A 129,462-nucleotide genomic window follows, 5' to 3' on the forward strand; every position below is an offset into this window, starting at 1 on the left:
CTGGCAGCTCAAGGAAGAAGCTGGGTCTAACATCATCACTGGTAATTAACTCTGTCAGGAAGCAACAGGTGAAGAATGTAATCTTGAATTCAAGAAACCCAATTATTTCATTGTTTATCTAAAAAAAATATTTCTTTTTGCAACAGGTTGCTCAGAAAGGGACTGAAATGTATGTCACAATAATCAACAGTTTTCTGCATCCATACACCAGCCAGCATGCCATTTTTAAAAATTTTCTTACTTATCATTCAAACAACCCATTGTTATCATTTTGGTGTCATTGTGTCTTGGAGCCTGAGTCCAGGATCAAGACTTTAATGAGGTGAGTGTTGTGCAAAGACAGGGCAAAAAGACAGTCTTAAAAAAAACGAGATATAAGTGTAGGCATTCTTCCTTGAAAAACCCTGTATGCAGCTATTGCCAGTTTGCTGACCTGTTTATTTCTTTCTTTTGTTTTTCTTTTTTTCTTTCTCTTCTTTTTCTTTCTTTCTTTCTTTCTTTCTTTCTTTCTTTCTTTCTTTCTTTCTTTCTTTCTTTCTTTCTTTCTTTCTTTCTTTCTTTCTTTCTTTCTTTCCTTCTTTCTCTCTTTCTTTCTTTCTCTCTTTCTTTCTTTCTCTCTTTCTTTCTTTCTTTCTTTCTTTCTTTCTTTCTTTCTTTCTTTCTTTCTTTCTCTCTTTCTTTTTTTTTCTTTCTTTCTTTCTTTCTTTCTTTCTTTCTTTCTTTCTTTCTTTCTTTCTTTCTTTCTTTCTTTCTTTCTTTCTTTCTTTCTTTCTTTCTTTCTTTCTTTCTTTCTATTAAGTAGCTTTACCTAAACTAATGTAAATGCCACTTAAGCTAAGTAAAACTTCCCCATCGTTGCTTACCTTTGTTTGGCACACACTTTTTCTAAACAGAAGTTTAAAATAATCAAGAAATACTTTTCCATGAGCACAATGGCTGGATGTGCTGTAGAACAATGTGCTGGAGTGACAGAGTGGATATCAAAAGCATAAAGGTGTTTAAAAATTACCTGCATTCTTATAAAAGGATCCCTCAAGGTGATTAGTTACAAAGGCATAGCTAGTGTTTCAAACTTGCATTGCCTAAGCTTCACCAAGATGAGAGGCTGTTCTAGGACAAGGATCTCTCTGTATTTGCCCAGGTCTCATATTCTTTTCCTAAGTACCTGCTGCCAGCTTTCCTCAGAGTGAAAACAATGGACTTAGATAGAAATTCTGCCTGACCCAGTATGACTATTCCAATATAAAAGAACACAACAAAAAATTTAGTCTGAAAAATAAGCTTTAAATTGCTATCTGTTATAATCAAAACAGAAAATCCCTTTCTTGTACCAACAAACCTATTTCTACGAGACACACCAGCTGAACAAGATGCCACTACACTGAGCAGGGCACAATCCGAGGATGAGCCACAGTCTGAAACTAAAAAAACAGACAAAATAGCAATGAGCAAACCCAAAGCAAACACCACAGGAAGCAAGAAGTCCTAAGGAGATGTTTGAAGATGGAGATGAAGAGAGTGCTTACTTCCACTGTGACATCCAATGTCCTTTCACATTCTTTTGGGAATTACTAGGTACTTTCTACCACTATCAATGTCACTGAAGCAGTTTCATCTAGGAGGAAATATTTTTAAAGGTTTATAGACACTGCAGAACAATAACATGCTAAAATGTCAGTTCTAGAGAGGGACTTTCACATTCCTCTTAGACTGAATACAATGGCATTGATATAAAGCCAGATGCAACACAGGTTGATCATAAATAATTGACCCTTACTGGTCAGGAGCAATGGACAGAGTAGAACTGTTTTGCTATTATTTCTGCTATTTCTAAGGTCACTTGTGTTATAATTCATCAATTCGAATAATGGCAAGTGACACATGTAATTGGTAGCCGAGGGAGGAGACGATATTCACCAGTGCCAAAACCTGCAAAAGAAAAGTGTTCAGCTGATATAAAACTGGAACTTAAAAAGCCTGAAGAAGATAAGTCCTGAGAAACCACTTCAGAATCTGGCAGGCACCAAATGGCCTGGGCAGACTGCATCTAATTAGACTGATGAAGCCTTCTATCTATAAAGGGTTTCCTTTGCCTTTTGTAATAAACCATGTTGTAAATTAACTTCTAGTACTTCGAACTCTTTCAAGCTTTTGTGAAATAAAGGTTTGTAATGGTGTGTAGGGACTGATTTCATTGAAATGCATTTTGGGTTGCTTCAAAAACAAAAACTTGTATAAATAGAGGTCCAACCAAACAACAAGCATCATGAGCTAAAGGAAAGGGCACTGACTACCACATGAATTACTTGGTACTGAGCTAAAATGTGTATCACAGAAGTGAACTGCAAACAGCATGCAAAGGGGAGCCTCAAAGCACTGCTTGCAGAGGGGTTGTCTGTGTGGTATTCAGCCTTCTCAGACTATGGGCTAGAAGTAACCACTGAGACCTGTTGAGTGTGGAGGCCAGTGGTGAATGTCAAGAAGGAGAGAAAAGACACTGAGTAGGTCTGCAACTATTTGGTTCCAAAGAACCTGGGGCTCAGCACAGGGACAGCAGGTCAGTTACCTCCCAGGCATGTCTAAGCCCCTCAGTAAGGTGTCAATCACTTCACAATCTGCTGGTCCAAATACAGGACTCTGACAGCTGCGCTTTTCCTCTGCAGAACTAAGCACATATTTTCCACCTCTGCATCACTTCACACGCACCCTGGCACCTCTTTCTCACAGCGCGGTCATAACATTTTGGAGGAGGTTGAGGATTTCCTCCACTAGCACGCACTTCCGAAGCTCCAAAATCCGATATAAACCAGATGCTTAAAACAGATCTTCCCCATCAGGCAAAGACTGAGAAGAAGACGACGAGGCAGCAGCACCCTTTCCACCCAATTTAGGGTACACCAGGGTCCTCCACCACCAACCCAGAGGACTCGCATGGCTCCTCCCAGTCCGCGTCCGGCTCGGGGAGCCGGAGAGGGGCACAAGCGTAGGGCAGCCCCCGCAAAGCGCGGCAGCCGCTGTCCGCACATCGCGCCGGAGCGGCGGGTCCGCGCATCTCCGGGCATCTCCCGAGAGGCGCGGGCAGCGCGGGCGGAGCACCGCCGGGCATCATCCCGGCGCCCGCCCCCGGCAGCGCCCGCCCCGCCCCGGCGGCTCCCGCGAGTTGCGGGGCGGCGGAGGAGCGTCGGGGCTGCTCCGCGGGGCAGGGGAGCCCTCGGGGCGGCGCCGGAGTTTGCCCACCCGGCTGCCGCCTCCCCGCCCCTCACCGCGTTTTCTTATTTTTGGCTGCTGCGGAGGGAAACGCTTCGCTCCCCGCGCCGGAGCCGGAGGTGGATGCGTATGGACGAGTCCTCGTGAAAGCAGCTCCCGACGTTTCCCACTCCAAAAAAAACCAAAAAAAAACCAAAACCAAAAAAACAAACAAACCCAAACAAACCACCCACTTGGACAATTAAAACGGTAAATCTAGCTAACTTTTCATTATATTGCTTGCTGTGTGCTTATATATTGGATATTGCTTATATAGATATTTGTGGCTTATCTGGCTTCATTTCGTCATTCTTTAGTTTGCGTTAATTAGCTTTATCTTGTGCTGTCGGAGAACTTGAAATACGGTTTGCAACAGAGGAAGACTCGGTTTCTGCTTTTGCCTAAAGTTGCACTGAGGAATGAAAACCTTCCTAGTTCATACCAGCCTTGCAAATATGTTCATAGGTTTTATCGACCTGAACATAGATGAGATTTCCTGTGGCAGCATCCCTTTGAGTTTGTTTGTTCTTTAGTTTAATTTTTGCCGATGCCAGTACAGCAAAGATGTGTGTATGATACACACATGCAATCCCATATGTCGATTAATTTTGTATGCTGGCATTCACATCTGAAATTCCAAGTAGGCTTTGAATCTCTTTAGTTTATGATGTTAACAAGTGGACTGTCTTCTGTTTTCATCCTAATTCAACTTGAGGATTCTGCCAAGAGGTTACTCAAGCCAAATCAGATGGTATTTCTTAGCTCTGTAATTATTCGGTTTCCTTTCAGTGATAGAATTATGCTGTGATTTGTGCAGTTCACGCAATTTGTACAGCTTCATAATCCAAAGGGCTTTTGTTTGTGAGGTTATTAGTTTTATGCAGTTACTGTATCAGTTGGATGCTTTGTGAGACTGGGTAACTCCAGGTTTTCTGTACAGTCTGAAAACCAACTTTAGGGGATTATATGTCTTTGCTTTGTTAGATACTATAAATCTACAGACATTTATGCTGTCTACTACAACTATTCTTCATCTTAGAGTACTAATTATTCTAGCAGACATTTACCTAAGGGAAATAAAAATGAAAGATCAGTCAATAAAAAATAGTGCATAGAGAAAAGACTGTTCTGTTCTCATAAAATAAGAAAAACATGGAGTATACATGGTTGGAAAAAATTACTGACCAGAACTTTACTGTAAAATATGAGCTAAACTTCCGATTCTGACTTGAGAAAAACTTCGCTCAGTGTAGCTTCATTGCTCTTCAGTGATTTTTTTTTGGCTTCTGAGAAAGGAAGGAAACCATGTATTGATCTACCTACCACACATGTATGTGCATATTCACCTGCACAGGCACACACACCAACCTGATACTGTCCAAGCACAAGACTTGAGATTTGAGTTTTTTAGCCACAGAGGACTACAAACAATGCAAGGGAAAGCAAAGAAAAGGAGGAGAGATTTACAATATTTGCTGTTGGGCACATATTTTAGGGACCTTACCTTGGAAACTGGTCTCGGTAGTCAAAGCAGAGAGACAGAACCCCACGTGCTCTTCAAAGTGCCTGGCATGTGTTTCTGCTCTGAACTGCTGCTTGCTGTGATGACATCTCTAAATTAATCTTTGAAAACTTATATTCATCCACCATTTATCTTGTTACTCTTGAAAATGGGATAAAAATGTGTATTTGTTGGTTATTTTCAGTCTGCTAAATACCAAGATCTGTTGACCCAAGAGAAAAGCATTTTGCTTAGGGGGTACAAAAAATCTTTGCTCATGAGCATACAAAGTGCTGTGTGCTGACACTGCACACTTCACTTTTTGCAGTGTTGAATAAAGCAGGAATATAGAAGTAGGAAGCATTGTTTCCCCTGCATATAGGACATGAAGGGTTAAGTCACTGGTCAGTAGCACTGCTCAAAGCATTAGTATCTCCAAGGAATATTACTTTCTGAACACTGAAAAAAAGGTGACAATTGCATCAGGTTGCTTTAAGGTACTGTAAGTACATTGCTCTTGCTACCTCTGCCTCTTCAGAATCACCATTCACACCTTTCTCTTTGGGTTGTTTTCTGCCAAGTCCAGATTTCTGCCAAGCCTGTCATAAATATCTGAAAGTTTCTTTTTTTCTTTTTTTTTTTTTGATTGTGGATACTGAAGCACTTCAAGTGTCAAAGGGGAAAAGGTAATTCGCTCCAAGCCGTTGTAAAATGTTAATACAATAAATAAACTTTGGTTAGTCAGAAATCCCACTGTCATAAGAAGAGATTAATCAAGTCACTGATGGTTGAGTTGTTTGGTTTTTTTTTCATTTTTACCAGAAGTTTTGGACTCTACAGCTCTTACTGCCTTCAGTGAAACCTGCAGAGAAGCAAGTTTCCCTGCATATTTCCTCCTCCTCCTCCTTCCTTCCTTCCCTCCCCTCTGTGAGCTCCAAATTACCTGTTTTTTCATCCAGCAGCAAATGAAAGGGCTAATAGAATACACTCAGGTAGGAGGGACTCACTCCTTGTAGACTATGACTTTTCAATACCAAGATTCCTCTTGAGATGGGGTTACAGACAAAAAGTACTCCTGTTGCACAGGGAGTCTCTCAGGTGCTGATGGCATTTAGTGTTAATTCCACATCTGAGGATGACATACCATTATTTGAGAATTTGAAAGAGCATAAGTGATTGAAATTCAGATATTTTTAATAACTTGCTAATGCACAACTGTTAGAACTGTGAGAACTGAATTTATTGGATCTGAAAGAGTAACATGTTTTTGCCCCAATTTCCTCTAAGGGATTAATTGGAAAAAGCCTTGTATGCTGCCAGGTTCAGTGGCTTGCCCTAGTAAGAGCCTCTCACCCAGAAACGGGGGGGGGGGGGGGGGGGAAGGCATAGCTTCAAAATTACAAGAACAAATTACTTTAAGACAGCTTTAGTAGTTGAAATCAGTTTTTATACCTTTGTCTTTTAAATGACTAATCTCTATCTGTGGGTGTCCATTTAACCTGTGATATAACTTTAGAAACTGCTGGAGGCAATTTGTACTTTAGGATCTCAAGTGATTAATGTTAGGTACACAATATAATGCTTTTCAGTATTTGATGGGTTGTATCTCTCATCTTTGGATGCCTTTTCCTTCATTTTAATGTTACATTCTCACCTACAGGGTAATTTCTGAGCACAAACAAGGGTTACAGACTCCCTAATTCAAGCTTTAACTGTTATGGCATTTTTATACAAATGCTCATTTACTTTGTCATACCATTTAGCAAAAAGGATCAATGTGATCCATTACTCTGCAACTATTGCGTGAAAAAAAGTGATTCTATGAAAAATATGTCCCCTGGCTATATTTTTTTGTGAACTAATTATGTATGTCAGACATAATGTTGCCCTCTGCTACTATGCTATGTTTCCAAATGTGATAGAGTTGGACAATTATCAATCTAAGAACAAAACAAAGTATTTTTTCATTTGGCATTTGATGTCTATGGTGGGCAAGTTGCTCCAGGCAGAGAAACGTGTCCTTCAGTGTATACACTCCACATTTTAATTAAAACCAAGGCACATTTCAGAAAATGTTGGGAATGTATATTATATATATTGAATTTCAAGTGTTATTTTCTTAATGGTTCATCTTACAAATTAATGATGGACTAAGAGAATGGAATAAGAGAGTGGTCATTTCCTGCACTCTGTGTCCTCAGTTCTCCTGCAGTTCCTGGAGGAAGAAAAGCACATGGGAGTGCAGACCTAGGCATCCTAAGAATTGATTAAAAACTTTTGAATTTCCCTTGCCTACACTAAGAGTGCATCACATGGTAATTTGGGAGGCTTGCTTGGAAATGAAAGAGCTATGAAACTGTGTTTTGACTCTGAGCTGTGGGTTTGCAGGTTTTCTGTAGGGGAGAGGCAGACAGCCTGAACCTAAAGGCAGGAGCACTAGTTTTAAATAGGCACCACTGCTTGGTCTACCACGAAGCATCAGCTGCTCAGCACCACAAAACCCCAACTTAAGGACTCCCACATCATTGGCTTCTTCAAAAAATGAGGGGATTTGAAAAACTCTACCAACATATGAGCAAGTAGCCTCGTTGACTGTGTTTAAGTATTGTTTCTTCTTGTCAAAATGCAAGCTAAGTTTTGAAAGTTTTGATTGACAAGCACCCCCAAGCTTAAGATAAGGCTTTCCAAAGTGATAAAATGGCTGCCTAAATTAATTTTCTTGCTTGCTTTTTTCATAGAATTTTGTGCCTAATTCCTTGTATTTTGTAAGAAACCATTACTACACCGTTAAATGGCAATGTTCCTTTTCAGGCTTTGACTGATTTGTGTTGATGGTGCAAAAAGAATGGTTTGATAGCAAAAACACCCAAAAAGAATCATCCAGTGAGCTGGCTCATGTACAAACACAGAAGTTATGCCTTAAGTGCTAAACTTTCTAAAAGTCATTCTCTGCCCCAGGGAATGTTGGATTGCATTGTGATAATCCTGCTAATAAGCTGTCTACGAGGTACAAAGAGAGGCTGAGGTGACCCAGCTACCCACTTGTGTATATAAGTAGGTGTGAGTGCTTATATGCACATGTACACAAATACACATACTAATTTCATGGAAGCCAATATGGAGTTCATAAAAATGAACAATATATTGCAATGAACTATGAAGGAACATTGGCAATTTGACTTGGTGGAGAAAGAGGAAAGGAAAGCAGAAACAAAAACTTAAGAACCACAAAAAATGTCGGATCCAGTATGTAGATTTTTGACAGAGTAGATTAAAAACAGCTGTAACTGGCTACCTTACCCAGAGAAGCTGCTGCTTATGCAGTAATGAGAGATGATTATAATTTGATGGAATTCTTCCAAAAAGTAGTTTTTATCTATTGAAGCGTGGTTTCACTTGACAGCTTCTTCTGACTTGAGGAGGACTTCTGAACTCTGCTACTGCAAGTCAAAACCAGAAATATGACAATTTTAGAAATTTTTGACCTTCAAAATAGAATTTGAGAGCACTGAATTACTATACCTGTAACTGTGTAGTCCTGTCTGCAGTAAAAATTTTGGTCAAAAAGGCAACAATAAGATTCCTCTTCCTCCTTTTTCACAGCAGTGGAAATAAAAGTTTGCTTTAATCAAGTTTCATTCCTTTTCCCACTTTCTTCCTAAAGCTGTCTGTAGCTGGTTTCTGCAGCAGCTGAATGAGTGGAGCAGAACAGTTGGCTTGGGTCTTTTCATGGACAGGAATGCCAAATGTTCTCTGCTTATTGCTCCCTACCTCTGATAGAGGACACGATGTTCAGTGAATCACTCCTATGGTCAGCAGCATAACATGACTTCAGCATTACTTTGCATCTTACCTCCTTCCTCTTTCTCCCAGTCCCACCATTCTCCTTGCCTCACAGCAGCAAGGTTTCAGGCAGACCATCTTCCCTCATCCTCTGCTGGTTGAGTTTCCTGGGGTTTGACTTTCTGGATTGCTGCTGATTGCACTCAGATGGAAGCACTGACACTGCCCTGATTGGAAAACTTTCTGTGTGGGCAGCAAAAATCATTGTGGCTGTTGCTTCTCCCAGAATCCAGTGTTCATGACACTTACTGTAGGGCTGCTGTGATATTTGTGAAACAAGTATTTTCCAGTTTAAGTGCAGATGATTTCTTTGTGTTTAACTGCATTTGTTAGTCTCCAGATGCATACATTTGGGCCATAATTGGATCATTTGCTGAAGAAAAGTGATCCTTCCTCTGGGATAAAAGAAACGTTCCTCTCTTTTTACCTAGCACTGTTTATTTGATAGCATTAAATCCATTCAGTTTATTTGTGCTAAGCATAAGACTATGTCTAAATTCAATACAGGGAAAAAAGTAGCTATCAATACTCATTTTCTTATCCTTAGCTGTGTTCCAGATTATAAAAGATCAGCCTGGCTTGGAGAAACCACTGCAGTAGGCAGTGATGGAGCCCACGGAGTACAAGTATGGTTCGCTGAGTCACTGACAAGACTAGAGTGCTCTGAAACCAAAAGGGAAAACTGAAACGGAGAGGTCTATGATCAAAAGATGATCTCTGGGAGAGAATTCAGGCCATGGTTTATTGGTAATTCAAGCACTAGAGGATGTGGGCAAATTTGGACCACATCTGTATTGCTTACAGAGGCAACTCAATCAGTTATCATAGTTTCTTCCTCCAACTGGTGTTATAATAAATCCTAGTAAATACAGCAAAAGCTTCTAACATTGCCACAGACACAAAGCAATAAATGTGTCTTGGGTGAAAGTACTACGAGGAATATGTTTCACTGTCTGGAAAACTTTATCAGAAAATAGGTCTTAATAGCTCATTGTAACAATTATTGTCAAGTTATAAAGCTTACACACTTGTGGTTGTTCAGGAGACACTCACAGGTATCATGTAATGTTCTAATTAACAGTTTAATACTAATTAGTGTTTAATTATTCATTGACAGTTGAGCCTAGGGAATAACCTGTACACTTCTAAGTGTGCAGGTGATAAAAAGTCGAGGGGGAATGCAAATGGGTGGAACAATTGACCTGGAATTAAAGGTTGTTTTAAGAAATGAAGGTGAATAGAATGAGCAGAAATGACTGACCAGGCAGAGATGTACATCTCAATGTATGTCAGCAACCTCATGGAGCTGATTCATGTACAGATGATGTAACCATTGGATCTTTCTTGAAAAACTGCTCTCTGGCCATCCACATCCTGAACCTGGACACGTGGGGGCAGAGAGAGCAGGGCTGCTCTGCAAGTGGGAATGTGCTGGGAACTGAGGTGAACCCACATGGGCACTGACTCACTGAGGGGCACAGCCAAGCACAGGCAGACATAGCCAAGTGCCAGTTACAGGACCCAGTGACAGTCCCCGGACAGGGAGGGGAAGAACCAGGGCCAGGGGCCACTCAAGGGAGCAGCCAGGAGCAAAAAATGACATTGAAGTTATTTAATGACATAAGAAAAATTCAAAGGTACCAGAGAAAACAAGCAAATAATATAATTATCCTCTCAAGAAAACAGGGAAGCTAAACTTCAGAAGTCTAATAGCATTTTGGTCTTTGTAAAAGATGCATTTAAGGCTGTTGATGCCTTTCCTAGGGAAATGACTTCCATCTTGTCCTCTCTAACAGTTGTATCTACATAAACAATCTTCTGTATTGGGCTTGCCCAGCATAATGGCATCATTACCATCTCTTTTGCACAAAGATTTCTTACATGAGGGTCATAAATCAAGCTCATTCACTCTCTGCCTTTTACTGAAGGCTTTTAATTTTTTCTTCCAGCCAAGCCTCACTCTTCTCCAAAGACTGTACTGCAGGTCTTATTATGAAATTACCTGAAGAGTGACAGTTGCCAGTAGTGAAAAGGGCCCCTGCTGTTTTGGAAAAGATAAAATGTGTTTCTTTTCATCTAGACCAAAAGCCTTGTGTGATTATGGGCTTTTGGATTTTTTTAATTAGTATTTTAGGATGTTTAAAATAAACAACCATTTTGTATTACGAATGAGCATCTGTGTCTACCACTGTCACTTTGATCTGCTGTTGTGTCCCTACCTCCTGGTCATCCAAACTGTATTGATTTTAGTTTGTTTGCACCCTGTTACAGACCAAACCAGTTTCCTCCAAGACATAAGTCAGGTGTGGATTTAGAGGTGGCTTGTAGAGACCATTTCAGATAAGCACAATAACCAAGACCATACCCAGATTGGAATCTTTCTGTCCTGTATAATGTTTTCCAGCACACTTTTCAGCAAATCTTCTACCCTTAAGCTCTCACGAGCCTTCATGCCATGCCCAAGGACATGCACCTCATCTCCCCTTTGGTATTAGGCTATGAAACTACCATTCCACTGTGTCAGCCCTCATGTCAATTTAGACATTTTGAACCCTAAAATTTCTGAAAAATAGTAGTGATGTCTTTCAGACACATGGACCTCTGTTAGATGCCATGCAGTGTGGGCACAGCTGTTTGTTTACACTGCTCTAAATGGAATATTGTGGGCACCAGCCACACTTCCGCTAGGGAGCCGGAATCTCTCAGCAGAAGAGACATATTTTCTAATTTTTTTCAGATATGCTTGGTTTAGGTTTTTGGGGTTATTTTGCATTTCAGATTTTTGGCAATGGCCTAGTAACACTAAGTTTTCTCCATGGGGAAAACAAATGAGGCTCTCCTCAGCCCAGAGCAAGCCAGTTACTACCAGACAGATGATAAAATGAAACAAGATGGGCAGCCCAGAATGCCTCCATTAGTTATTGGCACAAAACTCAGTGGTGCTTTGAACTCTCTGTAAAGACAAATTTGACCTGGAAAGGACCTGTGTTTGGATGCAGCTACTAAAGAAAGACAAGTAAAGAGGGTGTAAGTGTGGAACCTGCTCACAGCTGTCTGTAGTTGCAACAAGCACCTGTAGGTGTTGGGCAGAGAATCAAAGCCTTCCAAATGCTGACAGTTTTCCAGAAAATATCTTGCTCTTTGGTGAAGCACTTGAACGGTCTCTGGTGAACATCAGTTTGAGCTGTCTGTGTGTGCTGTTGTGACACAATTGGACATTCACAGCAGAATTCTAAATCCACTATAATCACACAAGAGCCAAGAGTGTCATCTAAACTTAGATGTGTAATCTTTAATCAGCAGCAACAGCTCTGTGTGTATGTCTTGTTTTTAAGATGACCTATTCAGCTGTCATCTGTAGCTTCTTGACCTGTAACAGATAACGCCATCAGGAGAAACAAGCCCTAAAAGAAAAATAGCTCTGCTTGCTTTCCCTAACATTCATCTGACACTTCAAAAGGCTGCATCTGGGCAACACAACTGCACCCAGAGTGCAAGTTCATTATGATGGTACGCCTTAATTACCTCTTTCTAGTGGGTTTATGTTTCTTCTCTCCGTTCTCAGGTATTCTCTCAGTTCTCAGGTATTCTCAAGTCTGCTGCTCATTAGCCCTATCCTTGATCTTGTACTGAATTTATTTACTGGTTCTCCTGGTATTTTGTTAGACAAATGGCAACAATTTGATGTTATATTTAGCTACACAAGAAATAGGCAAGCCACATTCAGTCGTTTCAAACTACAAAATCTCCCTAATAAAACAAAGAAAATGGGATGCATAGATGGACTGAAACTTCACCTGTTTTTTTAGTATTAAGGAGCTAATTTTAAAAAAGGTACGAGAAAAGGATGAAAAACATTGATTAGCAAAACCTGGCATTAGTTTTACAGTGAGACTCTCTGGGGTTTTTTAGACATTATCCTTCAGAAGCAGGGGCTGTCTCAATGGCACACATCACTGGTTACATGAACAATTTCTGTCTAAAGCATGACATTTAATTTCACAAAAGCAGACATAAATTTCTAACTTCAAAAGTCTGTTAAGTGTGTCAATCATTAATGACAATTAACAAAAATTCTGAATGTAGCAATAATTTAAAAATAAAAGAGAATAAAAGTGTCTTGCACATTTTCAGTGCTGTATAATACAGCATCTTGCCATGAACAGTGTACTTCTGAATATTTAAACATGGTCTCCTCCTTGGGTACTGATGAGAAAAGGAGAATGCATAAGGCAAAGGCTAGGTTGTGAAACCAAAGAGGAGGGGAAGAAAGAATAGTGGGAGGATCTGTCACTCAGAAAAGCAGCCCTCTAACTACAGTGACTCAGTCAGAGAATTTTGTTTAGGAGCAAAATGTGAAACACATGTTGACACTCAAAAACTGGAAAATAAAAAATGTTAACTGAGGGACACTAAACCAAAGAGTAAAACTACAAAGCTTTGTCAACACATTTTGCCTTTGGCATCAAGATGTTTTTTTATGTTCTGAAGAGCTGATGTTAAAGAACAGCTGTAACTGATGGAGGTGAGGAAACTTGTAGTGATCCATATACCCACCGAAATGATGCCATTTAAAGCATTCCAATTATTTATGAATACACTCAAGCAGTTTTACTGGAACAAACTTTGATCAAACATTATTGAGCAAAGAGACCTTTCTCTTTTTGTAACAGTTTTGATACAGCAGTAAAGGAAGAAAATTGCAACAGGACAGCAGCATCTGTTTCCCTAATAGTTCAGTAATTGGAAAGCACAATCCAGACATCACTTCTTGCTCTTTGGGGGTTTCTCATCTTGCAGCAGTTTTAACTTCACAAAGGACCACATTCTCTGGCTCTCTTGCACGTTACAGTCTGTTCTCAAACAGGCTTGGAGCCACACAGCAGAATAAAGAAGAGCTCTCTAACCAGCTTTTATGGCAGTCTTGAAGATATAGATGCCCTGCCTCAAAGCACTTTTTTTTTTTTCCATTTGAGAGGAAGGCCTGAAATAGGCTTTGGTTAGTGCTATGAGTGGTGGTAGGAACAAAATAGCACTTTGTGTTCCTCTGTGCACAGGTACCCACATTTTGAACTGCTTTACTTTTTCCCAGCGCAGGCAGAGCTGACCTCTGCTGGAATAAGAGTGTATAGAAAGAAAATCAAGATATATGATTTATATCCATATAAAGAGGGGAACATATTTTTGGCAAACTCCTCATTGCTTTTCAATACCCAGTTTCAGAAATTACCATTAAATTCTTCTTTTTCAAGGCCTATTTGTGAAGCCTTGTTGATGCAACACAGGATAAATGGGAAAAACAATACACAGAAGCACAGTGTCTGTTTTGCATCCATGTAAATGACTTTCAAGAATGGGTTGTATCTGCTGTATTTGGACATATTCTGGGGCAAGGATGGAGAAAGACGAGGATGACTCCTGATTCTCTTTGGAAAATGCTTTCCAGTGCAGACCCACAGAGATGTTTCTCTTCCTTTAAGGACTCATGTGGTCTCCACTACTGCAGTATCACCGGGATTATGCTGAATGTCCCCATACAGTCTGTGGCTATTCCATTCATTTGAGAGAGAGGGGCAGATAAAACTAGGGTTGATGTAACTAGGACAGAGAGTTTGCCTGTCATTTTCCCAAGTAACGCAGCAATGATGCTGACTGACTTCTCAGGTGAGTGTGGTGAGGATGAACTGGGGGCTGTCTGCACAGTTACCAGGATCACTGCAACACACCTAATGGGCTTCTAACAGTCAAAGGGAGCTCTATGTAGTCTTTTAGAAATTTCTCATCTCTGCTGCATCAGAAAAGTAATAAGAAAAAACTCTGTATGAAATACTAGAAAACCAGATTTGGCCAGAATTTATATGTGAAAAAGTAGAATTAGAAAGGATTTTCAATGCAGAGAGATGACAAAGCCACTATTTTCTTACCTGGATGCATCCATCTGCTGAAATCTGACTTGTAGCATGTATCAAAGACATCTATAACAGAAAAGGCAAGGGAACACTACATATATCTTTACTTCTCCCATAAATCTGTGAAGTACCTTGGTGGAAGTGGCACAGACGTCTGGATTGAAATTCATTGCAACAACACAGAGCCTAAGTTAAAGGTAGGCTAACAGAGGGATGTGTTGAAAACATGTATGTGGGATGAACACTGTTTACATAGGAAGGAGCACTGGAAACTTCAGGACTTCATTAGAAATGTGATTCTGACTTTTTTACGGCCAATTCTTTTCATAAAAACAGCACTTTTCCTAGGTGTGACCAGCTTGTTTGTTCCCTTAACTGTTATTGAGAGAACTGCTTATGCGCTGACATAATTTAGTGATGCCTTTTCTGCATATCTAATGTGTAGTACACCTGTGACTAAATGATTCTTACTTTCTCATTTTTTATTGAGACAATATTGTGCAGACTTCTTCGGCAGTAACCTGACATAAAGCTTTGTCTGTTGAGCCCAAGCACTTTTACTTTCTGGAAACTCATTCATTTAATCTAGAGAAGCATAGATCATTTGAAGAATGATAAAATTACATGGTCAGGCTGAAAATTAAGCCATTTATATGAAGAGGTTTGCTCTTGTACAGCTGTAGGTATGAGTCACTGACCTAAGAAGTTAAAGCATTGCAGGGATATTAAGAATATAAAAATAAAGATTTTAATAAATTGGTGAAGTAATAAAAGCAGGCAGGAAATAAAAAGCTTGTTCATCCTGACTGAAACAGAAAGCTTCTTTCTGTGATAATGAGAACAGATCATAACTTTTATGTTCTCTGTTACAAATCTTTTGCACCAACACCTGTTCAAGGGCTGGATGTCCTGCCCTTTAAAGTTGAAGGAATCAATGAGAGTAAGGATCAAGCAGTATTGCCCTTACTTTTGGTGAGAAAGACTTTATCACCCTGTCTATTTTCTTCAGTCTTCTCCTCTTCCTGCCCACAACAGCGGTCATCTCAGAAACAGCTGAGTTGCAGCAAGGAAATATCCTGGAAGGGTGGAGGGACCCTATGGGCAGAACTGTTCTCCTCCTCAGACAGAGCTGCCTCCCAGCTGGGTAAAAGAATGTCATTTGATCAACTGTGGAGAGGGGAAAAGGCAGGGAGAAAGTCTTTCTTCCTTTCTTTGCATTGTCACCTACTTCTAAAACCTATCCTAAAAGTGAGGATCAATTTTTCTTTTGTCTTAGTAGTGGAGAGAACCACAAGAATTTGTTCTCACCTCTGCTTCAGTGCCTTTGAGAGTGAACAGTGTCACTCTGAGCTTTCAGGCAAGAGCCTCATCTCCAGCATCTACAGGGGAGCAGCTCATACATTGCAATAAACTGGCTTGGAGTCAATTCAATTTAGATCAAAGTGATGATAACGTGGTAAAGAAAGGAACTAAAGAGGCAATTCAAAAGATGTTTCTGCCTTCTGGAAGGTTATCCAGCTAGCTACCCTTATCCCTTATGTTTGTTTGCAATTTAGAGTCCAAGTTCCTTCTAAGTACCCATTGCCCAGATGAAAGGGATTTTGTGTGCAAGTGCTTGTCTGGTTTTTACCCGGTTTTATCTGTGTTACTGCAGGTGCCAGTGGGAGGCAAAATAAGGGTCCCCATTAGAACTAAGGAGGTACATTAACAAATAAATTGAGAAGATAAAGATATTCCTACTGCAGCCTCTGCTTCTCAGATTCACATTCTCTGTGATAAGGAGGCTGTACCACAGCCTGTGTCTGACTGAAAAAATCAAATCCTTATTTGAACAGGGTGGTCCTGCTGTGAACTTGCTGCCTCTCTGGCATATGCACAAGCCACTACTATCCCTTTTTGCTCATTGTCAGGAACTTTTGAAGGCAGAAGGCTTTTTTGAGAACAAGGTCTGGACAACACTGTCTGAGAAGCCTCTTCTCCCTGCGCTGTTCTGAGGAAACCAAACTAATGGAGGTATGAAAGCTGCTGCTATGCCCAGCCTCACATAGGCTCGTTATGGAGTTTTCTCCTGTGCCTGGTTCCTCTAAATGATGAACATGGAGGACATTGTGCCCTGGAGAATGTGCTCCAGCTCAGCATCTCTGTAAGTGGGCTGCATTGTGCATCTTCCTTGGCAAGATGCAGGAGCTGGGCTGGACTATGGGATAGTGCCTGCTTGTCTGGAGTGGAGAAATAGAAAAGTCATTCCTGAGGCAGAGGAATCATTAATGGATTGCAAAAGATCAGCAAATCTGAACTAGGCATTCCAGTAAAAGTTGTATCCAAAATGGAAATATACATATTAAACACAAGCTTAAAGAGACTGCTAAATCAAAATGCAATAGGATAAACAAAGATAATGAGAAAGAGATGGAATAATTACAAATGAGAGACTGAAACATAACTCCTGTTATACCATCTACCTGTTTTTCCCCTCATACCACCCCAGCACTCTCACTAGACCTTTCTGAATCAGACAATATACTGTCAGTGCAGCAGCAGCAGAGCTGGGGATAAGGCATCATGATTAAACCCTCACTGAGACTGTAACAGGATAAATCAAATTATGTAAGTCGCTAATTTTCATAATTTCAAATTACTTATCTTTTATGCAGTCAGAATCACAATCTAGGCTATTAGCAACTATTTTGCAGTGTTTATGGAGACTGTTTATGAATGCTGTAAGATAGCAAGCCATTTTTGTAAGCAAGTCTGTAATACATACTCAGTCTGTTCTCTTGGTATTGGGAACAGGCAAAATACCTGCAAATAGGTTTTAAGCAAGGCATGCAGTTCTGGAGGCCTCCACGTGAGAGATAGGCCTCTGGTTTTACCTACAGCCAGCCAAAAATTTAAAGGACAAGAACTGCAAACGGTGGTTCAGTCTTACAGCTCTCCCCTCCCACCAAGCTGACAGAGAGCTTTCACAGCTGGTTTTGCAGACCTTCACAAGAACTTCCATCTTCCCTGCAAGCAGCAATGTCAACTCAACATTGATTTTCAATGTGGCTTTTCATCACTGAAACGTTGACACTTTAATTATCAGGATGCCCTGCACAGGTTGGAATTAAAAAAAAAAATTAAGAGTACTTATATCATAGAGCTCAGTACAGCAACTCCCAACAAGTTATCTGAGCAGTGAAGCTTCTGAAGGTAACTTTTTGTAGTTTTTGTTCTTATAAAAGTTTTCAGTCCTTCTGTTCCTCATACAGATTCTCTAAAGTCTAATCATAAGTTGAACACATGCTGTGGCCTCTCCATTAACAGGGGCTTGCCTTGTGTGGACTTGGCAGCATTATTTCATCAAAGATATAGGGATTCTTGATCTCTCTGCAAGTTTGGTTGAAACTGGGCAATGAGTTCAACATGAACTCATGGGGACTGACAGACAGGACCATCTTGTAACTGTTATGTCCCAGGAAAACTGGGTTAAAATACAGTATCTGGCTACATGGTAGACTAATTCAAACCAAATTTATTTTAACCATGTATATTAGAGTTTCAGTCAGAAGGAAACTGACTGCCCAAATTATTTTTTTTCTTATTAATGGTCTAGACGAAAGACAGTTTTATGTCTTTGTATAACTAGAAGAAATTAACCTTTTAAAGTGTCCTCTTTTATTAATTATTGGCAATTTGCTTTGTCAGGGATTTCCACAGTGTGGTGTCTCCTTTGAAATAACTGGAAAATCATTATCTCTTTGAGGTTGTTTTGAGCAACATGACAGAAGCCTACCATAGCCTGGTTTCCTACTGGAATTTTTATCCTTCTTGATTATAGGCTGTGTTCCCATGACAATTCCTGTACTCATGCATCCCAGAATTAGCTCCTAACACGTTCCAGCCTGATGGTACATTAAGCCCACTCAGTGCTCTGCAAACTACATGTACACTGTAGGCTTTGAATAGGTGGGGAAAGGAAGGTCTCTAATTCGAGCATTAAGGCTATGAAAGATGGGAGAAGGGATGGACAGAAGGTAGTGGAGAAAGTAGAATATGCTTGGAGTTATTCCTTTTTTAATTTTTTTTTTTAAATAGAAATGCCTTGTGCCTGTTTGCTATATAATAAGTACATTCTTTTGGTGAAATGGAACACTTGCTTGAAAAAGACTTCACTTTATCTTCAGAGTCAGCTGACAAGGACAGCAATTCTGTGCTTTGAGTTAAATTCCCTGCAGTTTTCCTTCATTACACCCTCAGTTTACCTGGAAGCTCACTGTTTCCCTGAGCTTCCAGCATGTCATTCCTGCTTTAAATGGCGCTGCATAGCTGGGTGTGTTCCAGCTGCAGAACTACACACCTTTCTCAAATCTCAACAGCCATCTTAGTCAAAACTTGAGGGATCCTAGTAGAGACCTGCTCAAAGGAACTACTCTGTGCTTAGTTCCATCTGCCAGAATAGTGCCAGACCTGACAATAACATCCAGCAGTGCCTGTAGCTGAGAAGAGAGCATCTGGATACCCCACCAGGGCAGGCTAATTCAAGGTCCATTGACAGAAAAAGCTCCCAGTAGGTGCTGGTTTGGCTCCACATGGCACTGGTGGTTTGCTAGGAAGATCATCATGGTGTTCCCATATTTTATGGACAGCATTAGAATTTCTCAGCCAAGACACAATGAATTCCAGTCTGGGCTCTGGACAGATCTTCATAGCTATCCAACACTGCTGACAGAATATGTTCAGCTACTACAGCTGCTTAGAGAGCCGATAGCTGACTTTTTTCCGCCTGCAGTTACAGTTCCCAGATTAAAGCCATTCTGAGGCTTTCTGGATGTTTTTGCCCGCAGCCTGTTCTCAAGAAACTGTCCTGACTGAAGAAGTAAAGCTCTTCAACATGTTTCCATATGAGAACAGCCTACCATCTCACCATCTGTCACAACAGCATTTTCTAACATTTTCTTCTCCCTCTTGGTGCTTCTTACACGCCTTATCAAAGTTTGGCCTCTGGCATTCTTCAAATGGCACAGCAGTGTTAAGCAGTGAAATATACACCTTGGGACACTTGCATTGTGGAAAATCAAAAAGTCTCCTGCCTCCCAGCTAACCACTTTTTACACTCAGTAGGACAGTACCACAAGAGTTAAAAAAAAAACAGGCTTATTATAATGCAAGTGCGGTTACCAAGATATCAGGTATAGGAGATGATGCCACTGAGATAGTAGTTTGCTTTACAGTTTGAAGGATGGTCTGAGCTTTCAGCTATCTTTACCTTTTATAAAATACATTACCCAAAGTAAGATATTTAAAGATGCATACAGATTTTAAGATACTCAGTTTGCATTAATCACGGTCTCTGATTTCAGAAACAATAGAGCAAAAGTCTAATTTTTTGCTATGCAATTTGTGCAGACCTTCAGATGACCTAAAATCAAATTTCAAGGATAATACATTCAAAGACAAGAGTGTCTCTATGAGGGGTCACCCATAAAAGTAACACTGACCTCTCATCCTCACAGAACCTCTGCAAGAAGCCTTCCAACAAAATAATTGCTGCACCATCTGCCATTTCAACAAGACCTTTTTGTGTCTTGGTGGCAAACCTCCTGATTTTATCTGTCCCACACTGGCAAGCATAGCCCACAGACATGCACAAGGTTCCTCCTTATTTCTCCAACTCTCATCAATTTCCCAACAGTCCTTCTACCATTTCCAAACCAAACAGATGCCCTCCAAGTCCCTGTGCCAATGCTGGAGTCTGGGCTGAGCCTGGGGCTCAGCTCAGCCCAGGAGGAGACCACAGGAGGGGAATTCCAGGAGTAAGGAAAAGGCATTGCATTACTGTTGCTATGGAGATGAAAAATTAGCACAATAACTATTGTGTTCTTTTTCAAAGCTTCCCAGTCTTCACTTTTAACTCCTTCCCCTACTCCACCACTGCTCCAGTTCTGTTCCCGGAACATTCCAGCACATCTGACAGATTTCTGGGCCAGGAACTGGAAAGGGAATGGCAAAACATATAAGAACCTGGAGTGAAGAAACACACTCAGCAGCTGCTTACTTAGGGAAGATACTTACCTGTTTAACTCTCTAGTAGTGCTGAAACTTTGAGTGCAGTTTGAAATAATCTGTCTTTCTACCACTTTTCTCTGTTACATTTTTGAAAGACAGGGTGACAAAATCCCTTACTTTGTGAGCCTTAAAGAAAGAGGAGATTACAAGAAGTTTTGGGTTTTGGTTTGTTTTTTTTTAGCTACTGTACGCTAACCTTTCTGGATTTCTGATAAGTTTTGCCTTTAGGATGATTTGCTTATCTGTTATCATGGAGGGTTTATGTACCACATATAAAATGCAATTTTTTAATAACAGAGTACGTGCTCATGCTTCTATTCAAGGGTCACTTCATAGATCAAACACTTGTATGAACGCCTAAATTAATTCTCAGTCACATTGAAATAACTCTAACACCCAAACTACAAAGATGGATTTGGAAAATGCTATGTTAGTCTAAGGTCATACTGTCTTAATCTAGATATTCACATCCAGATGATGCCACTGAAGGGATTGTTTTTGCAAGGCTGATTGATTTCACTTTCTCTGTAACATCATGAACAGTACTAACTACTCAGTCTAATTCTGTTCAGTGTTGGTATTGCTATCCTGTTCCAAATAAAACCTAGCCCAGCATCTCAAGAGCCAGGGCTTCACCCATATTAACAAATCCTTCTCACACAAGATTTATTTTCTGCCTTTTTTAAGCCTTAATTACAATATGATGCGCGTCAAGGTAGAGGGAACTTTCCCACCTTTAGTGGGGGCCAGCGTGGACTAGTTGCTATGGCATAAAAAAGCTCAGACTGGTCTCTTACATGCAAAGTCATGCCTTGGTCTTTGACACTGAATGATACCTGAATGACAAGCAGTAGAGCTTTCAGGGTACTCCATCCCACCTATACCAATTTATCCTAAAGGAAATGTGCTACTCCCTTTGTCTCTGGTACAAATGACACCTGATGGTGGTCTAAGGTGATGTGAAAAAACCCAGAAATCAAGGCTGAGTGATGTCAGTTTGAATCCTGAACAGGCAGACTGGTGCCACACTGTCCAGCAGAGAGCTGCTAGACTGTGACAACTGCTTTCTCTCTTCCTAGGAGAAGGGCATAAAGTATTCCTGGTCTCTTCACTGTCTTGTAAAAATCATAAATGTTGCACCAAATGCTGTGCTTTGATTGCAGTGTTTTTCAAGCCCATTTTCACTTTCCCTTATGCTTGCCTTTTCAGCTTTGATCACAATGCTGTACAGCTGAAGGCACCTGAGAAACAGATTGCTAGGCAACAGATGCTGCTAAGGACAGCTTCCCCTCCCCTCACACTAAGGTGGCAAGAGACCTTTCAGTGCTCAAAGTTGCCTGCTACAAAATATTCAAGGCAAAACAAGCTTTCTTTTATGAAGGTGGTCAGTTGAAGCACGAAATTGCTTTGAAAATAGGATGAAAACAAACAGCTACAGGGGAAGAAAAAGGCAACTCAAATAAGTGAAACATGATGGAAGACAACAAAAGGCAATATTAAATAAGGAGTTATTAAATGTGTGGGAGAAGGTAGAGAATATGAGGAATGAAATTAGCAAAACACAGGTACAAAGCAGATTTGAAAACTTGTGTGATAGCATAAATATATGTAAGCTTAATTTACTGGCATTATTATAAAAGTTTATTTATTGCAAAAATTCTGGTTAGTGTTCATTTTACACCACCATATCAAAAATTATATCTACAGTGAGGAAACCAATACTACTGTTGTGTTTTTCTTCTGAATTACCGGAATACTTCACATCTTTTTGCTCAGTCCATAAATGTCATCCGTGGAGCAAACAGAAAAGTTTCATTTGATCACCATTTAGGAGTGAATGCAGAAGCTACATAAATCTTTATAGAACGCAAATTGGTCTTTCACTCAGAATATAACTTGAAAGCCACATAGAAACACAAAATGGTACAAACTGAGCAATGGTAAGTAAGCAAAAGAGAAGGTTGCATCTTCTAATGAGAGTTTCTTTTAGGATAACAAAAACAAGCTGCTAAAGTAGCCTGACCTGGAAGCTGTGAAGCACAGTGCAGTAGCACATTTAGGAAATGTGTTTTCATCATTTGAATCCCTAATTGCTATTTAAAATGTGTAAATAGACTTGCCCAGTAGGGTGAACAGTGGCAACAAAAACAAATGCTGGGTCTGCAGAACCGACAAGAAGTACTGAGCAGCAAAGCAAGCTGAGTGTTGGAAATTAAGAACTGCAGACTTACAGAGAAAATTAGACTTTACAAAGGATATTAAAGCAAACAGGAGAATTGGACTTTGCAGGAAGAATGGGACAGAGATTAAAGATAATCTAGGGACAGCCCAAAAACTGAGTAAATACTCTGTGCCTCATTTCAATCAGAGGAAATGATGTTGAACATGGAACAAAAGGCAGCTTGGCTAAAGGGAATCAGGTTAGGGCAATTGCTAAGGAGCTTATTTGGTCTTTTGAGACCAAATAATCATCACAGCAGAATTTTGAAAGAACAGGATGCAAAATAGCAGGTAGAGCAACTAGTCTTTTCAATAATTCTGCTGGGTCAATCCATTCTTAAATGACCACACAACTGCAAAGAAGTGGCTGAAAGACTGAGCTTGCCAAAGTAACAGCTGAGGATAAGAGGTCTGTCTACAAACATGTAATTGATGTAAAAACCAGAATGGGGAAAATAATATTTTAGCTAAAGGGTAATGTTGACATGAGAGCAAAAATTCTGTGAAGTCAGAAGAACATATCTAAGCTTCAGTGCAATGGGGCTGAGGAACAATTTTGTGAGGGCAACAGGCAAAAAAAAATTTAAAAATGGAGTTTGGTTGGTTTGGAAAATTGATTTTTTCATAAATTTGTCTGAGAGGAGTAGAAGACAGACCATTCCTACCCCTTTTTTCCATATATTTCTTTATAATTAAGTTTCTGAGATTCCTCCATGGTTTCCTAGACATTTCACTAGATAGTATTCCAGGATTCAGTAATAATATTTTGACTTGTTTCTACTTGCAGTCAGAAAACTATCCTCTTCCTTGCTTACCTCTCACTCCACCAACAAACAGGGTACACCTATTCTCCCTCCAGACAAAGTTTTCAGCTGAACATGTTGACGTGACACAGACTGAGTTCTGCCAATTGTTCTTTGAGCTGAGGGAGAAAAAGAGAAAGTCAGGCCCCTCCTGCTGTCATGGAGGTTGAAATCCATAGATGGCTCACCCTCAGCTCTGTACATGTGCTGCCCAGAGGAGAGACACACTTAAGGAAAAGCAACCAAGAATTTTCCCTCAATGGATTACTTGGAAATTTTAACAGAGTTTATGCAATGTTTATGAAAGCTAAACTAGACTATTGACAGTGTAATAATACAAGGACAGAAAGGAAAGCACAAGTCTCTTCAGATAATTACCTTTATGCTTTTCAGGTTTCAAGAGTGTGGGATATTCCCTTCAAGGGTTTAACCAAACTTAGGTATGTTTTGTTTGCGAACTCCAGCCAGCTTTTTGCCACTGACATAAATGATAAAATGCCTTTTTACATTTGCTTCAACACACCCAGTTAAAATATCTGACTCATTTCACAAATGCACTTTAAGATTTTTTATTAAAAAGCTTTGCAATAGTCTAAGAGAAAAAAACGTTCTGCAAATAAAGAATAACATTAACTATTTTTGGAAAATAAGTGCAGTGCCAATTAGCCTGCAGCAATCTGAAGGCAAAATTCCCCATCCCCTACCAAGCAAGGTCACTGGGATTGTGTGTGTGTGTGTGTTGACACAACCTTTTAATGCATATACCCATTTAAAATAATTATTTTGCATGTCAAGCCATATCTTCTTCTTCTAAGTTCATTTCCACTGTGTAATAGATGGCTTGAGATCCAATTTAACTCATTTTCATGATGCAATTTTCTTCTATGTCTACTATTTTCAGTGCATATTACATCTTCTCTACTTCTGAATATCTTATTAAGTAATAATTGCAAATTTATATACCATAAATTTCAATTCTGTAATTTCTCCTTTTAGTCAACTCTAATGTCTGTCACTTGTGAAAGCTCAAAGAACTGGTAGAATAAACATGCATTTCAGCTGTACTTCATATCCCAGTTACTGAAGAAAGACATTTCATAGCTAACCTGTGTTTATTAATTCCTAAACCAAATTCCTTTTTCTATTGGATCTTCATAATGTATTTTGCCTTTTTAATAATTGATGTGAAGTTGTGCAATTCAGTTGGATCACAGACTTCCTTTCAAAGCTGGAAATGAAATTTGCCAGCATCTCTTTTCTCATCAAGATCATTTTGAGGTACCTGAAACACTGCTACAAACCAAAGTTAAAGAGAGAAACAAGAGAACTTGGTACTGTGGGAAGGTCCAGAGAATCCAATGCCTTTCTAACCCAGCTGAAGCATAGCAGAGGTCTGGAGGGATGCTGGGACATTGGTACCTTTATATCACACATAGAAGAGAGTTTGAGGACTGAGGTTTGGGGTTTGCAATCTTCCTATCAAGTTCTTCCTGCTTATGCAAGACTAGGTCTTTCCAAAAATTCAACTGTAAGAAGAAAATTCAAACCAAAATTCAAACCAAACAAAAATATCAGTCTATCTTAAATCTGGCCAATTCACAGACACTGAACTTCACAGACCCTTCTATTAAAGGTGTTTGTTTCTGCAATTCTGTTTCACAGATGGGACAGGCTGTTTATCAACAGGTGCTTTTACTTTGGCTGTGAAGGGGTTTTGAACTCAACTATTCCGTCCCAAACAGATCTAGCTTGATCACAATGAAACCTTCAGGAGAAAGTGGTAGCACTTTCTGCTTCCATACAAATGATAGCTCTGCCTTCACAGTGGCCACAAAAGCAGCAGGCAGGAACTTTTATAAGCTGTTGTCTGTCAGTTATTTCCATGTAAAAGTATATACATTATTTGCAAGTTAAATTTGGGTTGGTTTCCCCAATCTGTCAGTTCTACCAGCTCAAGCTGACAATCAAGCAAAGTTCTTCTCATGCATAATTATCTTTAACGAAGACTCCTCTGGCCCAGTTGGTTCATTGACACTTGAGCATTGTTTCCTGTCAGCAGTTTTTTGCACAGCCAGTGCAGACCAGAACTAGAACAAAACATGTTGATGATAACCTGGTTTACTGTCAGCACATCTCTGCTGGGCTTGCACACCAAAGACAATATTTAAAACATCAGTTTGAAAGGCCAGCTAGTAGCTGTGCCTTTGAATACACACAAATAACACACTGAGTAGGTGGTAATTTTACATTGGGATGGGAGATGTTAGATAAAATCTCTTCACAGTGCAGCTTTTGAAATACCTGGGACTGAGTGCTGCTCTCTTTCACATTTATTTCATTCTGCCCTTTGCTTTACACTTGTGGCACTTTCTCTTTACCCAACCCATGGAAAAAAAATTTCCAGGACAAATAAGATTTTAAGGCTTGAGAAAAAATAACTTGACAATTAATCTCGTTTTCTTCTTTAAGAAACAGTGTATATTTTAGTGCCTAAGTGTCTCACTTTTGTTTTCATCCACTTTTGGCATTAGAAAGTTGGAAAGTTTTATATACATTGTGCATAGGTGATAGCATGGCCTCAACACAGGTAGGGGGTTCTCTGTCTGATACAATAAGCGGTTATTTTAAAAGCAACAAACTTATAGCTGTTACTTAAAGAGTGAAAGATGTATTTAATAAAACACAGTTTACCCTAAAATATTTGTCTCATATCCAAACCAGTGGATCAAGCAAATGTTGATTTTCATTTAAACACAGGTCAGGACCTGCCAGTCTCATGTCAATATTCAAGCCCTCATCAACAGGAGTGAGTTGAGCTCCCCATTTTTGCTTGGTTTATACAGGGTAACATACCCTTGTTCCTGCAATCAATATTTACTTTTATTTTACTGCTGGCTGCTTTTCACAATAATTTATGGAATCATATTACACACCACTCATCTAAGAAACACCCATAAATTCTGCTTTTATGAAAGACCACTATGCCACACATAATATCTGTAAGACATTTATGTTGTACCCACTCACATCCAGGAGTCAGTGAGCCCTTTATGCCTAAATGATTGCTTTCAGTGGCACATGAAACTGTCTTCCCTACTTCTCCAGATGCATGAATTTTTCATCTTATTGCTATTTCACTGAAAAGGGGATCAAAGTAAAGATGATGATAAATCTCCCTAACCCCGTCCATATCAACATCTTCAGACATAAAGATGAAGAGCTTTAAATATGTTTGCACAAAGATTCTTTCAGCCTTATAATGATCTGCAAGAAATGATATATGTACTAGTGTCAACACTGCAGAACTTTATAAACACACTCAAAGATGAAATTGTCAGTTAATAGCAAATAATCCTAACGTTTGCTAACATAGTCAACAGAGGACGGTTTCAAGCAGACAGATTGTTATTTACAGCTGTGCCAGATGGGACAGTTTGAAAAATGTTTAACTGCTCTTTAGTTAACATTTAAGATATATTCCTCAACATCCTCCAAAGAGTTTTAAATTGCTGAGATTTTTATTTTTGAGTAAAATTTATCTCCAAATATTTTTATGTTCCTGCTGTCAAATACAATTATATGTTCCTGTAAATAAAAGGCAAATTGACTACAGGAAACTATTACTGGAGCTCCCACAGTAGACATATTAAATATTAATAAACTAATAAATCAATTTTCATACAAAGTTGTCGGAGGAGACCCAGGGTTTATACAGTGGCAAAAATACTACAAGAGATGGATAGACAAGGACGCCGAAGTCCAGGAACCCGGCTCCCCGAATATGGAAGCTCTGCGAGAGATTTAGAAGGACTCTAATAAGTTTACACCCTATATTGATGTTTCCCCAGTTTGAATGTTGTACCATTAATGTGGCTACCCTGGTAATTTTTCCCTTAGTCGTTCCTTATCCAAGTTTCCTCTTCCCACAAAACCCTCCGGGTCGCAGCCCCCTGTCCTGGCCCGACCCGGCCATGGGGGCAGTTGCCGGCGGGGCCGCTCACGAGCCGCTGCTGGAGCCCGGGCGGGGGCTGCCCCTGCCTCGGAGTGCCGGAAGCCCTACGGTAGAATTTCCCCGCCCATCTCATTCTCCCATTGGTCCTTTTGCCGCTCCTCCCCTCCCTCCTTCCCTTCGTTTGCATGCACCCAATGAAGTGCGTTACTCTGCCCCGTCTCCGCCCCTCTTCCCCACCTACATCCGGGGAATTCCCATGCTCTCCTTATAAGCCAGCGCACAGCATTAAACTTGGCTTTTCCTCGTGGACCCCTGGCAAGTGCGGTCTTGTTCCGTTTGGGGCGGTCGCCGGGCCGGGGGCGGGAGGGGCCGACCTCGCTTCTAAGGGGCCTGATCCTAGGGGAGCCCTGCTTGCCGCTTTCCTAGCCTTGCTCCTGGAAGCGGAAACCTCTCCACCGTATGGGTGGTTATTTTCAATCCGCTGATACAAAGTGACTGAACTTTGTGAGAAACTTGTGTGTCATTCACTGTAATACATTATTTTAACCTGACATTTATACTGTATTGTGCATTGGAGGTGAATTAGTGCCATCTATGTGTCTAGGTCTGAGATAAATAGTCAATAACAAAACTGTTAAAAGAGGGGACATTGAAGTGGTGCTAGTTTGATTCAGTATAATCTCCACATTTCTTTAGATCTGAGATGTCTCTGCTGTTTTCTTCCACTCTGTGCAATATTCTCTAAGAAATGTAAAATGATTTTAACAAAAGATTGTAGTGCAGTGTCTGGTCACTGATGGGGCAGGAACACTGTAGCATGCAGAGCTGGAAACAGCTTTATGGCTTAAAACTAAAGGAAGTGTTAGTTTTTCTATAAAGCCAGAAGCAATCCGTAAAATATGACTGTAACATTCAGACGTTCACTGAATGGCTAGTTCATATTTCAGCAGCAAGAGATACTGTTTGACAAGCCTTTAATGATTGTGTTAGCAGTGTTTGTGTACAGGTCACATACCTGGTGAATATGCCTAGGAATAGGTCTGTTTGAGCTGGGTTTTTTCCCTCCAACACAGATATGTAGAGTAAAGCACCCGAACTACATAATTATCTTCCATTCCCCTTGAATATAATTCAGCTCCGATCTTCAATAAGATCTCTGGGTACATCACAACTTCAGTCTTTGGGTTATCTGCTAAGATGTCTAGCAGTGCTATCAATTTTTTTTTTTTGAGGTACAGCCCATGATCAATCTGTGGAACATAATTTTACACACACTGAAATAGCCACCTGGTGCTGAATTTGAAGCCTTATGCTGAAGAAGCATTACCCCTGATTTCCAGTTTTCTATAGCCTAGGGACAAGAGGGAAGAACACAGATAAAAAGAGATACAGGGAATTACCTTGCTCTTCCCTATGGCACATCAGGGCATGACTTTTCTGCAGTTGAGAATGCCAAAGTCATGCCAGCATGGTGTTTAGGGACCTATGCCAAGGGGTGGCACAATGATGATGATGTTACTGGGATGATGCTGGGACTGCCCCAAGCACAGAGGGCAGACCCTGAGCCAACCCCATCCTTTATGTCCAAGCCCGTAAAACCATGAGGGAATTCTCCTTCTCTCTGTGGCAGGGCTTTCTTTGCTCCTGTTGCCCTCACGTTCAGAGAGGAGATAAAGCAGTTTTTGTTTTAACATGCACATAACACATTAGGGTGCATCAGTGTGCATAAATAACAGTCCTGAAGTTTTCATTTTTATGTACATCAGTAGCTTATGTTTGTCTCATGGCATTGCCTAAAGCATGAATTTCAGTAGAGGTGCAGAGTAGAATCTTCGAATTTCCACTGGTATTTTAATTACTATGTCTTCCCTACACACATTCTTATTGCAAATGTATGCATTTTGGATATATGTCTGAAAAAAAAGACCCAATGGGAACTTGGCCTAACCTTTTATTTGTACCAAGTACTTTCAACATAATCCCTATTTTATTAGCTGTTACATCATTTTACCTATGCACTATTTCTACTGTTATGTCTGGAAACACAAATTAAAGGATTCTTGTAAGGGGAAAACAATATTCATTCACTTTTAGTTTGCTGTGGGGGACTAGGAGGGGTGTTGGTACTGTTAGTCACTTCTTGTATACAGCTGGTTCTGTTGGTTTTAGTGGGTTTGTGATTGTTTTTTGGGGTTGTGAAGGTTTTGAGAGAACAGGGGGTTGTGAGTTCTTATTTTGTTTTAATATTGTACAAATAAAAGCAGTCTCTACCACTAAGGAAGAATGTGAAGTCAGAAAATCCAGTAGTCTAGCTGGAGAAATTTAAGAAAAATATTTCACAGTAGCTCTAATGGCAATGGTAGAAGCGTTAACACATTAGATCAATATCCAAATGTAATCTACTGTTCTGGTCCTTTTTTACATTCTTCAGTAGATGAACAGGGAAAAGGAAGAATAGGGAACAAAAAAGAGAAAAAAAAAGAAAAAAGGCCTTCAGAGACCTGAAAGCTGAGTTTAAATTCTCTTGTTCTCACTTTAAAATTAAATTTGCAAGATGATAAACCCACAGTGGTTTAGTCATGGTAATTTCAGATTTGACACAGTCCTTTGTGTACTGTGCACAGATAAGGAAAGGTCTATATCCTGTTTTCTGAGTTCTCCCTTGACACATAGGCTAACTAAATAACATATATCTGTATTCTACTTGAACATACACCTTCAAAAATATGCATTATTAGGGAATGGATGTTTTACAGGACTGAAAACTGCAGCAAGTTACAGAAACTGCAGACTTTTGGAACAGTTAAAGGCCCCCTAAAAGGCTTTATTTATAGTGGCCTCTCATTGCCCTGAGGAGCTGCTGCTTAGCAAAGGTCATTGTGATCAGGCCTGTGAAGATCTAACTGACCCCAAGGTAGAACCTCAGCTGTGACTCCTGCAGGAGGTTTAGGGTAAGAACATGCAAAAAATATGAGCTAGCCAGCACCTCCTCTGACAGGTGGGTTCTGGACTATATGCTTAGGGGTAAAGACATTGCCTTATCCCCACTTTCTCAGTAGAAAAAAAAACAACAAAAAACCCTAACTTAGTAGGGGAGGTTGGCTGAGTGGGATTGCTGATCCACTTTAAAGCACACTGTATTTATCACAGCCTGTTTTCAGCCCAGCCAGATATTCATACAAAAGACAGATTTATGGAAAGTACGTGGTTGATCAAATACTATCTTTTGTAATGAAGTGATATCAATTGGTGCCATTGACACAAGATTCTCATATGTGATTTAGAAACCTGTGCAGGCAGGTCATCCTGTACTCTCTTTTTAGCCCATGAAGAGAAGAAGACAGAATGCAAATCCTTTCATCTCTTTTAGGTATTTCCTTTTTACGTGTAAGCACTACACCCTAAGACTACTAAATATAAACAAAATGCAAAAAACCCTCATAAGTGTAGATGTTTGCAATAGGGATGTCCAAAGAGGAACAACAGAACCTGGGAAGGCTTTAGAGTAGAAGTGTTTTGAGGAGCATCTGTTTAGCCTGGAGAAAAGGAGGCTCAGGGAGGGCCTTATCACTCTGTACAACTCCCTGAAAGGAGAATGTAGCCAGGTGAGAGTCAGTCTCTTCTCCTGAATATCAAGTGACAGGACAAGAGGAAACAGCCTCAAGTTTTGCCAGAGGAGGCTCAGATTGGACATTGGGAAAAATTTCTAAATGGAAAGGATTGTCAAGCCCTGGAATAGGCAGCCCAGGAAAATGGTGGAGTCACTATCCCTGGAGGTTTCTAACAGATGTATAGACATGGTGCTTAAGGACACACCTTAGTGGTGAACTTGGCAATGGTGGGTTAGTGGTTGAACTCAGTTTTATGGGTCTTTTCCAAACTAAACAATTATATGTGTCTACATTTAACAAAATATATCACTTCCCTGGAAGTTTTCAGTCTTCTGCGGAATTTAATGTAATTAGAAGTAGAAAACTTACATTTCTTCTTTTAAATGGGTGGATTAAAAGTGTATAAAAATCATGTTCCTCTCAGAATTGTGTCACTGAAATTCTCTTTTAAGTTCCCAAAGTAAAGGGACTCTCTTCCACTAAAAACATTCTCATCACAAATTGAGTTGGCTTGGGACAGTTAAAGCAGAGTGATCTTTATAGCTGATTCAGAGAACATTTATTCATCCTAAATAAAATTTTAAAAAAACCCAAAAAGCTAATTTAAGGGAAGGACAATATGAGAGACGAACACTATGATGAGCACAAAGGATGTCTGGCTGGCTGTGGACGTGGAATACTTTTAATTTTAACATGAATTCCCTTACATATATAAAGATAGCTCACCCATGCCACTAGCTATGATTTTTTTAGAGTCTAGCATTGCAAACTTAATTAGCTGTTCATCAACCAAGATGCATACATGACATACTCCAAGAAAGATGATATTGCTACTAATACGGCTTTTAAATAAGTTTCTGACATTTGGTACTTGTTGGATCTCATTTCTTGATTGCTTAGCTTCCTTGTAATTGAACAAATAGTCTTTACATACATTATTCCTTCTATAACTCCTAGAAGAAATTTTTGAAACACCAAACCATTCTTGCACAGCATTTCTTTTCAAGATAAGCATTTTATTTCAGCACTTCAGATATTCATTTTCTATGCAGCAATTTACTCCCAGCTTTCAGTGCACTTGAACTTGTAATGCTCTGGTAAAACTCTGAAATTTTCAGATAAACTTGTCTGCACAAGGCTCTGCTTGCCTGGCACACGTAGCTGCCCATCTCATCCTATTGTTAGTGCATCTATTTGTACATGCCCCAGAGGCAGCAAAGATGTTGTTTACTTGGTGCTATTTTCAATCATCAAAACACTTTGCAAACATTGTCTTTAGAAACCACATGGGTAAGGGTTTGGAGTATCATTAGTGCATTTCACTACAGAAAAATTGAGGAAAGTAGATGGCATAAAGCTTCCAAAGGAGCTATAGGTTAGAACACACATCTCCATATTCAGTCTCTGCATGAACCTCTTCTTTCCTTGCCCAGCTGTGCATTGGTGACGTACATCACATGTAGTAATGATCCTTTTCTAAAGCATTTTAAAAATACGTAAGTATTGAAAATATGTTGGTGTAGAATTGAACTGTTTGGCTTTTATGTTTCTCATCAGGGAGAGAAGAACATCATCTGCCCTTCTCTGCATCCTCCCATGCCTCCTCCATTCCATAATCTTGTCAGCATCAATCACAGCTCAGTATTCTCTTAGAAGAGATTTGTGTTTGGTCCCTGCAAGCTTATTAGATGTAGACCTGTGGGAGGCATAGAATGTAATTTTTTATAATCTGTCACTATTAGGGTAAAGAACAGTGGCTTTTTTGGTTTAGAAATGGCCCATTTAAACATGTGAATAATTTCAAGTTATTGCAATTAAATATATTTTGTTTGATTGTGCCATTTATACATTTACTTCCTTTTTCCTCATAACAAAAAGAGTACGTGATAAATAAATAGTCTAGTTATAAACAGAATATCAGAGCAAAGTCTAGAACATTTCACTGCAAAGCTACAAGAAAACTTCAAGATCATGCTACAGTATGGCAAGTTGGAGTGGTGCCTTTTACAAGGGTCTTGGTTTTGAAAACATCTTCTCAAACAGGTGATGAAATTATGTCTATACAATCAGAATCCGCTAATTTTATTTTACAGTATTTCTACTATATTCAAAATTGCATTTGCTTTGGCTTTTACACATTTTAAACACATAAAAGTTTCATAACTCTGAGTATTGTGTTCAGCTTTAATTATGTTAGTTCTGCCTTTTTATTTATGACTTTAATCCAAAGTAGTGAATTTGGCAACCAAACCCATGTCAGGGCTTGCCAGGCTACTATAACCAACATCACCCACCTGCAAGGACCACATTCTTATTCTGCGCCACATTTTAGGCTTTAAATATGTTTCAGAAAAGTTTGGAGGTTTTATTTGATCAATGAAAGAGATTTATGTGTTTATCCTTAGATATGACCTTGCAGAATGCTGCCCAGTGAGACTGGAGCTCTTGGGTGTCCATGCCAGTAGGAAATAACATGGTCTCATGAAAAAAAATGGGAAGGTATTTTACAGGTTAGGAGACGGAATTATTTGATTAGGCATCAAGAACAAGAATTCTTACTATTTCCACAGAGAGTATGTCATAGAGATGGCTAAAAGGAGGAAAATCAGGACGCCCTGGTCCATCTGCATATGGCTGTGAGCTATTAGTGTGATGCAGGTGTGGAAAAAGCTGCTAACATCTGAAAATGCCTTAGGCAAGCTAATTTTGGAAGAGAAAAAGACTGGTTTTGAAAGACTTCCCTGAGACACTACTTGGACTACTTTCTGGTGGTTTACATTCTGAAAAAAATGATGTAAACTAGAAAGGGTACAGAGGAAGAACAAAAAGATGATTAATGGAATGGATTATTCAGCAGAGAAGTTACAAGAGCTTGGGTGGTTTTTTTGTGCCAAAGCTGAGAAGGTGCAAACAAGAAGATAAAAGAAGGTCTGTTTCAACGATAACATCAGTAAAAATCAAGTAAATACAAACTGGTAATGAATCAACTAAAACTGGATGTTGGGAAAGGAAAATATATTGCTTTCATACTATCAGCATGAAACTCTGGATCAACCTTCTAGATAAAACAAGGAACTCACACGGTTTTAAAACAATCACATTTGATCACTTTAAGAAGGGATTTATATACTCAAAAATTGCTGCAGACAGAAAACCAAGTCTATGCTACAGATTCTTGAATTGTTGGTGCAGTGGTACAGCCAAAAAAAGTTCCTATTAAAAAAAAAAAACCTTACACCTATATAACTTTAAACCTGTGTATCAAAATTTCTTTTGGTTACCTGCCGAGAGCAAGAAAGTTTTTTTCACATATGACACATCATTTGTTTTCCAAGTTCTCTGCTTCTTCCTCAGAATCCTGTGAGATTCAGTCCAGAGTGTCTTTCAGCATTCAGCTTTATTGCCCCAAAGCTGACCCCACTGACTGGCTGCAGCTAGAAACAGGTTGCAAGTAGCATGTGCGAGCTTCCTTGCCAAAATCTAATTCCCAGCTCTGGGGCAGCAGCTCCTCTCCACTTCCCTCAGGCTAAGCCAAACCGCTTCAGCCCAAGCGGAAAAAAGCAGAAAGCTGAGCCAAAACAAAACCAAAACAAACAAACAAACAAAAAGTCCATCACCTTTAACACAAGACACAATTTTTTGGACCTCTGAAAAATTCTTGCATCATAGTACCTACTACTGCAAGTACCTGGGCTTTTACAATACTCTTGTTTTTTCATGGCTTCTGTCTTTTTACCACATATGGCCTGTCTTTGTAACAGCATTATCAAGCAATTTGTTCCTGGACTGCTTGCAAACATGCAAAGTGGATGTTTTGCAGACCTTCTAAATCAGACACCTGTGGTCAAACAGCCTGTGCTTGCAGGAGGCTGGCACAAGTCTCCCAAGCCATTAATAGCATTTAAAAGAAATTTAATCCTATAAAACAAACAGTTGTAGATGTGGAACGTGTGTTTGTGTAAGTGCTCTAAAAGAGCAGTTGAGCTCTTTTGAAGTTGATAGTATTTACCTCAGGCTGGAGCATTTTCCAAGCTCTGAAATAATTGGCAGCAAGCTCTATAAAACTTACCCTGAGAATTAGGTTGCTAAAACACATTAAAATGCCCACATTAATTTCCTAATACCCTTCCAGCTCAGTATCTAGTTTTATCACCTCCTCCTTGACCAACTCAGGCTCTGGCTGACAAGAAACTCCTGAGACCAGCCTCTTCCTACTTATGATAATAAATTCAAGCACTTACTGCAGATAGAGCCCAGACGGTTCCTTCCTCTCCACTGAAGGCTTTTGCTGGCCTTGCCTCTCCACTGCTTCATTTTGGAAACTTCCTCTGCTGGCCTCCAAAAATCATCTGTCCTCAGCCAAGTCTTCTCACAGCCCATTCATGACCTTCCTCTGCGCTTACCCACAGGGCCCAGTATGATTCAGCTGGGACTGATTTACACCATTATGCTTTTTGCCTGAGTCAAGCATGTGGAGCAGGAGGGATGGCATTCAGCAGACCATTTTATCGTGCTATGAATAATTAGAAGTGAACCAAATATGCAGCAAAATGAGTAGGCAGTAATGCTAACTATTATCATTTATACTATTCGTGTGCAGTATGACCTAACTGCAGTTTTCCTGTAGTTCAGCTGTTATATTTATCACAGCTGTAGTTTTCAGGAATGGTCTTGTCAGTTTGGACATGCTGCTGACAATAATAATATGTGAATTTTAAGTTCAGTGTCCTAGGCAGCTTGAAAGAATAATTTGTGCTCTGGCTTGGTTTACTAAGATCTACGATCCCTGCTTTTACCTTTCTATAAGCACAATATTTGCTGAAAGAGAAAGGGAATCTCTGGGATGTATGCAGGAGGATTCCTTCTCAAAATAGGAATGGATGAAAAATGAAATCACCCTGCCATATAAATGCAGGATTGAATTCTATAGAAAAGGAGAATCAGTATGCTGATTGAAAGCAAACTGTGGGGGAAAATAAAAGGCTGTCCCACTTATTTAATAGTGATTTTTCATTACAGTTTTCAAAAGCGTGATCTCCTCTAGCCACACATTAATTTTGAAATGGTTTAAAACGTGTAGTGGAAATTCCAGGTGTGGGAGTTACAATATAAGCTATCAAGGAAAACATTACAGAGATAGATACTCACAAATCAAAAAATAAAATGTTCTATTTAATAATTTACATAGGGCTGTAGTACGTTATGATTTCTCCCAAATACCGCTCACTTTAACATCAGAGATTAGTTTTCCCCATAGAATAGTATTTTTAGAGGCAATCATATACCAATTAGTATTAATTAAGATCATAAAAGATGAAGTATTGTATAGAAAGCAAATCTCTAGGGTGAGAAATGGTGTAAAATTAGTCTATAAAGCATCTGTCTGCTTAACGAGTTGAGTAATGTCTAAGCCCTCAAAGCCACTCTGCTGGGTAGGAAGCTCTGAGGATCCACACAGGTACACAAATGCACTGCAGATACACTCAAGCTCATTCTTCTCCTACTTCCCAGGAGTTTATGGAGCCCAAAACACAGGCCTCGGACAAGCCACTGTAAGGATTGGGACCATGTTATGCTGTGGATCTCCTGTTTCCAAGTGTGCTGGTTACTTTTAACTTCATGATCAAGAAATTATGGGGAATCTGAAGGATGGTGAACTGAGTATACTTATATATAAATTCTTTCCCTTTTCAACTGTCACTTCATAGAGACCATGCATGCACAGTGCAGTTCTGTTCTTGGTACACTATCATTGGGGTTGGGGGGGAGAGAAACAAAAGCAGAACAGAGGAAACTGGAAAATTAAACTGGAAAAATCTATCAATCATAACTGATGATAACAATAGGAGAGGAGATTAAGGGAAATTGATCCACCACCGGCTCCAGAGGATAACATCCAGTGAGTAACAAAGAGGTGACAACAGAAGTCACAGCCCTGAGCCCCGCCAGCCAAACCCCTCAAAGCAAGAGGTGACAGAGGGTTCTGACACACTGGATGCTCTGACGTAGTCCAACCTTCTATAGATAGAAAGGCAGGTCAGGAAGGGGAGAGCAAGGTACAAGAAAAAAACAGTTTTCATATATATACATATGTGTATAGGAACAAAGTGAGAAAGTGAATCAGTTTGTGTGAAGATTCTAGTGTCAAAAACACTAATTTGGAAAAAGAACATCAACCAGCAGGTTGGACTGCATGCTGTGTGGAAAGCAATGAGGAAGAGTAAAGGGGAAAATAATAACAAAAATAGCAGCAGCTAATGGTATAAATTTCTGTAAAAACAAGCCTAAAGAGTTGGAGATGCATGTCCCTTGCATTTAGAGGTCTAAATGGGTGCAGGATAGTGGGAGTAGGAGTTCATGCTGGCAAAATCTGACATCAGATACTGATTCTGTCTATTGTCTGAAGTTGTTGAAACCTCATCCTGAAGAAAGGATACTTTTACAGAGACAGTCTTACAATAAAGTCTTCAAACAATGAACCAAAGATATTCAGGAAAGAAACCTTTTAAAATCACAACAGAAATAAACACTTATATCATTAAAAGGTGGTTGTTAAAGCAAGTATCACTTTAGATTATTTTCACTTGCTAAATTCAAGAAACGGTGTGAGCCAGAATATAAAATGCTAGAGACAAAGAGCTCTTTGTTAGAAGGTCATTCAGACACAGAACTTCTTTGAAGATGTAAAGACACTTCAGTACTATGTAGTCCCAGTCACTCAGCAAGATGTCAGCAGTGAGAGACCTATTCTATTAAAACATATCCCTCCAGACTATACCAATACACTGAAAAACATTTATTTATGCTTTTGTATTTTACAATAATCACAGAGAAAAGCCTTCCCTAGATTCTAGGTCTTAGGCAACAAATATCATCCAGTTTTATAAGGATATCTCTCCTGCAGATGCTGTAGTGAACCTGCAGAGCAGAATAACAAACACTGGGCCTGATTCACAGCCATGTAATCCTATTGCTTCCTGAAGGGAAAGTGACACATACAATGGAGATCAAAAGCACTTAACAGCAGAGACACAGATCCCTAGAGACAAACAAACAGCAGAAGAAATACTCTGAATCATGTAAAAGCCAAAAGTACAACTACTGAAAGCAGGTAAAGCCAGAGTCTCAGAGAGTTTGGTTTTTTGGCATTAATGAAGAGATTAAATAGTCAAAAGAAATTTTGTTAAACACCTGTTACTTGTGTTTCCTGCTGTTGCATCCAAATGGTATTTAAATTCTATTCTTTTCTTAATTAGTTTTCAGGTTACAATATCATGTCACCCTCACAGTCAATGTTTTGCTTCTCCCTTTTTATTCAACCCGGAAGCAACTGGTGTTTCAGTCCTTCCTTGGTGTTTCAGTCCTTCCTTATATACAGATATATGTAATAGGCCATTACACATTTTCTTCATCATCTATAGTATCTGTATATGTCTTTAACACGCTATGCCTGTTCTTGTGAATGATGGGGACCAGTATCCAGGAAATTGAAGACATACAATATAAAAATATATATTTAAAATACTCAGAACAAAAGACCCTTAAAAAAATAAAAAGCCAGCTGTGTCTTGTCTTCTGCTAAAAAGCACAGGAGAAAAAGAGGCAAAGAGGCTGCACTGATCTCAGGATGCTAAAAGTAGCCAGGTCACTTAATCAAGCATCAGATCATTTAAGGTAAACATAAGGGAAAGCTGTAGCTTGTAGCATGCTCAGTTTTTGAGAGGGCAGGGTGTATCCAGAAAACAGGGAGGGGGACAGGGCTGAAGAGAGAAGCCCCGGAAAATTGCCTTTGGCTTTTGTCTCTTCCCTCACCTTTACTTCTTCCACTCATGTATGTTTTCTTCCTAGCAGCCTCCCTGGAAACTCTGCTCTTACTGGTAGCATCCCCAATCACCCCTGCTTGCAGCTACCCTCCTCCCAGTCTTTCATGCACATCTGGAGCCACCCAGTCTATTTTAACATCAACCGCTTCCTTAACCTGCCAAGCAAACATATTAGGAGGCAAAAATAAACATAATTACTGAAATCCCACTGCCAAGCTCCTTAACTGGAATCTTTGCCTGAAATACTGCCTACGCCAGAGAGCAGTGATATCCTCCTGCCAAAGCACCCACATGCTGGTAGGTTTTGTCAGGAGAAGTCCTAAAGGTCCTGCATCAACCAGCAATAAATCTTAGTCTTCAGATCAACGTCTGAAGACTAGGCAATCACTGAGTTGGCATTACAAGTTATATGCTCAACTTCCAAGTCTGCCTGCACTGGAGCCCTGTAAATTCTATCTGGCTGCCCCAACAGTGTGGAGTCATGATGTCTAGGGAGTCACTGTCCTCCCTTCTCAACATGTGCAACAACCAGAACAGGAAATGTGACTCTCCCCACCCCGCCTTCCTCCCTTCTGTCCTCCCCTCTGACACTCCCTCCCATATGTTGGCCAGATCAGACCAGACCATCATCCTTGGGATCAAAGATTTCAACTGTCTCCAGCACTAACACACCTTGAGCATATTCTGTGTCAGCTGTTACTGTCTCACACACTATACAGGGCATTAGTCACTGCAGAGACCTGTCATCCAGCAGAATTCCTCTCTGGCATAGCCTTCAACCAGCCACGTGCATCCTATGCTATTTAGGAATAAATCTGATTCCTGAGACTCTTTGAGCACAACTCATAAACCCAATACCAGCATTAACCACATCCTCAGCAACGTACATAGCAGTCTGTGGCTAATTATGAGCCATTTGCCTCATCTCCAGCATTCCTCATCCAAACTCCTCTTCTGCAGAGTGCTCTGTAGTCTAAAGGTTATGGTTAAGGAGAGGGGTGGCAGAATGCCCCTCACCTGTCCAACACTGTCCCATCACTGCATTACTGTGCCCTCTTTGCTGTGTTTCTTGCCCTTGAAAAGCAGCTTGAGAAGAACAAGCCCAGTATGGTAGGAGGTAATCTTTGCTCACATCACTCCTTCCCAGGAAAATAAGAGCAGCCACGGGTGCATTTTTCCAAATCTACTTGGTGTTACAGTCCCCACAAGTAGATCAGATGCTGCCAGAGCTGTAGATGACAATAGTTGCTCAGAGCAGTCTTGGAGCAGTGACAGTCTTCACAGGAGCTGCCCAGTGTCAGACCTCCTTCACCTCATATGGGGTGATACACAACAGCAGCAACTATCAGCTTGCACATCTCTGTAAGCATAGAGTGAGGTGTTCAAGCCTTGGCAGGTGCCACATTGGCTAAGAGAGGCTTCCAACAACAGGGTCTGCTTTAAAACTCTAAGATCATTCCTGTTTAAATTTCCTTGCTTAGGAGATTTGTTATTGTAAAACTGTTTTCCTCCTTTCTAGCCAGGCTTGTAGTTCTTCCCTAACTCTCCACTCAGGACAGTGAGACATTTGGTTAGACCTTCCTAATTCTGCTTGAAGTTGTACCCTGCTCCAACATTGGAAACTATTTTAAGAGGTGAGAGAAAGGTTTTCAAGAAAAGGAAGCATTACTCATGACTGACATGAAAGCAGTTGTGTCTTCAGAAGCCAAGGGGAACAATATGAGCCAGAGGTTTGAGACAGGAAAATAATGAGATAAAATATTTACCTGCATTTTCATTATACATCCAGTTCTCTTAAAGATGTTTTTTCCCTGTGGGAATCCAAATATGAAACTCTGAGATGTTCTGCACATTGCCCTCTTACCTCACAGCTTTTATCTGAAACTTTACAGCATCAAGTCTTGGCTTCAAATTCTTGAACTGTCTGTAAACAATAGTGGAAAATTTATGGTGGAGTGAACACAATAGAATTCTTATAAAAATATAAAAGAAAATATTCTTGTACTCCCTCTAAAAATGCTCTATGGGCACTTAAATATCTTCATTAGGAAACTGATGACCTAACCTTCTGCACAAGCTGTGGATTTAAAATCCATTGAGTTTTTCCATTTTAAAATGTTCAGATTTGGAAGACTGATTTTCCTTCTACATGTACATTCCTGTTATTTGCAATGTAAAGGGACACTGATGACAATGAAAAATTTGTTTTCTGTGTGCTGGAAGAGTGAAAAATCCTCTTTCAATTATGGTTAGTTGCAGTAGCTTTGCCTACCTTTATCCCCTCCCCTGCCTGCCTCTTTTGAGCCTCTTGTCCTTCTTTGACCTCTCCTTACTTGCTCTCTGTCCTTGCCCACAGCAGTGGGGTTGACACAACATGATCTTTAAGGTCCCTTCCAACCCAGGCCATTCTATAATTTTCCTTAATGTCTTATTCATTCGTAAGATATGGCAGGAAATGTCACATCATTAGTGTTGTATTTGTCCACTTTTTGACAGATTGTTGTATTCTTCCATTAAGAAATCAACAAAATCCTTTAAAAGAGGACTTTAACCTGTTGTTACTACTTACAGCTTATTCAAGGTAGGTACTTACATACTGGTAAGTTTTAGGTCCTAAATGTTTCTACCAAACTGAAAGCACTTCTGCAAGTCGTGTAGTCAGATCAGTATCTCCCCCTCTCTTTTCCCTTTCCTTATTGTTAGATGCTCAGTTTCTCATGATTCAGTTTCTTATGGTAAATTGATGAGAACTATCTTAAAATTTCCAACTTTTCTGTAATATACATTTTCATTAGGGAACTGGCAAGCCTAAAAAGTTCAGCTGCAAATACCTCAGCCTGAACCAAAAAAGCGCAGATTGAAGGCAGTGACTCACCAGTTCGCGACGGAGCAGCTCTGTGCAGTCAACTTTTTCCTACATTATACAGTTCTAGGAGGAAAAAGTTGGGAAGCTTGGGGCTGGTTTGGTGGTTTTGCTTATGTGTAGACATCCATTCCTTATGAGCCTCTGGTTTTGCCTAAAAAGAAGTAAGAACAACTTCCTTCAATGTCTTCATAGTCTTCAGAAAAGATATTTAATAGACTTCTTAGTCTACCATCCATTTTTTCTTGGAATTTGCCAAGATGGGCTCAAGTGTGCACAGATACTCCCACCAACCCTAGGAAGCAAAAAAGACAATTTCTGTAGAGAGATGGATCTGACATACATGTGCTTTTCCTTATGCAGGGAGAAACTGGATGAGGTGCAAGTGACCATTCTTATCATTAAAAAGTTATCTGGTTTCTGATCTATAGTGAAAGGGAACATTGGAAAACTTCAAATCTTTTCACAGAGAATGAACAGTGCATTTGTTGCATCAGGTAGTGCAGCCACCTCAGCAACTGGAGCAAATGAGAAATAACATGATTTTACTCACCGCAAAAGTGTAGCCATTATGAATTTGCAGCCTGTAGTTGGAGTTGGGGATAATGAATGTTTTTGTCTGAGAATAAATAATAGCAGCAATGGTCTGTGACTTACACTGGGATATAGTAATTGCCATGCTGGATCAGATTTGTACCTCATCTTTAATCAAAAGCAGGCAGAACACTAAGCTGGCCACCCTGCGTTGGAAAAGGACAAGGAAGAGAAGGGCATTTTCTGCATTTGGCACTAGAAAGTGAACTGCCTGTTTTTTGAGCTCTGACACATCATTTTAAAACTAAACCATACTGTGAAGCACAGACACTTTTAATGGATAGAAAGATATGGTTTAGTACATGATTTGGCAAAAGACTTTGGAAAGCTTGTCGCTGAAAATATTTTAGTTTAGACAAAATCTAGACATCTTTACCTAAAACTGCAGTCTCTCTATGTGATAATTTTTCCTCAAAGTAGAAGAAAGATGCCTATTTCTCCTTCCAGTCTTATAAGAGGAATACAATTACTTTTGTGCAACCTCCAGGTACAAAGCAAAAATAACCAATGCACAGTATTTTTAAAATTCCCTGATTTCTAGAGCATTAAAAATGAATTTCTTCATAGAAGCTACTTTTTCCTCATTTAATAACAAACCTCTCTACAATGTTCTCAAATACATCAAGAAAGTTAGAAGTGATTTATCACTGCATATAAATATGATGTGCTTGAGATGTAAGATCAGCCAGGCTGCCGGTGAGTTCTTCTAAACTGTTCCAGCTTTTGGGTATGGCTTGAAGATCAGAGTCCTGAAATGAAATGTAATTTAGCAAAACAGAGAGCACTTCTTTGACTGCACATCACCATTAAACACACCTGTTTCAAAAGGCACTTCTGATAGTAGCATCTTTTAGACCTCTATTCACCAAGCTTTCTGTGGAAGAAAAATGTAATCAGTATCTTTAGCAGGTCCCAGCTATAGCCATCACCACTTCTGTGTTCCACACAAGAATTCTTCCCCAAAAATCCGCCCCTGTGTCAGGAAGAAAGGAGTTAAATAATCTCAACAGGTTTCTGTCAGACAACATGGAGTCCAGAACCACAAACTCCGAGTAAAGATGAACTAACAGAAAAGCTGTCTTGTCTCCCTATCAGCTGACAAGTCACTGATAAAGTTTATGGCAAGATTTTCTTTCCTATTCCAAAAACTTTGTCTGCATTAAGACCTGCATCACCAATAGCTATATATTAAAAGACTGTGACAATTTCAGGGAAGTTGGATCTATATGATAGCTTTGATAAATGAGTATTACATGGGAATAAAGTTCTGCCTGCTCTAGAGATATGACCTTTTGATGGGTATGACATTACTCTGTGAGAGAGACAACACACTTAGTCTGCATGTTATACCAGTCAAGAAATTATGTCTAAATTATTTAATCCCAGGCCCTGTCCTTTATCTATTCATCCCTACTTTTCTTCACTAGAAATGCTTTGATTGAGTGATTAAATGAAAAAAAAAAAAAAAGAAAAAAAAGAAAACTAAGTCATTTTAGTAACACAGCTTTCATAGAGAGATAAACTTAGATGACCAAAAACAAGCATGGTCCACCAACAAGTCTATTAACACAACTAAAAATGTTATTTTACTTAAGTTCTGACAAGACTGAGGCATTTAATTATTTCCTTAACTAAATCACAGATTGTTTTCCAAATGACTTTGAAAAAATATTTTCATCCCCAAAATGAAAACCCAAAATTTGGCATGAGAGAGACAGACAGAGATGTGGAATTCTGGTTACAACTTTGTTGGTAAGCGAGGAGGTAGTTCTACTGGTATATTTCTTATCTTAATTAAAAAGCATAATTTCTCCTTGAAAATGATCTGTCGAGCTCTGACAAACAAGTCCTGAAGATTGTGACAAGACTCTGTGGTTTTCATATAGATGTCTGAAGATAATTAAACTCATTCTGGCTCAGCTTTATCATTATTTGGAACTTTTGAGCTACTTTGATCTTCTTGCAGGGCCTGAAGAAGGTAGATTTGAAAGAAGAGAATAGGTTTTTAGAGCAGATAGAGGGGCACTTATGTTACCATCCTTCTTCTACTTGTGCAATTCACTGAGGAAGGATCCATACGGAAAAGTGTAAAGCAACTCTGACTACTCAGCCTTGCTTACTGCAAGGCTTATCTCAGACTTCAGCCCATCCAAGAATTCTAGGGCTAGTGTAAAATGTCCTTCCAAGTAGTTCATGGCCTCACATAGGAACTTTCATGTTCTTTATGATATAGCATTAATCTTCATGAGAGAAAGTCCTCTCAGTCGTGGTTAATCAATGCCTGGGAACTTAAATTGTTACAAATACTGTATTCGTTTATTTGATTTATATTTCATAATTGATTCATCCTGAAGCAGAAGAGGTGGAAATGCATGCTTACATAATTTTGCTGTATTTCTATTTAAGTTATGTAATTCCTTAACCTTATTAGTCAAATTGCTACCTGCTGTTGACATTAAGTTAATGGTAATCCTCACAGATGGGTAGGGCTTATGTACATTACCATTATTACTTCCACACTCATTGGAAGCACTTTTATGGTATAGGGAAGGATACAAAGACAGTACTCAGAAGTTTACAGTTTAACTGAAACAATAACAAAATTGTTGAGAAGGAAGATACAGTCCCACAACTGTAATCTGGCATTTTTTATGGAGTTTAGATGAGATTCCTCTTTGCAACTGCACCTTTCCTTGAGGTTTTATGAACCAACAACCTTTACGTAATCCTCATGGTAGAAAATGGATCTTTAGGAATAATATGCAGTGAGGAAATCAGTCTTTCATCTTGTTCAACAACAAAAAATTTTCCCTTGCCATACAATGAGGACAGATGTGGAAGGCAGACTAACTTTCTGGAGCAGCAGAGGCTGGCACAAAGCATCCAGAGAGTCTGAATCAAGACAGGCAGGGCAATCTCATCTTTGTACTTCTCCTGCCCATCCCTGCTTTAAATCCTCATCTGCAATTGGCAATGACATGTTCTAATCCTCTTCATACAAGCTATCAGAGGATTGTACCTTCATATGGGAAATACTAAGGGAAGAAAAACAGACCAAAATCCTTTCTTCTTACAAAAGCATTCAATAACAAAGAAGGAAGAACTAAAACTGAAAAACACACAGACTGCACAGGAAGTTTGTTTAGGACAAAATAACTTCAGAAAAACTAGGGAGTTTTTGCCCAGCTTATCGCTGTTCCTTTGTAGGACTGAGATTTTATTTGAGGGTAGTTTATGCATGCAAAATTTCATACTGAAGTAGTTGCATTTATGAGTAGATATTATCCTCTTTAGATAATAAAAGAAATAATTTTAAGAATCAGATTTGTTTCTAGAATTGAACAGTAGCTTAAAAATTGACTACAGAAATTGCTCACAAAACCAACTATCCTACACATTTAACCCTTCATTTTTGCTGCCACTTTCTTCACCATCAGAGGACAAAAAATTTGTTTTCATTTCATGGCAGTGAACATTAGAAAGTAATAATTTATTTATACACAGGTGATATTATATAACATTTCATCCTCAGCTCCAATTTCAGAAATATTTATTGTGCTCAGATGAATGTTATCATCATCATTCCTACACAGAGTAAGCACATATTGAGCTCATTTTTTTTTCTTTTTTTATCATTTATGGCAGGGAGTTTTTGACATTTGAGCATAGACTCTTCTTTCTTATTTTACGCATTTGCCCTCTGGTCATTGTCAACCCCTGCAGTCAGAGTAATGAATTCCTCTTTATTGCACTGTCAGTGTGCTATCATTATTGTGGACTTTTTCTTCTCTGGAAGGCTGTTTTGTGAGTTATTTCTGAAAAGCTATATTACATATGTGTTTGGGATTTATAGGACTGTACTGATCCCTCCTTTTTCCAGAACATCCGATGCAGACATTGTAAATTTAAAGAGAGTTCTCATCCAGCTACGGACGTCAAGACACTCAGGAGAGCATTATCTGCTTCTAACTCCTTGCTGCTTTTATACAGGAAACACAAACTCAGCTTCGAATCACAGAGAGATTCCTATTTGCCTTTGCAGTAAGGCTGTCATTTTCTTTATGCCACCTACACTTCCTGCTGGCTTTTGAGGAGACAAACATTTGTGTGTGATTTTGAACCTGGGTCTTCTGCATGATAGTAAATGATGCTGCCAGCTGAGCTTTTGAAACAGCTGTTAGATTCATGTAAGGCTGGTTTTCTCCCATAATCATCTAAGTGCAAGATACCATTTTAAACAGTCTTATTTAGCATCTTCCACACGTCAAGAAAGCCACTTTTAGTCTTGGAAATACTGCAGGATGATACTTGTAACCACAAAAATAGCTTGCCTTGTATTCCACGCATTTCTTCATAAGACTTTTCCCCCTGTGTTCCACAAGACCAAAGCTCTCATAATATCAATGTCTTTGCTAGTAAAGGAGGGCTGCAATTCATAGTCCTGCCTTTTGGTTACTGGCAGACTTCAACATGACATAATGAATATTCAGACTTGAATCAGGAGCAGCCTGAGGCTTGAGAAGTGATGGAAGCAATAAATGTGCTTCAGATATGGAGGCAGGCCCAGAATTACTTCTGCTGGATTGCCTTTCTAAAGGCAGTTGCTGCCATGCATAAACTGAGGTTTCTGGGATTTTGAGCGATGGGAAATGATTTTATATTGGGTAAAAAGAAATTTGTTTATATTTAGAAATACTAACTTCTCATATGTACTAAACAACCATCCTAATCTGTTTAAAGCTTGACTTCTGTTTATTAAACAAAACAGTAAGTTCACAGGATTTGGGGCAATTTTCTATTTTTTCCCTTTACCTGGGGACATTCTGTCATGACAAATAATACTCTGATTGTAAATTACTTATCAAAAGTTTAAAAAGTCCTTATTTCTTCAGTTTTGTAACATTTTCCTCTCTGTCTGCGGTTCATAGGAATCACTGTTCTAAAACCAGCATCAGTTACTCATTGAACACTATCTATTTTTTTTTAATATTCTTGGAAAGTTAAAAGAAAGCATAATTCCATAAGAATCTTCCTTGCCAGCTATGTAGGATTCACCTTGGAGATGTCTGTTCACTTCCTGTACTGAACCCTTAGGTCCAGCGCAGCTACATTTTAATTAAATTGAAAATGATAAGGTAATGATAATGAAATGATAATGATAAATTATGAGGTACAACAGCTACATCCACACTGCTGTTTCATCAACAAAGACTCCCACATCCATCCTCCCTTCCCATGCAGACAAGGTCTTCACAGGAGCTTGTAGGCAGCTTGCAAATCTGCCTGCACAGGAATGCCTGGCGGCACTCCAAGCTGGATAACAAGGACTAAATGGTGATCTAAACACCCAGGTGGCCTTCAAATCCCCTTCAGAGGACACTCTCTCCCCATTCAGACAAGAATGAAGTCATTGGATGCCAGTGCCAACAGTGAAGTTCTTGACTAAATAAGCACATACATTTTGGTAATACCCCTTTTTGTGTAAGAGGATCAGAAGAGAAAAGGGGAATGCAACTACGAATGGCCTGAGTGCAAAGAGCCTGGTGCTTGCAAACACATTTGAGATGAACAGGAAAATCCAAAAACGCAGAAGCTGGAAGGCAAGGAGTATGGGAAAGGATAGACTGTAGGGATAAGGCATGCATGAAAAGGACATCAAGTTTGTGAAGAAACAGAGACTTCTTGTTTGTCTAGAAAAGTCAAACAAGATCTCTGTGTGTAGTTTTGCCATACTTGAATGGAGTGTTTTGAGAGAAAAGGATGGAGCCAATGGTTATATTAAAAGCTTCCAAGGAAAACCAGATAAAAGAGCTACTCTGCCTCTACCTTGATCAGTTATTGATGGTCATCTGTTGGACACTTAACAGATACAGCAAAGTACATCATTATGTCTTGAGTGCTGCATATTCCCATAGTAGGTCATGTTGTCCCCTCTACCTTCCGGCCTTCCTGGCCTTGCCTAGAGAGAGAAATCTGAATTACAAAGAAGAGCAGGGAAAGAGAGAGCACAGGCACTCATTTTACTTTTTAAACTCTATAATCCCTGCCAATAAGTTACATTTTGAAGGTTAATGCTCTGCACTGAGCAGGAGACTAATTTTTTAAAAATGTGAGTCTTACATCTGCCAGTAGCATAGGCACAAAAGTAGTCAGAACTTTTACTTTTCCAGCTTTTTTCAACATGCACAGCACTGATGTTGTAACTCATGATTTGCTGGGTGCCTCCCTGGCAGGGAGGTTCTTCCATTAGTAATAATGAAACCTGGACTTCCCAAAATTGCACTAACAACCTCAAGAAATTGAATCACTTGCTGTCCTAGCCTAGTCCACAGAATCACAAAGGTTGGTAAAGACCTCCGAGATCTTCAAGTCTAACCTTTGACCAAACACCACCTTGTCAACTAAAGCACAGCACTGAGAGCCTCATCCAGTCATTTCTTGAACACCTCCAGGAATGGTGGCCATAATACCAAGTGGTACAACAAACAGGTCTGTAACCCTCCTAAAAACCTGCCCTAGAGCACTTTGAGCTGTAAGAACTCATCTGATACCAAGTCACAGAAAAATGTTAGTTTAATTATATTCTGAATAAATTATCATGGTTTTCAATAATGTGTCAAAAATTATTAGTTTTTGTCCTTTTTTTTCCCACAGGAAATCAATGGTAGTTCCTTATTTCTTTTGTCAATTTGTTTTCTTTTTAGTCTTTTTTTTCACTGATTGCTTTTCTGCTTTGAAACAAGAACTGCTTTCATTATCTGATTTTCTACATTGTAAGCACATTAGCCATTTAAAGATTTTATATTTAAAATTGAATCAGCCTACTCTTGGTAGAATGATATATTTCTGCTTTTCACAGTGCAGACTTCACAGTGCATATTCTTTTGCATGATATTTCTCCTTTAGGCAGTTGCTTACTGTGAAACACTTCTAACTGAAGAAAAAAAATAGCAAACCCTTAATATTTTGAGAATGCAAGAAACAATCCCTTGCAGTTCAAACAGCACATACTGGTGTGTTTATGTCTTTAGCTTAATAACAGCAACTTAATAATGCAAAATGCCAAGTGCCCTGGGCTCCTACTGCAGTCAGTGGGAGTTGACAATTAGCACCTGACAGATGCATTCCAGTGCTAAGAGCATGAGATACCCTAAAACTGCTGCCTTGGCTAAACAGCACAGGCTTCCTCCACCTTCTCCTTTCACTGATCATTTATCTTCAGAAAAGTATAGGGCAGGTTTTTCTATTTCTTGCCTTCCTCAAGTGGAGTCAATTCCTGGAGTGTCAAATCCTGCAAGATACTTGCTGGTCATTAGCTCGTTACAAAGAATTTCAGACATCACCAGCTCTGCTCTTACCTGAACCCTGGGGGTTTCCTGACACTGTCCTCTTAAGCTTATGAAGAGTCATTCCCAGTTATTTGAAGAGATCCTGAAAATCAGTTGAGGCCCTCTGAAAAAAATTTTCCTTGCTCTAAAGTGGACATAATTCATTGTCATTTTCAGAGTCTATATTAAGATTTTTTTGCTTTATTGCAGGTTTTGGGCAGTATCCAGTGTTGCTAAGGGTGATTTAATTCCTACTTCCAGTCTAGTTCCCAGAGACAGCTTTTCCAAGGTGATTCCAAACACAGGAGATGGTGAGTTGCTTTCCACCTTCACACACAGAGACTCTACACATTTGGGATATACCTGCTTTAAAGATCAAATTCATTTAGTTGGGTCTTCCATAGGGATTCTGCAAAGCAAGTTGAATAGAGAGTTTTGCTGAGCTCTATGAGATTGACCTTTCCTTAGAGTAGTGCAGAAAGGAGAGAAAAGTCTGTACTGCAAAAACTCTAAAGTAACAGAGCAGGGAGATGCAGTCAGGTGAGGGCAGACCTGCAGGGTTATTGCCAGGCTTAACTGGGCCATCTGAGCACTTGCAATGCATTGGAAAGCTGCAGACCAGCCAGCAAAAAGAAGACAAAGAGGACAACCAGTCTGAGTAAAGGAGAGTAGTGGCCAGTGAAGACATGTCTGAATAAATGAAGAATGGCCAGCCCAGTCTGAGAAATTTAGGCACTGCAGAAGACTCTTAGTCTGCAGTCCTAGTTCTGACCTTCTCCACAGCCTTGCACACTTAAACATTCAACATCTACTTTAAATGAGGGGGAAAAAAACAATGGTGCCAATATAATGCTTCATTTCACAGATGTATTTTAGAGGCTTAACCTTTGTAAGACATTTTGAAGATCAAAAGCACCGCAGCACTCATTATCTTGCTTAACCAAATTTCTTGGTGCCAAGTTGAACCTAAATTCTTTTGATGGTAGCTCATCACAGGTATTTTGTGAGAAGACTTTTCTCAATTTCTGTGTTAGCCTGTAGCCATTTCATGCCAATGTGGGCTTGATTTTACTTCTGGTTTTGACATGTGCAGCTTTGGAAAAAAAAAAGTGACTTATTCATAGTACCTAATTGTAGACTTTTAACAGCAAAGCTGAAATCCCAAAGTCCTTGTTTCCCAGAGTCATTCAGATTGAACAGCTTAATCGTAACATTTCAGAAAACACTTACACTCAGTTTGAATACAAAAATATTTAAAAACAGAAGGATAAAACTTCCTGCAACAGTAGCAGAAGACAAAACTGTCATTTAATATTGAGACATCTGGATAATAATGCAACAAGGAACAAATTGAAACCTTCAGCAGTCAGCTAATTGCCCAAGCAAATGCACATGAAGTATGATTGCTCATGAGTGCACCTGAAAATTGTACATGTTGAGACAGAGGCAGTGCCACCATGGGACACTCAAAGAGCTTCCTAAGGTATTTAATCTCACTACTTTTTTGTTAGAGGAAGAAAAAGATGCTCAGTGCTAACACTTTCCCATGTTCAACACTCTTTACCCTCATCTGTATCTATACTAGTTCAGAGCTCTACCACCTCAGGACTTTATCTGCACTCTGGGTATATGAAAGATATCACAAGTTGCACCTTAAAAGTCTCACAGTGAGAGAGAAAAAGACAAGGTTACTGTGCTTGTAATAATAGAATAATTAAAAAGTAACACTGTGTAACTGTAAAAGTGACTAAAATCATCGAATTGGTTCATAGTAATGTTAATGAAACATACAGGTTTTAGTGGAAAATAGATCAGAATTCCAGCCAGTTTCAGCCTTTGCAAGTCTTTTCTGTTGCCATGAAGAATGCATACAGAAATTCCCAAAATTATTTTATTTTATACTTTCAAGTTGGATTTTATCTTGGCCGGGAGTTCCCCCAACTGCCAAATTAGACAGTGAATGTACCAGGTACTGGAGACAGAAACTAAATGGGAGTTCTTCTGATCTGCGACCTTGTCCCAGTGCTGCTTAATTTAGCTTTTAAAAAGGGGACTGAAACTGCATCATAAACCAGGAGAAATTCATTACATATCTGTAACAAGATTCACATAGCAAGGCAGAATTACTGTCAAGACTTCAGAGGACAGCAAGGTTGATGATGCTTTTTCTCTCTAACCAAGTCTTAGCCTGTAACCTGTGTGCCAAAATGCATGAGGTGTCTGCTCTGGCCCATACTGAGTTCAGCTACAAAAGTCAGCAGCATCTGAACCAACTGCAGATAGGGTGTTAGTGCCTCTCAGCACATCTGTACCCAATGCAGAGAAAAGCAGGAGTTTTACACTGTATCTGGAAAGTTCAGCAGGTTCAGGTGTGGGGAATGCTTAGTTTGGAAGCTCTTCTTTCCTTTTCTCTTACCGTTTTTACAATCTACTTTCTGGTTTCGTACCTAGTACGAGAGAAGCTTAGATTATTCATTAATTCTACTATAATACCTGTGGTAATATTATAGAGAGCAATTACCTGATGGGAGAAAATGGAAATGAAGTATAAACAGGGAAACTTTTTCTGGGTTTGATGGAAATACGTTTGCTGGCTGAGTGCTAGTTTCCAAAAGACAATGACAGACTGGCAGCTTAAAGAAAACAGGTCTTGACAGCAGTCTTTAGTGAGCCAAATGTTTTCTAACACCTCTTGTCATATAAAGTACTTTTATACCATCTGTGCTCCAGCAGCAAAGGGTTGTTCTGTCCCAGGCAGAACCTTTTGTCTTTGCATAGCCAGTGGAGCCAGCTATCAGATTTATAAAGCTTGTCCAAGGTTGGATGTATGCAGGGTGTCAGTTTTTGCTATAAACCCTCTGTGTGTTCCTGACTTCCCACAGCCTGTCAAAAGCAGCAGCACAGCTCAGTGACAGGCAGGGGTGCAGATATGAATCAGACAGGTACAAGTTTTCTTGCTTAACACTGCCTTGACTTGCTGAAGAAAAGAAATAACATAGAGAAGGAAGAGAGAATGCAATTGAAAGGCGAGTATGTGTCTCATTAGCACTCACTATGCAAGTTCTTTATACTCTGGGGAGGGCAAAAGTATTTTAATGAGGAGAACAGCACCTTTTCAAATATTTCTTTTAAGAAAGGACTTTATGAGGACAACTTATTTCTAAGATAAATACAGGAAACACATCTACAATGTGCAACTTAAATAGAGACCAGGAGGATAATTAGAAAGCATAATATCTTGATTACACTAAATTGCCTTCTTTGAGCAGTGATATTTGTCATTATTAAATTGCATGGTTCTTAGTATTGGTAGAAGAGAAATCATTAATACTAGTACTTGCATAAGTAGCATAATGGATTATTCCTTATATCCCTATCAGCCACAGGTTTTGTTCTAGTAAAATCCCATATGCCTATGGCCACTTAAAAGTAACTGAGCTGCCAAAGTTCTATTTGATTTCTCAGAATTAAAAAAGAAAAACAACTCCAGAAAGAGAAAACAGCCCCTCCCATGCAGTAAGTCTTGAATGCAGTCTCTGCTTTTAATATTGTCATCTTTGAGGCTCAATATTTTTCTCATTATCATCACTGTTTCATGGATTTTTTTCTTACTTTAATGAATTTCTGTGCTCAGACACATAGCTATTTTCTTGGCTATCTTGCTTCATTATGCTGATGGAAGCAGTCTTTTAATTTAAAACATTATTATTCAAAGTAATGCATGAAAGGCTTAGCTGAAAGACATATTGCATTGGCAATAGATGCAAATCAAAATGCAACTGTCTAGGTACTCAGTTAGATATTTTAATGGAAGGCTTTGAGTAAACCTTAGGCAGGAAGGAGAAAAGGTCTTATCAGAGTTTATCATTTAAATTACCTGCATATTGGTAGACTATTCATTTTTTTCATATACCTCAGTAAGGTTGAGACTGAAGCTGGTTCAACAGAGAGCAGTTAACTTGTGAAGTCTCTGTCCTTGAAATGCATTGCCACAGCAGTATTTCAAAAATACAAGCTATTCTTGGTTTTGTTTTGGTTTTTTTTTCCAATGCATTAGTTACTTGCATCTTTCAACATCCAGTAGATTACTTCGTCTTTTATAATCCATGTAAATATATACTGTCTATTTGCCTTTGAATGCATTCCAATTTTTTTTTCTGTGATCTTGGGAAATGCTCACTATCACTTAGATCAAGGGTGGTCCAGAAGAATGCACACTGGATAATGCCTCCACTGGGACACACATCAAACATAAGCTGTCCAAATTATACTTAGTTCTATTTTTAGGTTTCAATCCTGCAGGGCTTTTGTCCTCAGTTCAGTACAACACAACTGACTGAAGTTCAGTGAGTAGTGGTTGCAGCACCCTCCATGCTCATGCAGTTCAACAGACTCACAGAATACAAGTTCTTCTGTCCATCAGCTGCAGATGCCATGGAGATCAACCACTGCAGTGCTCCATGTAACTCAACCCTTAGCTCCTTGGAGCTGGTGAGTTCTTTGCTGTTCTCTCTCCTGGCGGCCTCCTCGATCCAGGGACCTCTGCAATGCCAAGAGGTTGCAGAGAGCTGTGTAAGGCTGGGATCTGGGGTAAAGCACCCCAAGCAAGGATGAGGTCAGAAGATCATTTAGGCACACAGAATCTTCTAAAATATAAATGAAGACTCTCTCATACCTTAGTCCTTCTGAGAGGGGAATATAATTCAGGTTTAAAGAGTCAGCCTATCAAGCTCACACATTGCTGCTCCTGTGAGGAGAACAAGTGTGCTCTGAAAGAAACCTCAAGGTCATGAAGTGTATTCTTCCCTGTAGAAGCATTTCCAGCAGGACAGAGAAATGAGCTTGTCATCCTACTCTGTAATTGATTCATGTCTAATACAAAACCTTTTTATTTTATAGCAGCCTGTCAGCTGAAAACTAGTTACATGGATGTCCATACAAAAAGTCACCATGTAAATATTAGCCTTTTGCTATTTGTAAATGGCTCAATCATGCAGCAGTTTCTGGAGTTTGTAGGCAGCAACAATGGTGGTAGTCATGAATTTTGCCTCAGCACTGAACTACAGTTCATTTCAACTTTTGCACCATCTGGTTTTATTTCTGATCTCTTTACTGCACCCTTTTAATATATGCACCAACCTAGTCCTTTAACAGCAGCTTAACAAGGAGTCATCACTATAGATAAGAGTTAGCATTTAAAATGAAAAACTGAAATGAAGATAGGCCCTGCTTGCAGCAGGGTTTCATTTTGGCATAGTATTTACTTATGTTAATATAGAATAATAGCTTTAGCAGGGGGTTTTTGTTCAAATATTTTGGAATTTGCCTGACTCAAATCTTAGCAGCCTTAGCTACATTCAGAAAGACTGATAATTTAAAAATTGTTTAACTTTCATACAATAGAGTTCATTCAAAGAGTTTTATCAAAATTCTTACCTGCTAAATTTGACTTTGAGGTTATTTTAATTATACTGAGACCTTTGAACTTGAAGTTAACAAAGTCACAGGCATGCTTCACTTCAATCAGAAACACAGAACAATTAGTACAGACACTGAGGCAGAAGACCTATCAGAAGATTGTACTTAATGAGATTTCCACAGGACATCTGAAAAGCTGACCTTTGCCGAGTGCTTCTTTTATCATGTATTGCCAGAAATATGTTACTTGTTTAAGTTATGTATCTGCAGTAGACTCCATCAGCTGAAATCATGCAAGCTGTATTTCTACTGAAGTCAGTGCACTCTGGGGAGGGCAATGTTAGCTACAAATGAATAGGGTCATTTACACTGGAGATAAGGGAAGGCAAGTTACTGCAATGTCAGTAAAAGACATACACTTACAGTAAGTGGAGGGGAAACATTCTGACATTCAAAATATGTTTCTAAAAATGATGGTAACTACAATATGTATGATAAGCTTGTTTCCTGTTTTGAATGTAGTACTGTCATCACCTAAGCTTGTTTAGCTGAATTAAACTAAGGTATGTTATTGAAGATAGGGTTGGTACAGAAAAAATCAGCAGATTTGATTTGGAAAGGCTCAGCAGATAAATGATGTCAACGCTCAGATTTAGGATTAATTCAGGACCTAAGATATAGTAATACTTTTTTTTCTGTTGTACTTCAGTCTGTTTCAGGGACATGACGTCTTTCCAAATGTGAGATTCTTAGAATACTAAATATCTTGACAAGGCTGTATTAGAATCTGTTAGAATCTATTTCTGCTGATGGTCTCGATAACACGTACAAACTTTACAGCAGAAAATTGTCATACATCCCTTATTGTTCTCAGTCAAAGCTTAAACACTTAGTACCTGCAAATTTAGGGTAGGATTCATCTGACCAAAGACAGGGAGCTGTACATGAACCAATCACTCCAAATTTCCTTTTGCAGTAAGGGAGAGAAACAGCCACTCATGAGGTGCAAAGCATCTGGTCTGAATAAGTCAGCACAATCTCACCCCAGTATTCACTTCAGCCCTTTCCCATAAAGAATGCCAAAGGGTGCCAGTCTAGCTCAGATTGCTTTTAGGTTAGGCAGACTCATAAAAGAAGGTGGGAAGGATCCCACCAAAAGAAGCTGCAAAATTTGGTAAGGTTTCATTTCCATTTATAAACAGGTGCATGAAACTTTCTCACTTAGTAGGACTTGGTGACTTCAGGAAGAACAGTAGTTCACCAGAAACATGGTGAAGAAAATGAAATGAAAGTTTAAATTCGTAGAGTAGATTAACATATGTAAATACCTTTTGCAGTGTTCCCAAGTGCAGGGGAACAGGTAGAAGGATCTGTTCAAGAAAAACTGGTAAAACTTTCCTCTAATAAGTAGCAAATTCTGTGAGTTCTTCTGTGTGACAGCTGTTGCATGCTTTAAGAGTCCTTGCTGCAGAGTTTGTGAAAAGGTCTGTGTTGTTTTAAGCCCTGTCTCTCATGACACAAATATCAAAGCTTGCATGTAAATGCTGTCCTGAAAGAGTGTGTTGGGTTTTATTTCTTAGAATCATAGAATCAGCTGGGTTGGAAGAGACCTCCAAGGTCATCAAGTCCAATCCTTAATCCAACCCCACTTTGATTACCAGATCATGGCACTCAGTGCCACGTCCAGTCTCACCTTAAAAACCTCCACCTCCCTGGGCAGGCCATTCCAATGCCTGACCATCCTCTCTGTAAAGAACTTCTTCCAGATATCCAACCTAAACCTCCCCTGGCAGAGCTTGAGCCCATGCCCTCTTGTCCTACTGTTGGTTGCCTGAGAGAAGATACCAACCCCCACCTGGCTACAACCCCCTTTCAAGCAGTTGTAGAGAGTGACAAGGTCTCTCCTGAGCCTCTTCTTCTCCAGGCTAAACACCCCCAGCTCCCACAGCCTTTCCTCATAGGAGTTGTGCTTTGATCCTATCATTAGCATGTTTTCCCCTGGGGTCTTTCAGGCCCATGGTAAGAACAATCAATATCCCCATAGAGAAAAATGCAAGGCAGACAATCAAAAATATTACTTATCCTAAACACAGGATTTCTTGATATGCCTCTAACTCAGAGCAGCTTGCCAAGATTAATCTGCTAACAAAGAGTTATTTGACAAAGCAGGATACTTTTGAATCACATTGCTAACAAGCCAGAGATGATGGAGCACCTAAGAGACAGCCAATGGTCTGGAAATGGAATGGAAATACACTGCCTTGGGTTTTTCCTATGAGTGAACAAAACAAAACTAGTATTCTTTGCAGAATTCAGTTGTCAAAAATCTATAAAGTCTGTACTAAGCCTGTACATGTTATATTTTATTTTTCAGTACCTCAGACTTGTTGAGCTTCCACAAAGATGTTCAAGGCCATGTGTTTCACCAGAAAGGTCAACCCATGTCAAATGTCATGGTCATAAAAGTTTTCTAGAACTTATCAGTCAAGAAAAATATTTACAGACGTTTTACATTTACAAGGCAACTTAACTTTTCTATGTATGCCTCTGGAAAAAAAGGTTGCTGAAAAATTTTCTGACATATATTTCTTGGAAATGTTTCTTCCTTCTTTTTGTATGCTTAAAAAAATAACCCAAGGCAGAGTGAAACATCAACCAGCTGTTTAAGGTTACCTTAGAGAGTAGAGAACAGTATGGAAACAGGGCTTTGGAATGGAAATTTTCAGTATTCATCAGATCTCTGCCTATCCCCACACCAAGCTGGAAACTTAGATTTAATTCTGTACTCATTCAAGGAGTTGGTATTTACTTGACCAGGAAAACAAATGTCCAGTTCTCTGAGGCCAGTTATGAGAACAGTATTTCCCTCACTTCAGAACAGGATTTGTTTCTAAATTACAAATATGTATACTGCTAAGCTGGACAAACACACATTATCCCTCTAACTGTATCTAAAACAGTAGAAGCAGTATATGGAAAAAAACCAAAACAAAATCAGAAATTGCCTACTTAATTAGGATTAATGCTAAGGCAAATTGCATCAGTAAGCAGTTTACATTTTATTATTGCAACCTATAAATAGGCAACCCTAAAACACAAAAATGTTATGTTTGACCAGGACTAGACATTAAACCCATACTTTAACTTCATGTCTTCAGTTATCTTGGTCATTACCTCCAGAGTTCAGTCAATAGCAGTCATTGCACTGATCACTTATCCAAAACAAGGAGTTGAGAAACCTGGTGTGGATTCAGGCAGGTATTTAAAATAACAGAATCTGACCATTTGGCAACAAAGTTGATGGCTCTCAGATGCTGAGATGCTGCTCAGGAAGATGGATTTTGAACTGACCTGAAAAAAAAAATGACAGAAAATTGACAGTTTTGCTGCTCTTGCTCACCAGTGTGGATATGTTGCTGCTTCTGGATGTTTTTCTTTACTTTCTCCTTCACTGCTTTTAGGACACATAAACATAAGTCCCAACATTTGACACCTGCAGTTTATTTTTCAAAAAAATAAAGCAGTTGCATGACTTGGAGACTACAGACATGTGACATAAATGGGCTCAGCCCCTCAGCATGCCCCTGTAACTCAGTGGCTGTAACCAGTAGCTTAATTAATTGATGCACTGCATAAGCTGTGATTGTACCTGAGGTACAAAAATATGAATATGAAGGTCTGTACAGAATTACCCTGGACTCTGGAGTGGTTATTTGTTCATAATTGTATTACTGCAGCAGTGCCTGGAAGCCCATCTCATACAGAACAAAGATACAGTGGTAAGTGGTCCATTTGCTACAGAGCTTTCAGTACAAATAGGCAAAATGAAGACTTGGAGGAAACTGGTTTTGAAAATGATTGTGGTCCTCCTTAGCTAGACAAATTGTAGCAGTTTAACTAAAGTCCTTTAGAAGCTGAAGTTATGGCAGGCAATTGAAATCCTCATAGGCAGGGATTTAATAGTTTACATCTGCTGTCCATCAAATGCATCTTAAGTTGTAAACTTTCAGCCCTAACAGTATTTCCATAGGCAATTGTTTTATTCTATACATAACTTGTGTGTGTTCCTCTGTCCAGCCGTCCTTGGGTCATGCATATTGACTTGGAGCAGGTTAATTAGCAATCCTTTAAAACAACATGACTATGCACAACTTCACCTTGGTCTGAAAAACCCTCTCTGCTGCCAGCAAGCTGTGTTTTCAGCTTTTAATAAGTTTTCCATCAAGAATGGCAGCTTTTCACCTTTCACCTTTATCAACCTCTATCCTTATTAGAAAGCAGAGAGAGAGAGAGAGAGAATAAGTAACCTTGCATGGATGTGAAAGAACCCTGTGCTCTTCTCTTTGTTTACAATCTCTGGAAGAGGAGAGCAAAGCCAAGAGAGAGTTTGTGTTTGAGGGTTTGGTGCCTTGCTGCTGTTGGCAGTTCTGGGTGTCTGGATTAGACTCACTCGTGGTGCAAACACAAAGGTTTTGCAGCCTAACAGGAGCACAGGGGATAGTCATGCCTGTTTCAAACAAATCAACCTTGTGATCTGCAAAATATTAAAAGAATATTTCTTGGTATTATAGATAGTTCATTGGTGGAAAAAGCTAGTGGCAAAACTTAAGAGGTTATCCTACAGAAAGTCATAATTTTGTGGAAAATAGGAAAGTATTCACATTCCTGAGTTTGTCTTAGGATCTCCTTGGGAAAAACAAGGCATATATAAGAAAACCAAGGGAAGTCAAACTAACTAGAGGGGGTTTGTTCTTTGAAGTGCTGGGCTAACTTGCTGACTCTTGCACTCCCTCCTATTCAGTTATTCGCTCATGAGACTCACATGCCAAATGACTTGCATTAAGAGACAGCTTTTATACCTCAGTGCAGTACAAACTCTGGTACAGCACAACTCTTACTTATTCTCAACTAAAGAAAGGCAAAGCTTAACACAGGAGCAAGTGGAACAACAGATTGTGCGGATGGATGGCAGTGATAGAGGCCCCTGGCTGATCACAGCACAGAATCCATCACTAAATGAGAAGCTGCTACTTTGTCACAGTTGTGCGATTACATCTTGCAGGTGATACTTTTGAGTTCTCAACAAAACGATGCTTTTCATATTCCCAGTTAAGACAATGCTGCTGGGTTCAGCCTTTCACTGTGCCAAACCACACCATTTGTTTGCTGCAGAACAAATCAATGGAAAAAGAAAACTTTTCAACCTGGTTCTCCAGGGCTAGAAGTATTCTTTCAGTCAATTAACCATCTGGCAAAAGCTTTATACCTTACATGCAAGAATCCCACAACACTCAACAGAACATTGTCCCTGTTAAGTTCTTTATATTTCACTGATATGAACCAACAGAAATAAGATCTTCCATATCACTACACAGGCATTTTTCAGTAAGGCACCAAACCCATGCTGATACTAGGTTAGATCTTTGTGACAGCTTCGAAGAACCATCACACCTGAATAATCCTACTAAAAATGGCTTAGAAACTTCTGAGATGAAAGTTACATGTAGAGTTGTCATGTTCAAATAACAATGGTGGATCCTTATCCATTAATCTGACGTGATCTGTTTTCAATCGATTTTTATTGTTGACTGTTTCAGCATCCTGTGGTAATGAATGCTGCAGTTTTAATAACTTCTTAGCCAGGGTCTCATGAATTTGGTAATAGGGCACGTCCCTTGTTATTAAAAATGTGCTTGCAGGTACTTTTATTGCTTCCAGTGAAACTTTTCTGTAATTTATCTTGCATAGCCAAAGAACAAAATTGTAATGTTGGGGCCCATAAACTGAATATGCATTATATCAAGTGGAAAAAAATACAGGAGAGGATTTTGCTTACAATTTTCATTCTGTAAACAGTTCTAAATTACTTATCTTCAAATTACTTACCTTCATACAATCACTTTACTAGTGGAAATTAAAATTCATAAACTTTCTTCAAGTTTAGGATTCTACTCTGCTGTGATGAGCATCTGGGACGAGCCAATATAGTCACAGCACTGAAAATTATACATAAAACACCTATTTAAAATTTTAAACAAGTCTGTCAGAACTGTATAAATTCTACTTAAGGGAATTTGAATTCTGAAAATTCTTGCTTGGACTGCTCTCGCAAAAGCATTTTAACACTGAAAAAAAAAGCCCCCCAAATCCCACACCTATTTGGTTATAATTTAAAATTAACAAAAAAAGGTCTTTCTTAAGAAAGCTTTTAGAAATTTTAGGACCAGAAGACTGGCACTTGCATGAATTCATTATCTGCTTCAAAACAATTTATTCAGAAGCAATGAAACAGAAACAAATTAAAATGTCCCTTTAGATTTCACTCAGGAAATATATTCTTTTATAGGTCTTTGACTCCAGCCTTCTGACAGCTAAAATTAACTTTGCATTACTGAAACAGATAATGCACTGTCCATATTCTATTCAGAGATAATACAGTAAATACTGATTAGTTTTAACATATGAGGCTTACAGCAGAAACATTTCTTAATTTATATTAGTTTGTATTTGTCTAGCTGTCCTTTAGGCTTCACTATTTCCAAACATTATTTAAAACTGACATGTCAGCTTTAGTAGTTTTTGTTGTGCATTTTTGGGGGTTTCTTTACTACTTCTATGCATAGGCATATTTATACAAATATTACTTTAAATCACCAAAATTTAATAGTAAACATTATCTCCTGCTGCCTGCCAGACAGCTTGCTTGTACAGGAAAAAAAAATAAAACCATCCTATTTTAGATTTAATCTGTTATGTATTTTCAGGGAATGTAATAATCTTCATACAGTAGCAGAAACATGTACAGGAAAGTGATGGTTTTATAGTGCTATAAAATGTGTCCTTTTCCCAGGATTATCAAGACTGCAAGATATAGGTTAATACAATCAAAAGCCAACTACCCAATGTGGCTCACAGTTATGAGAATGCTGTAAAACTACCATGTGCATTATACATAAGGTGGATGGTTTGGTGGCTTTTTTAAGCAATCCTGTCCCAGTTCCCTTTTGGGAAGACAACTCAAGTCAGTGCACAAATTTTTAAACCCCTGCCATGTCCCACAGCCCACTTGTCCAACACCTCTAGTTCCCCTGTTTATTCCAAAGGCTCGGTCTTATTTCTTAATTAAATCTTGACAGTGAAATTGTAGTTTGTGAAAACAATCTATGGTAGTTTGCAAGCCAGTGCCTGTGCATAATAAACCAGCACTTGACCAGATTGGGTTTTTTACAGTTCAGTCAGGTATGCCTTGAAAACATTATTCAGGATAAGTGGTAGGTATTTGAATAATAAGTACCCTATGTCTGCCTCTGGGATGAAATAAAAAGCTTGCCCAATCAGAGTATCTGGTATTTTGCTCTGCTGCAGGAATCCACACTTTATTTAGACACCAAGCAATTTTTCTGATCCTTTTTCCCCTGTAGCAGTGATGTCTCACCAGCCCCTGTAGCCAGAGGTGTTATTATTCCCATTCTCTTTAACTCCCCTCTATGACCTATATTCACTCATCTGTTTGTTACTCTTTCACTTATAAATAGACTTTAAATGTTACTGTGTGATTTCAAACTTATTTTAATAGATAACACCACCCACTCCTACAAATAGAAATACTATTTTTCACCAATTTACAAGTTTAGAGCCATAATTAAGAGAAATTTGAAGCACACTTTAAACATCTCAGTCCAAATGTATGCACATTTCAGAAATGTTCTTATTAATAGCTTGGTGATAATTGTTTTCTTACTTCTTGCAGTTACAGAGGTAAATTTTATTCCTGAAAAACAGTTAGTGTTGATTTTCAAAGACAAATTTGATCTCCCCTTTTATTTGACATTCTGTTTTTCATTTGGAACAGTGAGAGTTTTGACACCTTTACAAAACCAAATGCATCAGTAACAGTGTAGGAGCAGGCATGACAAACCAGTGTTTGGCAGCACGGAAGAAGCCAAAAGGATAAAGAGAGTAGTAGCTCAGTTAAAACTTCCCAGCAGAGGCCAATGTGCAAATTAACATGGAAGCAACTTAAGGGAAACCAGGAATTCCCATTCCAATTTAAGATATTCCTACAGATGTATAGATCATTTTCCACGCAGCAGAAATAGACATCTAGAATTCAATATTCATTTAGAAAAAGAAAACATTAAAATTCTAGAATAGGCACTTAAAGCTACATTGAAGGTGTCTTTGCATAGCACACCAGGCAAAAGAAACTCAGCCACCAAACCAGCTGGTGCAGGTGGTCTCCTGTGAATGCTGCTCAGATCCTCTGCAGCAAATATGATTTGAAAATAACTAATTTTTTTGAAAGAAATTCATTGAAAATTGCTGGATGGCCAGGGAGTTCCTGGGGAAAGTGTGGTAAGAAAGTTCCTGTAGGAAGTGCTACCTACACTGCAGTCATACACTTTTCTGTAGCATATTCTTGGGACACTTTTCTGCCCCTTAATTCATATCATCACTTTCTTTGCAAGAGCCAAGAGCAGACACAAAATAAAGGAAGTCATACTGACAATTGCTTGCAAGACAGTAGCTGGAATGAGATGATGCTCTAGGAAGGCACAGCTCATCACAGCAACTCTTTTTACATGTAGTTTCATGGTCAGCACAAGAATGGAAGTCAACAAGCTCTCCAAGTGTGATGAGCCACAGGCCAGTCTCTGGTGTGCTTCCCATGGAGCCCCTACATCCATAACCACAGACATTGCTGTGAACAGTGCCAGACTTAGCACCTACTGGGGCAGTTTATTTGCCAGTTTATCATAGCAGGAAATGCTGGAGCCATAACCCAAGGCCAAAGCAATCTTTGATTTGAGCCTATATTCACCTCTGTGATAGTCTCCCCCAGGTTAGTAGCCCTTGTGGCACCAAAATTATTCTTATTGCATGTTTTTTCAAGCTAAAAAACTTGTAAACCATGTTCTAGCCTAGCAGAGTAATTATTTCACACCATAACTTGTATTACTTGACTGTGCTATGGCATGAAAGTGTCAGAATCTGAAGATGCAAAGGGTGCCCTTGGGGGGGGACAGATATGGTGCTGCCTCGTGTCAATACTATTGCTTTGCATCAGGCTCAGGCAGAAAACCTCCAGGCTTTGCCCTATTAGAGATTGCCTTGTTCTCTAAGGGAGCCAATTTTAGTTCATGCACAGTGTTGATAATAAGAGGATCAGAGCCCTGAAGTCAAATAGGAGGCAAAAAGACAAGACAGAGTGCAAGGGCAGCACAACCTCAGGACAAGAAAAGGAGAGAGGGAAGAGAACTTGAGTGAAACCATGCCAGGAGAGGATTCATGAGGCATAACAGCTCACAAAGCTTTTTCTGGTTCTCCTGCAAACAGGGAGATTGAGGTTGCTTTTATACCCTGCAGATTGGGATCAGAAAAGATTGGGAAAGGAAGTACAGATGCAAAACAAAGTTTAGAGGAAGTCCTCTCCCCTGCATCTCATAGCTAATGGTGACAAAGTCAAACAGCCACCCATCAGGTCTGTGTTAAGACAGAATTAAATAGGACAATTGTGTATCTCAGGTGAATTTCAGTGTATTTTAAAAAATAGCAGCCTGCTAATTAAATACAAAAAATAGATGTTCTTTTTGAATCAAATTAGTTTTTCCAGGTTTTTTTCCAGGATCTTAAATAAGACAACATTAATGTCATAAAATGAGGTATTAGTATTTTAACCATAAATGAGAGGGAGGCCTTGTGAAAACACATTTTACACATTTTACATTTTATAGTTTTATAATTTAAAACTTTAAATTTCTTCCTTAAGTAAGTGTAACTGTAAAAAATGGTAATCAAGGAGTTTAGACAAATTATCAGAATGATATTTCTAGATGCAAAGTCATTAAAAATATCTACAGAACAATCTGCAGATTAAAAGTGACACATTCAAGGACAACTTAATTTATTCTCTGACATTGAGTAAAGAAGGTTTCTCTTGCCCAGAAATGTAAAATAAATAATTGCAAAAACCCATAGTGAAAATCCTAAAGAAAATACATTGAAACACAAAATATTTCTTGTGAATCACAGTCTTCTTAATCTCAAGACAGTAGTTTTTTGCATAATTGGGGTTTGCTGCTGTACTTGAAAAATTGATCACCTTGTAAAAATGCACAGGTTAAACAAGCAACATTTTTAGGCTTATTTGGGAAGGCAATATTTTTACCCCACAGTGAGATAGAATTGCTTATAGTATTTTCCAGCAGTGCTCATCACCATGGATCTTTTCCAGAAGCCAGTGAAGGCCTCTGCCCCAACTCCCCTGGGCTTGCAGCACTGTTCTTGTTTTGAAGACAGAAAGAATGCACTCACCAGTATCTCCTAATTGCAGGTTCCCAGCTTAAGAATCGTAGAATCGTTTGGGTTGGAAAAGACCTCCAAGATCATCAAGTCCAACCCTTGGTCCAGCTCCAGCCCGTTTACCAGATCATGGCCACATCCAATCTCACCTTAAAAACCTCCAGGGTTGAGGAATCCACCCCCTCTCTGGGCAGGCCATTCCAATGCCTGATTACTCTCTCTGCAAAGAATTTTTTTCTGATCTCCAACTTCAATTTCCCCTGGCAGAGCTTGAGCCCATCGTGCCCCCTTGTCCTATTGCTGAGTGCCTGGGAGAAGAGACCAACCCCCACCTGGCCAGAACTTCCCTTCAGGGAGTTCTAGACAGTGCTGAGGTCACCTCTGAGCCTCCTCTTCTCCAGGCTAAACACCCCCAGCTCCCTCAGCCTCTCCTCATAGGACTTGTGCTCCAGTCCCTTCACCATCCTTGTTGCTCTTCTCTGGTCCCGCTCCAGCACCTCAATATCTAGAGCCTAGCCTTAGTTGCCATAGGTTTTAGCCATACACAGCACTTTGTTTTCACTCTTCACTCAGCTTCTAACATCAGTTGATCACTTCTCCAAAGCAGAGATGGGCCCTCAAGTCAAGTACTGAAGATTACAGAGGGACAAGAGCCTTAACAATCTTCAGAAAGTTCATAAGTGATATTAGGACAGAAAGAGGGCTAAAACTCATTTCAAGGTTCAAAGACAAGTGTCTGTTCCTGAAGTCTTTATTTTCTTTTCTCTTTCATTACATACACTTCAATCCTGTAACAAAGCAGGCAGAAGTCTGACATGAGACTGCTCTCTTCTCTGTAAAATTAGGCTTATATCCTAAGCACTATCTTGAGGTTGTTCAAGGAACCATGCACCTGTCCTCTCTCTCTGTATGGCTGTAGTTTAAAATCTTCCTCCTTTTAAAAACAAGACTGAGGAGAACCCCAGGAACATCCATCATGATTCGATCCCTTGACACACAGGCTCAATACCACTGGATTGTTACCACCAGTTTCTGTCACAGCGTTAACAGAGCAGAAAAAAATGCCTTAGGTTGCTAAGGTCTCTGGGCTGACCACTCACAGAAGATGGGTGCACCTCTTACCAGGGGGTCACTGATAGGAAAAAACATGGAGGTGGTGATTACAGGGATTGTTTCCCCACTTTGGAGAGTGAACAACCACAACCAGCCACTTTCCAACCTCCTCACCATCAGTTTCTCTGCTCACACTAGTCTGTCTAGAGCATGGTCTGAGAAGGACAAGTCCTCTGTAGTGGAATGACCATGAGTCTTCCCCCTCACTTTGTACTTGTCTTTCCCAACCTATTGAATTTTTTACAAACTGATGTAAGGATTTTAACAGTGGCAAAATCATCCATTTTTCCTTAAGCTCCTTCTCTGAAACAACCCAGCTACAGCCCACACCAATTTGTCCTAAGGCACAAAATCAGCATGACACACACACACACACCCCTGTTTTTGGCTTTTTTTTGTAAAGCTACAGGAAGTCAGAAATCCCATTTACAGAGGAAAATATGTGGATAGTTTTAGGCATTGCCAACTGGATAGTTTAAGGTATCGCCACCTGAATGAATTTCATGATTATTACTTTCATCTCTAAGGTTTGAAGTAGCAATTCTCTTTCTCTTTTCACTCCTCTCTAGCAAACCTGGAGACTCAATAATGTGATACAACATATTGCATTGTGACAGCATTTCTCATTTTAGGTGTGGGATGGTTTTTCAATATATTCAACAACACTTAAAACACTTGCCTAAATTAGATTTCATTTTTTTTCATCCATACAGGAACATTCAAGTTAAATGGAGCTATTATCAACACTAACAGAAATAATTTGTAAGAAATAGAAATCCCCATGAAAACTAATGGGATGCAGAAGGAAGACAGTGTATTGTATTGGATGTATAGTAATAGGGATGCCAGTTTGACCTGATGCTGACATAAGGAATACCCAGACTACTGCCATAAATACTGTAGCACTCCCTGTTCTATTCAGAAACTTACACACTCAGAATTAAAGCAATTACTCTGTTTACAATGACAGGTCATCCATTCTGCTCAAACACAACTGTTAACTAGTGCTACAGGTAACAGAACTGAAGGGATACCCCCAAAAAAAAGTTTATGGGCTAATGCTAATGTTCATCCTATGTTTGTAAGGCAGTCCAGATAATGCTGTTATTTTCATGTCTCACTCCCAATGCTCTGGACACAAACACATTTTGAGGAAACAGTAATCTAGAAAATTATGCATGTATCACTTTTCCCTGCTCAAAGCAGCTGGAATAATTGCAGTACTTCTACATATTTCCAGGTTGGTTGGTACAAGTGACTTCACAGTTTAGACATGACAACAGCCTGTACTAAGCTGCTGGCAGAGAGCAGCAGCAATTACAGAAGTAATTTTGGAAGTGAAGGGAGTGAAGATTGTATTGTATATTTTCTAGCATTGCATTTGATACCTTATGTTAATTAGCTAAGCCACAATTTAGCAGAATCATCTACTAAACAAAGTTCTGTTAGGTGTTCCCTTGACTTTTTGAATAGTTTACTTTTGGGGATTTTTTTTCTCCCCCTCAATGTGTTGCCATTAGTCCTTGGTGTGGAACTAGCCTAATTGCACTCGGCTTATTTGAAACTTGCCATGGCTTGTAGAACTGAGGAAAGTTACTACTTAAAGACATTAGGCAATGAATTTGACTTTTTAAACTATAATACTCTGTGTTTTCCTTACAGTATTCCTATTCTTTTTATTTTCAACCTTCCCTGAAGGTCCATGATTTTAGTATCTCCCGAGATGCCAAATCTCTTCTGGAACAATGGTCTAAGCCCAGACAATTGCCTTTCTCTGGTAAAATGTGTTCTGGATTGTGGTCCAACTCTGACAACTTGGTCCTAAAATAAGAACATCTGTGACAAACTGGAGAAATAGCCCATTTAAAAAGAGATGGCCATTGCCCTCAGTGAGTTTAAAAGCACTACATTTAGTTAGGAATAATTACCTGTATAAAGCAGGGCTGTGAGGATTCTGCAGAGAAGGACTTAAGGGATCACAAACTGGACATGAGTAAATGATGCCATACTACTGGAGAGAACAGAAAAAAATATTATACTTTAGTACATAAAACAGGGATAGATATAACAAAGCATTAAAAAATTCCAAAATCCTTCTGCTCAGATCAGCAATAACAAGGCATCTCCCAGACTACTCTACCTGATTTTTAGCGCTATAGGAGGGTCAGGGACATATTGAAAATCACCCAGAAAAGAACAAGGAAAAAATCCAAATGACTAGAAAATGTAGCCTAAGAAGAAATATCAAAGAATCAAGTTCTTTATCCTAAACAAGGAAAGCAGGGAGGAAGCACATTTGAAAGCCTAGAGGCTGGTGCAGTGAGGGAGGGAATAAAGTGTTCTCTGTGCCCACCCGGAGCCCAGCACGAAGGCGTGCGTGACAACAAGGAAGGCTTAGCTCAAAATTCAGTGACTGCACTGGAAGGTGGTGCCTAGGAATTGTTTATTTCCATTGCTGGAGCACCTTAAACAAGAGAAACATAATTATTTGTCAGATGTGACAGTAACATTGGCAGAGTGAGGCAGTAAAGATTACTGTTCAATACCTGCTTTCAAGCAGATTATGTTTCTGCCTTGCATATACAGTTTTCACAAAGTGAGTTTTGCCTTCACCGAAGCTTAAAATTGGACTGACATAACTGAGTGTTTGTCTAGTGTAAATAAAGGACTTTAAGGGATAATAAGTCTTTGAATTTTTTGTCAACAGCCCAGAGACTCTGGTTCTTTGGATAGTTTTTTTCCAACAACTTTAATATAGAATTACCATTTTTAAAGGATGTTAAAAAATATAGGCAGACTGGAAAACCCAAACTTGCAGTCCTTGGAAGTTTATCATTGCCCATTTCTAGCCAACTTAGGAAATACAAGCTTTTATTCAAAAAATTATTTATCAAGCACTTATTTGTGTTTTACCTACTTCATGCCTTCTTTTTGATCCCCTTTCTAACACTCTGCACGTTCAACAAGTTGTCTGGGGACAAAACATCCACTACAGTTCCCCAAAGCAGAGGTATTACCCACCTATGAGAAGAATGCTAATGCACAAAGCAGAGGATGTTTCAGGCTAAGGGCTCGTTATTGGGTTTCAGAGAACATAATTGCACTCTTGGAAGGCAGTAACTTTTTAATTGCAGGCCTCTGGGGAGTGGGAGGAATCAAAGCACAAGCACGTCTGAAAGGGACTTGACACAAGTAGCCGAAATGGCCTAATCCCATCGGGGAGAAAGCACTTGATCTGTACTCTGGGAAGCGCCCAGCCTTCTCCAGGCACTCTGTAATTAAGCACTTAAAAACTGCTCCCCTCAGTCCACTTCTGTGCTTCTGCTGTTCTGTCAGCTCCATCATTTAAATCACCAGTTTGGTTAAGCTGCTTCTTGCCCGCTCCAGAGTCAGTGGTTGGAGGTGGAATCATGGATAAGGCACAGGGCTGGGGGGCAGAGACAACACATCTGATACAGGTTTCAGTTTCAGCATGAACCATTTCATGCACATTCTGAGTTCTGGGTGTCCACCATGAGTTAAATGCATACAGGAATTCAGAATGCATAGAAATGAGTCTAGAAATAAGTGCTTTTTTAAAAATTGGGGCTTAGACGTTGAAAAACTTCTGCTTGAGAGCAGCATTGAAGCCTATGCTAACTTTATTTATTTCAAAAGTATGATCCAACTTTAAAAAGAACTAAACCACATTGCTGGATCAGGACATGTGACTGACTAAAAAAGGGAGTAACCACCCCAGTTCCAAAGTGTGTCATTTAAAAAGGAATGTGATTATTCATTCTTCACCCATCAGCCAACCTGCAGGTTATACCAGTTAGCAACAAGCACTTGCTCTAGGCATGTTTTTTCATCATTCTCCATGCATGCATTTCTTGTACTTTCCCCTCTTAGTGACTAGCTTTAGTGCCAACCAAAATCAGGATCTTGGAGTTGAAAGTGAAAACACTGATAAAACCAAACGTAGCATCCATTACAAAGCAGCATGAAGCAGGCAATCAACTGAAGAGCAGAATGCTGCCCAGCCCTCCAACCATTACCATTCCAGAGACAGCACCTTGTGAACCACTGCTCTGGTCATTTTTCACACATGCTACACATTTCACCTTGGGAAATAATGTAAAAAAATTCAGGGTTGTTACTGTAAGTTCACTTTCTGTGAAAACAACAAACCACCATGTCCATGAAAGGTAGTTACCACCAACTCCACCAGAGATATCCTCCCATATGGGTAAACTCACCCATGGCTCAAACAGGGTGGAAGACAATGAAGGTGCAAACCCTTAACATCTCATTATATAGAATGGGTAATTTTTTAATGCTACCACCAAGAAAGGAAAGAATGAAGAAATTTTTTTTTAATTATAACCTTCAGAAAACTAAACATTTTCAGACAACCTTACCAAACTTCATCTGAACTTTGGTACTAGAAATTCACGCTGTATGGAGCTGGAGCCTCATTAACCCAGCCACAGCACTGCAATCCATGAAGGAAGAAATGGGGGAGGAGGATGGTGCTAATTTAGCTCTGAGCTCCACTGAAGAGAATGTCACACTCACTCCCGCTCAGCAGTGGGTTTTTCATATGGCTGCATCCAGGATGGTTAGTGGCTTAAAAGAGAAATCACTAGTGCTGGGAGAGAGCAAGATAGTCACTCATCAGCCTAGTGCCTTTTTGCTGTCCCTAGTAGTAGACTCTTGTCCTGTTAAAATACCATCCCTTTAACCCAGGCCAAGCCTGGGTTAAGACAGGATGTATTCACTTTGTAGGAGAAAGGACAGAATGAGGTGTATTGACTTCATCTTGTAAGTTTTCATTGAAGAGCTCTATAAAAGTAAAAGATTTTTGTGGCTTCTGAAAACCACTTTTTGCTTAATAGACCTTTATCCCTCAAGGAGTCAAATACATGTTTTGTTGTGAATCCCATAGGTAATACAAGCTGGCATATACATCACTACACTTACCCTGTGTTGCTTTCTCTACTGTAAGCAATAACCTAAGAATATTCCTTTTATATTTCCCCATCCAGTAATACAAAATGACTATTTTCATCGTGGGGTCTGTAAACCTTTATATGAACAACTTCTGAGAGATCCATCCAAAGCAATTGAGGAGGTAAAATCCAAATTAACCACAGTACTAGCACAGGATATCAGTTATCACTGAGGACCCACACGTCTACCAAATGGCTCTTAGTAGTCTACAAAATGGCTGGGGGGATTAGAAAAAAGGCCTGAAATACATTGCACAAACTAAATAGCAGAAAATGGATAACCATTAATAAAGACTACAAAAACAAAGGAATACATATAAGCAGAAACATATCCATTGGGATTTTGTTGTTTAAACATTAAAGTATGATGAAAATATGAGGCAAATTAGGAAGTATCTGTAGTTAACATGACATTAACAGGAAGGGTAACAATAAAACCACACTTTTGGTTAACTGGCCATAAGTTGCTCTATTTACAAATACTAGAACCTTAACAAAAGAAAAAAGGCACAAAGACAAGCCAACATTTTATACCAAACAATTCTTAATGTGCTGACAGTCTGAACATTAAGTTAAGGTTCCATAATGAGGTTAACGGTCTGTGGAGCTGCTTCAGTCATAAGACTCTTTCTGATTTAATGGGTGCCATAACCATTAAAGATGAAACACAATATTTGGAAGGCAAAAATAGATAGGAGGCAGAACATCATAGCAAAGAAAAAAGCTCTTGTTCCATTCAGCCTTGGCACTGCATAGCAGGATGAAAAGAAGACAATAGTAGTCTCTCTATTTCCCACTGATCTAACTTCTGAAACCTAAAGCTGAAGACACTCAAAAGACAACCACAGTTTAGGGAATAAGTCTTGTATGGTTCCCTCTATAGTTAAGGGATAGAGGAGTCTCCCCCAAGAGAATAAATCAGACCACTGTGAGTTTTTGTATCCTCTAGGATACTAGATTAGAAGACATGACAAAAGACAGAGCTTAAGTCCAAAGGAACTTGGCTATGAATACGAGAACTGAGCAAACAAACTTCAAGAAGTTAACACAGCCAAGTGCTAACCCATGTACTCAGGGAAGAATTACTCCAGATCTCTGCAAAGGCTGGGAGCCAAGCGGACTGATGTTACCCCTCTGCAGAAGGTCCTGAGTTTACCATGGGTGCCAGATCGATACAAACCAACACAGCACTCTTGTCTCAAGTAACACAAATGTCCACATTCAAATAAGCATGTCCAGCATGAGAGGTTATTATCCCACTCTAGTCAGCACTGATGAGACCACACTTCTCATACTTCATCCACTTTTGGGATGAAGAATGACATCAAGGTGGATGTGTAGAAACTGGAGACAGTCCATTTACTGACATGGTCAGGGCCCAAGGCATATGCCTTTTGAGGAGAGGTTGAAGAACAGGGGTTGTTTAGTCTTCAAAGAAGGCATGATCCATTAAGACTAAAGGAATGATATAATGCAGCTACTTGTAGTAAGTTAAAGACCACAGAGACAAACTATTTTGGAGAGTGACAGGCAATATAACAAAGGACAACAGGTTTATGCTGGAGACTAAAAATCTTCCCCAGTGGGAGGAGAGTGCAGTGGTGTTCCCCACAGAACTTGCATTGTTTCAGTTACTTGCAATTTTCAAAACTCCTGTTTACCAAGCCTGGTCTCTGTTGTTAGCAAACCTCCAGATACAAAGAGGAGGCTGGATGAGACAACTTCCAGCTGCCCCATCCAGAGACCTCTGTGATTCTGTGACTCCCAGCAGAAGCCTCACTGTTAAGGGGTTTAGGAGGACCAGCATCCCCATAGAGAATAAAGCAGAGCAAATGAACCTCTATTTCTGAACCTGAAGGAGGAAAAAAAGCTTCAAATCTCTTTGGCTTTTCTATGGGTTGTATAAGTCAGAAAGAAATCTTGCTGCTGTCTTTCCTATTTCCCCTAACGCAGTAATATTACAAACAATGCTTCAAAGTAAGCAGCTGTAGGGTCAGCCTCACACCTTGCAACAGGAGAAAGCAAGCCTTTGAAAACAATGTGGCACAGAATACAGGTATTCATCAGCTGCATTAAGAGTCTCTGGACAATAGGCAAGTTAATGGTGGCAGTAAATTTCTAGCTGGTTATTGCAGGCTGGGGAACAAACTAAAGCACAGGCATGGTTAGCAAAATAGATCTAGACATCATATGATTGGTAACTCTAGGTCTCAGAGTTGGGGTTTTTTTTATCATTTACAATAGTTTAGTACCTAATTTAAATGAGATCAGATTTTAACCAGTGCTCCATGTCCACTGTGGGAGATGAAAACGGCACAGTTAGTAGTAAAACAATCTGATTATGTGCACAGAATTAAAAAAAAAATAAAAGATTTGTTTGGGATTTTTTTAACACACATTCTTCAAGTTTATTTAGCACAGTCGTCTCCCACACTTGCGGTGGGGTTTTTTTGTATTTCTGACTTTCTTGAATAAAATCAGATCCAGGAATGTTGCGAAACAGTAAGAGAAGTATTTCAAACTATTTGACTCAGCTTGAAGCACAAATTACAATATTTGACATCCCAAGAAGAGCATGTTATTCAGAAAGTTTTGGAGGTTTGAGCACCTTACACAGTATTCATTGTGCTAAACCTTCAAAATTGCCAAGGCTTATCTGAACAGAACTGCTCTGTGATTAACACAACACTAACCATCCATGTTTTATCTAGAGACTGACTGGTGCAAACCACAGCGTAAATAATATATATCCCTCTCCTTGCTTCTACATCTCCCCTGGGACTAGTGTGGTGTGAAGATTTTATCAGAAAGGCTGCAATAGCTTTAGAGTCAAAGAAAGGAGTTATAAAGGCTATTCTATACAAACACTACTAAAGCTCGTTGCTTCCGAGCATCTTAGAAATGATCAACCTTCATTTCTGAAATTCAGAGCCCTTCTCTCCCCCAAGATTGCATTCTCCTAGAGGGCATCTCAGTAGTAACATTCCTGTTTTTAAGCACTGCAGGGTAGAGAGAATTTCTGAATTACCTCTCAGGAGATCACAGCAGAGTAACTGCTGCCCTGTACAGGGTAAATGAAATAGCATTTTTTGCTTGCTTGATGTGCCAGTATGGGCATTAATATGGGGATAAAATTGGTCTGTACTGGCTAAATTAAAAATTAGCAACTGTATGTACTTGAATTTACACCAGTAGACTCAGTAAGGTAGGGCAGAAACTGAACAGTGACTTATGAGACTGCCATCATCACCCAAGAGCTTGTTTTATGAATAATAGCTGATTGGCAGCAACTCAGAGTGAAAAAACAGAAAGATTAATTCCCAGTTAAAGGACTTCACAGTGATGCTTCTTGTGGAAGAAAGTATAAGTTACAAATGACTGGGCACCTCTGCAACACACTGAAGTATGTGGTTGTGTGCACTTTGGAGAGAAAAAGGCTCTGAGGCAAGAAAGACAACTCATACATTTTTATTTTGCTGGGGCAGGCTGGGTGAGGGAAGTGAGGGGGCTGAGCAGCCCGAGGCATCGCTCTGCACGGGAAGCAGCAGCACATGAAGCCAAAAGGGCTCATGCTGAGCCAACGTCAGTGCTTCTCACACTAAAAATGCAGACAAGGATTATAAACAGTGAGCAAAAGTCCACAAAATATATACACTGGAGATCTGGCTTACACATGTTAACATACAGAACAACACAAGTTCATAAATAATTTCTTGAGGCTCATCTACTGCTGTAGCAAAATCCTGATCTTTTATTGGAAAAACTGCTTAGGGGAAAAACCAAAAGTGCTGCTTAGAGAAGTTTCTAGTGACTATGAAGTAAGCACTTCAAAAGGAAAAAATCAGATTTCTCCATCTGTTTTTACCTAGTACACAGGAAATATATTTTTAGTTAGTATGCTGAAAGATCAGTAAAAAGACCTTGAGTATTATTCCAAGCCCTGAGGCTGTCACAGAAAAAAATACAAATTTTACTCTCAGTAAATAAATCAACACCTTAAATAATTCAAGCAGTTAACAAGACAAGCTTGTAGGTAAAGATATCACCATAAACAACTGATAGTAAAAATCAGGAGAATTCCCTTTTCTTCTCATTGAAGGTCTCCACTGCAAACATCAGGTGGGAGGCATTATTGTTCTATACACAAATAGTTTTTCTGATTTTGGAAGCATATGCCAATACAGATAATCAAGTTCTAGCTTTAACCAACCCACTCCAACACAGAGGGAAAGTCTCTCACAACAGGATCCCTTCAGCTATAAATTTTTATGATGAACAACAATGCATTTTATCCAGAAATGTAGCCTAGATCCTACACTTGATACATAAGCACAACCCCCAATGTTGTTTCTGAAAAGCCTTTTTGGAATTATATTGCTGTATTTCTGCTTATTGGTGATAAACTACCAAGAGCATTGCAAAGACCTAAGTCTTAATAGAAGTTCTACAATCTCGCTATGAATTTACTGACTGCACAGTATCCCTGAGCAGCAGGTAGGTGTTGTGTGATGATAATTTTGCAGAAATATGGCTCTTTCTGCAGAAGCAGAAGCCCAGCAATAGGTTAGCAAAGCACACAAAGCACAAGATCAATGCAGGATAAATAAACCACTGAACTATCAGGCCAGTTGTTGCCCACAAACCCAAACTAACAATCTTAAAATTACAAAAAGTTCAGTTTTGTTCTTGTCATAACTCAAAGCAGAATTCAGCCTTTACCTCACCCTGCTCACAGCTGAGGTCAGTTCTCTTTTCCTTTCTTGTGCCTTCGCTACCTGTGAAATTAGGATGAGCCACAGACCTGGGCTCCAGGTCTTGCAGCAGCTCTACCTCTTGCTAGAAACATTTTGCAAGCTGGAAGACTCATACCTGCCAATCTCTTGTGATTCTTTTCTAACAAAACTAGAATAAAGAGTTGTTATGACACCAAAGAAGAATTTTTAAGTTATATGCCTGTTTTCACTTCAGCTTTGTCACCTCTTTGCCATTACTCTCTCAATTTTGCAAGAACTGCCATACAAAGTCAAAAGTCGCTGTTTTAAAAGAATATTTTGAGGTTGAAGCACTATTCTAGAGGTAGACACTGCACCCCATAGTTCCTCTTTAGATGCCTGAAATCACTACTGACACAACATAAGGAGATGGTAAACTTGGGCTAGAAGTAATCACTACAGTGGTCACATGGCTAATGACCCAGGGAGCTGTACTTGTAAGCCAAACAGTACAGAAAGGCTGCACATCTACCTGTCCTTTTCCTTTTCTTCAAATGAATTGAAGTATAGCCCCTTTGGGGCTTGTCCTTTGCAAGGCAGATCATTAATCCATATAGAAAGTTGTTTTGCTGTATCTTTAATGATAAAGTACAAATAATCATTCTATCTCGAGTCTTATGAATTCATGAATATCATTAAAACATCTCATCTGTGGATTAACAGATTAAAAAAGAGATTAGTTTCAAGCAACTTCCCATTCTGTTGCCTTCTAATGTTTAAAAGTAAAAATCTCCAGATCATTACTGTTAGAGTCTCCCACTAAATATTCCCTTAAGTCAGGGGCAATCCTCATAGAGACTTCTAGACAGGGCAAAAGTATTCTTTTAAGTAAATAGATAATTCAGAAAAAGAGATGGAGGTTTCCTCCGTGCAAACACAAAGGAAAGAAACTGTTAAGTTATTTTGTGAAAGCAGTTTGTTTCATTTGTATCGAATATGAAATTAAATGCTCCAAGCAGCACTGAAAACAGTAATTATCTTCACATAATATCAGTGGCATTTTTCACCACAGCATGTATGGTGTTGGGTCTTGAGCTACAGCAAAATTAAAAGCAGCCATGGGACCAGCTGAGATGGAGAAGGGAGGTAGTTGGTTTGTCTGTTTTGCTGGATGTTTTAACAAACAAAAATAGCAAACCCCATCACTCACCAGGTGTTTCTGAAGGGGAACTAATATTTGTTTGATGCCTTCAGTTTTGACTCTAGCAATTTAGTTTGTAATACTGATTTCTCTTGCTATGAACCAGGCTGGTAACAGAGCCTTTCAAACCCATCACCAGGACCTTACAGTGATACTCCATCTGATTCCCAGCTGAGGTTTTTGAGGCACCACCCACTCCAACAAGGGTATCAGTCTCTGCAAAGTGAAAGCTGCCGGCATCCACTTCAGGGACTGTGCCTTGAACTCTGTGCTGTCTGTGGTGTTCCCGGCAGAGAAATTTCTTACTGGAGGTAAGAGCAAAATAATATTTAATAAGTTTGGGATAAAAAAAAAATCTCGAAATATTTTATAAGTGTTGTTTAGGATATTTGCAATACCACTGAGAGGCAGAGATATTAAGGAAACTAAATTATTTAGGAAAAAAAACCTGCCAGACTTTCCAGCAGATTTAGAACAGAGAGATTGGGCAGTGTTCTACTGCTTTTTATCCTCCATTACTAAAGGTTTTACAGGCCAAAAGACTTTGACTTCTTGAAGAGAAGACAGATATGTGCTTTACAAGGCTCTATAGATTATCTTGCCATGTCTTGTAGGAGATCACAGTGGTTGAGTACAGGCTGTAGATTGCAGGAAGAAGAAAGATGCTTGCAGCATCTCTTTAGCAAAATGCTTGTTCTTTGTAATGGTTTCCTCAACACTACAAGTGCACACATACAAAGCCACTTTGTGTGGCCACAAGGCCTTACCTTCTAACTGGAAGCAGACATAGCTAGTACTGCCAGACAAAGGGAAAGGCCAGACGGCAAAAAAGACAAGTTGAAAAGACTGTTTCTGCAGTTCAAGTCATTGAGCGTGTCAGCACACCCACCAGCTCTCCTCTGCTCTCTTCCTCTCTTTTCGAAGGTGGATTTTATGCTTGGCTCAGTAGTGCTGAGAGCAAAAGAGGATAATAATGGGATAAGGAAAAATTTCTAGAGGTTTGTTCTGTGAACTTTGCCATCCATTTCCCCTGGGAGGTAGGACAAACCATTTAGCCTTCCTATATTTTATCTTCGTTTTCAAAAGAACAACGTATAAATGGGAAACTCTCTGACATTTACAATTAATTTTTAAAAGTGCTTTAAGATAATGTAATAGAAAGTAAAATAGAAGTAAAAACTCTTAGCCATTGTTTATTTTGTCCATGGGTGGACAGTACTACTGCCAAAACCACACACCAAGAGGTAGCTTTATCCATTTCAACAAAAAGGAATAAGATATATGTTGTTAAAGAGAAGAGAGATGTCTGTCACCCACAGTAAGGATAAAAATCTGTCCTGTCTCTGGCTGTGTAAAAAGTGAAGCAGAAGGAAAGTACAAGGTCATTGACAATAGCTCGCCATCTATCAAAGCACACTGATTACAAACTGAAATGAACACTTTCTAGATGTTAGCAGCACCATGTAAATAAGGTTGGAGCACAGAGAGCCCTCAAATTCGAGAGCCTCACAGTAGGTCATTCAGTGTGGACGATCTGGTTATATCAAGCAATTGAGTCCTGCCAAGGTTAACGATATTTTAAAAACCAGAGGTTGAAAAGTTAGAACAGGATAAGTATTGATGTTGAGAAAAAAGGTTTGCAATTTCTTATATAATGATGAATAAAAGCACTCCTAGAACAAAGCTGTCTAACTCTAATACTGAAAAAGTACAAGCTGCTCTTATTAGACAACACATATTTGCTTACATTAACTGTGAGAATGGGTACTAAACCTCAGGGTGCCTTTAGGCTTCTGGCAATCAATACTGCCAAATTAAGCTTGTCCTCTAATGAACAACTTCTTGGCAAGTTCTCCAAGACACAAAGTGCTGAGCAGTGGCATCCCTTCAGAGGGCATGACCACAGCTCTCAGTCACAGGTCTTCACCTTGAATCCCCCTGAATCCCACATAGTGGCTGATGGCAGTCTGTTCAGGACCCCCATGTCTTTGGTACAGCATCTGTTGCCCAAAGGGTGATACTCATTTCTGCTCAGTCAGTTCTAACACAGGGGAATCATTAACTGTGCTCCCTGCCCCCCTAGGACCTGAGCAGGCTTTCCTTACACCCTTGCAGCACAATAAGAATAAAAACAAGCAGAGCAGAGCAGGACTGAATCAAAACCCTGCCAGGCAGAACACCTAGAAAGCATGAAGTCTGAGATAAAGGTTGTGATGCTCACCTGCTGGATCCACAGAGGCCAGGGAGCAGGTCAAGTGCCAGATCCCTGTGCCCTCAGGGTGGTTTGGCTGCTGCCTTGCTGTTAAGCTCTTTCCTCCCCATCAGAGTGGCAATGGATATTTTGGTAATTTACAGTATTGGGCAGACTTATGGAAAGGAAGAGGGAATGCCATCTCTGAACTAGACTCTCACCCAGACTTAGTCTTCCCATTAATTAGTACATGAGCCTGCAGCGACCCTACCCTCGATTTTTAAGACACGATAGGCCAGAGAAGTCCTTTAAGACTTGAAGGGCAGGACAGGGGAAGGAAATTAACACTCCAATTGCAGCTTTTCATTAAGCAATTCATCTGTAGGTTATAGAACACATTCACCTAGGTAGATAAATTTTACTCGCATGTCTATATGCACATCCAACTATGAAAAAAAGAAAACAGCAAGTCTTAACTGTTTTGGGGGTTTTGTCAAATTTTTTTGTTGTTGTTTTGAGATTTTTTGTTTGTTGTTGTTTTCAAGTCAGTCTCAGTTTTTAAAAGATTATAAGGCTTTTTCAGGATGCTGTTCCAGTCCAGAAAACTCTGAGGAAAAAAAAACAACAACCAACCAAACAATTGGCCCTATCTTCATTTCTTCCTTTGTAGCAGAGTCTAGTCTTCCATAAAGAGATTTGCTCATGTAAAATAATTTCATTTTCATCTCAGAATAAAAGAAACAAGTTCATATAAACATGCCTGACTGCCAAAATTTTGTAAATAGTATGAGCTACTAATACGTCCATGAATTGTCTCTTTCATCTGCAAAATACTTTCAGAGCCTTCATTTTCTTAAATGTTTCAGTAGGTTGTTTTGTACAAATAATTCTGCCATTACCTCCTGCCATACCAGAACACACTGTTGGGATAATTAGCTATTAGCTACAAAAATAACTAAGAAACCTCTTTCTTGATAACTGACCTTTCATAGCACATTTACTAGCTGTATTCATGGTGGTTTGAATATCCTAGACTATTTACAGCTGAAAACTGTTTCTTACGGAGCATTTCTGAAAGTTCTTATAGGGTACATTGTTTCAAAAACCCAAAATTTTCTTCTGAAACAAATTAATTTATGCAACTTTATAGTCCAGTAATGTAAATCAAAATAGTTAGAAGACAGAGTCTACCAAAACAGCCTTAAAAGAGGAAAGTTAATTTCTTTCTGGAAAACATATGCTGTCCTTAGTTTACAACTAAACTGAAGCTAAATTCATTTTGAAGAACATATGTAACAGCTGATGTACAGCTCAGTCATATTCCCCTTCTAGTAGAAGTAGATCTTACAGCACCTGATCTTCTGTAAGAAAACAGAGACATATTTTCCCTTACATTACTCTGAGATTTTTAAATTTATGTAAAGCTGTTCTTGACAACTGTCAATGGCTTTCTGGAACTGGTACCCATTGTATCAAACAGAGAATAGCATTTCTATGGCAACTGTCTCATCACATTTCAAAAAATGGATGAACAAGAAGCATTCATCACTTTCTATATTTTCCATTTCCTCAGTAGTATCTTGTCTTTCCATTCACACATCTCTAATGACCAAGGTAGGAAGACAACACTTTTCAGTTAAGCTCCATAGACATTGTTGGCTGCTTGGCCATTTGGTCTCTAAAGCTCTGAGCTGATGCTGCCAAGAGATCCGTGTTAGTATTCCTCCCTCTCCTACTGACCCACAGCAATGCACAGCCAGTTATAACTTTAAGTATTCCCATTTCCCAAGCCCATTAGGCTGCCAAGGACATCCAGTTAATCTCTGCCAGAAGCAAACTCGGTCACTGGCACCCTGGGCTGGCTGCTACCACCAGCTGCACAGAGACAGGAATTTTGTGGCTTATCCCAGCACAGGTGCTGCCATTGCCCCTGCCCTGACAGACATAGTCCAGCAGTCCTCTGGCTTCCCAGTCCAGCTCAGTTCATTCCCTTTGCCCTCAAGGCAGCATTAGTCACGCTTCTTCCCACACTTCAGAGGAGACCTGAGCCTCCTCTGCGATGCCATGAGCAGGTTTGCCCATTTCTGAATCATGCTTTTACCCCAGAGGCCTAGAGAGGGGCATTATTTCTGTTTGCTCTGATCTTTTAAATGCTTCACTTTAATGCGTCTCATACAACATAGAAGAAATTGCTGTATGAGCTCCTCTCTCTGACAAGTGAGAGGGGCTGGGGAAGGAATATGCAACAGCAGCATCCACTGGGAAACTGGCCTTCATCCTGCAGGCTTCCAGATTTGCACCTCTGCCTGCTGAGACTGCCATGATCTCAATGGAGAGCACAGCAGCTCAGATTTTCTGAGGAAGAAACATAATGGCTATTTTTAACCTATTCTCTGAAGGAGGAAGAGACCTGGAAATCTCTGTTTTCTTCCCCAAATGGCCACTTTGATATCCCTGAAGACAGAAAACTATTTGAAACCTTATATGTATATACTTTGTTCCCCTTTGAAAAGGGCAGTAAATCTCATTCTTCACCTCAAACTGGCATCATGGAAAAGACGGGCAAACAGCACAATTCAACCATTTTTAATTTCAAGGTCTTTTTTTAAAAATGTTCAAACTTGCACCATTTCCAAGACTGAAAGCTGTCAGTCACAACCCCCACATTTCTTTATGCTTTGTTCAAAGCACAAAATACATAATTTCTTCTGTTAAGGAGCTTTGGCAAATCCTTCAAAGAATGAACAAGTTCTACCTTATTTCCCTTTTCTTTTGTTCAAGTTCTGAATAGCATCAGTGTGCTCAGACAGAGAAATAGTGCACTGACCTGCTGTAAACAAACATTCCTGGGGATGGAGTTTCCTTCTCCACACTTATTCCCCTGTCCCAACCACCTTATACCATCAGTGAGAAGAGTCCAGAACAAAATTGCACCAAGCAGAAGCTGATAGTCCTTCCTAGGCAAAATTTCTGCTTAACCCTAAGCCTGCTGATATTTTTGAGATGCAGAATTAGCACTCTTATGTTGCAGATGGGCCCATATAAATCTCATCCTGCTACTACAGGTCTGTGCAGCCAGGATGTGAACTCTAAATCTTCAACAAATGTACTCTGGCTACAGAAAATGTGCCTATATTCAATTTGCTGTGTACCACAGGAACTCTTATTATCAGCTTTGCACGCTATATTTGTACTTGACTCACTTAGTTTATTACTGAAAATGTCATTTAAAAATAGTTGGTTTAAACATTTCCATTAAATACCTAATAGACCGCCTAAACCATTAGTCCAGCAAATTAAAAAAAAATCATCAAGCCAGTAAAACATGCTTGCTTAGCAAATTTTTCTCCTTATTTGTCCTTAAGGATCACTTCATATGTACACACACAAAATCTTTCAAATAATGTCTTTCCTCAATCACTTAGCATTCGCTTTATGCAAGGTTGTATCATTGTATCAATAAAATTGTTCATATTTTTTGTACTTTCCACAGAAATTAAAGCAATAAGTGCTGCAATTGCAGCTTTAAAAATAGCTGTATATTTATTACAAAAAAACGTTTTTAAGAACATGCATAAAACATTTATTGTTGTGCTGTTACTGCTTCATGCTTCAGCATTATGGTAATCAGCCTTCTTGTACAAATGAGTTTTAAACAATTCAAAATAGAGAGAATAACACAATTGGAGAGTTGATATCCTCTTAATGAACTAATGTCATTATTGCAGAAATTGTTGCTCATCTACACAGCACTGTGGTATCCCAGATGGAATTTTAAAGTCTTTGACTGTTCTCCAAGAAAAAGAAGGTCCAGAGAAGACCTTCATCATTCTGTAACTTAAAAATCGGCTGGGAATTCACAGAAAATTTATATGACAAAGGAAAATTAGCAAGACAACCCTGATGTTGGCTGAGATCACCCAGCTATTTTTTGGCTCCCGAGGGCAGACAACTCTGGGAGCATTCGGAACAAGTGAATCAGTTTGAGGCAGACCAGAGGCCAGTCCTCAGGTACAGCAGGGTGGACAATGATACTGTAAAATGGGAGACTTCCTATGTTTCTGGGTGCACAAGTCAGAAATCCCTGCCAGCCATCCTTTCTAAACACAAAGTGTCTGCACAGTAACTCCCAAAGTTCTCCTTCCCACACGCAATGCTGTCATTACAATGCAGGAGCTTGAAGATGTACAGAGCAGCAATTTGAGGACTCTTATCAAGTAGAAACATTCATTGCATTACTTGATAATGAAGGAAAGTCTTTTGCTTACCAAGCTTATCAAAATTGCTACGATGCAGGATATATTTATGTCTCTCTTATTAAAACAATGCTTCCTAATAACCTAGTGGTTGTAACCTCTAAAACCCAATCTCTAGGTCAAAGGAACGAGCAGAAAATTGCAGTAAATTGTCAGGCAGTGCAACGGAATGAACAAGATGACCCTAATCTGATGATGAGGGGGTAAAAATTTGATAAGCCTTTCTGAAGCAGATGTTTCTTCAACAATCCCCCATTAGGCTGGTAAATGGTTAATGTAATCTTGAATCTGGCAAGGAAACAAACATGTCTATTGGATGTTTCCTGCAGAGAAAGTTATAAAATATTTCTTGCTGAACTGAGGAATAAACTTATATGATACATTGCTTGACTTCATAAATTTTACACTGATTCAAGAAAATTAGTCTTAACTGATATGAAATGACCAGGAAGCCAGTGTAGCAGCATACATTACCAAAAGTAGCTTTCTATAATTGTTCAACTACAAAAAGTGCTTAAGAACAAACATGACTTCAAATACAGATTAAGCAGCAAATTCCCTTGAAGCCCATTGCAAGCACCAGCACATTAGATCAGCTAGGTCATAAAGAGAGTGAAAGACACTGTGTACCAGCTTCCCATGGCAGCATCACTCAGAATTGCCATTTTAAAATAATGACCCAAAGGAGCTTTTCCAAGTTTTGTGAATCACTTAGGAGGAAGGATGTGAGAGTTACTGGAAATGACTCCCAATAGCATCAATGTGGGAAGAGTGAGTTAACCAAAACCCACAAGGTGAGGGTGGCTCTGAACCTGCCTTGTTAGACCTTTCTAACCAGAAACACTCCTGGGGAGTGTGGGCAGGGGAGTGCTGGCAGCAGTGCAGAAGGAGCAGGTGTCTCCTCTCTGCACCTCACCTAGCCCAGGGCAGGCTGGAATACATGAGCTAGAACATTGAGCCACAGTGTCCAAGAGGGCCACAGAACAGCTGCTGGGAGGAGATTCATCACTCCCCTCCATCTCTGCCAGCTTTTGCCTTGTCAAGGGCTCATGGCATGCACTAAACTCTCAGGAGTCCTACGAACAATGCAGAAGGTATCAAAGGGTGATTGTTTTTTGCAGCTTGCCCAGACCTGGCAGGAGGGGTTCCATCTTTAGCTCCAGATGTTTCTTTCAGGATGTGTTGTTTCCTCACAAACCCCTAAAATTTCTCCTGCTACCACTCTCTGCCCCTCCTCCGCTCCCACTCAGTGCTACTCGGAAAGACACCTATTCCTTTCTTTTGGGGTGTTTGTTTTGGTTTGGTGGGGGCATTTTTTGTGCGTAGACGTATGTGTGTGTTTATATAACGTTCTTCAATGTTATATACACATACAGTGTTTACACACAAACACTTCAAGACTACAAGCAAACACTTCACAGTTAAAGTTTTCTGCCTTCAAATTCCAAGTTCTGCCTAGTTATCCCAAATACTCACACATCTACTGCAATATCCTTTGAGAGAAACTTCATTCATCCTGGAGGAAATTTATTAAAATGCTGAGACTTTTCATTAGGGCACTTTCTAATTAAGCTACCAATCTTTAAACCTTCTGCCTTCTAAGACTTACTGTTCTTTGCACAAGATGAGATGGCACTCACAATTCATTGTACTTAGTGAGACACATGGGTTTAAAAAATATATATATTTAGCTGCTTGCCATTCCGTGACCTTGAAGTTAGAAATGCTTCTATAGTTTAATGCAGGAAAATAGCCAGCTTTTAACTGTGTTAAGACACAGGCCCTTGACACATCCAATGTCTATGGTATGTTTTAAAAATGTATCGGTTCTTTGAGATTTTATATTGTTGTAGACTCACTAAAAGTTCTTCAGTTCCATAAGTCGGGCCATTACCTCGCATCTGATAATTCTGTAGTCTCATTTATGAGAAACTGATTGCCACCAATATGATAAAATCCAAGTGTCACCATAATATTTTCCAACTAGAAGACAGAAGGAAAAGAAAAATTTTAATGTCAAAAGTATTACAGGAAAGCATCTACCTTATAAGCAAAGAGTGACACAGGCTGAAATCAAATTAAACTATTCCTATTCCTGTTCCCTATTGCTTCTCCACTGAGTTCCCTTTTACAAGGATGCAAAGACAGCTGGTGAACCCCTATGAGAAATTGCCCAGGAGAAGTGACCTCAACATTAACATTACCATAAGCATGCCCTGCTCTGTTGGGGCATCTTCATTGATGAACCATTGCAGGTCTCACATTCCTATGGCTTCCATGCACTTCTACAGCCTTCTGTCCCACTGTGCAACACCACTATGGACATGACAAGTGTTCTGCTTGTAAATCTATCAGTCAATTTTCTATTAGTGATATCTTGGTCAGGATTCACTTCCTTTAGCTCCAGGCATGCACTGCAAGCTTCTATATCTGAGTTAGTCCTCCAAGGCTCCCTTTATAATCAGTGGGGAGAATAAGCACCTCCAGGCATAATTCATCTGACTCAGCTGAAACAGATGCACCAGGATGAGAATAGCTGCGCCCTAGAGATGGCTGCTTCCCTATATAGGGTGACAATGAAGGGTTAGATGACTGCATTAAGTCGATTAAATTCCACAATTTGTGTTTTAAAATGTTACTTTTTCCCCCAGTGCTCCCAACGCAGAGCACGACACACAGGTTACACAGTCATCAAGGGAACCTGTACACAATAACATGCTAGAGAGTTTCCACTCTGAAGAGCTGCTCCTCTTTTGAGAGTACAGACTCAACATTTCCCAGAAGAAGGGAATCATTAGTTTGGTCTAATTAATGTGGCTGAACATGTGTACTAAAATGGACTTCCTTCATTTTTCACCCTTATGTTCAGTAATTTGACAGAATACTTCATGCTCTTAGGTGCCTATTTCAATCCAAAACACTCTCTGAACAGCACTAGTAGCTAATTGATTTGTCTTAATTTACTTCCAGCTTGCTCTCTACTACTCCAGCGTGGTACTTTTTTAATTTTGAACACAGCAGAAGGCCTTCCTGTGAGCACAGCTTCTTAGAGCTTCCCCATGGGGCTTTCAAATCATAATTTACAGTTGAAGAGACAAGGGGAAGACAAACACCACCTCCAGCCATGCTAGAGGTGCACAAGGCAGCTGTCACTCCCATCCACCCCCTGAGTGATTATGTTTCATCCTTTTGACCAGTACACACAAGGAGACAAGGTGCCAGCTGAAGCTTGCCCCTTTGGAATTTATCATATGGGTGGCTTCTAGGGCCATGTCTCTCCAGCTTTTAAATGACAGTTTCCCAGAGAGAACGTGGAGAGATTGTTTTGGGAACTAGCTGGCTTTCCCAGTTCCCAAGTTCGTTGCATTTAGTGTGATTAGTGCAAAGACAGACCCAGTTGGGTTTTATTTTGTCCATAACACTTGAGAAAGGTACCACTGTGTAACAATAAACATTAACTGTAGACCTTTCTTCACTATCAGAAGCTTAGATCTAGGGATAGCTTTCTCCAACAGAAAAAAAAACCAACTCTTTCAGTTACTTTTAATCCTTCATCTACCTTCTGCTAAGAAAGACAAGCTTATTGAGTGTAAAGCTTGGAGGTAAAGCTCAGCATAAGAGAGAATTATGACAATATTAAATGTGTTTTAAGACAGCCTACCAACTACACAGATTGCTCCAACTCTTCTTCCTGAACTTCATGCGCATAGTTTGCTTCCTGAGGTGCCAAGTGCACTAAGGATAATGTCAGATCCCTTCACGGCCCATACGCAAGCAGGTGGAAAGGATAATCTGCCCCTGAACAACACTGGTGATGCCTCATCTGGTATTGGGTCATCTGCCATCCTTGGCAGAAAAGCTCTCTTCTGGTCCCACTGCTTTCAAACAATACCTCTTGCCAACAGCACTGAAAACAAATGTGTTACACTTCAGCCACCCGAAACGGAAGAGATCAACTTTCAAGTTAAGCACAAAGTTAACTTGAAAGGGAGGAGAGTGTGGCTCTTTGAAGCACAGTTCTTTTCAGCCACACTCTGGTTTCTGGAAAAATAATTTTCTTACTAGAGAAAATAAGACTTGGAGAGAAATACTGCAAAAATTATTCTTCATGGATATATCCTTGAGCTGCATCTTTTTATGTAAGAGATCGTCATCCTACAATAAAACTCAAGGACTTCCTTTAGTCTCACTATCCTGAAACACATCAAAGACTACTTAGTCAAATAATTTTTCCACTGGCTTTGCATGAAGAGACATTTATGACTGCTGACCAGCTAAACTGTCTAAGTTATTTATACTTTGGTGCCTTGTCCACTAGCAAGTAAGAAAATTACTGCAGCCTTATACAAGTCATGATGAACATTTTGATTTGTCCTGTCTGAATCCACAGTCTTAGAAGTTTAAGGCACTTATAGTCAGATGGCATTTCCTGGGAAGAGGCACCTTTGGCAAGGATGATGGTGATGGATCAGTTAACAGGTTCAGCATTTGATTTCAACTCACTCTGAACAAGGCTCCCAAGCAGTAGTGCTTTAGGAGAGCAGGCATAATTCTAACTGCCTGAACAGATGCCCAGAAAACAAAGTAATTGCACCCGAACTCTTGCTTGCACCTTCACAAATTCGTCTACAGTTCCATACCTGAGTGAAATCATGCCATCTGTAATGGTAAATTCCTTGTCTCAACTAGCTTTTTAGCATCCTAGATGCTTATTATGGATCCACACAGTTCTCCAGGCTTAACAAGTCCCCTAGCATTTTCAGTATTCCCTCTTACACTCAAAAGGCCCACACTGTACTTTCTCCATCAAAAGCAGTCTTTGATAAGTTCAAGCAAGAGCTAACAAAGTCATCTGTAACCTTTCTGAGCACTTAGTCTGGATTCCTACCTTATAGATCAGAAGCACTGGACCTGAACAGCGAGTCTCTTACCCAGGAAATGCAGCAGGAATGATTTGCTGCTGGGTTGTCTGCTGCAGAACTAATGGTCAGTGCTCATTGCTCAGCCTTCTTGCAGGCTGTACAGAGATTGGCAGGGGAAATGCAACCAACTCTGGCTGCTGCCAATTGGCATGGATTGGGAAAGACAGCCAAATGGGAGCATTTGGTCAAATTGTACAGAAGGATATTCTACAAGCTGTATGCAATAGAGGTCTGAACTTGACCTGTCCTCAAGACACTTTTGCCTCTACAGCAAAAGTAAAGTACTTATTCTACTACTCCTGGGGCATTAAGTCATCATTTTTTACATTGCTTTGCAGCTAAAGCAAAAGGCAAAACTTGTCTTTAATTTCACTACTGTTTGTGTTTCCAGTTTATGAGGAAGAAAATGGGGCACCAGGAAATATTCAACTTCTCTCCTTAATCACAGACATTCCATTACTAATATTATCAAACATCTGAATGGTTAATTAAAAGAAACCCAAACAGTTTGTCATGCATTGTTGCCAATCCAGATGTCCAAACACATAAGAATTGGATAATTAAGGTTCTATATATGTGAGCTTTCGATTGCCATTCATTATTACTATTATAATTTTATGTAGTGGAAGGACTCCATCACCTTTCTAGAGAAGGTTTATTTCATTAACTCCATATGTACTGGTAGGAAAATTGCAGTAGAGCCTAAAAAAGAAGAGGCATCTTTAAGCTGAAGAAGTTAAAATGCAATTGAACAGATAAATATAGTCCCTCACACACTGTTTGCAATATACTAGAATAAGGGAAATAATATAAAACTATTCTGAATTCTTTTCAATCACTACAATTTTAGATACTTAAGAATAACTTATTTCCTAAGATTGAGACTCATTTGATTTAAATATTTAAGCAAGATTAAGTGCTTTTTAAAGATATGCAAGAAGTCACCCAGATGTTGAAAAGCTTTCTCAAGAAATTGCTACATGAAATTCTTCATCCTGTTTCATAGAGAATAGGAGATTTTTATGAGCTTTTCTCTGGTCATAAACAGAGCTTTAGGACAAGAAAGTAGTTGAAGCTATGCCTTGTGGCTAAAGCTAATAAATACAGACTGTCTTGGTCACTGACTTTTCAAACAATTGCCTTGTATGTGACTATGCCAAATAAAAGCTAATTTCAAACCATACAGAACTGGGGCCAGAAGGCAGCATGTGGATTCCTCACCAACTGAAGTGTTAATTCTCTAGAACCTGTACATTAGGAGACACATAGGAATAAAAATATCCTGATTGAACAGGACACAGGATCTGAACGTGCCTTTAACGTTCCGATCAAATGGCAGTAGACTCTTAAATTAAAAACAAAGGCTTGAAACAGCAAGAATTACTCAGGCTGACATTTTTACTATAGTCAGAAGAAAGTTCCTGTGCTCATCAGTCTCTTGGTTTTGATAGATAAATGATCCAAATAGTGCTCTCTCAAGCAACATTTGTGACATTCTTAAAGGTGGTTACTTTTTAGACCACCTGCTCTGAGACCACACAGATAAATACTTAATAACACAGCTTATGAAAACCTTTCAAAGTCAATTGCCTTTCCTATGGGCACACCTTAGGCTGGTTTTACATAACTGCTTTTAAAGTGCAAGTGCAGTGGTCATCATCTATGGCACACTGAGAATATTAAAAAGACCTATTCCCACATAAAGCCATTGCAATCTATAATGCCATTTTTCTTAGCAACCTGCAATGCAGCCAACATGTGCAGATAAGGATGCCTGAAGAAATAACTGCTGTTATTATTGTTCTTGCAAGATGAAAGTGGCACATATAGTTCCAGTCAAAAATCCAAATACTTCCTTCAGTTTCAGACTGGAAAATAACTTTGTCATACCATAGAGTCAAACAAATTAAAGACTTTCCTGTAACCACTTTCCTAAACAGACCTCTCTTCTCAACAATTGTACTGCAGACTTTTGTTAGCGCAATGCCACAGCTCTGGTCCCTTCTCAGGCATACTTCTCACCCACACAGAAACAGCAAAGCACTCACAGCAGTTGAATAAAAGGTCCCAAGTACCTCTTCTCTGCTCTTGCATGTGAGTAAAAGAAGAGCCACCAGGCACCAGCTTCTTGTGATTTGAAGACTGGTCAATACCCTCTTTCTGGATATTCTGTAACAACTACCACAAAAGAGTTTTTTAATTACATTAAGATGAACAAAAATGCTTTATTAAGTAACAATCAAGCAGTTCTTATCTTAAAGCCTACTATGGCTTACAGACCTGTGCTGGTTTAAAGGCGAATCAGCAGGGGAAATGAACTCACCACGAGAGAGATTATAAGTCAGAGCTAAAATTTACAAATAATATTACAATAAATACACTGACACAAAGGGAAATTGCCTTCAACTCACAAAAACCCAGCAGTATAACTCAGTGTCCTGGGGCACAAACCCAAGGGAGTTTGCCCTTGTGCTGAGACCCATGTGGTTCCCCCAAGTCCAGAGCAAAAGGAAGTGAAAAACCTGTTGGTGCAGGCGAAGGCTGTAGTCTGATTGAGAGCGGTGATCTCCTCCTGTCGAGGTCCTGCCGCTCCTCTGGATCCAACGAGAAGTCCCCGAGGTCTTCTTACCCACCACTTATGTACCCTCAGGGAGCACCCAGTTCCTCCCCCTGGGTGGGGACTCACACAATGGGTGATTAACTCTGGGAGCCAGGGGGTTTTGCTGAACTGTTGATGGCCCATTAGCAGCTCTGCCCCCCCCTCAGGCTGGGTGTGAAGGTTATAATGGCTCCCTGGGCAGCTGCTGCTAATGGTCCATTGTCCTTGGGGAATGAATAGAGGGGGTAGAATACACAGCTTTGATCACCCCCACACAGAGTTAACTGGTCCTTCCTACTGAACTAGGACAAGACCCTAGACCTTGATCAGGCAAGTGTTCAGTCAGACACGGAAAAACATGTATGATACTGTCAGCGGTACAGGGCCAGGGGCCCCGGCTGGAGTACATCCATTTTTCTAGCTGTAAGGAAATTTCTGGGGGAAAAGGATTGATAATTAATTGCCTTGTGTTCAAAGCATCAGATATGTCTGACGAACAGACCTCCTTATCGTTTCATTTCATTATCCAAACAGGAGGGGATGAGAAAAGAAGAAAGAAGGACCTGCTGTGTCCACAAACACAGCACTGCTAATAGCAGCTCCCTGACGTTTCAGCTACTCTCTGCAAGTTAGTTTCAGAGAGCAAATCTCCTAATAATCACTTGTCTTTAAAAAGGTTACCTCGAGCAATGTGCAAGCATTTGGCCGTGCTAACATACAAAAGTACTGAGCATTGTTATTTCCAAGTTGTTCTGCAGCACAACTTTCTGGGGGTCGCTACTGCCATTCTGCACCATGGCAACCTTTGATGACACTAGATGTCTGTCATTAAACTGGCCCACACTGTGGGCTGGTTACAATTGGAAGATGTAACAAGACTATTTGAACTAGATACTTTCTAGCCTATGTGCATTTTACACCTTATTTCAACCCTTCAATTCCAGGACTGTCCACGGAGCTGACAGTTTTCAATATATTTATGAAGTACACATACTGGAATGTCCATTTTACTTATAGAGACATTTAAGTCATTCCTTCACTCAAGATCTCCCAGTACCTCATGAAAATTGATTTCCTAGCAGTCACAAAGAAACTGAAGGGACTCCATCACCCTGCTTGGCACCAGCTGCTGGATACCACAGGGTGTGTGTGGGATTCTGGGCATGCAGGGGGAATGCCAAGGTGGCCAAGTGGTGCCCTGGTGCAGCAGAGAGAGGTCAGTTCAGAGAGGTGTGAAGGTGCCAGCACACTCGCTTGATTTGTGTTGCCCTTCTCTGGCATCCAACAGGGACCTTCCCAAAAGAGAGTTAGTTGATATTTGTGCCAAAACTAACTAAACAACAATCTCTAGAGTTGAAACAGATTTATCTGAAGAGTCACACTTTGACACAGTTCTCTAAATCGGGCAGAGGCAAACCAGCAAAAAGAGCAACCAAGTTCTCTGCACTGGGCAGAGGCAGTTGCTTTTGGCCAGTATTTCCCAGTGAACATCAGCTCCATTGCTCTTGCTGCATGTTACTCTAAAGGCAACATCCACACAAAGCATGTGATTCCTTCTTGCCATCCAACTTCAGCACTCTTACTAAAAGTAATCATCTCTTAATTATCACAGAAATCTCAAGCCAACATAAAAGCAGCAGTTATATTTAAAAAAAAACAACAACAACAAAAAACCAAAAACAAAATGTCAAAAAAAGAACAACAGACCATGTCAGGTACACATTTATCTAAATTAAAATCTTTATCCATTTCAATGTAATAAGGAGCATAAACCTACTGATCTCATTAAATACAGATGGAAAACATCTTACAGCCATGCTTTTCATCAAAACAAAAGGTTAATTTAATTATCCTGTACCACATTTGGTGATTATAAGTACTAGTCAAATTTTATTTGGGGGGCTTGGTTTTTTGTGGTGATTTTTTTGCTGGTTTTTGTTTGGGTGGTTTTTTTCTTCATGGTTGGTTTTGTTTTGCTTCTTTCTTCAGTGTTCTTCTGTACTTACCTTCCACATTATATCTTATCTCAAACTGAGAAATGAGAAACCTTCATGGTATTTTAAGGCCTGAAGTGTTTTTTTCATTACTAGCTGAAAATAACAGGGAAGTGAGGACTTCAATGTACTTGAACATTTTTTCTCCCCCTCCTTCAGCACTACTTCAATTCACAAGTTTTCTGAAAGCTTCTATGCTGTTTGTTATAGGGTTTTGGTTTAATTTCTGTTTAATTACAATTTGAATTTGGATTTAGATTAGTTGATAAATAAATGGTTGTTTTTGTGGTTTTCTTCTATGCAGTACTCCATAGTTTCTAGTGAATTGAGAATATTGACAGTTAATATTATGATCAAGCCAGGTCATATTGGAGTAATCAAAAGAAAAAGTATAAGTGCAATATTAATACAATGTTATTTCCCACAAAACAGTTTCTAAGATTTCAGGATAAATTTTGCTGCATAGTCTAAATAAGCTCCTAATGATTTCTGCTTTTTTCATTAGGCAGCCTTATCAGAAGCAGCGAGAGCAAAGCAACTGGAATAAATTCCATGCAAGTGAAAAATATTGAGATTGCTCCTGGGTACTGAAACAATGCATTTAAGTTATCAGAAAGGATAATAATGTTGCAGTTGAAGTCAAGTAACAGCAGATCCAGAAACTGCAACCGATGGTGTTGAAACTTTTCAACTCCAAATCCTAGAGTTAAAAATGTATAAACAGATAGAGCTTTCAAGTAAAGATAATATATTTAATATCTTCAGCTATTGGCAACCACATTCATTTTATCTGTTTCAACAGCTGGTGTGACCAGCTGGTGTTCTGGCCTGTTTCTCTTCAGGCTTGCTAGTGTTAGATGAAGCTGTAGGTGCTCAAGTCAACTGATGAGAGCAGCCTCAATGTATGGCAATAACTACCTGTATCTTTTTGAGAAAGCCTCCAAGTCGTGGGACTGTGAGGGAAGGGTTGTTTGATATATATGACCTAGTTACATCCTAAATATTGTGAATCAAGAAACAAAGAGCTAAAAAAAAAATCACAGAATATAATGACATCATTTAGTGGCTAAAAATGGGAAAAATTGAAATGAGAAAAAACCCAAGGGATTATACAGATGTAGAGACTTGCCTGAATCTGTTCATTACTCCTTTCCAGAAGAGTTAACACTAAACAGTCTTCAGCTTCAAAGAGCAAAGATGCATTTTGAACACTAAGGAAATGTAGTTTTCAATAATGACATCTTAAAGTAGAAAATATAGAAATGATGGAGGAAAATACAATGTGATACGTGCATATGGACCCACACAGGGGGATACATGAGACCCTATACTATAGTTCTCATTACCTGTCAACACTGTATTGATGTTAAAGTGTTAAAACCTTTTTCCATAAATTTCAGCATCTTCGAAAGTTAAAATTGAAAAGGCATTTTAGGAGACAGCTTTGGAAAAGACCAAATTGTAACTTCAGTCTCTCCTGGTAGAAAAATAGCTTCTCCTACTATAGTGTGCAGGGAAATCCTCCAGCTTCCTAATGTAACAGTTGGGCTGTAAGCAATCCAGGGAAAAGAATTCAGCATCTCCAACAGTGCTAAGCATAATGTTGTTCCCATGCATAACAAGCAAGGTAGATCATACAGAAGCATTGGCTCACCCTGTTTTTTTCCAGGTGTCTTCCAGACTGTGGTCTCAATGGTTAACTTTAACCATTTGCCTCTGTCCTTTACTCTTACTTTTTACCAGGTTATTATGTGAAAGCGCCTCTTATAATCCCTATCTCTCTCAAGCTACCAGGGCCATAGAAAGCCTCCAAGGGCTGAGAATACACTGGGGGTTTTCTGAACTCTCCAAATCAGTTCAGAGTACTGAAGTGTCTTCTGCAGATTTGGGAAATTAGACACAGCCTGTTTAATGCTTCTCTTCACCGCCAAATTGATATTATATGTTGTCATGCTCAAGTACTGTCAAACAGCTTTTTTAAAGCAGTCATTATGAAATATACTGAAATGTATTGCAAGTATGTAACAAAATTACCAAAGAAACATTCTTATCATATAAAAAAACAAATCTCATTTTCTCAGCACACAACTTGAGGAGAAATCAGCTGCTAGAATTACTTCATCTATGTTACTATTATAATATAAATCTAAAAAAACTAGCTTTGCTCAATTTCCTTTTGAAACTGCATACAATTTTCTTACTCAGGAAATGGAGAGCTGAAATGCTGCCTACAAGGATCCCTAGGATAAAGTTGTACCTAGACTTCTCTACAGTCCTCAAGGCTTTTGTAATCAGAAAGTTATATTTTAAAAGATCTTAGTAAGCCAACATCGATAGATTCTCAAAGGGAGAAAAAAAATCAGCAACAGTAAAAATTTTTGACATTTTGTTTGGAAATAGTTTCTTAGGCTTATCATTCAAGATCCTTTAGCTGTTTTATCAATGAGAAGTTTGGGGGATCAACTGACACTGGATAATCTTTTTAGACAATGACTCTTTGTACTGAATTCCTGGGACAACAATAAGGTTGTTTTTCATAATTAATTCTGAATCATCTATTTAAATTTTAAGAAGCCATTCACAGTCATCTGTGCTGTATGTCAAGTGTCACAACTACATCAGAATTATGCAAAGGAAAAAAGCTGTGTGTGACAGTCTGTTATTTTCCTATCAGGAATGAAAATGAGTTCACAAAGCATTAGAGAGCTTAAGACCTGATTTAGTAATCACAGCATCTGCAACAGGAGACCTGGCTGGTCCAGGAAGCTTCCTAAGGAAGATAAATCCTTGTTTGGACATTTTTTACACTATTCTGCTGCTACGAGCGTTCTTTAAATTTTTGTACCCCTAAAATATACTCAGGGCTAAACGTTTCCAGGAATTATTCATCAGGCTGTGATGCCAGCTGACCACAGAGACAGTCATTCTCTGCCAAAATGAGATCCCTGAGACCTTGAGAGGTTTTGCTGAGCTCCCTGTCTGTGTTGCGCACAAGTAATTTCCAGAGCAGCTATTGGTCTGTGCTGGTGGCAGCTGCTCCAGTTCACTCCCTCTCCTCCTCACCACAGCAGACAACACTGATCCAAGGAAACATGCCAGAAAACCCAGAAATCCCATACACTGACTTCCACCACAGCACATGGATGTGCTAATTGGTGCATCTGATTCTTCAAAGAAATGGCTATAATTGTACAATTTCGACATGATTCAGCAGCAGTGCAGATACAGACACATGCAGATGCATCACAGGGGGTACTCCAACATCCCTCCTTCCCAGACATTCCACTCCCTCAAGTTCTCCCCAGAACTCTTCCACCTGATGTCTCCACAGCTCTCCTCACAGCACATTTGATTTCATGAATCTGTCCTGGGACATATTGGTACTTCTAAAGGGAGTCATGTTGCAATGCAGTAAGAAACCAAAGACATGATAAGAGCTACAAAATAGTTTGAAACTGAAAAGGAGGAAAGCTAAATCCCAATCTGCACTAGAGAAGTTTTGCCAGCATAGCTACATCCAAGATCTCAAGATGCAGATGGTTTATACAGGCCTGGAACAAAATGGGGATTTTGCCACTAGCACTTAAGCCAATTTGCTGAGTGAACGTAACTCTTTTGGCTAAAATATTCAGTTTTGTAAATGCTGGGATTTAAATTCCTAAAACTAATAAAAATCAATCAAACAAACACAATAACACAGACTCCATACCATTGGTAAAGCATATGAAAGAAACAAATAAGGACTTCCTAGCGATCCTGTGGTTCTCGTGGGAAGTCTGAGCAGTTACCTGCCCACATTAATGCTCTGCCTCCGTGCAAGAGAAAGCACATACAGGAATAGCTCTACATAGTTTATTACCAGCACTGTGACACTCCATGCAGAGTATAGCAAAAATCATGTGATGTTTAGTATAGACCTATATTTGAAGGCACAGTATCTGAATTTTAGGAAGATAGCCCTCAACCTAAAGGGGTGAATAAATCAGCCTTAGTACAAAAAAATTCTTCTGGACCCACAGTAGAAACCCTGAGAGTCCACAGTTTACCAGCATTTCAGACTGGACAGGGTCTGTGGTGTCATTCCCCACTTTCTGCAGTGGTGACAGCCCTCTGAGCCCAGGTCCTCTTGCCAGCCAGGCAAACTACAGGACCTTGCACTCATCCTTACCCTTCCCCTCCTCACACCCTTTTCTGGCTCTCTCCCTAGAGCCACCATTGTCCACTGGTGGAAGTCATCAAGGCAAGGCAGCCTGGCACCCTCAAAAAGAAAAGTGTTGTCTGAAAGAACAAAACAAACATTCATCCACAACAAAATCCTCTCCCATTGATGTATCACTTTGAGAAAGCTTTCCACAAATTCTTTATGCTTTTCTGGCAGTGTGCAGATCCTTTTCTCTCTGTCTTTCCTGAGGGGATGGGAAAAAACAAACAAACAAAAATAAACAAACAATAAAAACACACAACAACTTTTTGAGTTCTAGTTCCTCTAAAAGGTTGATACTCTTAATGTTCATCCCACTTCCAAAACCACCAATTTTAAAGACTGTTTTGTTTGTTTTGCTTAAAGTACTTCTTGGCCAGGGCTGTATGCACATTACTCAGAGGAAACAGCATGAATTGTCCCAGTTAATCCTGATAAAGAAAACTGCTGTTTAGTGCAAACCCAATACACTTTACCATCTGGTAGGGTTATCCCATTGCATACAGATAATAAGATCAGGGCAAAGACCTTCAGTCTACATGATGATGAGGTGAGGATGAGAATAAAGACAAATGACACAATGAAAAGAACATAGAGGAAGACATTGGGAAGTTTGCACTAAGATAAATACTGCTCTAAAAAGCATCAGTCTCCAAAAACCAGGCAGACATAAGATTGAAGATTTGTGTGAGTTTTGCCATCTCTCCAAATTGTAAGTGATCAAGCACAGACTTGTACTGCTTTTGTGTCACACAGAACCTCTGCTGCAGAGGAGGAACAGTGACACATCACCTTCACTCCTCTTCCAACAAGCTCTTCTGAGACCAATTCTCCCTCAAATCTGTCCTGGTAAGCACACAACAAAAAAATTGTTGGACTGGGTGATAGTTTGAAAATTATGTTTTCTTATATTGTTGATTGAAACAGAGATCTTTTCCAGGTACATATTTGAAAACATTGATTTGTTTTGTTACTGAAGTTGATCTCCTTGTAAGAGTTTCAGAGGTGGGTGTGTCAGTGAAAGGTTTGTGACTTACAGCTGCATGTGTGTGTGTTTGCAGAGGGCTGGCAAAGAACACATGACATCAAAGCATAAGGATGTGGGGGAAGTGGGAGAAACAAGCTGCATTTTGTGGCTGTTCAAAAGGAAGTAAAGCTGCTTCTCAACCACCACTGCTCTTTGGTTCCAAGTCCTTAGCTGAAAAGGTAGTGTTTTGAAACACAAGCAAAACCATTCTGCATTTTCAATGCCCTACACAAATTTAATTGATAATCATGAAAGCAAGTCATTCCTGCATTGTATGAAACTATTGTACAAATTATATGCACAGATGGGGAATAGTCACTTCCTTGATTCATTGCCAATCCAAATAAAAACAAACAAAAACCTTGCTTTTTCCTTCAACAGAACTAAAGTTAAAATTTTAAACACCTTTTCCTAATACAGAAAATTTTTGATTGAATGGAACATTTCAGGCTGCTAGATCCAAACTAAATAAAGGATAGATGCCAAAAGTGGGGATAGGAAATGAGTGGCCCACTTGTGATATGGAGGGTTCAAGTTCAGACCCTGACCACCCATTCAAGGGAACCTGTGCCTCTAAGACAGGGTACTGACAACATAGTTACAGGGATTTTGTCTGTCTATATAGAACACTTGCCATCATGAAGGTTCCGTTTTGCTCAGTGTACAGCTCATGCAGGTCTATGGGGTGCCGAGAAAATACTTACTTCATTTCTCACAGATTTTTTTTTTTTTAAAACAGCTCTGAATAGCAGCAGAAGAGGTGTCAGGAAGCAGCTCCCATGGGCTCTGTTGTCCAGAACCTGGTCATCTGGGGCTCTTCCACAACATATACAATACAAGAGGCAACTATCCAGGCCACAATTATCCAGAGAGGTCTGGACTAGGGATTCAGACCAGCCTCAGATTAGACAGGAAACTGAACCCCTTCATCTAATCCATTATAGAAACAAATCAGTGCTATCTCCTCAGAAACTATGAAGAGGGGAATGAAATTTTTCCTTTCTCCAGGCAGAATGATCAAATCATAATATATTCCCTCTCTGGCCACACAACAACTGAATCTGAGTATAGGAGGCATGCCTGCTGTTTTGTATAAGCAGACCTGTCATCCTGTGGACCGTGTTGTTCTTACCGCTCCTCCTTCCAGCCTCCCAGAGGGCTGGCTGAGAAGCTGGCTTGCCTCCTTCCTCTTCCCCTCAGCTAGATTAAAACAGATGGCAGAGGAATATGAAATAAAGAGCAAACAGAGGCAAGTAACCAATTTTCCAAAATGAGACAGAAAACTAAACCCTTAACATCAGCACTAGAAGCAGCAAGGAATGCAAGATTACTCTCTGAACATTATTTTTCTATGTAAGAAAATGGAGTGGTTGCTACAGCTATGGTGACAGTAAGCAGGGGAGGTATCCTCCAGGCAGGCTTGACAGACAGCATGTGACAACCCTGCTGTCCAACAGATGTGAGTAGAGATGACAAAAGCATTGAGGAATGCATCACAGACTAACCCCTCCTGTGCAGCAACTCTGCTTCCCAAGCAGATTTGGTTGAGGACTCTGCTCACTGTTACCTGGCTGTTTAAAGTCAGATCAAGTGGTACCTCTCCAGGAACTGCAGTGACAGCTTTGAAATCACAGAATCAATTAGGTTGGAAAAGACCCCTGAGTTAATCAAGTCTAAACTATGACCAAGCACCACCATGGCAACCAGACCATGGCACTGAGTGTCATGTCCAGTAGTACCTTAAACAACTCGAGGGACTGTGGCTCCACCACCTCCCTGTGCAGCCCCTTCCAGTATCTAATCATCCCTTCTGTGAAGAAATTCTTCCTAATGTCCAACCTAACCCCCCCCTTGGCATAGCTAAGTACTGTGTCCTCTTGTCCTATTACTTGTTACCAGGAAGAAGAGATCATCTCCCACCTGGCTACGCTCTCCTTTCAGAGAGTTGTAGAGAGCAATAAGGTCACTTCTGAGTCTCCTTTTCTCCAGGCTAAACAACTCCAGCTCCCTCAGCTGCTCCTCACAGGACGTGCACTCCAGACTCTTCTCCAGGTCCCTTCCCTTCTCTGAACACACTCCAGCACCTCAGTGCTCTTACTGAATTGAGGGACCCTAACCTAGACAGATGATTTGAGATGTGGCCTCAGCAGTGCCAAGTACAGAGGGACAGTTTCTTCCCTGGTCCTGCTGGACACACTATTCCTGACTCAGACCAGGATGCCACTGGTCTTCTTGTCCACCTGGGCACACACTGGCTCATGTTAAGTCACTGTCAACCAGCACCTCCAGGTCCTTTTCCACTGGGCCACTTTCCAGCTGCTCTGCTCCCAGCCTGTATCACTGCATGAGGTGGTTGTGGCCAAAGTGCAGGACTCAGCACTTGGTCTTCTTGAACCTTATCCCACTGGTCTCAGCCCATCAATTCAGCCTGTCCAGGTCCCAGAGGAAAGGAGCTGCTCTCCCCTGTGACAGAGGCCAGGAATCCCTGTTCTGTGGGGTTGTTATGTTTGGGCTTGAAGAGTCTGATATTTTGCAGACTGGAGAACACAGAGCATTTGGTAACACTCGAGAAGGAAAGAAGCAAGGACCAAAGCCTCCTGGAGGGAGATGTGTCAGAGGAGTCACAGCCAGCACACTGCAGTTTATACAGTAGGAAACATGAAGGTGAGTTAATTACACTGGGGAGATGAGAACAGAGCTATTTCAGTGCTTCACTCTGCCCATTTGCCAGAGAGTATTTTCTTCATTCTCGTCCTGACAAAGTTGGTGCTTGCATCTCTCTTTTCAGCATCCAGTGGCAGAGGACAAGCTCACCTTCCCTGGCAGCCAGAAAAAGCCTTCAGACTTGGCATTTCAGCTGCTTCAGTGGAAGCATTACCTGCCTCCTGTTGATTTTGTTCCAGGAGCAATAACATGACAGAGCAGACATACAGGGTGGCGACTTTCAGAGCTAAATCTAACAGATTTAGTCATTTTAACCATTTGGGATTATTTCTGTTGGGTGAAAGAATTTAAAGAGATATCCAGAAAATTAAATCAAACATAATCTCTGTTGTGCCTGACACAAAACATACTGCAGCACATCATTTTGCCAACAGAAGGAGTTTTAAGACTGGAACACAGCTAAGAAAAGCATCAAATACAGGTTCACTATGCAACTTCTGTGCCTCACATTCAAGACACAGAAATAGTCTTGTCTTTGCCATTCTCTAAGAAATCAGAGTGCCTGTGATGAGACCTGGAGGTACCTATTCTCCAGGACTCTTAGATTTGTTTCCTTCTTCTCTTATGCTGTTACTCAGGACAGGGTGCAAAGCTTATTTGTTTGCCTATGCTTCTCCTGAGGGGTGTTTGGGAGACAAAAATTCACATTATTTTTAGTTTATATTAGTTCAATTGATTTGTCATGTTAGAATTGTGCTCTCTGTCTCTAGAAATGGGTCCATTGTGACCTCTTGCAAGTGGAAATTATAAATTATTCCAGCTTATAGAGACTCTTACAAGAAAACCCAAAGAGCTATTGAGATATTCCGCCAGCTACCAATATATTTCAGGTCCAGAAGGTGCTCAGTCCCACGGATTGAGACAGTACCACTGAAAGCATTACTTCGGCATGCATGTACAAATATTTGTTGACAGATTAAGAACTCTACCTCCTAGTTAAACTGCAGATATAGAGAAAAAAAAAAAAGAAGATGAAAAAAGGAGGGGTGGGTTTAAGCAAGCAGAAATGCAGACTGGGTAAGGAAAGTTGGCAACCTTGTAATTTCTGCTTCACACTTCTGTCTGCTGACAGACATCTACTTTGCATTCCAGAAAAGGCAAGTTTGCTGCAGCAGCCTTTCAGCTGGCAAGTAACTTCTCTTACAAACCTTACAGTTGTCCCTGCCTTGTCCCAGGGCATGCACTGTAGCTTTAGGAGCCTTAGCAGGAGTTATTGGTAGAAAAGAATTTAAGGACAAGGCACTAAGAATCAAGTGAAAAGTGTCCCTCTGCCCTTCCTTATCTGTTAGGATACCAGGGTTCAAGCTCAAAGTACATGTCTCCTATCAGATCCAAGTACAAGCTGCTCATCCTTCTTAGACAGATTATTTTAATCCAAAGGAGTAATATTTCCTTCGCTCGTATTTAATATGGTGGATCCTTACTTAGCTAATTGTCATTAGTACATCACATGGTTAATATCTGAAAGACACAGTCACATCAGGAAGGATTTTTGCAAGCTTATAAAGCTTCAGAAGTTTCAGGACCCAAGCGAGGCTGGTACCTACTTAATCCTTCCATGGTTATTTTAGTTTTACCTTCAGTGAGGATCTGGTTAGCCTATACAGAAACAGGTGATATAAACAGGATAGCTGAAAACAACTTATGTTTAATGAGCCCCTATGTAAAAAAGCAAGCAAACACCACCTCTCAACCCCACCAAGTACAGGCAGAAAACTTCTATTCAAAAGCAGTACTTAAACCCTATCAGCAAGTTTTTCCACTGCCAATGTTTACAGCAATATTAAAAAAAAATTAAAAACTTCTAGCTAATTCAGCCTAAATTTGAATTCCAAACAGCAGGCTGATGATGTCCTTCCCAAGGGCATTCCCAGCCATATTTCTTCAGCTATCAGCATTTCACATTTTTTTTCAGATTTACTGAAAGGTAGAGTAGTTCTGTTTTACAAACATGGAAGGACAGCCTAATGCTATTTAACAGGAGTAATCTTATTACTGTTATGTACATCTCAGACACAAATGAGTGGTTATGGGCTTAGTAACACATACACATGATCAGACAAAAGTGAGGAGCAACAATAACATCTGTTTTCCTTAAATTTCTCTAGTGGGCCCTTGGTGTTTACTTTTGTGATAAGGCTGCACAGACATTTTTCCCCAAACATTCTAAACAAGATCAGTAGAATGATATACATGTGCTTTTACAGACAAGGAAGTACTCATATTCTGGTTACTTTAGCATGCCATATCTGGAAGGGAAGGAAAAAGGATCTGTAGACGTGGCAAATTCCTCAGAAATAATAATGTGCATGTATCCAAGGTAAGAGACACACTATCTTGGGTGCAACTTGCTTTATTCACAGAGCTCTTGTTCAGCAACCATAAGTAATAATATTAAAGATGTCTTTTTCACCAGTCTGAAATTCCAGACAACATAATGCAATTGAAGTTTCAAGTTTTTCCAAAGTTTTCCAATAAAAGCTGCATACTGAAAAGATAATAACAACAGAACACTACCAACTACATCAAGAAAAACTCCCAGGGAATTTGCATTATCAGTGATAAGCTGATAGATTCAGCTTAGTCCTTCAAGAGGGACACTGAATTGCCAGTTCCACAAAAGCAGACTTAAAAACATCTGGACTGTAATAATTATTTTGAAAATAATTGCATGCTGAAAAGAGTCACTGCTAAACCCATCCTGTAACTGTTGAAATACAGATTTCTCTCCAGGTCAGCATGGCTGCAGTTTGTTTTCATTCACGAAAGTAAATTCACTGCTAAGGGAAGAGAGCTTCAAGTCTTCCATGCTTTATTTTGAAACATTATGTCAGGTATGTGGCCTAAAGAGACACCACACCACAGGGCAGAGGGACTGTGCCTGCTCTATGGGGCAGGAGCTCAGTGAACTCACAGGAATAACAGCAAAGTCCAAGCTGGAAGCACAGCGTGTAGCTATGCCAAGATGCCCACCTGTGGCATGATCAGAAATTAGACCTTCTCTGCACTAAATGCATGCAAGAGATAATTCATGCTACTAAGAGAAAGCAATACAAATGCACAAAGCAGAGTACCAGGGAGGTCTCTTGCAGCTGTTTTACAGAGAATGAACAGAAGCGCTGTAATGGATTTGCTCCAAAATTGACAAGGAAAGGCTACAGCCAGGGGGCAGAAGCCAGCTCTCCTAATTCAGTGCACTCCCAACAGGTTTATCCTTCACACCCCTAAACGTGGGTCAGTTGCTTACCGAGGACAGAAGCCAGTGATGGTAACTGACTGAAATGAGATCAACTTAGCAAGAGAAAATCCAGAATTAGTTCATCTTGGATGTGATAAAAAGAGAGACAGTCCTTAAACACTGCTGGCACTTCAACTCTACATATTTATAAAATAATTTTTTTAGTTAATGATCACCTAATAAAGTTGCAGGAACGTTTCCAACACAAGTTTCTGATTTGTTACTGCCAGTTAGAAGATCCCCATCCCACCTGAACAGGAAAGCCACCAAATGTTGCGACTGGCAGTCCTAAGCAGCACAGCCCGTTGAATGGCTCTTTAACCTCAAAGGCATCTTGTAACCATTGTGCTGTCTCCCCTGGAGGGATCCACACTCTGGTGTACACAGCAGCCCGTGGAGACCACCCTGGACAGCTGCTGCAACAGCAGAAACTCTTAACTCTCCACACAGGAGCAGGAGGGTGTTTTTACTCTACCTATTATGTCCAGATGAGTACCATTAAAGAACAGGTTATGCCCTATGAACAGGAGACTCCAGCATAATTATCTCACAGTAATACACTGAAATCTCAGTGTGGGAGTCTCCAATACCACTGTATTGTCATGCCAGCAGCCTGAATGAAAGCTGGGCACACCAGCTGATAATCTTAAAACCACACAGAAGAGCATAATCACCACACTTGGCAAGTAAGGACTTTTCCATCACTTTCTTCTTATAAAGAAACAGCACTGGGGAAACATAGTTATTTCTACGTAGCAGGTTTACAAACCTACCCATACTATTTTGCTTACTCCACAATCTCAAACTGAATAATCCTTCAAAAGCTATTAATCAGCTTTCATTATCTCAAAATTGCTTTTCGCTTGCTTGCAATTAAGGACTAATATCCAAAGAGTTAGAAATTTATAAGGTAATTAACAATAATGAGTAACTTTTAAAGTATGATCAACTGTTGGATATCAACAGATGTCTTAGTTTTGCACAGTGAACTTTTCCCCCCATGTTTATACAAGCTAAAAACCAAGATTCATTTAGCAGAGGTTGAACATTCACCAGATAATACTACATCTGCCTATTCTTTCTTTAGAAGGCAACTTGTTATAGACAAAAATATCTGCAAACTACCAATTATTGTGGATTCAGAAGGTTTTATGGTGACACTGACATGACAAAAGATCTATTTTTACAAGTGTAAAGAGTATTTCCAGTTTAGAATAAGGAACATTGCAATCAGCTCATATCCAGGACAAGAATCTGCTCAGCATTTGTAAATATCACCACATGAAATTCATTTCCTTTCCTTGTGCTTCCCTACAATGAAATGTTGGTCAAGCAGTGCTAAAAACTTTTTTTAGTAGGTCAAAAGCATATTAAGCATTAGAATAGATTAGAATATCAAACCAAATTAGTGAGCTAGGTCTAAGATTATAAAGAGTGTATGATGTTACTTTTCAGCCACTTTTCAGCATAATATCAAGAAGTTTTAGTTATGTTAATGAGACTCATTTCTTCTGAGGAAAAATTATACACTTTTTTCATGTATTTCCCTACATGTGGCATCCAATGTAACACAAATGCAAGTCACCCACTACCCTCCAAAATCCCCACTTACAGGTTCATCAGGTAGATCTTACTCACACAAGGAGCTGCAGGGCAGAACTCACAAGAGGATGAAATCTGATCCTCTTTAAGTCCAGGTTATAACTCACAATAAAAGGTGGAAGCACCTGATTCAGCTGCAGTCCGGAGAGTGCTCAGAAACTCTTTGTGATAAGAAAGTAGGGTGTTAATCCCCAGAACATAATCAAGAATTTATTTCATCAGTATTTCCCTGCTTTTTTCTTCTGGCAGAGCAATAAGAGGCATTAAGCTGTTGCCATAGAGAGAGTAAGCAGAACAAATATCCAAGCATTTTGCAGTTTTCTTTAGCAGCAATCACAGAATAGCAAAACTTGAGGAAACAAAGATGTTCTGAAGACTCTAACCTATGTATAATATCTCAGTTAGACAATAAGTCAACCATTTGAAGGTTTAAAATATATTTAGCTGTTTCATTTAGAGTTGCAGAACAGTAAGCTATAAAAATGACACTTAATATGCAATTTTTTCTTCTAGTTGTACTGCAGTCTTTCACATTTTGGTTTTCTCTCGGAAACTATGTCCCAGTTTAGAAAGCCCATGCTTATCTATACATAAGGAATGACTCATACTGATGAGGGAAAAATAGTTTATGTAGAGAAAATAAGCATTATGTCTGTTGGATTAATGTTTCCAACAGTTGGTACACTGCTTGGGGAGTGAACAGTACTAGCCTAAAAGCAGTGTGACTGCCTACTTTAGGATGAGATTGTTCACATTTAACCAATTTCAAGACTTCTCTACAAAACATTCACAGTAAGCATTTTTAGCTGGAGGGCTGACTCTACTGGTGCTGCTGCCCTGCTTAAGGAACCTGGTTCTCTGTGCAGCACCATAAAGGGCTGTGACCTCTCAGGCACCATAGCACACTCCTCCCCCCTTGCCACACAAACATTCCCTTCCCAACAGCATGACCACCAAGAAAGAGGAGGCCCTTATTCTGGAGGCAGAGCATCCCATATAGTGCTAGCCAGGAAAATCTGGGGTCAGAATAATTTCTAATGATAAGTCAGAAGTTCTTGTAAGCTTGGGGGCCAACAGTTTTTATTTTAAGATAAAAAATTGCAAGAGTTCTTGCAGGTTAAAGATGCACTTTCTGAATGTTTTCACTTTTCCAACAGGTAACTGCTACGGGTAAAGATCACCTTTAAAAGGGAACATGGATTTAATAAACTCAACTGAACAAAACAGTACATCAGAACCGTTCAAATGGGTGACATCCAAGATTCTCATTTCCATTACCCTGTCTGTGCTTGCACTAATGACAACAGCCATCAATTCTCTTGTGATGACTGCAATAATTGTGACAAGAAAACTCCACCACCCGGCCAACTATCTAATCTGCTCTCTTGCAGTGACTGATTTCCTTGTGGCAGTCCTGGTGATGCCCTTCAGCATTGTCTACATTGTAAAGGAGACCTGGATCATGGGGCAAGTGGTGTGTGACATTTGGCTGAGCGTGGACATCACATGCTGCACATGTTCCATCTTGCATCTCTCTGCCATTGCATTGGACCGGTACAGAGCGATCACAGATGCTGTGGAATATGCACGGAAAAGGACACCTAAGCATGCTGCCATCATGATAGCAGTGGTGTGGATCATATCCATTTTTATCTCCATGCCACCTTTGTTTTGGCGGCACCAGACGGCCAGCAGGGACGACGAGTGCATCATCAAGCACGACCACATAGTTTCCACCATTTACTCCACATTTGGCGCCTTCTACATCCCACTGGCCTTGATTCTGATCCTTTATTACAAGATATACAAGGCAGCAAAGACATTTCACAGGAGAAGCGTCAGCCGGATTGTAAGGGAGGAGGGGGTAAATGGACAAGTCCTTTTGGATGCAGGTGAAAGAAGCACCAAATCAGCTTCAATGCCCAGCACAGCAGAGAAGACATCAGATCCCCTGGTGAACTCTGATAAAATCAACGTCACCTTACGAAGTCCCAGGTCTGAATCTAAGCATGAGAAGTCCTGGAAAAAACAGAGAATCTCTAGCACAAGAGAGCGAAAAGCAGCAACTACGCTGGGTCTGATCTTGGGGGCATTTGTGATGTGCTGGCTCCCTTTTTTTGTAAAAGAAGTAGTTGTTAATACATGTGAAAGATGTCACATCTCAGAAGACATGTCTAATTTCCTAACATGGCTGGGATATATAAATTCCCTTATTAACCCTTTAATCTACACAATCTTTAATGAAGATTTCAAGAAAGCCTTCCAGAAGCTTGTGCGATGTAGGCAATACTTTTAAGAGCTTTTGTTCATATAAGGAGAACACACTCATTGTTTTTTAACCTGTATAAATTTATATAACTGAGATGGCATTTGTTGTATTTAAGGAAAGGCACCAAGACTCTGTATTTACATTGTGACTTTTTTTTAATAAGTAGTATTTGGAGCATAAATTGCCCAAGTTTTAAAGAGATGGATCATCTGGGATCAGTTTTGCTCTAGAAAATGAGGTAGCATATTGTGGCTCTGATTCAGCTGGGATTTGCACAGCTGCGTAGCTTGAAGCATAAGGTATTATCTTAAATATGAAGGAAATGCACACTTGAAGTAGACAAAGTTTTTTTTAAAAAGTAACCCTCAAGCATCAATGAAATTTTAAGTATAACAATGCACAGGTTTTTAACTCTCCTAATATAGAATAGAAAATACAATATGAAATCATGACAGTATTTAATAAGCATGGCACAGACCTGCAGGATAGAGCCAAGCCATTTCCAGCAAAGGGTAGTAGCTTTAACTATATCTACCATCATGCTATACTGATTAGCTGAGTGCAGCTGCAGCCCTGCCTTCTCCCATAGATGAGGGTCTTCCCCTTGTTGTGCCCCCACAGCACCCCAGCAGCAGTCAAAGGGCTTTCTTGGGTTACCAGTTTCATAGCAAGTGTTGTGAGCCCTCTGCCACTGCACACCTACAACAGACATGAGCATAACCCCAAGGGAAACAGCCTCCAGTGAGCTGGGTACACATAGTGCCCAGTGCTCTGAGATACCACTGCCATGGGAATTGGGGAAGGAAAGCTCATAAAGAACAGCTGGTCCTCCTTATGGAGACATAAAAAGGGAGAAAATGTGAGATACTCCTTTGTTCCTGTCCCCATCCCTACCTCACAGTCCTGGCCAAGCACAGTACCTGTGACTTGAAGCACCAAACCCAACCACACAGCTTGTGCCAAGGCCCCCAGCGCACTGCTGCCTAGTGAGGTTTGGCTGAAGGCCACCTAATGAAGACCTGGGGGTAACAGCTCTGGCTCAGCACGTTCAGCCTTCCATCCTCAGCAGCCTGATGTGCCCCAAGTCTTGAGTGCCTGGAGCACTAGGGCTGTGGAACCTCTTACCAAGCATGTGAGAAAGCCCCACAGTGCTGGCAGCAGGGCTGTCTGGAAAAGGTTGTGCAGCAGCTTCAGCAGTCAGGGCAGGTGGAGTGACCTCAGTATGAAGTGCATACCTGGGCAGGGGATCCTGTGCGTACACACTGGCAGGCACAGGCACCTTTAAACCCTTCCTTCCCCCAGAGCATCTAGTCCATATCCCCAGTTCCAGAAGAGCTAAAAAGGCCTTGTAGGCACAGCCTGGCCAGCTTGTTCAGTCAAAGGTAACCTCAATGAACAAATCCTTTCTCAGGCAAGACATCACCTTGGCAAATCCTGATTGACATGCTCTAGATGTCAAGCCACGGTGCAAGACCAGCCCTCACCTCAAAACCAGCAGTGAAAGTTTGCTGACAGTTAAGGGTGCTTTTGCTCCCACATGCAGACAAGTGACTAAGAGCCACACCATAACCCAAGGACAGGTTTTACACTTTCCAGGACAAACAGATTCAGGCTGTGTCACTAAGAGCCCAGCTTGGAATTCATTGCCAGGCATTCAGTGCTGCCTCACAGGAATAGGGACTTGAGGGTCCTTAAATGAACTACAAAGCTGGCTGGCTGTAACAGTATTCTGCAAAGGTGCTACAATTTGGCACCTGGGCCAGGAGCTTAGGAACACCACAATGGAGACAGGAGACCTCTATGTTCACACTTAGTCTGGGAAAGGTGTCACCTGTCTTTGCAGTTGTTCTTTCAGGAGACTTTCAGTGGTTTGCAGTAGACAAGAAAACAGGGGGGAAAAAAGAGCCATCACTGTCTTATGTCCCTCCCTCTCTCCTTCCTCCATATTACAAACTCCGGAGATTTTTTTTTTATTTTGCTCTCTGGTTACCATCTGACACAACAGCTGCCAGAAAAGTTTCTGTGAGATGACAAGGTTTGAAATTTGAGATGTTGAACTAATTTGTTTCTGCCACTTGCAACTTACTGTATTCTGCTTTCACATCAAGGTCGAAATGAAATGCTATTCAGAAATAGTAGAAACAGTGCATTCGCTTTAGCATTGATTTTAATGCAGCCAGGAATCTAATGGAAATCTCACTTGTCATATTATGTACCTCCAGCACAGCAGTAGCACAGCTAAATTTTGAGGATATCAGGATGTGACAGAATGGAATTGGCTCATGCTCAGAACAAAACTAGTGCACTTCACTACCACTGCAGCCAGAGCACAGCCTCTGCAGCCCCCATGACCTCAGCAATGGCTGCATTATGCTGAAATAAAGAAATTGCTTTAAACATCAGCTGTGCTCTGCTGTTTCCAGAAAGAGCCATGAAATCTAGCTTTGTAAAACAATTAAAAGGAGGCAGCAAAGACAATCCCACTAAAACATTTAATATTGAAGACTTTTTTTTCCCGTGTTTCCTGAGTACTGACTCATAACACTGTGTATCTGGGGGCATCTATTCCTCTCCCTGCTTCTCCCTTCGCGACTGCTGGAGTATAGAGTACATTGTTTATCCTCTTGCAGGCAAGATGTTTGACAATATCTTGTGAAATCAAATTAGAAGAAAAAAGTCGGGGCTGCTTTTTAGGAGAAAAGATACTTAAAATACTCATTTAAATAATAATGGATAAAACTCAAAGAATGGAACCATATGTAGATAAACACAAAATAGCTGTCATTTATGCACTGCTAACAGTATTATATTCTGAATCTAATTAAGATGCTAAATATTTCTCAAGATGCGGGGTGGTTTCTTTTGTACTATTTTCACTGAGCTGTATCTGCTCACCCTTCAATACCCAGTGGTGGAAGAGAACTACAATAAATCTAATCAAACAAGTGGGCAGTTGTTCTATTAAAAGCACTTGTGGCTTGTGGACCATCATTTCTTGGTGTCTGACTGCGACTCATCACTAGTTCCCTGACAGAATTCACTGTGCCAAACACTTTCTCCCACACCACCACACGGTATCATTTCATCTCTAGCATTTACCCATGCATATGATGTGTTCAGAAAAAAAAAAACATTAATTCCTCCTTCAAGAGGCATAAAGGTTAAGATTTCTGCAGGATACTGCTCCCCTCCCCATGAAGCATGCAGGCATCCACTGGACCTTAGCACCAGATTCAAGGAGCAAGATTTTATGAACTGGAGCTAAAATTTTTTCCACATAGCTCTGTGCTCTGAGAGAGTTCAGTTTCAGCAAACAGCAAAAAAATATGTCTGATTTCCCGTCTCTATCAGAAGACTGTGTATGTGTATGCGTATTTCAGAGAAAGGGTTTACATCTCCTCCAGAGTTTTGACAAAGCTTTCTGGATCCCTATTCCTGCTGCAGCTACCCTCACCATTGCTGTTTGCTGCCCAGCCATCAGTTTAGATTTCATCCCACACCCAGAGAACTGGCTTGGAGCAGCTGACCCACTCCCACTGCAGCTTTCACAGATAAGTCCTGAAGCAGCTGTGAACACAATACCCAGTTCAGGTGGGTAGTTTTTGCTAATGAAAACCAGTGAGATATACCTCATTATCCTGTGCACATTTCTTTGCCTTGCCTCCCTGCCAGATGCTTTTTTGGTGTCCTTTTCTCCTGAGGGTGACATAACCCTACAAAGAGCTTGAGGATACAAAAATACATTTGTTTTAGTGATGCAGTCACACGTGTTAACACATGACTGTACCACCCAGAAACACCCACCTCATCCAAATGCGCTTTTGGCAGTCACTGTCTTCAGCTGGTGCCTAATTGTTCTTGGTGCTAGGGAGGTACATGGAAATAGCTACGTGCCAAATTATTTTCTCCAGTAGTTACAAACTCAGCATATTATTTCTAGGCAAGTACACATTAGTACTTGGCCTTTGCATTTCAGATTCCCTTGCAGGAGAGAAACAGAAAATCATCACCATAGCTGCTGCTTTTTTGAACTCTATACATTAAAAAGCAACCACTGCGAGAAAGTGAAAGGAAACCCTTGCAACAGCCCTGTAGAGATTAAGCATAAACTTAACACTTGTCTCATCTAGAAACAAGAGCTGCACCAGTGCATGGGTAGCTATTCTCAGTCAGAGCTGATGGGTCAGCAGCCCTCTCCTGCTCACAGCAGGCACTCAACTCTCCAGCACCCGAGTGAGTGAGCAGCAAATGGCATCTACTGGTGGCTCTTGTGTTCCTCCTGCAAAAAATGCTGCTGCAGTAAAGGAACAATATAACTGCTAAAAATTACCAGCAAGTTGTTGATACCTCCTTAAGTAAGAACACTGCGTCTCAGGAAAATTTCAAAGGGGAATATTTTTAGGCAAGGAAAAAATTACTGTGTTTCATTAGTCAAATTACATTAGTACAATTATGTAATAAAAATCCTGTTTGGGACAGTTTAAAGTCAAAGATGTTGCTCATCACATACTGTTACTTTTTGTCCACTAGTAGCTCAGATCAATTATACTACTATACTGTATACGTGTGGATACAATAGATATCATATATATATTATAGGCATATATTTATTTCAAATATAGTTTAAAAGATACTCATTGCTACATACCCAAGGGGTGGCACTAATAAAATTAGCATCTCTTTCCACTTTAAAGCAAGATACCACCCTATACATGCATGATAGTTTCCCTCTCTAAGTTAAATGTCTTCCTATTCTTCCTGTGCATTCATTGGTTTGAAACTCAAAGCAGTATTTTATGGTTTGGGTTTAAAGATGAAAAATATGTTTAACACCACAAAAAGCACTAACTGCTAAGATGGTGATAGTAGAGCAATTAATCTTCTCACTTTCAGTTTAGATCATGACTAGGAGTAGACATTTAATGCAATAGCTAGCTCTGTTCTGGCAGCACTCCAAGATGCAAAAGCTGTGGCTAATTTGTATGACAGCAAGCGTCTGCTAAGCAACTCACTCTTGGCTAAGCCTGGTTTCTCATATTTCACAGTGTAAAGCTGCACAAAATAGTCCACAGCCATGAAATAAGAAATCAACCAGTTTGCAGTCCAGTCCTTTCTAGTCTGTCAATCACTGAAAGATGGTTACTCCACAAACACAGGCCATGAACCAGCAGGAGCAAAGCTGTGCCTTTTTCCACAGCAGAAATAGTCAAAATCTTTCACATCCCACTATTACTTTGGAGGTAACTAGGAGGCAGCCTGAACTGATTCATAGAATCGGGTTGGAAAAGGTCTTTGAGATCATCAAGTCAAATCCTTGGTCCAACTCCAGTCCATTTCCTACATCATGGCTCTCAGTGCCATGTCCAACCTCAGTTTAAAAACCTCCAGGGATGGTGAATCCACCCCTTCTCTGATGGGCCCATTCCAGTGCCTGATTACTCTGTCTGAAAAGAATTTTTTTCTGATCTCCAACTTCAATTTCCCCTGGCAGAGCTTGAGCCCGTGCCCCCTTGTCCTATTGCTGACTGCCTGGGACCAGGCATGACCAGGTAGCTCAAGACAGAGCATCACTGCTTGCCAAACAGATAAAGAAAGAGATCCCTTCAAGGAGAAAGCCACCATCATCACATGTAGTCAGTACTAACCACTAACAATACAAAGACCAGTTCAGCATCTGGCCCATCTTCCCTACTAAGGGGAGTTTAAACAAATACTAACAGTCCCTCAATATCAGCTCCTGTAGCTTACTGTCATTCCTGAGATGGGCTCTTTCAGTTATGGCACGTTTAGCAAATCAGTGTTGAACTATCTCTATGCTGATCAGTAAAGGGTTTGCAATCCCTGCGTTCATAAAGTTAATCTGAAGCTTGAGGGAATCAATCAGTTTGGGTATATGGAAACATATAGGAATTTAAGAGGATAGAAATTCAAGGTGAGGGTTTTCAGGTTGTGTACTTTATTCCATATCTACTTTGACAGCCAGTAAACTGCAATTCTTTTAAACTGAAAACAGTTTTCCAGGTAAGATATATCTATAACCGGTAAGCATGATTTCATGTTTCACACACATAAATATACTACCATTTGACTGTTTCTATCATCCATTGATGTTTTTTGCATTTTGACAAGTATTTATCTCATCTTGTTTTCAAAGTACGGAAGAAATATTAATTAAGCATCAGAGATAGATATGAAGTCTTATTTTTACAGTAAGAAAACCAGAACCCTAAGGAAGTAGTCAGCCAACACCTCAAGCTGAGGTCCTCACTGAGTGAGAGAGGAGTCATTCAGCATACACAACAAGAGCACAGAGGGAACTAGTATGAGGATCACAAAACAGGGATCTCTGGAGTGCTTCTGGTCCAGACCCCCTGCTCAAGCAGGGCCACCTATAGAAGGCTGTCCAGGGCCATGTCCAGAGTGCTTTTTAATATTTTCAAGCAGAGACTCCACCAACTCTCTGGGCAACCTCTGCCAGTGCTCAGACACCCTCACAGTAAGGGAGGGGTCCTCAAATTCAGATGGAGCCTCCTGTGTGTCAGGCCTATGGCCTCTTATCCTTTCACAAGGCCACACTGAAAAGAGCCCAGCTACATCTTCCCTGCATCCTCATTTCAGGTATTTATGTACAGTGATAAGTGTTCCCTTCTCTTCTCCAGGCTGAATGGCACCATGTCTCAGCCTTCTGTCACAGAGGAGTTGCTCCATCCCCTTCAACATCTTAGTGGCCCCTCAGTGGACTCTTTCCAGTATCACCATGTCTCTCTTCTGCACCAAAGAGACCAGAACTGTACCCAGCACTCCAGATGTGGCCTCACCAGTGCTGAGCAGAGAGGAAGCTTCACATCCCTTGGCCTGCTCACACTCCTGCCAATGCAGGCCAAAACACAATTGTTCTTCTTTGCCTTAAGTGCACAATGTCAACTTCTGTTCAGCTTTCTCTCCACAAGGATGCCCCCAGGTTCTTTCTTGTCAAGCTCCTTTCCAGCCTGCTAACCCCCAGCACATACCAATGCATGGGGCTGTTCCTTCCCAGGCGCAGGATTTTGAGCACCCCTTTGTTGAACTGCACAAGGAATCACATACTACAGTTTGAGGGATGAAAATGGAAGCTTGTAGATCAAAGCTAAGCAGGAAATGGGAAGGAAAAGGAGAAGAGGGAGAGGCAAAGCCTGAGCAGTTTTCTCCTTATTGAGCCAGACAGCCTTGAAGTAAACTTGATTGAACTCATCACAGTTCAGACCCAACTAACAAAAGTGCCAGTTGACTTTGAAGCTGCCTGGCACCTCCCAGAAGCTGAGATGGAGAGGAGGTTGTTTTGTTATCTCCATCCCACGCAGGGTCAGTACTGCACTGTATATCTGAGCACACGTGATCCTCCTTGAGGATTAGTGTGACAATACTGGTCAGCACGAGGCAGTGAGACTGGTGAACTGCAAGTACTGAGATTTTAAAGGCTACAAACAGCAGATAGGAAAAAAAAGAAACGAGCAGCATGAAAATACACCTTTTAAAATCTCATTTACATTCCAATGATGCCCTCTTGCCCTCTCAAAAGCCACCTTAAGTACATGGAGTCCTCAATGGAGACTTTATCCCTTGCTTTAGGCATGGCAGGGATATATGCTCAGCTTGCATTTCACAAATACAAGTTAGACAGTCAAACCACTATGACTTTTCCTGTTTCTCCTTGTTAAATACCCTGGTGTATGCCAGTCCTCCCCAGCCCCTGCCAGCCTGGCCTTCACCTGAGTGTCCATCTCAGTGAACATGGTATTAAAGCACTTCTTAACCAATTTACTCCACTGCTCCTCTTTTTTTCTCAGGCTGGACAAAGATAACAAAAAGCAACTGAAACGCCCTCCAAGCTCTAAACCTGCAAAGAAGACATAAAATAGAAATAAAAGGAAGCAATTTAGATTAACAGAAAATAAAACCAGTAACACTCCTCTGAACCACCCACTTTACTCACCCCACTCCCTGCTCTGACTGTTTTCACCTATAATACACTGCACACCAGGAATGAAGAGTTTTTTCATTAGAAGGTTTAACTTATTTTGTGTAACCAAGCAAAAAAGCTCTCATTTACAGATCCTCAAGGGGAATGAGGAAGGCTATGAAGTGACAACGTGCTCTGCCTTCTCTCATCCTTGGCTGTGCAAGGAAAAGCAAAAGAGGAGTGATGGATTATTGACTGTTTAGGACCGGGGTCTGGGTCTCGGCGACGCTTCCCGGGCCGGCGGGTCCCTCTAGCGGCGTCCGCTCCGCCGGCTCCGAGTCACATCGTGTGCCCGAGACTGTGTCCAGACACTGCTGTGAGTCTTCATCAGGTGCCCACTGCCCTGGGCACCCTGTTCCAGTGCTCAGACACCCTCTGTGGTAAGAACCTTTTCCTGATATCCAACCTAAACCTCCCCCGACTCAGCTTCATGCCATTCCTTTGCATCCTGTCACTGGTCACCAGAGAGAAGACATCAGTAGCTGACCCTCTGCTTCTTTTATGAGGGAGCTATAGACTGAAATGACAGTCTCCTCTTCTCCAGGCTGAGCAAGCCAAGTCTCCTCAGACACTCCTCCTAAGGCTTTCCCTCAAGACCCTTCACCATCTTTGTAGATCTCCTTTAGACACTAATTGCTTTATATCCTTCTTATACTGTGACACCCAGAGCCACACACAGGACTCAGGAGAAGCTGCTCCAGTGCAGAGTGGGGCAATCACCTTCCTCACCCAGCCAGTGATGTTGTGGCTGATGCCCCTCAGTGTCTGGTGATTTAGAGACTTAGTGCATGACTTAGACACTGACTCACACATGTGACAGGAGAGTTCCAGTCAAAGGCTGATTCACATAAAGATCGTTACTAGGATGATAATCCAAGAAAGCCAACGAGGACACAGCAGACTAAAGACTGGGTCTGTGGGAGAAGGAAACAGAGTTGTGATTCAGCTTTCCTTTGGGTTAACAGTCAGTTATGGAGTGTGAGGCTGCTGGGACAGGCAGCCACCAGCAGCAAAAGAGGCTTCCTACAAAGGAGAAGGGAACATAACATTTGCTCCCCCTCATGGCTGTTTCAAGATTGAAGTAGTTTATGTCAAATTTTGTCAGCTGAATGAGGCTCCAGAGCATTTCAATTAAAGTCGAAAGTCTAGAGAGTTCAGCAGTGTGACCTCCCAAGCAAAGGTCAGAAAGGACTGTAATTTAAAATGACGTGCAGAGACCCCTATGAAGTTTGAAAATGTACATGAAGGGAGGAGAAATTACAGATCACCAGAAATCAGGGGAGCTTATAATACCTAATGTTACAGGCCTCAGTGACAGGTAAAAATTTCTAGAGAAGCTGTTTCTTTCTTGGTGTGTTGTGGGGTTTATTTCAGGATTAAATTCTAAGGAGTCATGAGCAATATCAAGCACTATGGAAATAGTCACTCACCTCTCTATTTAAAGTAACAACCTTAATTATAATAGCTATTTTTGATTTGGTCTTGTATCTGCTTACCAGACTAAAGGTTTTGTTCACAGTTGCTCTTCACACCACCTTTTTAACTGCATGCTACTGTGTAAAGTGGCCAAAATGCCCTCATTTCCAAAAGCTGTAGCCCCTCATACTGCACTGGTGTAAAGGACAAAGCAAGGGCACAGGGCAGCAAGAATTCTGCTCTGAAGTTAGAAACTGGTCAATGACTGGAACCTTATTCTAATAATGAAAAATTATTTACACTTCAACATAATTTAAATTTTGTTGTCTTCATACATTTTCTGTTAAATTCTACAGACAGCATGTCTGTGGGCAGCAGGTTAGAAATCATTCAGGTTCATAGAGCAGTGAGAACACAAGACAGACACATTTACAAGAGAAGCAGCCCAGGAACTTGGATATTTGTCTTGCCTCTTTACTGGAACACCCAGTTCAGAGCTGTACGACTACAGTCCAGAAGGTGTACAACTCCCTCAATAAATATTGTGTAACTGCCTGAAACTCAGACAGCAACAGCTTCATGTGACTGGTCTCAACAGAGAGAGGCAGTTGGAGAAGGCTGGAAATCCAGAGAAGAAAGCCACTAAAATACAGAAACAACAAGACAGGGAGGAGAAAGTGTTGAAATTAATAGATGTTTTGGCTACTTTCCTGTAACAAGGCCAGAAAGGGACTGAAGAGGTTCCCATGTGACAAATCCAAGGACTTGTAGGAAGTGTCCTAGCCAGCTTTGAAAGTAAAAACAAAACAAAAAAATTACTATAACAATCAAAAGAAAAACACTTTGGGAGCCTCTGCTGTGTGATTTGGTTGTAAAATCAATGCAAACTCCAGGCACTGAGTAGAGAAGCTTTAGAGCCTCAACTGAGACCAGGACAAGTAGAAAAAGAAACATAGGCCACACAAATGTGGATCCAAGCACAGGGCAAAAGTGTCACAAATAATTCTTTTCAGAGTTTTCAGACCCAAATACCTGGGATTCATGATGGCGGATTTTTTTTTCTGAGCAAGAGCAGAACTCAGGACCTGAAGATACTCCTGTTCCCCTGGCATTTTTCATGCTAACAAATTGTCTCTGCTGCATTGCCTAGCCATCCATTTATACCCAAATGCTTCTGTTAATCCCTATCAGATGTCCAGTCCCATTCCTGCTTCTGGAAAAGTAAATCTAGAACTGTTTATGCAGTTCACTTGCAGCTTGATTTTTTTTTAAATATAGGCAACACAGAAGCCACTTGAGATGCTTTGCAAAGTAGAAAGTTATGACAGAATTTCTGATTCCTCTGCTTCTGTAAACATCTCATCTTTTTTGCTGTCCTGTATGCTTTCTTTCACTCTCATAGAGAAAAAAAAAAAAAAGAAAAGAAAAAGAAAAAAATCAGTACATATCTTCAATAAGAAATGTGAGGCCACTTGCAGTTATGTATCCTGCATTTCCAAGGGTACACACAGTGGCAGTGTGATCCCATCTCATTCCCATCTGTTGTGGAATACATGGCTATAAAGGAAGTAGGACTCAGGTAATTACAAATATTCAAACACCCTAAAGGCAAGCTGGTTTTAAATAATAGAGAACTCATATTTTCAGGCTGTTTAGGGAACTGTACAAACAGGAACTTTACATTTAGCATGGCCATAAGGTGGTGCAGACCACATCTTCCCATTAAATTGCCCAGGAAAGCATGGGTAGGATTTCTTGTCAGATGGTACACTCAACATGCAACACCTATCTGATGCAGAAAGATCATAGGGACTATTTCTACCCACAGCAGTTCACCATGTAATAGGCAAGGATGAAGTAAACTCCTTCCCTTGTTCCCCTTTATCAGTTTCTTTCTTTCTGTCTCTACATGGCACAACCAGACAAATATTCTGGCAGAGAAAGTCTCCTTGCTCAAATGAAACTCCTGGAGTTCCATTGCTGTAGCAGGGAAGTTCAGATGTGATCATCAGCATTGCAGGAGATCACAAAGTGAGCTGTTTTCACTAAATTACACGAGGTCAAATGCACTGAGATAAAATGAAGCAAGTTAATGATGCAAAACAATTAAAGATGGGATCTTCCCCAAGCTCTGGTAGAGAAAATGAAGGCCAATGGTGAGTCAGTCTGTGAAAGTGGCTTGAAGCACAGTTAAAGAAGTAAAATCCACAATCCAGCACCTCAGGAGAGCAACTTTCCATTAGGTCTCTCTCTGTTCCACTGAGCTGCTGTCCCCTCTGCATGCAACTGCAGGAGGACAATGCAGGAACATGCTGGCACACAGGGGATGTCACTGCAGGCAGGGAAAGGGCAGCCCACACACACAGCCAGGAAAGCTGACAGGTCTCTACCCCCTTAGCACTTCCACTTAAATACAAACACTTCCTGCTATATAGGCCACTGTCATTAAGCTGCATTAAGTTATAGTCACTTCTGAGCCTTTTGAGGGCCTTTTTTATACAAGGAAATCCCCTGCTGACCAATTAGCACAGCTTGCCATTTGCTTGGCATCATGTTGCGGAAACAATGCAGAGCAGGTCAGTCTGAATGTGCTCCAGATGACTCTGGTCTTTGTTGCCAGGGAGAGAGGCATGATGAGAGGCACCACTTCACTCAGCAATGCATTTTTTGGTCTGGCTGTATATACATTTAAAGCATTGCTAAGTTACCCAAAAAGCAAATACAAAATAATCCTTTAACTAATCCAGCAAGAGACCAACACATTTGCTACCATTTCCTCCCTAGTGTTTTAGGGGCGTATCTCTATTTCTTCCTTTCATTTTATGTCCCACCCATTGTGGTAATTTCATTGCTCTAACTCCATCATCATGATCTTCTCTCCTCTCACATCACCACAGCCCACATCTTCACAGGTGGCCCACTGTTTACCCAGAGAGGCTTCACAGACCACAAGACAGCCAGAATCTGATCTACAGCTTCTATATGCAGAGTTACTGCCCACAAATTCATTTTTTTCCATTTGCAAGGGTGCAAAGTCAAGAACCTTGAGTTTTTTCAAGCATAAACTAGTGAAGTAATGAAATACAGATATTACATTGGCCTCAAAAGGCTGAAGAGTGCTCCCCAAGCAAATGGGGACTAAAAAAACCAAAACACAAAACCAACTCAAAACAAAAAAAGAAACTGGGAATAAACCAGACATTCATCTGAGTGACAGCATAAACATGGGTCAAGCAGAGTCATTTTCATGACAGTTGACTCCTACCATATCATCACAGCCAGCAGCTCTCTGATCCAGATACAACCACCACAGGATTTAAGAGGCACATCCTCCTTAAGTACCTTTGGTGTGTCCATTTATTCCCACCACCGCTTCCCAAGGAAGGGGCACAAAAATCTATGGGACTCACCTTGAATGTCTACTTTGCATTCAGGACAGATTCATGAGTTTCTATCTCTGTCCAAGTACCTGCTAAATCCTCTGATGTGAATTTATTTTACCTAACAGTGAGACTGATATTTAAAATTTCCTGGGACTTGCCACTGAAAGACTTTGTTGGCTTTACTGCTTTAATCTTTTCACCGCTCAGACTGATCCCCTTCTGCCTCAGACAGACAACTCAGGCCACAGGAGTACCTGAGCCAACACACAAGCCTGGCCTGGCTCACCTTGGACCAAAATCCTCCCACTGTTTAAAAACAAAAAAAAAAAAAAAAAACAAAAAAACAAAAAAAAAAAAAAAAAAAAAAAAAAAAACACAAAAAAAACCCACAACCAAACCCAGCAACAAAAACCAACCAACCAAATCCAACAGAAAAACAAAAGCAAAAGGAAAAAACAACCTCCAAATGTTTCTCTCTAGTGAATGTTATGCACATACACTTTTTTTACTTACAGAGCATGCGGGACTCCAAACACCAACCCCACAAGCTCCCCCAGCTCTCCTAATCCACAGGAACATGATGAGGCCATTACAGCAGAGGACTGTTCTCACCACAGCTGTTCCCCTCACACTAATTAGATACCCCACTGCTCAGCATTTAAAGGTGTTTTACAAGACCAGTTGTGCAATCGCACAGCTGTTGGCAATTCCAATTTTCTCCCTGAGCTCCTTGATCCTTAAGACAGGTCTTTTTGCAGGGCAAACATCTCTCCCCATCCTTCGAGGGTGTCCTAAAGACCATTTCAAAAGAATCTACCCTTATTTCCAGAGCGGTCAGGGCTGTTTCCTTTGCTTTAGAAGAGAAGTCCCCAACACCTTTACATCTTTAACATAAAGAAATTCTCAGCTTCATTTAAAATTAAATCTTGAGCTTCTTGGTCTGTTCTTCACCATTTAATTCCCTTCAGTTTTGCATGATTTTCCCTTTTCAAACCAAGTGTCACAGACTTGTGTTTCAGGTCACATGAAGTAAATCAACCTAACTTGCTCACTCAAGGGTTTTTATCTGCAACTATCTCCTATAAATTTTAATGTTAGTCACAGAAACAAAATTTTAAGTCATATCCCCCTCGGGTTCATTGACTGTGGAGTTAAACAGATCTGCTGTTGTCACACACATGGCGTGTGATTGCTAATGATTTTCAGTCTTGATGACTAAGAAAATTTCCTGTGATACAAATCTCTTGAGTATTTCTCTCTCTATCATCATTCAATAATTCTTTATTCATACCTAAATTCAACTTCCCAGTCTGTCCCAGAAGGGCCTCCTTTGACATCTTTTCCTGGAATAATTTGGAACAAAACTAATCTACATTATGCACATTATCACATTTTTTTCTTAACATCTTTAAAATATGTTTCTACTCCTCTGGCACGTTTAAATTGTTATTCTATCATTTCTGTGCACCACATTTCCAACATGATTGCTCCTGTCATGTAATAATCACTGCTGCTCTTCCACCTCGATGCAGCCAATGTCATGTTCAGTTTCATGCTCTGCATGTCACCTGCAATTCACTTGCTTGATATGAACACATGGGCTTGGCTGTTGTCTACTATTGATCATATACTTTCTAACCATATCCAAGTAAATAATTTGACTATTGATGTTGCCCACTTGACTGTAGTTGGCGGCAGTACTCTTCCTTTTTGCCCTTCTCTTTTTGTTATTAAAATAGCTGTAAGGATTTCACTACTCTCCCAAACCATTTTACTCATTTCTTAGTTTAAATCTCTTCTCATAAGCCTTGTTAAGTGTGATCCCAGAAAGTTATATCTTCAGCATTATCCACCCTCAGATGAGTCCCCTTTTCCTTCTAACCATAATCCTTGTACTGACTGTACTGATCTGCAATAATTTTATGTCTTTGGCACTTCCTTCCAAAGACTGAAAGTATTTACCAAAGGTCATCTGAACATAGTTTTTCTTGAATATCACTTTCACAGTGTTTTTTAAATCACTTCAGGCACTGACACTTGTCTTAACAGGGAAAAGTTCACTGCTGATTCTACCTATGACCTTCAGGATTTTTTTCAGCCTCAGCACCCTATCCCAGGTGCTTCCTCAGGGCTGCAATCCATGATCCTCCCATTCATTAGTACAACCTAACCAATTTTTCCTCAACCAGGGTTGTTCACATTCCTGGATGTTCCCTTTTCGGGGCAGGTGAGATCTTGTCCCTACTGTCTTTCATCCTGGGCACATGTTGTTACAGCTCCTCCTTTGGATCAGTTTGTTTGGGCACCTGTAGCCAGGCAAAAAGAGTACCATATACATGACTGTGAAGGGTAAATCAATTATTTGTCAACTAACACACAGATAAAAGATATTTGGATCTTTTTGAGCTGTTAGGCTAAGCACTACTGTTCTCATGACCATGATAAGGCATTCAGGGGCCAAGTTGAGGCAGGCAAAAAGGGCAGCAGCATCACGCACACCTTCCTGGGACAGATTCCAGTGCTGTTGGGGTGCCCTCTGCAACCAGCTCTGTTGACACTGATGGCCTTGGCAACCTCAGCAAATGGCCTAATGTTCACTGGCTGTCCAGGTAGCCTGACCAGCTTGCTATTTCATTTTTTCTTTACGATTTAATATGTCTCTGTATTGCTTTTTTCCTTCCCCCTCTTGAAGCCTTGAGCTACTAGTCTTTAGACTTTTGCCTCTCTTTTGAAGTGAGGTCCTTTGCTCATCTTTTCCCCTTCTGCTTCCCTTGCTATGTGTTGACTGTTTTCTTCAGCTCCACCACAGTAATGCCTCCTGCTCTCAGCACTTCAGTTCCAGGTGCTGTGATGAAGAAGGTCCATGTACTCTCTTTTCCACTACATTGCTGCTTTCTCCATTATCATTTTACCACATTGCCTCATCTTCATGCCTGGCCACAAGGTTTCTGTCCCGCTACTCATGGCTTGAGGCACCTCATACATGAAATCTTCCAGTATGGATGTTACACCTTGTGCCTCCAGCCTGTAATATCTCTGCAAGCCTCCTCATTTCCAACATCCCTCACTCTGCTGAAGTTATTGTCCTTTATTCCGGGGTCTCCCTGTAAGAAAACAAGAGCCACACCAGCAGAACACCCAAACCACCATATTTGCCTTTTTATTTCTTTGTTTTCATTTCAGCCCACTTGGTTTATTCAGGGGCTGATATGTAAATTACCAAAAATTTGGTTACAACCACCAGCACAAGGTTTTTTTTCACACAACTCATCACTGCAGTTTATTTTAGATTACAAACACACACACACATTAAAAAAAAAGTCAAAGGAGATTGAAGTCATTACGGAGAGCAGGTTTATCAGTGGCTATTAAGAGGTGATTCAAATGAAACTTCCGTGTTCCAAAGTACTAAACCTTTGATTGTAAGAAGCTGAACAAGGTGTTCAAAGGGTAAGATAGTTGTGCTTTCTAGGTTTTTTTCTCCTCTCTGTTGCTGGCCACTGTAAAAAAAAAAAAAAAAACAAAAAAGGATGAAGCATTGGTATCAGCCCTTCTTTGAGCACTGGTTTGGTCCGGATAACTTCCAGAAGTCCCTTTCAACATAAATTATTCATAGACTTTATTTATATTTTCTCTAACCCAGCAGTGATGATGGGGATTTTTTTCTTTAAAAGAAAGGTCTCATGGAAAGAGACTGAATCAAGAGGCCTGAGAATAGAAACTATCACATGTATTGCCAAGATCACAGGTATAGATGGGTTTCCTCATTCTAGCACAAGCAGATTCCTCTGTGCCCATTCATTACTTGCCTTTGGAAAGACCCCTCACAAAGAGGGGTCTGGCCAATGGCAAGAGCACAGTTCCACCAGGAATGTCTGTTGACAGAGAACAGTCCACAGAATCACAGAATATCATGTTGGAAGGGACCTCGAGGAACATCTGGTCCAACATTTCTTGTAAAAAGCACAGTCCAGGCAAGATGACCAGATGGATCTGAAAAGTGTTCAAGGTTGGGGAGCCCACCACTTCCCTGGGGAGACTATTCCAATGGCTGATTGTTCTAATTGTGAAAAATGTTCCCCTTGTGTCTAATTAGAATCTTCTCAGGAGTCCATAAGCCTTCTTAAACAAATTGAGATGAAGCTTGTAAATAGTCACCTAATCTTTATCTTCAAAAAAAAAGTCCTTGTCTAGTATTGCTATTCCGAATCACCCTGTAAAGTATTATGGGAAGTTAAAACATCCTTGAGCCATCGCCAGAATGTCACTTCTATATTTCTAAAAGAAAGATGGAATTCACAATGTCTGGGCTAGCTTGTTTCACAGACAGCTCCTCATTCAAATCATAAAATCATAGAATGGGTTGGACTGGAAGGGGACCTTGAAGATCATCTAGTTCCAACCCCCCTGCCGTGGCCTGGGGTGGGGCATAAAGCAGCAAAGAGGTCCTGGTTCAGTGCAAATTCAGTCAAATTCTACCAGGCTGAGCTCTGCATTGAAGGCACTAGAACTGGAAGGGGGGATAAAAATTGCCAACCCACCAGGTAGCATCTGTATCTAAAATGTTTGCCAAGGGTAAACTCCAGATCTGGGACTGGTCATGACATTGCATCTAGAAGATGTATTCTAAGCATTTGGCTTTTTGCACTTTTTTTTGACACACTCCCCCTCCTTTTTTTTATTTCCAGATATGCTAATTCTCAATTTGCACTTAAGCACAATGGTTTTTTTAAATGCAAGCTGTTGTGCAATAACAGTAGAAATTCTGTGCCAGCTTTTTATATATATGTATATTATATATGTTTCTACTGAATAAGTAAAATGGAACTCATGCATTTGCAACTAATTTTGCAGATTGACCTTATATCCTTCTTTTTGGTACTTCAGCATTTGTGAAGAAAACATGAGGCTTAGCCAGTAATAATGCCTTCATGCAACCATGGTTCCTGCATTTTCTGGCCAAGCAATCCAATTTTAGCAGGTCACCACAAGAATCAGTCTCTAATGATTTTTGCTAGACTAAAAATCATGTAACAGGAGCACACACAATATTTGTCTTCATTGTTTCCATACACATCCTTTATGTAATCATTACAAGATCTTCAATAAATGAGCACTGCAAACTGGCATTTTCCAGTGCCTTCTTGGAGCTGATGCTCAACTTATTTCTTGCATATAAAACACATTAAAAAAAACCCCACACTGCAGGAAGAGCTTGTTTAACAAAAGCTAAGTTTATCTCATCAGCTGTGTAGCTCAGCAGGAGTGATTTGACAGAGCACAGCATGGGTTGGGGGGATTTTATTTTGGGCTAGCTCCAGTCTGATCCTGTGAACTGAATGCCCATAGCAGTTGGAGAGCAATAGGTGAACCCCTGGGGTGTATATTCTGCTTCAGCTCCATAAGAAACATGCAGTGTTTGCTGTGTGCTCCAAGGCTGCTCAACAATACGACCCCAGCACAGTGAGCAGGGACCATCGGGGAGTTTCTTTTCACAAGCACATTCCTGACCCAGACTAACATGACGTGAATGCATCTGCCAACAAATGCCTACGGAAAATAACAGCTACAGAGGAGTCCCAAGGATAGAAACGTGGACCAAAGCGGTTGGTACACACAGAGCTCAAGCTGCTTTTTGCTCATTTGACAGGCAGTATTTGAAATGTGTTTTTCCAAGAATGTGCTGTGGAGCGATGATGACAGCTGCAGCTGAGAGCTAAAGAATGTTTTGTGTTTAGAAAAACATTCCCTCTGTGTCTTAGCATCTTCTTTAGTCTTTCTTGTTCTCTCCTCTGTGCCCTACCCCAAACTCTTTCCTACATCAAAATTAACTCCAATGGAGGCAACAATATCATCCGTTCCAAACTGCTGCAGCTGGTCTTATGGGCAGCACTGACCACCAGAGAATATGGGTTTTTTTCTGCCTTACACCAGACTGATACCAGGACAAGAGAGAGGCTTAAAATACTCACAAGAAAGGGAAAAAAAAATCCATTAGTGTAAGATGCACTTCACAATCTCAGTCAAGATGGGATTTCCATTCGTATATCAGCAATTCAGATTCTTTCCAAAAGAGAGAAATAATATGCAAACAATATTCTAATAGAAGATAAAGACTGAGATTTTGAGTGCACAAAAGAAAAATTTATTTCAGGTTATAGTTACCACAGCAACTTTTCATTTTATCCATCATGTGTCTATCTATCTTACAAGGTCTTTCACAACATTTACATATAATGAGATGTTCTGTTGATGGGAAATTATTAAGAAATTAATTTCTCAAGGAAAAAACCCACATAATTTGTTCTGTATATATTCACAGCTTCACACACACACAGAGCAATGTACACATGCATCAAGATGTTTGTGTGTAAGTGTACATTTTTATTTTTACTATCTATAGCACCATGAAATTGGCAGCCACTGTTGATTACACAAGAATGACAGTGATAAAGACTATGATACTCTGTGCAGCTGGTAGATATTCAGACCTGGGAGTAGGCAGAGCTCCTGAAAGTATCATAGCTTTGCAGGCACTAACTTGCCTTATTAAGAAGGCAGCCCTAACAATACAGTAAATGGTGGTATTTGATTCTAATCTTCCTGATTTGAGTATTTCAAGAAAGTTGAAGAAAAATGCAAGGAGCCAGGCCAGAGCTTTTCAGTAGTTGGCTCACTCATCTGTTTATTCCACACAACACTCCTCTCACATAAGAGATGGAGTACAACAAGACATTTATGTAATAAGCACATTGTTCTGCATGTGACCACTTGTTTTGCACAGAAGAGAGGGTTGTATTCTTCAGAGATCATATATCCAACACAAAAAGGATTTCAGGGGGATTGTCCATGGTTTCTTTTTCAGATGTACAGATAGGTATCTAAAATATAAGCACAACTAGATACAAACATTCTGCTATGACAATATAAACTCTGTTGGACTGTGGTAGAAGTGAGACAAAAATCAATCCAAAAGGCACTTACTTTTGTTTGCTCAGCAGTACTTATTGACAGCTGAGAGAATAGAATGAGTGGAAATGAAATTTTCAGAGCTCAGTACACAGCGGTAAGATTAAAGTCAGAAGACCCAGAGATGTATCATCAGCATAAAATGCCTTAATAGTTTAGCATCTGATGTTTACACCATCATCTTTCCTATTATAACTCTGCTAGTGACTAAGCCTTGTGTGGTGCACTGACCTTGGCTCATGGCCACCTGCCCAGCCAGACACTCTCTCACTCCTCATCCTCAGTAGGACAGTGGGAGAAATTATGATGGAAAACCTCATAGGTCAAGATAACAATAGGGTGATCACTCACCAGTTAGTGTAATAGGCAAAGCAGACTTGAGTTGGGAAAATGATTTAGTTTGCTACTTATTAATAATAGAGTAGGAGAGTGAGAAATAAAAACAAAATTAAAAACAACTTTGCCCCCACTCCCTCTTCTTCCTAGACTTACCTCATACTCCCCACCCCCAGGAGTGCAAGGGAATGGGGAATGGGAGTCAGTTCTTAACACTTCATCTCTGCTGCTCTTTCTTCACACTATCCCCCTGCTCCAGCGAATTCCTTCCCATGGGATACAGTCCTCCACAAACTGCTCCAATGTGTGTCCTTCAGGAACAGAGTGCTCCAGTGTGGGTTCCCCATAGGGTCACAGCTCCAGCTAGGAATCTACTCCACCATGACGTTCTCCATGGGCTGTAGATGGGTCTCTGCTCCACTGAGGGCCTCCATGGGCTGCAGGGGCACAGCTGCATCACCATAGACTGCACCACAGGCTGCAGGAGAATCTCTGCTCCAGTGGCTGGGGCACCTTCTCCCCCTTCCTCCTTCACTGATCATGAGTCTGCATGGCTGTTCCTCTCCCATATTTCTCACTTCTCTTCCTTACGGTTATAACAGAGGCACCACCAGTGCTGCTCATGGTGTCAGCTTTGGACAGTGGTGAGTCAGTCTTGGAGACAGCTGAAAATTGGGTTTGCACAACATGAGGCTACCCCTGCATCTTCTCACAGAAGCCACCACTGGAGCCCTCCCACTATCAAAACTTGCCTTGCAAGCCCAATATACTTTCTCATTTTTTAAGCTTTGCTTCTTCTAAACGTTTCAGTAATAAGTTGTAAATACTTTTGAAGTCCAAGCATCTGTCCAAGCAGCC

The 129,462-nt window shown here is 40.1% G+C and overlaps 1 protein-coding gene across 3 annotated transcripts; it reads left to right on the plus strand.

Annotated features, from left to right (window-relative positions):
• The first annotated feature begins 3,268 nt into the window (after positions 1 to 3,268).
• On the plus strand, positions 3,269 to 111,454 carry HTR1F (5-hydroxytryptamine receptor 1F). Of its 3 annotated transcripts, XM_071563567.1 has the most exons (5): positions 3,269 to 3,456; positions 49,952 to 50,052; positions 98,398 to 98,490; positions 101,205 to 101,332; positions 107,390 to 111,454. In XM_071563567.1, the coding sequence occupies exon 5, from the start codon at positions 107,428 to 107,430 to the stop codon at positions 108,526 to 108,528; it is 1,101 nt and encodes a 366-aa protein (XP_071419668.1). In that variant the 5' UTR covers positions 3,269 to 3,456; positions 49,952 to 50,052; positions 98,398 to 98,490; positions 101,205 to 101,332; positions 107,390 to 107,427; the 3' UTR covers positions 108,529 to 111,454. The 3 variants fall into 3 exon arrangements, with proteins under 3 accessions (XP_071419668.1, XP_071419677.1, XP_071419685.1); XM_071563576.1 differs by lacking the exons at positions 98,398 to 98,490; positions 101,205 to 101,332; XM_071563584.1 differs by lacking the exons at positions 49,952 to 50,052; positions 98,398 to 98,490; positions 101,205 to 101,332.
• The last annotated feature ends 18,008 nt before the right edge of the window (positions 111,455 to 129,462 follow it).

The sequence above is a fragment of the Pithys albifrons genome, chromosome 1 (genome assembly GCF_047495875.1).
Source record: "Pithys albifrons albifrons isolate INPA30051 chromosome 1, PitAlb_v1, whole genome shotgun sequence".
Classification (NCBI taxonomy): Eukaryota; Metazoa; Chordata; class Aves; order Passeriformes; family Thamnophilidae; genus Pithys; species Pithys albifrons.

Excerpts from the sequence above, each read along its gene's own strand:
- HTR1F (XM_071563567.1), top strand. The coding sequence starts at position 107,428 with ATGGATTTAATAAACTCAACTGAACAAAACAGTACATCAGAACCGTTC.